The sequence below is a fragment of the Cyprinus carpio genome, chromosome A5 (genome assembly GCF_018340385.1).
Source record: "Cyprinus carpio isolate SPL01 chromosome A5, ASM1834038v1, whole genome shotgun sequence".
In the NCBI taxonomy this organism is placed as follows: Eukaryota; Metazoa; Chordata; class Actinopteri; order Cypriniformes; family Cyprinidae; genus Cyprinus; species Cyprinus carpio.
Window position 1 is genome coordinate 11,901,843 of NC_056576.1, and position 121,896 is coordinate 12,023,738.

The 121,896-nt window shown below is 37.0% G+C and overlaps 3 protein-coding genes and 1 pseudogene across 3 annotated transcripts; all 4 read left to right on the forward strand.

Moving 5' to 3' along the window:
* The first annotated feature begins 40,133 nt into the window (after nucleotides 1-40,133).
* LOC109086431 (protein unc-13 homolog B-like) lies at nucleotides 40,134-42,296 on the forward strand. The gene is made up of 6 exons (XM_042757267.1): nucleotides 40,134-40,250; nucleotides 40,518-40,643; nucleotides 41,478-41,522; nucleotides 41,600-41,671; nucleotides 41,966-42,114; nucleotides 42,245-42,296. Exons 1-6 carry the CDS (start codon nucleotides 40,134-40,136, stop codon nucleotides 42,294-42,296), a joined length of 561 nt encoding a protein of 186 aa, XP_042613201.1.
* Nucleotides 42,297-55,854: 13,558 nt separating this feature from the next.
* Nucleotides 55,855-70,425, forward strand: LOC109057227 (phospholipid-transporting ATPase ID-like). Its single transcript, XM_042757268.1, is given in 29 exon segments — nucleotides 55,855-55,957; nucleotides 56,243-56,301; nucleotides 56,585-56,698; nucleotides 57,361-57,459; nucleotides 58,711-58,772; nucleotides 59,643-59,715; nucleotides 59,854-59,924; nucleotides 60,124-60,206; nucleotides 60,817-60,975; nucleotides 61,240-61,328; nucleotides 62,043-62,230; nucleotides 62,433-62,645; nucleotides 62,802-62,850; nucleotides 62,928-63,093; nucleotides 63,187-63,375; nucleotides 64,163-64,278; nucleotides 64,572-64,740; nucleotides 64,865-64,969; nucleotides 65,432-65,537; nucleotides 65,791-65,932; nucleotides 66,094-66,150; nucleotides 66,152-66,172; nucleotides 66,174-66,279; nucleotides 66,903-67,126; nucleotides 67,228-67,311; nucleotides 67,644-67,889; nucleotides 67,980-68,118; nucleotides 68,710-68,840; nucleotides 69,547-70,425. Coding segments are annotated over 29 exon segments (3,624 nt in total). The 5' UTR covers nucleotides 55,855-55,914; the 3' UTR covers nucleotides 69,868-70,425.
* Nucleotides 70,426-72,654: 2,229 nt separating this feature from the next.
* Nucleotides 72,655-90,624, forward strand: LOC109083029 (annotated as a pseudogene).
* Nucleotides 90,625-95,675: 5,051 nt separating this feature from the next.
* LOC109079488 (acetyl-CoA carboxylase-like) lies at nucleotides 95,676-119,607 on the forward strand. Its single transcript, XM_042753807.1, is given in 57 exon segments — nucleotides 95,676-95,914; nucleotides 96,607-97,115; nucleotides 100,359-100,455; nucleotides 100,458-100,499; nucleotides 100,613-100,751; nucleotides 100,960-101,069; nucleotides 101,145-101,226; nucleotides 101,315-101,413; nucleotides 101,491-101,600; nucleotides 101,687-101,797; nucleotides 101,896-102,096; nucleotides 102,098-102,106; nucleotides 102,663-102,833; nucleotides 103,083-103,242; nucleotides 103,705-103,870; nucleotides 104,002-104,152; nucleotides 104,288-104,391; nucleotides 104,506-104,587; nucleotides 104,674-104,819; nucleotides 104,918-105,068; nucleotides 105,205-105,339; nucleotides 105,956-106,102; nucleotides 106,182-106,370; nucleotides 106,603-106,703; nucleotides 106,829-106,917; nucleotides 107,112-107,239; nucleotides 107,388-107,501; nucleotides 108,200-108,313; nucleotides 108,392-108,481; nucleotides 108,565-108,683; nucleotides 109,913-109,936; nucleotides 110,888-111,020; nucleotides 111,022-111,032; nucleotides 111,112-111,211; nucleotides 111,364-111,471; nucleotides 111,549-111,605; nucleotides 111,708-111,749; nucleotides 111,836-112,051; nucleotides 112,944-113,099; nucleotides 113,199-113,402; nucleotides 114,101-114,256; nucleotides 114,370-114,492; nucleotides 114,731-115,000; nucleotides 115,261-115,358; nucleotides 115,446-115,566; nucleotides 115,706-115,816; nucleotides 115,964-116,107; nucleotides 116,454-116,574; nucleotides 116,698-116,791; nucleotides 116,865-116,964; nucleotides 117,107-117,242; nucleotides 117,836-118,013; nucleotides 118,108-118,220; nucleotides 118,319-118,473; nucleotides 118,637-118,826; nucleotides 118,962-119,100; nucleotides 119,411-119,607. Coding segments are annotated over 56 exon segments (7,182 nt in total). The 5' UTR covers nucleotides 95,676-95,914; nucleotides 96,607-96,717; the 3' UTR covers nucleotides 119,538-119,607.
* Nucleotides 119,608-121,896: the final 2,289 nt, after the last annotated feature.

Below are 121,896 nucleotides of genomic sequence, written 5' to 3' on the forward strand. Positions count from 1 at the left end.
TATGTAGCAAGGTCACAGTGTCTAGTAGTGACAGCAAAGACCGTGTTTGGACAGAATCTAGCAGCTCAGTGAAAGGGAATATTAATTAAAAGCTTAGCTTTTATCACATTGTGCTCTATAACTACAAACAATTTATCTAGCATAATACAGTACTGTACATGAAAAATATGAAGTGGTGTGCAAAGCTGTGAACTCTGAAAGAGTCAGTGGCAATTAAATTTCCAATTAATCTGCAGTCAGAAGAAGCTGTTATTTAAACCGATCTTTAACAGTCCTATTGCTTTATTTCCGTAACAAACATTTTCTTCAATTAGGCCAAATAAAAATGGTTAAAATGTGTTGATGAGACCATCAAGTGAATTGTATTTATTTATCATGGGTTGCACCATGTACTTTTTTGGCTTTTTGCGCCCTATGCTAATGAAACCATTGCTAAATGTTTGTTGCCTAGTAGGAGATACATTGTTATTTTTAATAATTTGTTTTTGATTTCGGTAACAAGATCTGTTTTATGCCAGAAAAGGGGAACAAATATTGGAATTCAAACACTGGAATAAATTTTTTTGCCCTCGTAATGTCTGTAAAGGAGAGGGGTGGGAGATACTAATGTGTTCCATCTTCCGGGACAGCCTGTAGGGCTGGGTGAAATGATGCTTTAGATTTTTTGGCTGCCCCAGTGAAGCGCTCCTCAAGCACTCCAGTGTCACAGATGCCTCACTTTGGCTAGCACCTCTTTTCTTCTTGTATACCTCATTTTCTTTTCTAGCTTGTCAATTCCTCACTGAGGTAAATGTGCTCCACACTTAAATGTTAGTGTTGTAAAGTAGTAGCTTGTTTTACCCTTTGCTTTCTCCTCCCGGTATCCCCCCACGCCTTCTGTTTGTTCTGTGCCAGTTGTCTTTTTACACTTTTAGCTAGACAGAAAATGCATGCATTGAAGATTTGGGTAAAGCACATGCGTTCAGAATGGAAATTTATCTTTAGCCATGGTGCTTCAAGTGACCTCAAAAGCCCTCCATTAATTGTTAGCTTCTCACTGTGCTTTACATGTGGATCACTCACCCCTGAATAACCTTAATACTCTACAGTGAATGACAGACAGAGAGAGCGAGAGGAAAAAGGCAGCGGGACTGAGAGGCATGCAAGCAGACTAAAGTGGAAGACTGTGTAAGCAATATGTCATTAAAAATGTTTGTCTATTGAAAACTCATTGTTGCTGTTGTAAGTTAGACAGTGGGAGTGTACGATCGCAGACAGAAGGACTAAGGTATGTCATCACACCAAAGAGTGATACCAACCCTTCTGCCTCAGCTCACACTCTAACACCTCTCCACACTCCGCAGCCTCACTGGCGCAGTCTAACACCACCTCAGAGGGACATACTGGACTGTGTACTTAGTTGTGAGAAGAATGCCCAAAAATGCAGTTGGTGTTCTTGTCAAATAGAATGCAGGATGCAGACTAACAGAACAGGGGGTGTCAGAATTTGAAGCAGAATAATGAATCTCTCTTGAGTTATACCAGCGAACATCATGAGTCATTTACACTTCCTGACTTCCTACTGTGTTTACTCGTGTTATGGAGCTGATGCTATGGGAGCACGTAAACAGGGTTTGGAAAGCGTTAAGAGCGAAAACATATAGAGGGGAAAAAAAAACAGAACAAGAGAGTTTATTTGCAGGTTATTGCCATCTTTATATAGAGATATCTATCTTTAAACTGAGAAGCTGGACTGCAAGGTATAGCACCTGGTTTCCCTAGTTGTACTGTTCCGTTGTCACATGATTTGCAACTAAACATGGGACATTTCCTCTGCTAATTGACTCTCCACAAGGATTCGAGTGAGCCTCTCTTCAGCTCTTCTAAAATTTCCTGGTTATTTTTATATAATGAAATCCCAAATGAACTACAAATGTTCGAGTCTGTATTTAACAGATTTTGTATTTCATCCCTGAGTGCAATGACAAAATTGTATCTTGCTGTATTTCATATTTTAGGATACATAAAGAAATGAGTACTGACATAGCAAACTTAGTATGATGCACCATGTGTACAAAGTGAATAGTGAGGTGTCATTTTAATGCAACAGTGTGGTAACCAAAACATTCTTTTTGATAGAGGGATGCATTCAGTATCACACACATCTATAATGCATGTGTGAGATTTGTGAAGGAAAACAGAGTGGGGGATGCTTTGAAAACTTTCTTTTTCTCCATAGGCAAAGGTGAGCTTAACTCCAGGATAAGGCTTGATAGCCTAAGTAACCTAATGTTAGTGGTAATCTGTTAAACAACGCAAAACGTTATACTGTATGTCTTTTTAGGCAAGATACCCCTGATAATGCTTGTCATGTCACTAAATATTTTTAATATGACTGAATTTGTATTCAACGTGATCACAATTTAATAAAAACATCGTAAGTTAGGCCTGTTAATTGTAACCATTTAATTTCCACGGTTATTCAAACAATGAATAAATTATATAGATAAAGCGAGCAAAGAACATTTAGGCTACATTATCAAAGAATATTATCACTCACTTCAGTCTAGCTCAAGTTTAAGAACTCTCAAAAAACTCCCCTGTTATAAACACTGTAACTGTCTAGGCACTGTATGATAAATGAATCTCTTACTTAGATTGTACATACATCTGCACTTTGTTGTTTATGATGCGAGAATTCGTGAGTAAGCAGAATTCAGTCAGCGAACGTGTGCACTGAAATAAACTCCAGCATTTCAACGATGACTCATCTGAATGCTTCTGATTGGCCACTGCATCCAATCAAAGACTATAGAATACCCAAGATGTGTCACTCAAATAGTTTTGAATGGGGAAAAATGCAATGCTCAATATGGCCACTCTATCGAACAAAGCTCTCCCTTCTGAGCAAAAGAGCCAATCGCTAATCTGTAAAGTCAGCGCGTCACTGCAGCTGCCGTTAGAAGTTAGAAGTCCTGGTTGCTATAGAAACAGTCAATGACTTGGTTTTAGGACTGCACATGCATACTGACTGGTCTAGCCTGAAAAATAAGCCTTTTAAACACTATTTGAGCCAAAGAAACTACATTTATGAGATGGTTGTTGTCAGATTTAATTGGTGTTTTCAAATATAAAATTTAATCTTAAATTTGGCGAACAGTTTTGGAGAATTTGATGTTTCCCCATTCAAAGAGATAGAAGCTGCACTTGCATGTCCGAGAGGCGTTTTAAAAATGGCCACCGAGTGACATGACTTGCCTTAAAGGGCGTATGATCCAATAAGTTCAACAGAAACGTGTGTTATTGGTTAAAATGCGCAACACTGTAAAAACAAGAAATGTGATGCGACGTCTAAATTGCATGATGCAGATCTAAATTTAATTCCGTAATTTTCACTTTATTCGCAACAGCCGTAATGGATTTAGTTTAATTGTGCAGGTCCAGTTTGATAGCATTTTTTGCCCCAAGTCCCTGATAATATCAAATCTGTGGCCAGAGGAACGCAAAGCCTCGTCCAGCCTTACCCACGGTCCAGCTGTTACATTAAGAATTATAGAATAATTCTGAATTATTATTTGATCTTAAGAAATTTTTAATAAATAGATTAGATATCTATAATGACAGTAACTGCACCCTGTCTGTATGTACTAGGAAAGTCTGTTAGGGTATTACGTACTGTGCACTGTGTTGATGGATTTAAGACTGTCTTAAAGGTGGTCGTTAATCTCTGTGATTCTGCTCTGTTGTATGTTTTCTCTCCAGCAGAAACCAACGCCAAAAGTACTGTTGCATATTAAGTCTTTGTAGAATTATTGCTAGCACTGCTGCTATTAGGTACTTATTTCCTTTCACTTTTATTTGATTGTTTACGATATTTTATTTGCTTACACTTGATTTGCTTCAGAAGATGCAACATTACTTTGGTCGAACGTTTGTGTTGCGTAGCTTGTTTTTTTCAAGATATGAAGACACAAAGGGGATCAATTTTCATGTGTGTTTCGGAGGGGATAGTCAGCCCAAAAAGAGCTCGGATTAGTGTCAAATTTCCAGCCCATAATTTGAATTGCATTTTACCGATGTCAGTGATGTTGTTTGCACTGGGTAATGTGGAACAATATATAAATAATGGTCACTTTAGTGTGTGCTACCATTGATCAATACTGCTTTTGGGATGGTCAGAATAGAAGATGCATATGATAAATTCTCTGTGTATGATGATTGCTTGTGTCTGTGGCAAAAACAAATATGACAAAACTTTGGAATAAGGGAGGAAATTAACTAAATTAAAACTGATGGTATAGTACCAAATGCATAATTAAGTCATTATTGGCTAAATTGCACTAGTGAGATCTAAAGGGGTTCATTAATGATGCGATTTAAATTTTCGCCTTTCTCTTTGGAGGGTTACAGCTCTGGTTGTAATCAAAGAAGATCTGTAAAGTGCTTTTACAAAGACCTAGAAGTCTCAAATCCAAAGATGATATTCTTTATTAAAAGTTAAGAAGTTCAAAAAAACCACACCCCTCTAAAACAGCTCGTTCTAAACGCCCCCACGTCTTCCCACGATGTGGGAAGATTTTGCATAAACACCAGCCCAAATGTTTCACAACGCAAACGAAAGGAAGGTGTAACTTTTCTTCTCGCTGTAGTATTCGTTGTTGCAGCGCCGCCATGTTGTGGAGACGCTGTGTGTTAAACTGTGTGAAGGGAAACTGCTTGTTGGCGCTTCCAAAAAGAAGGACAATATCCGGACTTCGTCATGACTAGAGGTGAATCCGTGTGGTGGCTGTGAGGAAGTATACATCACAACTTCGCACTGTCTCGGACTCGCTGGCTCTGCTTTCACCGTGGACAACAGCAAGCAGGTCCAGTCACATGTGGAAGTTCACATGTGGTTGCTTGCCAAGCTCGAAATTCGTTTGAATTCGCCGGCTGCGCCGTTCTCAAAGCCGACCTCCTGTTCACTACAGCCCCCACAGTGTATGACGCTGTGTTTGTGTTGGCCAAAAGCAAAACTACTTTGTTTGGCCATTAAAGAGGAATATGACTAGGAAGATCAGTGGTTGTAAGTTGTACTTTACAACACCTGTTCCAGAACAGTTTTGTCCCAAATATTCAGAGTGTATGCGACGCATTTTGTATGGAGACCTGTTCCTGATCTACTGGCTATTCTGGCACTCAGGATTTTAAGTACGTTTTTTATATTTAAAGAATGTACCACTAGATGATTCAAACCGAGTTTTGAGCAGTGTAGTAGTAGCGAATTGTTGTTTGTCATTTCTCCAATCACACCAATGCAGATATGGTTTTACTGTTTACGCTGCGCGACACAACACATGTAAAAAGTCATTTGAGAAATCAGTAATTATGTCCCCACTGGATGCAACAATGCTTCATTTGTAATGGTTTTATTGGTTTTGTCTGGTCGTGCCGGGAGATGGCATCACAGTATGATGAGGGGCATAACATTTCCATAACATGCTTGAGGTATTCGGCCAATCACAATGCACTGGACAGCTGGCCAATCAGAGCACATCTCGCTTTTCAGAACAATGAGCTTTGTAAAAATTGACACGTTTCAAAAAGGCGGGGCATAGAGGAGAAACAATAATATACAGTATGTGGAATATAATGTGTTTTTTGAACCCTTAAACTGCATGAAACACATTTCATTACAACAAATACACAAAAATAATGTTGCTTTTTAGCACCATCATATGACCTCTTTAAAATGTACTTTCCCCCCATACTCGCATGTTTAGCTCTGCTTAAGTCTACTGATAATCTGTCACTATATCATCAGATGGAGTATTTCAAGCTGAGTAATGTGATTCAGCTCTACAGCACGGAAGAAGGAAAGGCGAAAAGCAATGTTCTCCCGCAACCGCTGCAATGGTCAGGATGGTACGGGCATCCCTCAGTATCCCCCGACCCAAAAAGAAAAACTGCAGTGCCAAAGAGAAGGCACAGCCAAATCCCAAAGTTGCTCTGGTGTTGCGTGGGAAAATTCATCGTTTCTTGCCCAGGGATCTGCAGATCATACTGTCCAGCCTTTGGTCTTTACTACTCTGGAATTGAAGAAGAGGATGAAGAGGGGGAAAGAGGATGTTGAAAAAAATTGCCAGAATTACTACAGGAGAGGATTAGCTTCAGCAGAGGTCTGCTGCTCACCTGAGGTGCCAAATGGACATGGGCTGGGAGCAGTTTCTGGGGCACCTTGCGTTGGGGAAGTGGAACTAAATCGAGAAGGAGGCATCAGGATTCCTTGCACTTTGCAGCATAACAGTAATTCGACAGTAGTTCAAAACCAAATGACCCAAGGTCTAAATGGGATGGGTTTTCATCTGAAAGAGGACTTGATGGTGAGCCTAAAAGACAGACAGATACTCTGCTGTGCAGGCTGAATATGACGATGCTGGATGAGTCCATGGAGGGGAATAGTCAGGACTGTCAAGAGGAAGAATCGAGTGATATCGGTTTGAGCACATACTGAAGGAATTGCGAGGGATCAACAAAATTCCAAGAGGAGATTTCAGACTTGAGGGAATACCTGTCATCTGTTTTGTGGTTCTGTCGAAGGAGGTCTCTAGTCTCGTGTGGATGCCGTCTTAATGGAGATTGAATGCATGCGGTCTGGAAGCAAATCTGGTGTAGAGACTTGGCCAGGAGCAATGGGTGGCACTGAGAGTCACTCCCACCACACACAACAAATCAAATAACACTGTTAGTAAAGGCTGCTACAAGCCTTATGCTGTTGAATCCTCAAGTAGCTGTGGTGATATACTCTCAGAATATCAAGTTGTTGATGGGAAGCACAAAGAGGCACCAAGGCAGTCTGCTTTCACTAGTGTTGAGACTTCAAACCACAATGAACAAAATCCTTTTACACAAGAAGCATCTAATCAAAGGTCTGATGGATCTCAAGGTGCAGGCAGAAGGAAGCTTAGCTTTGGTTATCTTGAGCGCCAGGATGGACAGGACTGTCCAAGCACCAGTTCCCTATCTTCGGGCCAGAGTTCCAAGTCTGAATCTGATCCAGAAAGACCTACCTCTAGACATGGCAAAGCAGGAAGTGAAAGTAAGTCCTGGAACCCAGTGGCTTTAAAACACAGCAGGAGTGGAGAGATGGGTTGGAGCGAAGATGATTCTTGCTCCAGACAAGCCAGTTTTGAAGAGGCAGAGAGCAGCTGGGACCCATCAAGAGTTGTAATTACTTGTATGATGGGCACCTCAGATCAAATATCCGTAGTAGCTGGTAAACACTACAACTCTGCAGTTAGTACAAGCAATAGAGAAGATTGGAAGCTGTATGATGCAGAAATGCTCCCTGAAGAACCTGGTTTGGGCTGCCATAATTGCAATGCAGATGTTAAATGTCCTCAGAGCTCTGTTTATCAGAATGACATTTATCAGATGTCGTTGTCTTGTGAAAATTGCGTAGTTCCATTTAAAAGTCATTTAATAGAAAGTGTGGTTATAGAGCCATCCAGGAACCTTCTATGTGAAGGTACAATCACTCTGTAATCAAAATGTCCCTGATTGGAAGCCAGACTCTGCTGATGACAGTAATGTGGCGTTTAAACGTAAAAAACAGTTTGGTAGAGCAGTTCTTGACTTCAAAACTGCCTTGCGGGGAGCCCTGCAGAAGATGGATGGAACTATGTGATTTGACTTTGCCTGGTGAAAGGGTTGAAGTCCATACAACAATTTCCCCTTGTGAGGAAGAACAAGGAATGGTAAATCTTGTAAATACTGAGACACCACAATTAGAGATGCCCTCCACATGGAGACTACACAATTAGAATAAACTATTCTGAGCGGGCCTCAAGCCATCAGTACTGAGAAAGGTTTCGTAGAGATACCTCAATGCATCACCACAAAGCAAATCCTGACTCACCTCCTCACCAGCATAATATTGAAGATTCAGAACATCCAAAATCTCCAGGGTTGGATTCATCCACAAGTAACGCATCAGATGCTACACCTGGACATCCAAACCATGCCCATTTACCCCAGTGTTTCTCTACAGACATTATCCCAGACTCTTTTTGAGGACCGGGAACTAGCATTTGAAGAGGAGCGGAGAACACTAGCAGGGGAACGCAGTCTCCTACTGAGTCCTCTACAGAAGGAGGTAGTGAAGCAGTGCTTACTCAGCGGGAAGCACGTCGTCTGAAGTGCCTCAGGAGTTTCCAGCAGATTCTAAGGGAGAAGAGAGAGTCCAGAAGACAACTCAGTATAGTGACCATGTCAACACAGTTTCTGAAGATGATTTGAACCCAGGTATATTGAGTTTTGAGGCTCTAAAACTTTCCTATTCTTGTTCTACTTCATTGTCATGCATTAGAAGTTCTTGTCTGAAATTTCAAATTTGCAGTGTTAGTGAATGTATTATGTCAGAAATTGAAAGTAAATCATTCCGATGTGTTCCATTGTTATGGACATCCACCATGTCTCACAAATAACATTTAAACACTACATGTTCTTTTTTTTCTCTAAATTATCAGATCTCATCAGAAACGACTGACTCTCTTAGCCAGCGGGTATTTGGTCCTTTCCTGCAGATTGATTAGCTAGCGCCCTGCTGGGTGTTAAACTAGTCTTGTTCCCCAGGCTCAAACAAACTAATTACACTCATCGAATTGAAACAAAAACAATCCGACGTGAAAGTATAGTGCAGGGAAAATTTAGGAGCCATTATAAATGAGTAATACAACTCAGTGAAACTTTCATGAACTGTCTAGATCAATTGAGAAATGCCCACAGTTATGTAGTTCATATTCTCGGTCCATATACACAAGGTTATTAAACTCCCTTTTTGTTTTGCAGATGTAAATGTTCTTTGACAAGTTAATTGCTTTATAATGTTACGTCTCTAGTTAAAGAGGTGCTGTCTGGTTCTGCTTAAAAAATGGTGTGATAGCTTGATGTGCTGTGCTTTTTGTTGTTATTTTCAGATGGAAGCCAGGATGAAGATCAGGTTATATATTTTTCACATTATTCACAAAGTGCTTTGATGTTTTATGTTTGTAATGCTAGAAATAAATAATGGTGTTTGAAGGTCTGTAATGTGCATGGTGCTAACAGGCTCCCTTGATTTGGATTTTCTGCATTGTGTTGGGTAACTTGTGTCTATGGTTTTTCATTTTTTAAATCATGCCTTGTTCTCATGGCTTGTAGACTATGCTGCATTGTAAACATTACACACATTTTCAGACTGTGTTATTGATTGTGGCTCATTAAAGTATCCCCCCTCCCAGTTATACTGTATAAAATAGAAACTGTGATGGCAGATTCATTTTTAAGGCCTGTTGCCGGAGTTGCTGAGTCAGAGTTTTATAGCAATGATTTTTCTCTCAACCTTTTGGTTTTTTAGGGGTTTGGCATTACAAAATGATTTTGCATGAGGATTTTTTTGTTTGTTTTGTTTTTTGCAATTATGAAACATTCATCTCCTTTTGAGTAAGAAATTTTTCATTTTGTGCATAGCCTGTTGCGAAATGATGAGTTAAGAGATAAAATGGGTGTTTTTGCACTTTTTTTGACAGCACAGAGATGGCATAAATGCTCTTTTCAATAATTTGTCCTAATTATATATTAAATAAAAATATTATAAATATAAAATTATCAAAATTAAGTTATTTTCTAACTTTTTTATTGTTCTAATTTATATATATATCTAAATATATATAAAAGTGCTTCTTTGAAAGATAAGTCTTTATTTTTCTGTATTCCCTTAAAATAAATCCTTTTGTCTTGTTAGATTTAGGATAATATTGTTCATCTTGAAAGTAAATTAAATTGTGATTTTCTGACAGGAAGTGTATATTTTAGAGTTTTGAGAACTTGGTTCCTGAGCCCTTGCATGTCTAATCTTGTCTTGACTAGAATTGTTCTCATGACTGGAACATTCTGCTTGTCTATTCATGAATATAGTGGTGAAATTCAATCAACCAAACGGCAGGGCTTTATCTATTCCTCTTTATCCCTATTTCCCACATTTTTATTAAGTGCTGTTTTTGTTGTCTATGTAAAGCTTTAACATTTTATATTTGTTTTAATGCATGACAATATGATCAATCTCTCAACAGAATATCAATGGAGACCATAACAAACATCCATGGGCCAAACCTGGGTATGATCTCTTGCTCATTTTAAGTTTGAACCGTGTTGTTGTTTAGCTGTTCTTTATCAAACATTTGTTTTCCTTTACTGAAATATCTATATTATTATCTTCAGGGGAGGAGGAATATTTGGCATTGACAGCATGCCTGACCTTAGGAAGAAGAAGCCTATCCCCTTGGTTAGTGATGTGGTGAGTGATTTTTATTTATTTATGTATTTTTCCACACCTCCACCCATATTGAAACGTAACATTCTGTCACATTCTTATCAAATCTAACTTAAAGCTTAGCAGAAATCTGATCTGTTCTTCTTTTGTCATAATTTTTTTCTTAAATGCTTTCCTTAATTACAAGGGCCATGGTAAGTAAAACCTTTCTATTAGTGAATCCTTCACAATTCAAGGTATATACTGTGTATATATACACTGAACAAAATTATAAACGCAACACTTTTGATTTTGCCCCCATTTTTCATAAGCTGAACTCAAAGATCTAAGACTTTTTCTATGTACACAAAAGGTCTGTTTCTCTCATATATTGTTCACAAATCTGTCTAAATCTGTGTTAGTGAGCACTTCTCCTTTGCCAAGATAATCCATCCACCTCACAGGTGTGGCATATCAAGATGCTGATTAGACAGCATGATTATTTCACAATTCCCCCTTATTCATACAAAAAAAAAATAACAACCATTACATCACATTGGGGTCCGGTGGGTCTGAAAACCAGTTCGCATAGAGTTTATCAGGTTGTTGATTGTGGCCTGTGGAATGCCTGTGGAATCAGACGCCATCGAATGTGAGCATTTGCCCACTCAAGTCGGTTACGACGACAAACTGCAGTCAGGTCAAAACCTCGATGAGGACGACGAGCATGCAGGTGAGCTTCCCTAAGATGGTTTCTTACCGTTTGTGCAGAAATTCTTTGGTTATGCAAACCGATTGTTGCAGCAGCTGTCCGGGTGGCTGGTCTCTGACGATCTTGGAGGTGAAGATGCTCTATGTGGAGGTCCTGGGCTGGTGTGGTTACACGTGGTCTCCGGTTGTGAGGCCAGTTGGATGTACTGCCAAATTCTTTGAAACACCTTTGGAGACAGCTTATAGTAGAGAAATGAATGGTGGACATTCCTGCAGTCAGCATGCCAATTGCACACTCACTCAAAACTTGCGACATCTGTGGCATTGTGCTGTGTGATAAAACTGCACATTTCAGAGTGGCTTTTTATTGTGGACAGCATAAGGCACACCTGTGCAATAATCATGCTGTCTAATCAGCATCTTGATATGCCACACCTGTGAGGTGGATGGATTATCTCGGCAAAAGAAAAGTGCTCACTAACACAGATTTAGACAGATTTGTGAACAATATTTGAGAGAAATAGGCCTTTTGTGTACATGGAAAAAGTCTTAGATCTTTGAGGTCAGCTCATGAAAAATGGGGGCAAAAACAAAAGTGTTGCATTTATGTTCAGAGTATATGTGTGTGTGATATGTGTGGTGGTGTGTGTGTATATGTGTGTGTGTGTGTGTGTGTGTGTGTATTGTGTATATATGTGTGTATGTGTGTGTGTGTGTGTGTGTGTGTGTATATTTCAGCTTTTACTCAAAGCAGATTAAAAACCCTTTATCCTACACATTTTGTAGGCATATGTTTTCATTTTTTAGGTCTAAAATGTTATTTGAGCGAAAACAGGGTGTCCTAAAAAACATGATTTAGGAAGATTCCAGTGACAAGCAATTTGTCTGTCCACATTGAAGGCGAAAATGCTTTTTCACAAAAAATATAACATAGATAGATGTAGATTATATGTCAAAAATGATTTGAGCTCAGTTTCATTTTCAGTGTGTGAGACCATCATGTTTGAATTTGCTGCTCAGTTATGGTGTGATTGCAGTGAGCAGTAATGCAACATCACCAATGAATGACTGCGTGACATCCTGTCTCAGAAGGGTTTGATATTGCAAGTGGTCTGTTTTTGTTTATAATGGATTTTGATGTTCACGTCAATGTAATTTTCAATCAGTCTTGTAATTTAGTATCTTCTCTTTACCCTTAAAGAAGGACATCTTATGTGACTGGTGCATTAAAAACCAGACAAGTGTGCATACAATTGAGAAACGGAGCTCTATTCAAAGTGCTTGTCTTCTCCTCCAGTTCACTGACATGCCCATGAGTCAGAAATGGGGAACTTTCATCTATCAGTCTTTGTTGCTACACAATAAAACTGAAACCCACACAGATACATTTGAAATGCTGTGGAGAGGACAAAAAAAGAATAAATGCAAAAAAAACAGGCTTTATCTAAAGCTTGTGACTTGCACAACAGTTTTCATGGCAACGAACGCTTTTTCTTTGTGTGTGAAAGTTGTTTATATAGTGTGATATGCTGAATATAAACAAAGGTTATCGCACAACTCTAGAATACTTGATTATGAATAGTCAATCACTGAATTCGGTGGGCAAATATTCCTGTGAAATGAATCCTGCAGCTACAATTGAATGTTACCTTAAATGATTTCCTTCTCCTAATTTAATGTCAGTGTATACTCAAATTAAAACTTTTTATAATTAAAAGTTAACAAGAAGTCACAAAAAGCAACATTATTCAATAATCCATTATCCAATAATAATATATTCTGTAAAAGTAGTGTTCATTGGTTAAACAACCAATGTGTTGCTTATTGTTAAGATTTACAATATCATTGTAATGTGTTACCCATAATTTTACTTTTTTAGAATTGTATACAAGAGAAAAATATAATCATTTATGTTTTATTTTTCTTTATTTTATGTGTAAATTGTAATACGTATTGGTAATAATAATTTAGATGTACCTTCTGAGTAAAATATAAATGAAAAAAAAAACAAATTTCATTTCAATGTAAAAATAAGACGAAAAAAATTAAATAATATATTTATTTAATTAATTAATTAATTTTATAAAAACAACATCTTCTTGAAACAAAAAAAAAATAAAAAATTGCTCCTTTTTGCATTGACTGAACCTCTGCGAAGACCTGCCAGTCCCCTCACTCTCCCTTTACCACTCAAAATTGACTTGCTGAGCAGTTGGTGGCACAAAGAAAAGATAAAACCACCCATTTGCATGTTTTGGATCACTGTCATTAGCTGTGAGAGGCTAAATTGTGCTCTTTTTCTCTCTTCTCATGGAAAATCAATCTTTGGAGTATTGGTCTGCCTTTAGCTATGTTTTCAGCATGTTGTATCAACGGTCTTTTTTAGGCTGGTTTTTGTGTGTGATGTTGGTACTATTCTTGGTTATGGTATTAGTAACTTACAAAGTTATCTATGAAATGCTAAAAGCTATATAAGTAGACATGGTGCCACTATTAATGGCAGAATAGTGTTTAGCATATTAATGGTAATGTACTGTAGTAGACACAGGCATGGAATAACATTTACCACGTGTTTAAGAAACATTACAGACAATTTGTGCTCCCACTGGGCGAGCGCAAAATCATTGTAGTATAATGAGTGCTACTATTACTAATTGTATAATCTAAGCACATGTTCATATTCAACCTTCGTTCCTCTCTCAGTCTCTTGTGCAGTCCAGGAAAGCAGGGATCTCGCATGCATTAGCTGCACGCTCTTCGCTAAAGGATGAAGAACTGGTAAGACATGCAAAATATACAAACATCTATCTGCTTCTCACTTTATCAAGTTGTTAAAGTCATAAAAGTCTAGCTTTTCTTCTGTATTATGAAACATTTGAGTCAAACTGGAAAATTTGCACTGAAAATCACGCTCTGCTTCTGTGAATGGTAAAACCCACCTACTTTGATTTGATTGGTCATCTCAGTTATTGTGACATTGACAAGCGCTGTTAGACTGCAGAGGCAGAGCAGGCTGAAGATATAACTTTTAACGTTTTTTCATCCTTTCATCCTAACAACAGTGCTTCGTAATGGAGTGCAGCAGATCAATGCAAGAATTTCAAATATTGGGGTGGTGTGGGGGGGGGCAGTTTGGCCACTTTTTAATTTTTTGGGGGGGACTTGTCCCCCTCAATGTCTATGGTTGTTACAGCCTTGAGTAAAGGTATGCTTCAAATCCTCTGGATTGATGAATGTTTTTTCCGAAAAGAAAAAAGATGTACGCCACCTCCACTTTATGTAGATAAAGATGTGATGTAGTTCTCATTTGGTCATCACTTTGACACCTGTCTGCCCACTCCCATAACTACACCTACATCATGAACCAGGTCCAGAATTTATAAAGAGTATCTTTATAATCTTTATTTTAACTTCTCAATTCTTTTTCTGTGTTCTGTTTGAACCATTCTTAATAACTTTGTGATTTTTCATTTCAACACATTCTACATGTGATCTGGGCATCGTTTTAAAATGTCTTCTTCAGAGTTACGTCTTTGGCCCATTTCTGGCAGAAACTATTTTCAGTTTCTTTTTCTCCCTGTAGAAGAAACACGTGTACAAGAAGACACTCCAGGCTCTGATTTACCCTATTTCTTGCACAACACCCCATAACTTTGAAGTGTGGACGGCCACTACACCCACCTACTGCTATGAGTGTGAGGGTTTGTTGTTGTGGGGCATTGCGCGGCAGGGGCATGCGCTGTTCAGAGTGTGGGGTCAAATGCCACGAAAAATGCCAGGAGCTTCTCAACGCAGACTGTTTACAGCGTGAGTCACTAACCAAATACAGAAAACAAGCAACAACAAAACAATCCTTTATGTATTGTTACTTTAGTGTTGCGTACTGCAGTTATCTGTTTATTTAGTTCAGTATTTTTTGGCATTATCCTTTATAAATGCTACCTCTGTGCCATTGACAAATGCCTTTTAATGAACGTAGCCAACTCAGTGAGGAGAAAGCATGCAAAAATATGTAAGAAATATTATAAGCCTATGCACTAGAACACTAATTCTCAATATGCAATTTAATAAAAAAATATACAAAAAATGCTCATTTTTAAATTCAACATTATACTTTGAAATATACTTTGTAATGCAAAAAGGTACAAATGTAAAATAGAAACCTTTTCACTAGTTCAGTATACAGTGTTTAACATGTTTTTGTTTTATTGCATGTTTTATTTTGCAATTAAATTATATTATTAAACACATCTCTACAATCGCTAGGAGCTGCTGAGAAGAGCTCCAAAACAGGAGCAGAGGACAGAACCCAGCATATCATATCGGCCATGAAGGACCGCATGAAGATCCGAGAGAGGAACAGGCCTGAAATCTTTGAGATGATAAGGCTTGTGTTCAGTGTGACTAAACTGAACCATGCTCAGCAGATGAAGGCCATCAAGCAGACTGTTCTTGATGGAACATCTAAATGGTCTGCCAAAATCTCCATCACAGGTGCGGAAGCAGGGGCTTTTTTGCTCTGATATCTTTCAGTGATCGAAATATTCAAGTAGTAGTTTTCATAAATGCAGATTTCTAATAGGGCTTTTAATAACATGCACTGTGCCAGCATTGATATGCATTTTTCCATTCTTTTTTCTCATGTGTGTTCATGTGTGTTTTCCAGTGGTGAGTGCTCAGGGCCTGCAGGCTAAAGACAGAACTGGTTCCAGTGATCCATATGTGACCGTTCAGGTTGGCAAGACTAAGAAGAGAACCAAAACCATCTACGGTAACCTTAACCCTGTGTGGGAGGAGACGTTCAACTTGTGAGTCTTATACAATATTTTCAGTTCTCTTTGTTCTTTTGGAATGCTGTCATTTATCTGCCGTGTTCTTTTTCTCATTTCTTTTCTATGTAATCAGACAAAATCTGAAAGTTTTTAATGATGCCTCCCAGAGGAAATCATTACTTAGGTGTTGTTATATGTCATCGCCCTTGTCTCAGATATTTCTCCAAAGATTTCTTAGGAGAAGTTAAAATAGAAACAAGAGTATAGAGCTGTAAAATAAATGTGGATAGCATAGCTCAGATAATTTGGTGGATATTGGGATCTTTGACATTTGTTTGCAGGCTTTGATATCTTGGCGGATCTAATCACAGTTTCTTTGATTATTAAGATCTTTCCTAAAACTCCAAAGGAGTCACATGAAATTACTGAGATTTTGCTCAGGAGAAAAAAAAAATCTCACAAGCAGGAGACTTCAGCAAAAAGTGTCTGTTTGCTCTCCATGTTATCACATTGCAGGCTAAGAGAAAGTGAAACTAGGAATAGATTTTTTGGGGTATTAAGATTTTAAAGAAATCTCAAGTTTTCTGTTCTAGAGACTAGTAAGTCAAAGTCAAGTCAAACATTTTTTATTGTCATATGTACAGGGTACAGTGTACATTGTACAATGAAATTCTTACATGGGAAGCTTTTTCGCAGAGCTAAGACAACAGCATACAATTTACAAAAATTATGATGCAGATTTTGAAGAAGAATTTTAAAGAATACACTACTTTTAAAAAATGTTATGCAGGAAGAAAGTACTGCATTGCATTGCATTGTTCCAAATCTAACCACACAAAAGAGGATTTTTTCGAAGAATATTAGTAAGCAAACAGTTGTTGGTAGCCATTAAATTCAATAGTATGAATAAAATACTATTCTAAGAAAGATAAAATAAATAAAAGGTCTCTTTTTTGAATTCATACAGGTTTGGAAACAATTGAGATGAGTAAATGATGACAGAATTTTCATTTTTAGGTGAACTATCCCTTTATTTTATTTATTTATATTTTATTATAAAAATTAGAAAATCCTTAGTTTATTGAATGTTCACATACTTTACCCTTCCCAGTTATACAGTTTAGTTCATTAACATAACTACATTTACAGTTGTCAACAAATATAGCAACTTGTGTTAATATTGAATAGTTGTTGACTGTGATAAAATAAATAAAAGCTCTCTTTTTTGAAGCAGCTCTGATTTGTTCACAACTTTACCCTTTCATTCGCTAGTGAGTGCCACAATTCATATGACCGCATTAAACTGCGTGTATGGGATGAGATGACGATATAAAGTCTCGTGTGAAGCAGCGTCTGAAGGGGAATCTGATGACTTTTTGGGTCAAAGCATTATCGAGGTCCGAACCCTCAGCGGAGAAATGGATGTCTGGTACAACCTTGGTAAGTTCCTTGGTCTATGTATGTTTCATTGTGGGGTGTTATTTGATTTCTTTAAATGATCTTTTTAAAAGACAGACAGACAGATTTGAAGTCTAATTTGCTGTGGGCCCCCTCTGGAATTTTGAAAGGGTTTTATGTTTTGTTCTACAAAATAAATTACACTCTGTCACATCTCAGACATGAATTTTGAAACCTTCATGTGCTTTAATGCAAGTCATTAAAAAAACTAAAGCTAAAGTTGCTCCTTGAGGGCTAATGAAGATCTTATTTTTCTCATAAGTCTAAAACTGATATTCGAAAAACCCATTAGAAATTCTCAAGAGAGCCCATGACTAGACAGTGTTCAGGACTACAAACTAAATGTATGTCGCACAAGAAATTAAAACATGAACTGTAATTTGTAATAACACTGTTTCTTATTTAATTTTTAAAGTTATAATAAGCCTGATCCCATAAAAAAATGATGTAATGGAATGTTCTGCATGCATTTAGATCAAAGATATAAGATTGTAACTGTGAAATACGGCACATTTTACTTTAACTATTCATGAAAACTTGCATAATGAATTAAATATGTCAAACGTTGGTACTGGACATTTTACAGTCAGTCAGATGGTTTAACTAGTCTGTGGCCACATGGCTGCTTCTCTCTTTGCATAATAATATCATAGAAATTAGAAAGTTGTTCTTCGGTTTTGATTTTCATTAGAGCTCAGTACATTTATGTCTAATTTGTTATGTGAAATTGTTTCCTAAAATGATACTTTGTTTTTGATTTTAGTTTTCATTTTAAAATCTTGAGTCTGATGTCTGTACATTTGAAGAGACTGTTTGTTTTCTCTTGAAATAAAAGTTAATTGAATGTCACTGCTGGATGTGAATCTACTAATCTACTTTGGTCAGGGGTCATCATTGGGATGAGATGTGATAAATGGAGACTTGTCTTTTATATCAGATATGTAATGGCCATGTGTAATCTCTAACTTTTGCAGAAAAACGCACAGACAAGTCAGCAGTATCAGGGGCCATCAGATTGCAGATAAGTGTGGAAATTAAAGGGGAAGAGAAAGTGGCCCCTTATCATGTTCAGTACACTTGTTTGCACGAGGTAAACCCCTACACACCCCACTTGCCTGTGTACATAACCATTCAAAATATGTGGGGTAAAGGTTGCATTAAATTGTTCAAAAGTGAAAATAAAAACCCTCATATGTTCCAAAAGGTTTCTACTTGAAATAAATGCTGTTGTTTTAAACTTTTTCTTTTTCGAGCGATTCCAGAATGTATCATGGTTTCCACAAAAATATTAAGCAGCACAACAGTTTTCAACATTGATAATAATGCAAAATGTTTATTCAGCAGTAAATCAGCATATTAGAATGATTTCTGAAGGATCATGTGACACTGAAGACTGGAGTAATGACTGCTGAAAATTCAGTTTTGCCATCACAGGAATAAATGACATTTTAAAATATATTCAAATAGAAAACACCTCTTTTTAAATTTGAACTGAATTTTGCATCAAATAAATGCAGCATTGGTGAGAATGAGGCTGCAAAAATATTACAAATCTTACTAAAATCTGAACCCAACATAATTCATATTTAATAAATTTACTGTATACTTGAAAGCAAACACACAATCATTTCTATAGCAAAACACATCACTTTCTCCCTCTCTTTTTTGTAGAATTTTTTTTCACTTTGTGACCGACATTGAAGGACAAGGTGTGGTGAAGTTGCCCACAGCACGAGGAGATGATGCCTGGAAGGTCTACTTTGATGAGGTTGCTCAGGGTATTGTAGACGAGTTTGCCATTCGCTACGGGGTAGAATCCATCTATCAGGCCATGACGTAAGCCCTGGAGCATTTTGTGTGTGTTTTGACAGTTATAGGTCCTTTGCTGTTGACAGGATTGTGGTAGTGAAGGTAGAAGAGAGCACTTAACATCCACTCCTCCCACCTACAATCCCGAGACTCGAACCCGCAACCTTTGGGTTACAAGTCTGACTCTCTAACTGTTTAGGTTCAGTTGTACACCTTGCCAAACATAGTATAAATTAACAGTTTAATTATAAATAATTATAATTAATAAATAAATATATACTTACCTAGACTTCTGTCTACTCAATAGTGGGACTTTTTTTGATGAGACGCAATAGACTGCATAGCTGTTGTAGAAATACATTCTCAGTTTCTTACTGGATGTCTGTCTGTCCACCTGTAGGCATTTTGCTTGTCTGTCCTATAAATTCATGCTGCCTGGTGTCCCTGCGGTAATGAGCACACTCCTGGCCAACATCAACGCATTCTACGCTCATCCCACCTCAGTCACCAACGTCTCCGCCTGTGACCGCTTCACTGCCTCCAACTTTGGGGTAATGCTAAATCAGCATCGCACACAGCCAATATGGCCTGACCACTGTAAGGATAGTTTAGGGTTTGAATATTCCCTGGGTGCAACAACAGTAAAGCTTCTCAGAACAATGACAAAAAATAGCAACGTAGCGTAATCTTTTCTTTGTCACTGAATGAAAATGTACCTTCTTGTGTGGTGCCAATAGCCATGTGAGCAGCACACCGACATATAGCGCCATTGGGCTTTGGGCTTCCTAAGTTTGAATACTGGCTCATGGACCTTTCCCAATCCCATCCCCTTCTCTCTCTCCCACTTCGCTTCCTGTCTAGCTACTGTCCTTTCATTATTAAGGCAGAAATGCCAAAAAAAGTACCATCTTATTATAAAAGGTACGGTATTTTGAATAAAACTGAGCTGTTGTCAAAACGTACAGTACTGTTCAAAAGTTGTTGTTTTTTAAAGAAATGAATATATGTTGTCATAAAAGATTTATATTTAAAATAATTATTCAAATAAATTATTTTCACCTTTCTTTTCATGAAAGCATTTTGAAGAAAAGTACCCCCTTTTCCTCAAAAGATATTAGGCAACACAACTGTATTCAACATGAATAATAAGAAATGTGTCTTGAGCACCAATCAGCATATTAGAATGATTTCTGAGGGATCATGTGACAATGAAGACTGCAGTAGTGGCTGCTAAAACCACAGGAATAATGTATATTAAAAATATATTAAAATAGACACAGTGGACATATTGATTCATATTAAATAAATATAAAATGTATATTAAAACATTTCTTTAAAATAGTAATATTTTCCACAATATTACCGTTTTTAATGTATTTTTAATTAATTTAAAATAAAATATAATACAATTTAAAATATATTTTAAAATCCACTGAGTGGTTGCATGATACTGATGCATAGTGTTGCAATGTAATCTGTAGAAAGAATCACTAAAAAAAAAAAACACTGCTGATGCACAGACTAATCATCTGTCTTGAACATGCAAACAAAGAAAAGCGATACAAACATTGAAAAGTTCTAGTGCTAATCGACTAAATGTCAGCGCTTTTGGAACATTGCTCAGCCAAATTCAAAGACTGGAAATACCTGTTGTATAAGATATAATGTCACATTTGATCTCAGAGTGATCATGAATTTAATTGTTATAAAAACCTTTGAGGCTCTCATGCGACACAGCTGAAGATGCTGTCATGGCAGCCTCTGATTCTATCTAAGGATAAATACAGCTGCTTGGATTTGTGCACAGCACAAACTCTCCCATCCCATCCCTTTCTTGTACTGGACCCTTCTGCTGTATTAGTCTTGCTCATGCAAGGATTTTAAAAAGATACAACATGGGTGAATAACTTAGACCTTTTCAGTGTCCCTGACCCTTTGACTCCCTTTCAGGTTTTCTTATTGCCATGAGACGGATTTTTCCAAAACCCTGTCCCTGGTGTGTTTTTACAGTATGTTTCTATTCAGTATGTGTGCATGTGTGTCCACACTCTGCATCCTTGGCTCAAGGTCTAGATTCCATTCAAAAGGGAGATTGGTGTCAGAGAAACACTTCTTGTGGGGGCTTTAAAAGATTTTGCTCTGACTCTGTAATTAAACCATACTTTGCCTTTCCAAATACAGAAAGAAACAGCCAATCCTTTTTGCTTGTTTGTTTAACTTTATTCACCACTGATTCATTTTTCTCTCTGTTAATGTAGAAAAGATCGGTTTGTTAGACTGCTGGATCAGCTCCATAACTCTCTCTCCGTATTGACCTGTCAACATACAGAGTAAGTATTCATCATGTTCATTAACTTACCCTAATCTACAGGCACAGTTGAGGATGCTGTGGTGTAAAACAAGTGAAAGCTTAATTGGAAAATGACACATTAAAAAAATATTGTGTACACACTTTATTTACCTTAATTTTATCTAGGTTGTTCATGTTTATTATTTCTCCTGAAGTATCCATTTTACCAAACTCATATTGTGCTTCTCACTCAAGCTTCCTGTGATCTTAATTCTGTCCCTTTGATCTCCAGAATAATTTCCCAGCCAGCAGTAAACCACGTCTAGCAGATCTCAAATCCACAGTGGATTTGCTGACTAGCATTACATTCTTCAGACTGAAGGTAAGATAACGTACCTCTAAATCAGATCAAACAATGGCATGCTGTAGTGCCCTTCTTGCTGTTTTATAATGTGTTTGGGAGATGCAGGGATGTGGGTCTTATTTGTAATACATATATTGAGTGACAGATCCTATAGAGATGAGTAATTCAATTGTGTTTCATACAGTCCTGAGTAATCGCTAAGTCATTTCTGTCTGCCTGAGTTCATACAGTAGAAAAGGATAATAGATGGTTTGAGATGAAGATTGATTTCTTTGTGCTGTAAGAGAGAGAGGCTTTTGTGCAGGCTTTCATAACTAAGATTAGTCACTATTGATTTGTTAGAGGATGTTGCTTTGTTTTTATATAGTCATATTCTTGCCTTCTCTGGCGCCCTGTGTCCAGGTTCTGGAACTGCAGTCTCCCCCTCGTGCCGCCCATGTTGTCAGGGACTGTGTGAAAGCATGTCTCAATTCCACATATGAATACATCTTTAACAACTGCCAAGAGCTGTACAACAGACAGTTCCAGCCAGCTGCGGAGCCTGTGAGTAAACATATTCACGTCCTGCATAGGTGTAGGTTTGTATACACACAGATGGGGTTGCTTACACCATGTTTTGGATATCTCTGCTTAGATGATGTCATTATTAGAGGTTGAATTTCTCATGGGTAATACCAGCATTTCAACATGGGCCATCAGCCTGAAATGAGTAATATTTTATAGTCTGTTACCATAGAGACCACATTTGTTCATAAAGGTCAGGCCCATGAATCATAAAGTATAATTCATCTATCTATCTAAAATGTCACATGATAAAGAAAAAAGTAGGCTACCTACACCAACAACTAAATTGGTAAATAAAACCCACCATACAATACACCAAACACTCTTTTATTCTAATGTTGTTCTGCCATTTCATGCAATTGTTCTGTACAACAGAAACCACGAGAAAAGAAAGAGGGACAAGAGGGTGAAGAAGAGGAAGACAAAAAGGATAAGAAAGAGGAGGAAAATGCTGCTGTAGAGGAGCCAGGACCAAGCATACAGAATTTGGACTTCTGGCCCAAACTCATCACCTTAATAGTTTCCATCATAGAGGAGGACAGGAACTCTTACAGCTCAATCATCAATCAGTCAGTCACTGCACAGATGCACACACACTATTGCACACAAAGACATTAAGCTGAGCTGTTTAACATGGTGTGTCCTTTGCAGGTTTCCTCAGGAGTTGAATGTGGGGAAGGTCAGTGCTGAGGTCATGTGGACACTCTTTGCTCAGGACATGAAGTATGCACTGGAAGGTATGGAGAAATATACATTTACTGTATATGAATGGTTAACGTGTGTCTTTAAAGTGTGTCTGTGTTCACTGCAAATTTATTTGAGATTGCTGCTAACATTATTCCATCTTTCCATTGTATCAGTCTCTGTCTTCAGTTCTTAATCATATCGTCTACAAACATTGGGAGAATGGTAAAGGTCATAATGCTATAAGGCCTTTTGGAGTCATGAGAGTGTGAACTTGGACATATATTTCTTGTTATAGATGCAAGATAGTTACAGCACTCTGTTGCACGCTAAGTAATGTGTTCCCTCAAAGGAGCCATAATCTACATCCTTTAATAACAGCTTCTACAGCTTTGATACCAAGTGGAATGTTAGTACAGTTAGGATGATTAAGTACAATATCTGCCCTACTTCCTCCTCATTACATCACCATGATTGTGTGGCTCAAGTTGCTGAGTACTGAATAATAAATATGGCTGGTGTTTTGTTAATGTGTTGTCCTCTTTGCTACATTAAAACCCCTTTCAAATCCCTCTTTTTGGTCTCAAGTCCTCACTCTCTTATTGCTACAGCAGAGTTAGAGAATAGAACTCCCTGGTTTCCTTTTAGATCTTCCAAGTAGGAGTAAACTAGAGTTAGACTCCTCATTTTTGCCACATCTTTTTCTTTTGATGCCAGCATGCTTTTCATTTGAACCACCCCTTTCATTGCACACCTGCACTTTTTTCCATTCTTTCACAAGTGTTCTTTTTTTCTCTATTCGTTCCTGCCTTGTTTTCTTGATATTAGCACTTGCCACATTCCATATTCCCAGATTAGATTTTTATGCTGGTAAAACATGGTTAAGTGTCTGTAAGATTTGATGTGCACTATTGTTCAGAAAGGTTTGCGGGTTGGTAAGATTTTTTGATGTTTTTGAGAAGAAAAAGTCTCACCAAGGCTGCATTTAACTGATCAAAAATAAAATGTAAAATAAAAAGGTATTATTACAATTTAAAATAACTTTTCTATTTAAGTATATTTTAAAATTTATTTCTGTTATGTTAAAGCTGAATTTTAGCAGCCATTTTTTTTTATGATAAATTTTTAGCAACATTTCTTTATTATTATTATTATTATTATTATTATCAATGTTAAAACAGATGTGATGCTTAATATTTTTGTGGAAAACGTGATACATATTTACATTCTGAATGTAATTCTAAGTATATAAAATTCAAAAGAACAGGCATTTATTTGAAATAGATTTTTATTTATTTTCGTAACAATGTGAAAGTTTTTACTGTCACTTTTGATCAATTTAATGCATCCTTGCTGGGTAAAAGTATTAATTTATATATTTTTAAAATTCATACTGTCTTCAAACTTTTGAATGGTGGTGTGTATGTGTGAAATGCATTTCTTAGCGTTAGCCTCCATGAGTTTATAGCTTGTTGGAGAATACATATGTTGAAGCCGATGGAGAGTAAATGTTTACTGGATGAAATTTCGTGACAAGTTAAAAACTAAATTAGATCTGTTTACTCATGCTTGTTGTTTCCCCAGAGCATGAGAAGCTGAGGTTTTGTAAAAGTGCGGACTACATGAATCTGCATTTCAAAGTCAAATGGCTCTTCAACGAATACATCTGTGACCTGCCCGCCTTCTCCAAAACCGTCCCAGAGTACCCATCGTGAGTCACACTGCTTCTAAAACTCTTTCAGAGCATCTTGGCTAAACTTTTCTCTCTTTTCTTCGCAAAAACTGCAGTTTGTTCTTCTTTTGAGTAGTTTTATTTTTTCACTCTCACAGTGTCATAACCTACAGTCCCAAACCGATTAGGATGGCTTGTTGATGCTTTCCTCTGTTGTTTAAACGTTCTTGACCACAAGCAAGACCAATTCGCTGCCCTCCTGCTTTATTCTTCCTCCTGTTTCTCTATATTTCTTTTTCGTTTCCCATCTGTAGGTGGTTTCTGCCATTTGTTCTCCAGTGGCTGGCTGAGAATGAAGAAGTGTCGATGGAGTTTATGCATGGAGCCCTTGAGAGGGATAAAAGAGAGGGGGTATGGTTCAGAAACTGCTGTATAACCTTTCTGTGTGGTCTGCTCTCTTATATATGGCTTTCAACTCTTGGTCTACCAGGCTTTAAAACATGCCTTGTCAAATAAAATTGCTGCTTGCTGTCTGCTACCTGTTAGGTGGATGGTTTTTCTTAAAATTAACTGACGTTTTCTTTTTAGTTCGGTAAAGGGCAAATTTAATTTATAAGTTTTGAGAAATGCTTTCTTCAATGCCTTAATCATTTATTTATGCTACTTTTTCTAAAGACTTTGATGGATAAAAATTACAATATATTGTATATAAATAGAATATATTGTTCAAAATTTGGGGGTTGGTGAAAAGTCTCTAATGCTCTCCAAAGATGCATTTATTTGATCAAATATATGGTGAAAATACTTATATTGTGAAATATTATCACAATTTAAAATAACAATTTTTAAAGCTGAATATGTTGATTTGGTGCTCGAATTTTTTTTTTTATTTTCTTCTTCTTTTTTTTATGGAAACCATGATGCATTTTTCAAGTTTAAAAGAACCAACAGATTGTGAAATTAATCATTTTAATGTGTATTTTATTAGAATATCTATTTTTATTAGTTTCCACCACACAAACCATTTTGCCACAACCCCCCCACCCCCAGTGCTTATTTACTAATGAGAAAACTTTTAAAGCAAGAGCATGACCAAGATGAAATATGAAGTGTGATTTGTGAAGAAAACATCAAGACATATATCACTTTTGAACAATATTTATAGCGTAATTTCTAATCATTTTGTCAAGTTATGCAAAAAGTTGTGAAAATTTCAATTTTTTTATTTCTGTGTATTTAAGATTGATAAAATGTTATCATAAAATGCAATAATTCTCATGAAATTTGGACCTTGTAAGTAGACAAATGAAATAAAATTAAATTTGCTCACAAATTTGCCCAAAAAGGGCAAAAAGTTTCCATAGCTGAAGAAACATCTCAGCTCTCCTGTCTTTTTCACAGTTCCAGCAGACATCTGAGCATGCCCTGCTTTCCTGTTCAGTCGTGGACATCTTCACTCAGCTCAACCAAAGCTTTGAGATCATCAAGAAATTAGACTGTCCTGATCCTGCAGTGGTTGCCCATACAACCGACGATTTGCCAAGGTGAAGATCAACAAACTTAAACCATACTATATACTACATTCAAAAGATGGTTCCAGAGAAGCTGGAAGACAGACAAGCAGAGACATAATAGATGGAAAATGGTGGCAACAGAAATATAAGCTGCTGGCACACAGATTGTTTGTCTTCAGACCATCACCATCTGTTTCTTAGCCTGTGAGTCATATTTTAACTTAGACGTCTGACGCAGAGACATCTTTGTCGAAGCCTACACAGGTTTTGTAGGAGCTGAGATGCGTTTACATTTTATTCGATTTAAGTGAAGACTGTGACTAAATACTAAATGCAATTATCTGACATGTCTATAATCGTGGTATATTCTGATATGATTTTTTATCAGTAATCAGCATATTTAGGTCTATTTCAGGGAACAAAACAGCACTTAATGCATCTTCCCATGAAAATTCATTAGTTTTCAACAACAAAGTCAATTCCAGAAAGTCTGTCGTTCCAGATTACCAGCTCAGTACAAGGTGTAGTTCATTTACTCCACATACCGTTTAGGTGTAATAGTGTTCTTTCTTTCCCTTTTCCCCTTTCCAGAACTATCACCAAAGTGCTCCTGCAGTATTGTGCGATTCTAACCAAGATTTTCTCCTCTCTTACTGCGAGAAAGAAAAGACGGTGAGTGTTAACAAACACTAAAATTTTTGAACTTATATGTTGTCTGCTATTTTACAGTAAGAATCCAAGTAGGTCTGAGTTGTCTCATTATCTGTCCTTGTGCTGTTCGCTCTTTCCTTTCTCTCCTGCAGCCCTGTGTTTTTGATGAACAACGTTCAACAGATGCGTGTGTGGTTGTTGGAGAAGATGTTTGAATCTATGGGGGCCAAACAGGTTAGTGAAGCATGAAGTTATAACAGGTTTTCTTAAAGTGTTTTTTCTAAGACTTGCAACAGATCCAACACTATTACAAAAAAGTTTTGAGGTGGTACTACGGTAAATTGAAATGTAACAGTGCAGACGAATGCACTTCAAATGTACAGTTAACTATGGTTACAATGGTACTTTTTTTGTGTGTGTAACAAAAATGTGGTGCCTTATAAGGTGCACTATCGTTCAAAATTGTGGGTTTGTCAAGAATTTTCATACATTTTTGAAAGTCTCTAACGCTGACCAAGTCTGCATTTATTTTATCAAAAATACATTAAAAACTGTAATATTACAAAATAAATCTTTAATATTTACAATAAATGTTTTCAGTTTTTTTATTTAGTCTCAAATAATTATTGTCAAAGCTGATTTTTCAGCAGCCTTTACTCAGTTAAAGTAAAATTAAAGTAAAAATAAAAAATCTTGCAGACCGTAAACTTTTGAACGGTGGTGTACCGTCTAAAACATCTCATCATCTAAAAACATCATCTAAAGCATCACATATAACCTCAGAATGCACTGATTTACCCTGAATTTGTGTGCAATTTTTTTTATGCTGCTTAGATTATCGAGTTGTTTAACTGGAGAAACTGAAGTGTATGGCTTTGGTTTGATGGCGATGGGCCTGCTGGCATTTTGCGCATGATATACCAATGAACTGATTTTTATTATCTGTCATGAGTGTAGATATGTGTTTGTGAGTGGTGAATGTTTATGGTTGCTGAGCTAACCATATGCATATTTTTGTGTATGTGTAGTATACTGTTGAGGAAGGGCGAATATGTGAAGCGATGTATTTGTGGGTTGAACCATCCCTAACCCTCTGTGTGGTTTGTTTGCCTTAGATGTTGTATTTAGACCCTTTCAAAAAAACTAGGTTGCAGTACCCTTTCTGCACCACCTTATGCCACCCATATGATTTTCAGCCGTCCATAGTGTTGTTCTCTTAGTATCAAATCCCTAAATCACTCTAATGTTGATCTCTGTTTTCACTCCCAGCTGGAGAATGAGGAGGAGCCTGAGGATGAGGAGGAGGAGGTGTGTGTTGAGAGTGTCTATGGATAGGGTCCAAATAAACTGCTAATTACATGCTAATCATAAGTGATCATAAGAAAATTATGGTCCATCCTTTTTTTTTTTTTTTTTTTATTTAATTCATGATTTTTATTTTGCTGATTTCATTTGACGATTTAATAATAATTTGGTCTTCTAAACTTCTAAATCATTTAAATATCTTCCAGTTAGACAAAGATGTTGTGTTTTGTGAATGCAAATGCGATTGTAGTCTTGTTTATGTGATAAAAACTAGGGGTCACAAACTCAAAATTCTGTTTGGTTTTGGTCTCCTTCTGCTCGGGACATTACTGATGATGAAGGCAAAGAAGTCTGTACACTCAACATTGCGGTACTGAGGAGTGTGTGAGGCCATGAATGCATATGCGTATGTGTGTGTGTTAGTGTGGGTGTTTTTGCAAGATTTTTGTGTAAATCAACGACACACAGTCTTCTGCTCCTACCTACAGTAGCACCCTTTTATTTCTTTTTTTGTTCTTTGTTTCACTATTACTTATCTTTTCCTTCATTTTTCATTACCAGTCTCGGATGAATCAGATGCTAAGGTGAGAAACAGGCATATGTCTCACCTGATGTGCTATTATGTAATATTGTATATATTTTTATTTTTTTAATATGTCATATAAATGTAATATATAATATAATATAATATATATTATATAATTATTATTATTATTTTTTTTTCTCGTTTCATTCATGTTGCCTTGTTTTTTGTGAAACGCAAGTGAAGGTTGTGCTTCACGGACTAAAGAAAATACAGGGTTTGATAATGGAGATGAGTAAATGATGACAATGTTTGTTTTTGGTGAACTGTCTCTTTAAGACAAAAGTTGATTAGTAAAATCTGATGGAACAGATGGGTTTTTAGATTTCAGTCACATTCTGTTATGGCACATTAAGCCTAACTGACCCATTAATTGTGACCAGATAATTTAATGTAATGCTAAAGCTTTAAAAAGAATCAAAAGCTTTCACTTCTACAGCTAGGATTTGTGTGCCTTAATTGATTCCTGTATCCAGCCAAGAGCAGTGAATCTGTATAAGAGCATGAGTGAGGAATGAAATACTGTATACAGGTTCTTTCTATTCACATAGTAAATGTACTTAGTCTTAAATGCAAGTTAAAAGATATTGATTAAATCCATACAAATGCTATATCTTTAATTGGAGGTGAGTGAGAAGTCTGTGTGACGCGTCCTGTGGAGTTTTGTGTCCTAGACTCCAGCTGTGATGTTAATGATTGCAGCTGGGTTAACATTAGCATCATTACGTAATGCAGCCTAATCAAAACACAGCGCTACATATTAAGTGAACTTCAGTTACAGCATGAAAGATCTGGAAATTTTCACTGAAAAGAAATTACCTTTAAAATCATATTGTATTGGTGAATTCACTAAACATTGATACACTTTTGCACACTTTTTGTTGTTTGTTTGTGCATTTATTGGAATAGTTCACCCCAAAAATCAAATTTTTGCTGAAAATGTACTCACCCTCAGGCCATCCAAGATGTAGGTTAGTTTGTTTCTTATTAGAACAGATTTAGATAAATTTAAGATTTTATTACTTGCTCACCAATGGCTTCTCTTCAGTGAATGGGTGCCATCAGAATGAGAGTCCAAACAGCTGATAAAAACATCACAATAATCCATAAGTACTCAACACAATTTCAGTCCATTGACTAATGGCTTGTTGACGTGAAAAGCTGCATGTTTGGTGAGAAAAACATCCATCATAAAGGCATTTTAACATTAACATAATCCATAATAACATTTCCTCCAGTTATCACGAATCAGTTATCCTTTTATCAGCTGTTTGGAGACTCATTCTGACGGCACCCATTCACTGCAGAGGATCAGTTGGTGAGCAAGTGATGTGATTTTTAGCAGGTTGGTGTTTCAAATTGTTGGCACACTGGACTGTAATTATAAAAATGTATGATATATTTTTATTTGTAGATTGACAACAAAGAAAAGGCGAATAAGGTTGGTTTTGTAAAGAAAAAAGTGAACCCATCTGACTTTAGTGGCTTAATGTGTGTTGTGAAATCCTGTTGGTTGTAAACCTTTCATTAGTTTGTATCATGTGCTCTTGTGATTGTGGTTTAGACTGTGGTTATCCGGTTGCAACATTTTTCAATCACGGACTGTCTTTTATTCCCATAGTTTCCAGTCCTTCCTTTAGTATTGTATAAAAAGTGGTCAAAATAATGATAGTAAATAAAGATTAGAAATGAGACGATGCTGTCACGTGTCAATCAAAAGAACTGAAATAAAACAGCAGCAGTTTTAGATTAAGCAGACACTCTTCTAGTACTGTACCTACAGTGTGAGTGCTTTGCAGTATGTATTGTGTTATTGTGTCCAGGCACTTTTAAAGCCAGACTTGTGCAGACATTTTTCATTAAATTCTGCATTTTTAAGATGACTCTGTGAAGCGAGTGATGACCAAATTATCTTGCTGTCCTTGAGTTTTTGTGAGTCAGGTGTTGCTAGGTGTTGCTGTCTGTGTTCATGGTAAAGTGAAAGTGACATACAGCCAAGTATGGTGAACCATATTTAGAATTTGTGCTCTGCATTTAACCCATCCAAAGTGCGCACACACAGCAGTGAACACACACACACCGTGAACACACACCCGGAGCAGTGGGCAGCCATTTATGCTGCAGCGCCCGGGGAGCAGTTGGGGGTTAGGTGCCTTGCTCAAGGGCACCTCAGTCGTGGTATTGCCGGCCCGAGACTCGAATCCACAACCTAAGGGTTAGGAGTCAAACCTCTAACCATTAGGCCACGACTTCCCCCACGAATGTAATGTTCTCTTTAGCTATGAACTTTTTGCCTGGTATGTTGGTGTGTGTGGGGAGAAATAAATAAATGCATAGATAGTGGTAAGTAGCATCACAATTAATACCCCAGGGCAGTACTGTTTGGTTAAAAATGTGTGGTATTTAAGTATTTTGACATTTAACATATTTTTAACATTTTGCCATATTTAAACTTCAAAGATGTTCTGGTTGCTGTCATTGTCACATCGCACAGCAGTTTTTGCATTCTGGTTGTCGTGGTTAGGAAAATTTTTCAATCCACTCTGTCTAGCTGTTTTTAATGCACAAATGCAACTTATGTGAATGGCCCCAGCTTCCATCTCTCTTTCACTCTCACCCCCTACCATTCATCCATCTGTTATTGACTTTTGTTTTTACCATCTCTCCTTTCATCTGGATGTACAGCTTGACAGGCAGAAGGTGGGTTTGTGTGAGCTTTAGTTTGATGTATGACAGTCGTAGTGAAGTAGTCAGTGTCGTCGTATCAGATGCTTTGAGCCGATGAATCAAATATTTAGGGAGCCAGTTTCTTCTTTTCAATTTAACTTCTTCCTCTTATTACCCAGTAGAATTATTTATCTAGATTCCTCTTCCCTTCAATTTTGTGTGTGGAATATATTGTGTTGTTTGAGTTCATATATGTGCGTATTTGCATTTAGTAGCTCTTGAAACATTTTCTGTGTCTTGTTTTCATTCTTATTGTGTTTTTGTTCATTCTTTCTTTCTGCTGCAGTCTGTTGCTAAGAAAGAAAAGGTGTGGTGCATTTCCAGTATTTTTGGTAGTAGACTTTACCTTAAAGCTTGTGTGTGTTTACTATATAATATAATGCACGAGCTAAGAACAACAACGTCTGTAGTGGTCAGAGCCCTGGGGATGAGTATGAAAACTCTGAAAGTGACGCGCACAATAATCGATCACAAGAAAAACTAGATGGAGTGCAGCTAAAGGCATGAAATAGAACTAGAAAGTGCTTGAGATGACTTTTTAAAACTTTAACTCAGTCTAACCTGGCCACACCATACTAAAAAAGTTCAAGTTAGACTTCTGGTGTAAGATTCCCCTCACAGACTTGAGGCAGATGGTCCCCAGTGGCATGTTATTGCTAGTGTTTCATATCTTTCTTTTTATGTTTGATACAGATTATTGAGATTTTGTATTTGATAATTCCATGTATGAGATACTTGCAAACATAAGCTTTATTTATCATAACCTGTAGGCCAGTTGGGTGGAATATATAAACCTGAAATTCATGGTTTTTCTTTCGATTAAATTATGGTATAGTATAATAGAGATGTAGCTCTTTGACTTCTTACATTTCTTACATATTTCAAATACCTAAAATGTCAAAATGCATAATTATATACATATAACTACACTTATACACCATATAAGTCTGGGGTCAGTAAGAAATGAATGCTTTTATTCAGACTGAATTAATCAGTTGTAGAGACAGTATAGACATTAGAATGTTACAAAAGAATTGTTTAAAATAATAAATAGAATTTGACCTGAAAAACAAATATGTATCATTGTTACCACAAATATTAAGCAGCACAACTGTTTTCATTATTGATGAGAAGATAAGAACTCGAGTTCCCTTCTTCTGTGAGTTCTTGAGAATCAAATCGCAGCAAATAAGAATGATTTCTGAAGGATCACCTGACACTGAAGACGGGAGTAATGATGCTGAAAATTCTCCTTTCTGTTCACCAGAAACACCTTCTCATCATTTTAAATTAATGTAAATTGGGGCAGTGCTGGTGGCCTCATGGTTAGAGATTTGAACTTTGTAACCAGAAGTCACAGGTTCGAGTCTCTCGGGTGCCTGGCAGTAGTTGTAGGTGGGAGGGAGGTGAATGAAACAGCGCTCTCTTCCACCCTCAATACCCATGCTGAAGTGCCCTTTGAGCAAGGCACTGAACCCCCAATTTGCTCCCTGGGTACTGGATATAGCTGCCCACTGCTCCGGGTGTGTGTTCACGGTGTGTTTCACTTCTCATTGCTGTGTGTGTGCACTTGATGGGTTAAATGCAGCGCACCAACTGTTTTTATTTTATTTTTAATCAAATAAATGCAGCCTTGGTGATCATCAAAAATAGAAAACAGTTATTTTAAATTGTAGTAATATTTCACAATATTACTGTTTTTATTTTATTTTTAATCAAATAAATGCAGCCTTGGTGATCATCAGAGAGATATCTTTCAAGAACATTTAAAAATCTTACTGACCCCAAACTTTTGAACATTAAAACATACAGTGCTCCTGTAGCTCAAGTGGTAGAGCATTGCCTAGTCGAAAGCGCAAACGGTTGGGGGTTCGAGTTCCCGGGAACCACAATGATCGGTAAAATTGATGCATCCTTGAATGCACTGTAAGTCGCTTTGGATAAAAGCGTCTGCTAAATGCATAAATTTTAATTTTAATTTAAAACATACAGCAATTTGATTTAGTATTTTTCTATATATGCGAATCTTATGTGTATATGTTTACATAGGTCACATTAAACACAATGTACACAATATTTTGCTTTCCTGCCCCAGGTACAGGATCATCTTATGATGTTAATGTTATGCGAACAACAACTAAAATGCAAATGTTTGCATTTAGTTTCCCTTAATGTCGTGAAAATGCATTCTAATTATGTGGCTCATTTTCAGTCAGCATTGCCCGTGCTTATAGTTTTTTTCTTGTGTGTTATTTGGGTATGTCCTATGTTTCTGCATTCATGTGCTGTTTACATGTTCTGGCATCAGGGGAAAAGAAGGGACAAAGAGAAGGAGGTTTGCTGTGCACACACCACACACACACACACACACAACACACACACACACCCACAGACCACACAGACACATGTTGTCTGTGGTTAGTGTTGCCCCATAGGTCTCTGGATAACACAGGACTCTTGTGTATATTGAATGTACATTTGTTTCTCTGCTCAAGGTGAGGCAATCCGACACAGTGGTGGGTGTTAGACACACAGGTAATAAGATGATGCACGCTGTGTGTGTTTTTGAGGAGCAAGAGTGTGTTTAAAATCTGCTGGGAAGGAGAGATGTGTGCTGTTTGGCTGTGAACCTGTCCCAGGGCTCCAGTACCTCATTGTCAGAGTATTTGTTTTTAGGTGGGAATAAGTTCTTGTGCCCTGGTGTGACCACGAAAACAATTATCATAATTCAAAGCTTAAATAATGATGTGCCTTTGGCCAGATGGTGATTTAGTTGTTGTCAGTGAATAAATGATCATTGTTTTTGGTAAACCTGGTAACAGATGCTTATTAATCTTTTTCTTCACTCTTGGAGGTGTTTTTCCTGAGCATAAGTCTAGAACACTCATTAGGATAATCCATGTGTGTTTATGGGTAGTTTAAGGTAGACTGTAGTCTGGTCAACTTTGCTACTTGTTTTGGAAGTTCGGATAATTACAATGACTTGAATCTTTGAATATTTTTCAACAAAACAAGCAAATTCCTTATTCAAGTCATTTTGTGTAGATAAATTTTAAAGGGTCAAATTTTCAATGGCCATTCACACAAACCATGCACATATAATCTTTAATCATATTCTGATTTAGAAAATCATTATAATGCAATAAGCGATAAATTCTTCTCGTCTTTTGGTCTTTGAGTCTCCGTCATGTGACAGACACATAGACACTGTATATAGAAACAAAAAGCATTCATTCACCAAACTATGTATTTGTATCACAGACATATGTCAAGGACTGAAAAAATGAATACGGTCACAACAAAATAGACAGATTGTGCATTACCAGACCCATAACTTCTGAAAACCACCCACTTAATGTAATTTACTGAAATTTCAGCTTTGTATCACAGGAATAAATTAAATTTTTAAAATGCATTAAAACAGAAAAAATTTTACTTTTCACAATATTACTGTTTTACTGTATTTGCAGTCAATTTAATGCCATCTTAATGGTGAGCATAAGAGACTTTTCAAAACCTTTTTTACAGAATCTTATGACACCTGCACTTTTGTGGACTTAACTGAATTACGAAGCCAGCACTTTGTGTGAACATAATCACACGGTGCTGGACAACCTTCAGTTAAGTGCAAAAAGTACAGTGTCACTTTAGTCTGCCATGCTCACCAGGCTAATAATGTGAAAAGTAAAATTTTTTGACACAGCCATTTTAAAAATTTAATTTATTCTGTGATATTTCTTCAGTAAATCCCTGTGAAGTGAGTGATTTTCATGAGATTATGGGTCGAGTATGATAATCTGTTCATTTTGTTGTGTTTGCCGATGCATCGTCATAACATGACTGTATTTAATGCAGTTTGGTAGATAGTCTTTTGTTTATACGTGTCTGCTATTGATACTGTCATGACAGGTGAACTTTTTGAAAGCCCCGGGCTGAACACGTACTGGGCACTGCAAATCGAGTATGACCAAAGGTAGCTGTGTGCGTAGTTTCGGGCCATTGAAGGCGACGCTTTTACGCAATGACTTTGAACTCGTTTTGTTTTGCTGGCCTCATTCGAATTCAGTCATTAAAAATGATAGAACTTTCAAAGCTGGCTGAGCCCGAACCGAGCCTCTGCCTTAAACACCCGTAAACGGTGACATGCTCTGAAGGCGAGAAAAGATGGCATCTTTGATTTTGTGTTTGCAAACAATTCACTGCTTGGCTGGCAAATACTGCCAAGGCACATCATTCATTTGGCACGGTATCAGACCAATTGTTTTCGTGTCACCTGGTTTTACAAATATTCCTGCTTAATGAGCCAGGACAGGCCGCGGCCAAGCTGCATCTCGCTTCCCCAGCTTTATGCTCTTGCTCACCGCACTGTGAACTGCTGGGTATCTGAAAGTACCACACGCACACGCACGCACTGCACGCACGCACGGGTATTGCGTCCGGCTTTGTACCTGATTAACACCACCGCGTGATCGTGATTCTCATCTGAACAAGAAAGTAAGAGCCATTCAGCTATCACCGGAAGTCCTGACCCGATCCAGAAGACTATCTTCTGAACGAGCAGTGTGTCTGTATTAATGTGTGTAAATGGCTGGCTAATGGCTGTTATTATTCAGCTGGCTAATGTATTGTATTATTATTCGTATGTGCGCAAACACCGCTCACGATAAATAACCACGATGCCAACAAACAGCTTGCATGGAAAACCAGACGCTACACCAGAAATGTACACCAGACCGCTGAAGCGCTGAACCGAACTGAATGAAACTCGACACGCTGGCTCGCGATGCGATATTCAAAGACATTGAAATAAATGCAGGCATTTGCAGTACAGCGTTATAACGGCGCATTAACATCGCGAAATGATCACCTGAGGCAGGAAGCAATATGTTGCATTTTGTATGACTGTATAAACCGCGCATCGCGTATATGTTTCAACCAGGCTCCCGATCGAATCTTTAATTTGTCTGGTTCACGCTACAACAGATTATTCATTACCCGACCCATAACTTACGAAACCACCCAATTTTAATGTAATGCATTGAAATTTCAGCTTGGCCATCACAGGAATAAATTAAATTTAAAATACATTAAAATAAAAGTAAAATTTTACTTTTTTCATTAATATTACTGTTTTACCGTATTTTGATCACTAATGCATCCTTGGTATATAAGAGACTTTCTCAAAACCTTTGTTACAGAATCTTACTGACACCATGCCCTTTTTGTGGACTGAACTGAATTCACAAACCAGCACTGTGTGAACACAATCACAATGACCTAAGTATTCCATCATTTAATACACATTACACAATAGGCGATAGCCAGTAAGACTCAGACACAATGTTTTGTGAGATAGTGATATGAGCTGTGTCATCTGGAGCTTTAAGATCCAGTCGCTATTGACTTCAGTTTATTTAACTTTGTGTCCGCTGTGATGAGTAAATACAGTTAAGTCAATGCCAAACACTGATTGTGTGAATGTGTTCTTAGACAGAGAGTAGATTAGACCTCAGTACTGTCAGACTAAACAAATGAGTTTGAATGTTTTCTATATTTTATTTATTCTGTATATTTTTTTATTATTCAGTCCAAAGATAAGGGAAAGAGGTTTGTGGTGTGTTTCTCTCTGCGTTTTAATCTCGAATTCTAACATTCAAAGCATCAGGCCATTGAGGGATGTTGCTCGTTCTGTAATCATTTTCCTCTCGTATGTGCCCTTTCTTTTTTTTTCTCTGTGTTATTTTCAATCTGTCCCTCAGTAAAGAGGCAACGAAGCATAGTGCAAATAGCGATAATCATCATGGGTGTGTGTGTGTGTGTGTGTGTGTGTGTGTGTGTGTGTGAGTGAGACTGTTGTGTTGTTTTGATAGAAGCCTGGCTATCTCTTCTCTTTTCCTATCACTGTGATAGCATAGTGCAAATAAACATTTCAGAAAAACATCCATTTATGATTAGTTCTGTGCATTCATTGGCTTAAGTGCAAGTCCACAAGTACAGTGGAGATCAAAATTAAAATCCTAAATTTCAAGGTCAATGTTTAGTCCTATTTGAAGTTATCCTAACAGGAGTAAGAAGGGCAGTTTTTAAGCATATTTCATGAATTAATTGTATTTTTAGCACAGTAAAAAAAAAAATAATAATAAAAAATACATGGGTTATTTGAAAATAACTAAATTAGAGCACTTGCAGATACCTCCAAGTAAGTGGTGTTAGTTTGGCACCTGGTGCTAATTTCCTTAATTATATACAAGGCCTATTTAACTGGCTGGCATTCCTCCAATTGTCAATGAGAGTACAGATGGCAGGCTGCTCTCAAGGTGACAGGAGGTTCTCAGATGAAGACCATAGGGGACTGACCCTTTTGGCCATTGCAAGAGAAGTTAGTCATTTCCAAATCACCTGTGATTTACCTACTCAAATATAAGCAGCTACTGAAAAGCTGACTCTAATTCAACAACTCCCCCAAAGGCTGGTTGCGTCTATGTAAAGACAAATGCACGAGAGGACAGGATAATGTGGGAGACTCTCAATGGGAGTTGGTTCAACACTGCAGCTGCTGGAATTGCTTGCGAGTTCAGCGCTGAGGAACAGAATGGATCTGTCTCCGGCATGTTTAAGAGAAGTCGGGCTGAAAGAGGCGCATTCTGCAGTGACCAAGCCTCTCATCAGCAGTAAGAATCAAAGGCTAGACCTTTGCTTAGGAGCATGTTGTGTAGACAGAGGGAGAACTGGCCCAAAGTTCAAACTGGGAAAAGACCTAATCCCAAATGTGTAAAAGAAGTCAGTGAAAGGTGGAGGGAGGAAGCGTCATGGTTTGGGGGATGTTTTCTGCTGCAGGAGTTAGGCCTCTTATGCAGCTACATGGCAGGGTGAATGCAGATGTTTATCAGAACCTCCTTCAGAGACGTTCAGTACCTTCCCTGCAAAAGCATCTCCCAGTCGGCCCTGCACTTTTTTCATGCAAGGCGATGTCCCGTCACACTACAAAATGGATAAATCAGTTTCTTGAAGCTAAGAACATTGAAATAATGAAATGGCCTGCCCAAAAGTCCTGACCTAAACCCAACTAAAAATCTCTGGAAAAATCCCGCATAATTAATGCGGCTGCATACCGTGGGTAGCATACCTTTAAAAAATAGCTGCATACCTTTGAATTAAGTCAAGCAGTTAGTCAGAAATCTAGCATCCCACGCGATGTGCACCATGATCCATCTAACCTCAGACCTAGTATGTGTACTAAACCCTGGATCCTGCAGATTTGTGAAACATACACCTTCATAATCTAGAAAATAATTTGAGAGTAAGTCAGAATAATATCAAATATGACAATTTATTATTAGTCAGTTAAAATTGTATCATGCCAATTACATAGTCAATTCAGGGATATGTAGTATTAATGAAAATAAAATGAAGTGTTTATATATTGTTCTCTAATTTTGATCTCAGTGTATTTGTTCATTAAGCCACAATTAAAAAAATGCAACAATTTTCACTAAATTTTACAACCAGAAATTGTCAAATAAAAGTATATCTGTTGTTAATATGTAAAAACTAACATATTTCACTTTCTTTAAAATAATAGCCTCGATTTGATACGTTATCACAGTGACATTCATACATTGTGGTTCAAGTTTCCAAATACTTTTTTGGTGCCACTTTCTTAGGGATATACAAATAAAGGTATAAAGATGCTCTTCTTTAAAAAAAAAATTTAAAAAGTTTTTATTGGGGCTTTTTGGTCTTTGAATAGCGGTAGGATTGAAGACAGAAAGCAAACAAAATCTACTTAAAAGTTTTCTCTGTTCTACCACCCTGATTGTCAGATTCTAATCTGTATCCCTTACTGTATACGATGTTGTGTGTTTTAATTGATCTTCCTCAGCAGTATTAAACTGAATGAACAAATGTTACTATTGTTCATTATGGGAATGAAAACGTGACTTCTCCACTCTTTGTTTTGGTATTTTTTACACCTGCTTTAATTAAGCTGTTTGTTGGATCTGACAGGTGTATTGCTAAAAACTTTTCTTACCGTGGAAAACGTCTTTAATAGAGAATGTTTCCAAATTTGTTTCACTTCCCTGATGCTGATGCACTTGCAGAACCATGACAGAACATTGTAATTTTTCCCCCCCTACATTCTCTCCTTGCCTTTCCGGGCCTCTGCCTAGTTTAAGTTTGATATTTTCTATTAAACTAACACTTCTTTCGATGTGTGTGTGTGTGTGTGTGTGTATGTGTTTGCTCTCAACAGCTTGACTCAGAGGCTGCAGATATCCTCAATGACCTGCAAGGGAAGCTTAATTCTGTTCTGGATAACCTGGAGGAGTGCCATGTTTGCCAAGAGGTAAGCTTAATTTTCTGAGCCTGAATTTCATCTGAATATCATTATTGCAATGTTTGTAGAGTGTTCTGCTTATAAATGTCACCTTTGTCATAATATCTCTTTCAGAAATCACTATTCTTTGTTTTTGTTGGTTTCATTTTTTTTAAATTGAATTCTAAAAATATCTTATTTGAATTTCTAATCATATTTGAATCATTTGAATGCATCTATAAACAAATATGAATACAATATAATCAAAAGATTTTTTTTAAAAGCGCTACAGAAAAATCTATTTTGGAAATAGTGCCATTATCATTGTCATCTTGTTTGTTGGCCTAATTTTGAATCATTGAATTATGCACTTTTTTTTCCCCCATACCATTCCTATCTCCCTCTAAGCTCTCTCTATATGTATATAGTTTCCAGGCCCGTATGAATGCATGTGTGTCGTCAGATGGCAGAGATCCTGTATCAGATTAAAGGACCTCTAAATCCAGAACACTTTCGTAACACAGCAGAGAGGCTGATGCAGACAAACGCCTGCGGCCGCTCATCACTTCCTCGACACAAAGTCAGTTCAACTCAACTTCCTTTAGTTGCTTTTAGACCAGTTCAGTTTCAGATCACTTGTCAATTTTGCCACACTAAGGGTCTCCATGTGTGCCTATTTCTGTTTCTTGGCACACTTGGTATTCTATAAAAGAGCAGAAAAAAGTGAAATAATAGCCTGTCATCAGTTGAACTGTACTGTAACTCACAAATTGCCCAGGGAAATTCCCCAGACTGCCAAATGTAATATGTACATACACGTGTCTGTTTTGCGATGTGTGTTTCGCAGCCCCTAAGCATCTTTGCAGACATATGTGACAAGACTGTGTTGAAGCGAGTGCTAAAGGACCTCTGGAGGAATGTTCTGATCTGCATGGAGAAAACAATCGTGTTACCTCAGAGCAGCGACAGTATAGTGAGTTATTTTACAGGAAACATACACATGATGTTCAGTGTTAGACACTTAAAAACTAATTTCATGACACAAACAGTATTATGATTCTCGGCCCCTGCTCTCAGAACACCATATCATTATCATTAAATGTTTTTATTATTGTTATTTCAATTGTCAGTGTTAGTATACTATCTAGGGCTATCAGTGACTACAGTACTCAATCACTCAGAAATGACGGCGATGATCCATCATGACAACACAATAATTGAATAAGTTTTCTTCAGTTTCCTGACTTTTCCTTTTGTGTTATTTTTTTTGTTTTCTTTTTTTCAGTTTTTATTTTAAATATGTTTTATTGCAGCATTTTGCATTCGCAAAAAAAAAGAGATTTTGACAAAACATGATCAACAAGACAGCAAGGCGTGGCTGGTGGTGATTGATCATGAACAATTGAAACAATAATTCCATAACTTTTCCTCAAAATGAAAAAATGCAGAAAAGAGAGCTATTATTTTATTTGATCATGTTTTTTATTTTTAAAATGAGCCTCATTTTAAAAAAAATTTGGACACAGTCATTTTCTAACTGGTGGTCACTTGTGGTATTAGTTGTCATGGCTGCAATTTCTGCAGTGTTTTAAAGTTAAAACTATTTTTAACTTGAGATGGCATCTGCGCTGTTTATGGCAAGTTGTTAAAATAAGGAGAAAAATGTCTTGCACTAGAGTGGACAACATGACCATAATGGCCTTTCTGAAGTTAACACACTTTTGACATTTAGGCTGTTAATAATAGAATGTTTTTTAGCTAATACTGGCAGGCAGAGGTTTGAAATATTGTTTTTCTTTTTTTTTAGGGAGTTCAGCTTCTTACTGCTGCTAAGGAACTGTCTAAACTAAAGGTGTCAACCATAATTACCTGAAACATATAATCTATAGCCTAATCCAGTGGGTGTAGCTAATGCATCTCTCTTTATAGGGAGGGGTGGAGCCAAAAAGTTTGTCACCAAGGCAATGTGTGATCGTGGAGGCAGCACTGGATTCAATCAAGGTGTGATGGTGGATATGGCATGCCTGCTGAGTTACAACACGTTAAAGTGTTGGCTGTCTGCTTAAAAACAGAACTTTCACACCAAGTCAACACATTGCACACTGAGTGTTTGTGTTCTTGGGATCGGTGCGTCATTAAAGTGTGTGGGAAGGAGAGAGAATCTGAAACAGTCTGAGAAAGCTGCTCACCACAAGCATGCCTTTTCACACGTACTGTAATTCCTTTCAGCACCTTTTGCAGAAGGAAATTCATGGTAATTTTCTCTCTCTCTCTCTTTAACCTGCTACTGGGTAGCTCTTCTTCCATGCTGGTGGGAACGGTTTAAAAAAAGCATACCTGGAGAAGAGCCCTGAGCTGTCATCACTGCGCTATGCTCTCTCCCTATATACACAGACCACAGATGCTCTTATCAAGGCGTTTGTGACAACACAAACATGCTCAGGGTGAGATACATACACTTGCCCACATGTTCAGGTGCTGACTTTTATCAACCCTTGCACATGGCCACACCTGTATAAATTATGTGACATTTGCAAGACTCATATATTTTTAAAATGAAATTTCTTCTTGCAGTTCAAAATGGTATGGGCATCAGGATCACCCCCAAGGAGAACGTTCGACCTGACCGAGGTGGGCCGAAGATTTGTTCATCCTTGACTCTTTGAAGGGCTAGGAACAGTCTCTCTCTCTCTAGTGAATTAAATGAAGAAATAAGGAAATGAAGGGAAAAAAACAGAATAAATAAATAAATAAAATAATGTTAAAAATAATATATTTTAATAATAAATTGAACAAAATATATATATATATAGAATTTTCTGCAGCCCTATACTTCAGTCTTCAGTGTCACATTTGTGGCTCAAGAAACATTTCTTCTTATTATAAGTGTCGAAATCGGTTGTGTCATTATTATTATTGTTATTATTATTATTTTTTTTTTTTTTGATCAAAATTTTTTTTTTTTTTCACATTTAAAAAAGCAGCATTTGTTTAAAATAGAAATCTTTTGTAACAGTAGTGTGTGTATATATAAAGAAAAGTGTGGCACCAAATAATTTTTCAAAATTGACTCACTAATGCCTTAGAAAAATTTTAGCATTTTAGGAAAAATGCATTTCTATTCCAACAAATCCTTTGCACATTACATAATTATTTCTGAAATATTTTAGGTTATATAATAACGCCTAAGCTACCACTGCACGTTACTAAATTTATTAAAATCCTTCATAGACTTCCATATTTGACCACCAATGAAGCAGGAAGTGTAAAAAAGCATATGTTTGACTGTAAACATGATAAAATACAATATTTTGTAAAATGAGTGCTTTAATTGACAGGCTCTGGGCTGAGCGGGCTGATTGGGGAGGCGGTATTCAGCTGGATTTGTCGCCCCCCGCTGGGAAACACTGAAGCAAAAAACTCGGTGTCAGAGGTGAGACTAAAAGCAAAGAAGAGCTAAATTTTAGGACTTTTATAATCTGTGCATTTAAGTGTCTGGTGAGTATGAATGATCTTACAATTCAAGTCTTCATGCTGAAAAAAAAAAACCCCTGTTGTCTTTTTATGAAACTCTTTATCTCTCTTCTCTTCCAGTGATTGCAGTAAACTGACATGAAAATGCAGACCTCAGGGATGTTTCGTCCATTTGGTGGAAGTGAACCTGGTCGGCCCCCCCCCCCCCACAGCTCCTCAGAGAAGAAACGAAAATTCACAACCAAATCGAAAAACAACAGCTGGACTGCAAAGTACAATGAGGCCTTTCAATTGTGAGTAAAAATGCTCTCATTTATTAAGTGGTTTGAAACACTGACATTTTCTATAAGATAGATACTAGTGCTTACTGGCAGTTAAACATGTATTAAAAAATTACAACAACAAATAACATATTACTGAGAATGGTCCACTCATTTGTACATTTCCCCCCTCCCTTTAATATTTTTAAATCTCAGTGTGTTGGGTAAAGGCGTGAGTCTGGACTGCTATGAGATTCACATAACTGAACGGTAAAGGATTATTGGGTTTCCGGTCCGTGCGGGACCGGGTGGTCGGGATCGCGCCGTACTGGCAGCTGCGTGACATAGCAGACCGGAAAAGCTGCGTGTGCTGGTGCCCGTTTCCCCCTTGGGCCCTCGTATCAACATCGTTGAACCCGGACCACTCGGCACTACGAATCCTCTCTCAAACGCTCAACTGATGAGGTTGGCCAAAGAGTTTGTCAAACTAAAATCTGAGACCAGGCCTGCTGGAAGAAAGGAGATGAAGATGAAACTCAAGATTGACACTCTTCAATTTATCATTAGGATTAAAGTGGACTTGATTTACACAGAAGTAACTGAAGTACCGAGAACAAATGAAAAGACTGACAGACACACAAGCATTCACAAACTAAGGACCTACACTGTTTATAAAATTGTGTATGTTTTTATTCAGAGCCTTAAGAGGTCACTTAAACTGTTTTGAACTGGCTTTGCATCACTCTTCAATGATGGGCAACTACTCACAAAATGAGTGTCTAGCATTGAGAATAGTGTTCCCACGGTCATGGAAAATCTGGAAATATCAAGGAAAAGTTATGGAAACTAATAGAATCCTAAAAAGTAATTCTAAAATATTGAAATTGGCTAGTAATCATCTGCATTTGGTGTTTTTACAAAAAATCATCTAGTAAACCAAACAACTTGACAAATTCCTAATAATAAAAAAAAGAATCTTAAATCAGGGCACTAAAATATTTTTGTTTGGCTCGCAATTGATAATTTATGAGTGCAGTCTCTGCATTGTGTTTTTACATATAATATCTAGTTACATTAAATGAGTGGAAAAGGTAAACATGCAAATTAAATCTTTAACTGTAGCAAAGAAAATAATTCTTGTTTGGCTAGAATTTGATTGTGTTGGGTTTATTATTTTTTTTTTGTTACAAATATTATATAGGCATTCAAATGACTGTAAAAGTCCTGGAAATAATAATAATAATCAAATGTTAAAAAAAAAACTTCAAAAAGTCAGCATTAAAACAATTTGTTTGGTTAGAAAATTGCTAAGTGCAGTTTCTGAATTTTTGCCAAAATTGTTTACAAAATTTATAGTTTTATTAAACAGCTGGAAAGGTCACTGAAATGTATTGGTGTAAAACATTGTGGGAGCCCTGTGGAGAAGAGAAAAGCATGAACTATTACTTCACAGTTACCCTCTCAAACGCACATTGTATGGAAAGGTACTCATAACATTGTGGAGACACAAAAATGCGTGGGTTTTGCCAAACCATGAGGTCTGTGGTCTCATAACACATGTTCTCTGTGGCCTTCTGAATGGGAGGAGTGTAATGGCTGGGGGAGTGGTCTATTCTACCTATTCTTTGATTGACAGGCACAGATATGCACATTTAGACATACACTTTTCTCTATTAGTCTTGATCACTGATGTGTTCCAGAAATCTTATCTGTGATACCTTCAATGCATTCATTTTTGTCGACGTCAACCAACCACCACAATGCTTCAATGATCATGATGGGTTGCGCCTCCTAGCTTGTTTTATGGGTGTCCTCAAAAACTGATATACATTTTCGCAAGTAAAAAAAAAAAAAAAAGACAAATATAGACCAACCAGTAGTGTCCAGCTCCAATGAGAAGGGATGTACTGTATGAAACCTTGTTTACTTTGTGTCAAGTAGTTTGTATTGCTCTTTTTTGAGTGTAATTGATTATAGTTTGTTTTGTTTGTAATATATGCACAATCAAACAGATGTAAAAACAATCTGTAAAGTAGACTACTACACATGATGCATGTATTTTCTGTAAATTCTCAGCTTTTGGCCATATGTTTTGTTTTATTTATGTTTTGTCATTATGTGGAAAGCTAGTTTATGTATTTGCAACTGTGGCAGGAGTTTTGCAGATTGAATCCATTTTCCTGAATTTTATTTATAAATGATTTTGAATTAATAATGAATTTAATGTGTCATTTCTGATCTTGATCCCTCATCTGATTCTGAATGCATACTGTATATCTGTGGTTGTAAAACCTACTCTCGCGCTTTTTACTTTCTATATGACTGTCGTTCGCTCTAAATCATTTCCTCTCTTCTTTCGTCTTCAGTATTTAACACAGAGCATGTCATTTTTTAGTGTTCTCTGTCTCTCTTTAGAAAGTTTCCTCCTAGAGGAGTCTGATCAGATATGGCAGTTCAGCCTGTCCAGGTTGTTGTTTAAAACCACCAGCTGATTCACTCCATTGACCTCTGGCTTTAAGAGGTGATATGTTTAATCCAAAAATCAATGAAACAGATGTTAAGACTCTTTCTGTATAATGCAGATCCCTTAGTTGCATTAATGTTGGTGCAATTTTGATGTGGAATATGTTAGTTAAAACGGTAGGATGTCATTGATTTTTGAGGCAAATAGTTTTTCATCCTTCCTACTAAAGCTATTTGGTATCGTCCACATTCAGATTCTCTCACTTCGGTTCTGCCTTTTAGGGCAGTTTAGGGTCATTCATTGGTCCAGTTTTAATTTTTTTAGGTCAAGTATGGGAATAAACATTGTTAGTTTTGATAACATGTTTTACTATAATTCGCTGAGATAGGGATACATGGAAAAGTGTGTAATGACAGTAAGTACACTCTCTCTCTCTCGCTATCTTTCTCTCTACCCTCCTCTCTCTCACGTCTCCTCTCTATCCTCTCGTCTCCTTACCTCTCTGTGTGTGTGTGTTTGGGGTGTATATAATATAATGTAAGCAAACTGATTATAATTAGCTTTTATATAAAAAAATGGAATGGATAGGCCTGATAGATGGTTAAGTAATGGTATATCGTGGTGTATTTAGTCTGTGTGTGGGCCTTGTGGTCATAGTGAAACATGCTCAGTACTGCTGTACTTTGTCAGTGGTGAGGAATGATGGGGGAAAAAGGGGGCTCCTTTTTTGCTTCCTTTTTTTTGTGTGCAGGAAAAGGAAAGAAACGATACGTTATAGCAAGAGTAAGTGGGCTGATAGAGGATGAGAGAGAGAGAGCGAGAGAGGGAGAGAGAGAGAGAGAGACTGTGAAATGTATAGAGATCTTAACAAAAGGTTTGACGATCTGAGTTTATTACACCGGAATAAACAAGAAGTAAATGTTACACTGCAGATTTAAATTGTCACACGAGTTGGTGGAGCAAGAAAGAAAGTAATGCAAGAGAGCACTGGAAAGTTGCCGCCTCTCGTCCTTGTTTATCTTGAGTGCGTGTGTGGTGGGGGGTCCAGTCTGTGTGTGTGTTGCACGTGTGTGAATGAGTCTAGGATGGATGCCTGCTCTCACACATTTCCCATCATAGTCAAGGAGTGCGAGCAGAAATAAAAGAGGAAGAGCTGAGGAAAAGGAAAGGAGTAACAGAAAGGGGAAAGGAAAGGAGAAAAATAGGAGGAGAAGAAAGGCAGGAGGTAATAAGAGGGCAAGACAGAGGAGGAGGAGACTCTTTAGCTGACTTTTTGGCGATCTCTGGATGGAGAAATAAGTCCCACCACTAGACCTACACGCACTACCACTACGATGTCACCGTTAGGGACACTTCACGGTAAGGAATCCTAGGGTGTTACAGGTGTTGTTAGGGGTGCAGCTAGAGATCAAGGTCATTAGAGGGTAATTAACAGACAGTCCTAAGACAAACACAGGAAGTAAATAATGGGTGTGAGTGTGAAAAGAGTTGTTCTTTTTTTTTTTTCTATTTCTTTTTTTTCATCCTGTCAGCAAGTATCGTCTCAAAAGTGGGTGGGAATAAAGGGTGGGAGAGTGTTCAAGTAATACCAAAAGAGGGTGCGGTTTGAGCTTGAGGGGGTTTTGGTAATCGTTGCCTTCTGACACAAGTATATTAGGTATCAAAACTAGACTAAAGAAAGTTTTGAGGTGTTTTTGAAAATTTGCTTTCTTTCATGAGGACTATACAACCTTCAAATCAGTCAGCTGTCAGAGATATATACACACACAGGGTTTAGCTCTCGTTGAGCTTCTCGTGGGTGCGTGGAAATATACTTTAACACCATTGTAAAAAACTGATTTTAAAAGCAATGCTGGTGCTTGTGTTACTCTGTGACAAAGTGTTGTAGAAAAAAAACAAACAAAAAATACATAAGAAGGATACTTTAATTATTTTTTTTTTTTTTTTTTTTTACAATAGTGTAATAAAGATTAAATGTGTTTCAATGTAACTCCCTGAAGGCATCTTAATTTTGGCAGCAGGATTTTTAGCTGTTATGTTATATACGTGGAAAACATATACTTGTGCACTTCTGTCTGTTTAGTCTGGGGTCTCTATGGATGAACTGCTCAGGATGTTTATACTGTATATAGTAAGATGTGTGTGTGTATAAGTTTATCAAAGTTGTCCAAATTCAAAAACGAATTTTGATTTTTGGTTTTAGGACAACTTTGATGAAAGATTTTGATTCACTTCAAATGTTGACTACTGTATGTATGCAATAATAATATATATACAACAATAATATGAAAACATAAAAAGAAAAGAGAAAAATAAAAAAATGTATCACTGTTTCCACAAAAATATTAAGTAGAACAACTTTTTTCAAATGTGATAATAAGTATTGATAAGTTCATTTTTTTACTTTAACTTGAGCATCAAATTATCATATTAGAATGATTTCTAAAGCATCTTGTGATACTGGAGTAATGGCTGCTAAAAATTCAGTTTTACAATCACAGGAATAAAGTACATTTTAATAATGTAGCAAAATACAATAATTATTTCACATCATTACTTTTTAAGCTGTATTATATTTATATGTAATAGTGATGTTATATAATGTAATAGAAACACCCATATTAGTCAAACTAGTATCCATATGGAACCAAAGCTGTGTTTTTACAGCAAATGGTGCATTCATTATATATATATATAATATATATATATATATATATATATATATAGAATATATATTATATATATGGGGCTTTTTGAAAGACCAGTACATAGAGTACAGTATAACTCTACATAGTCAGGCCGTTAATCCCCTTTGGTTCTAACTGGAACCTGTAGGATCATCCTTGTATGTTTTTGGTGAATATTTAGTTCTGTTGATCACATACTCTTTCAAAAATCAACCAAGGAAAATCAAATGTTTGTCTTGTACTGAAACATACTCTCAAGACTTGATTAGTACATTCCGAATTCTGGCTTTCTTCAGGTTCAGGAGTTTGTCATGGGCTGTGTAATGTGTATGATGGCTTTGTGTATATCTGTGACTGTAGCTTGACCCTGAGTTCCTCCAGTGGCCCATATAACTCACTGTCAAATAATGCAGTGACAACACACAGCAGTCTCTGTCTGATCAGATATATTTATCTCTCTGCCAGCCTGTTATTGTTAATTGATAAATAATTAAAAGGTCATTAGAAATTGTATGCCTTTATCTGGTAAAAAGAGTCATCTCCTCCTTTTGCTATACCTGAGTGCCGTTGTAAGGATTGGCTAAATTATTCATCAGCTCTTGTCTTATAGATTTTCTATTTAGTTGTGATTTATCGCTTTAATGCATTTACAAGACATTTTTTCTTCACTATTATATTATTATTATTATTATTATTAATTTGCATTTACTTTACTTTGTTTTATCTTATTGATTTATTTATTTATGAAAATATGTATATTTGTGTTGTTCAAAAACAAAAAAAATCAATTAAGGCTATAGTTTTTTTTTTTTTTTTTTTTTTTAAGTTGTTTTTTAAATTTTTTTTTAAAACCACACACAAACTATGTTTCAGTATGAAATAAGTGTAACACGAGTAGAAAAGGAAGTTTAGTTTAGTTGTTCAGTGTTTTAATCCCATGAGGGGATTTATCAGTAAAAAACGGATAAAAATAAGAGAAGTAACTGAGTTCCGCAAATTCTGTTGTATTGTGATAACAGTGAAGCTGCTAGCAAGGATAACAAAAACTGAAGAATAAAACTACTGTTAAAAATAACACTAACAATAGAAGAGGGACAGCAGCAGCATGTCACAACCAGTATGACATCATATTATTAGTCACACTTGGTTAGGAAAGCACCACTATCATGCTTACTGTTTCTCATAGGTTGAGTTAGAGGTTAGACTTACAGCTCTAAGCATTAAATTTTGCATGTAAATTGTCCTCACACCCATTTGAGGTGACTCAAACCATGCAGCCATGTAAAGAATAGCTAGACATCTGTGGTGATAAAAGTATGGCGGATGGAAGAAAAAAAAAAAAAATAGACCTAGACCTGCACTGAAGGAAGGACCTGAAACTGTAGAGTACATAGATACCAGTGGCCAGTTGCATAAACTGCATAGACATGTCTTAATCAAGTTTAATTTAGTTTATCTGTTTTGTTTCTTAAAGACTGGTCCTAGTGTATATTGGCCTAATTTGAATCCGAAAAAAAAAAGACCATTTACCCCCGCTGGCTGACTGCTAGTTGGTCAGACTAGTTCTTAAGATAAATAGTGGCTGTTTATGCTGACCTCGGAATGTCATGGAGACTTGCAGATGGGTTACTTTGACCTGGGCCAGTAAGCAGCCACATATAAAATGCTAGAAAAAGTACTTGAAACAATTCTTAGCTGTCATCATTAGTCAGATCTCCATCATAGGCCCATAAATGCCAAGAATTCCACACTGAGACGTTTACAAATTCAATTCACACCAAGTTAATGTGACATCTTTAGCCCCAGGTGTATATCTCCAGTGAGATTTTTAACCTTGAACATTGCTCTTTAGCTTCAGCTGCCCATCGTATGGCTCTCCCCATGATGCCCGCCTCTGCCTGACTCAGTCAGCATGCTTCCTGCACACCCTGAGTGAAGCTGAGGAAATGATGAAATCCCACTGCAACAGTGGCACACTTTTTTTTCTGCCTGTAACTCACTAAACAGACATTTAGTAAAGGGTCTGCTTCAGGATGGGTTTGGTAGAGATGATGCTGTTGGCCTTTAATGTATTACAAGATGTTCTTAAGAGGTTCCTGTACTTTTCCAGTGCGTTAGTGCTGGATGAGCACTATCTGAACAACATTCCTTCAGTAGCCATTAATATGTAAACTACAGGGAAAATCGTCTCTCTCTTAGTCTTAGCTATCTTTGCCTCTGTAGCTCTGATTCAGAGTGATCTTTCAGACTTCCTGAAACTCGGTGGATGAGTTTTTACGTGGTTTACATGTCTGAGGAACACTTTGATATATTTAAAGATTAACTCAAAGATATCTAATGTTCCAGACCTTTTTCAGTCTTGCATGTGACATGATGTTTGCATAACTTAAAAAAAAAACATTTTCAAGGAAACATTTTGTTAGCCAATTTTTTTTTTTGGGGGGGGGACATCTGGTTAACCCAAATATTTGTATAAAGGTTACTTTTTTATTAGATTAAACATTAAGCAGGCATCAGCAGTGGTGCTGGGAAGTAACTAACTAGCGATGTAGTTTAGCTTTTTCCCGAAGAAACAAGCTACATTTTTCATATAAAAAGTAATAAAAATGCTGCATCACCATCAGGACCGTTTCTAGCCATTTAGCTAATTCATTCAATACATTTTATTACATTTGGATACATGTTTAAAAAATCCATGAATGACTACTTTTTGTTTTTATCTTGTTTTGTTGTTATTGAAACATTGATTTTAAAGTCTCTGTTTTTACATCATTTTAGTCAAACCTATAAAACCCTTTGTTACCCCAAACTACATAAGCCTGGTCAGACACATAAAAGTAATCAGAATCCAGCTTCTTATTCCTTTGTTGCTCATTGACGTGTAAACTAGAAGTGAATGAATAAATTCAGCAAATTCAGTAAGGATGCATTAAATTTAATAAAGCGGTTTAATAAAGGATGTCTTGATTGAATTAGCGGATTTTACTATAGCAATATTTTTTAATTAGCTGTTAAATTTTATATGAGAATATTACACAACACACTGATCCTTTAACAAAGCATTGGTGCAAAAACGCACACCTTATGGACTGTTTTTGCAGCATTTCTCGAACGGCCAAAAAAAAAAAAAAAAAACCTGCTTTAACAAATACTCATTTTGTGCACTTTTTACAGTACCAATATTTTAAATTGACCTTTGAACTTAGCTTTATTGCATGGCAAAAAAAAAAAAAAAGCATTACTTTACCAAAGCACTGACAGAACCCATTGACCTAACGGTGTTGTTGAGCACTCCAAATGCAAAAATTTGCATGCAGCAATGACAGCGCAACTCTTGCTGGTGGCACCCTAGGCGACCACCTAGCTTTCCTATGCCTAGAAACAGGCCTGATCACTATTTTTGTTACTCTGCATTGCTCACAGAACTTTACAGCTGAATAAACTAAAGCATACACTCTCCTAGAATCCTTTTCTATCTTTTTTATGTGTAGCATTAGAGCGCCTGTTTAATCAGGGGAATCAGTTCATTTGGGTGGTTCATGTAAATATCTGAATATAATATTTTGCATTGTTTATTATTTTAAACACAAAATAATAAAATATTATATCAAATATTAATATATTAATTAATATTATGATATTAATACATATAATAAAGTATATAAACATAATTATATGATTATATTATTAATACTATTGATACTTGGCTATTAAACAGCTTTGTTGTTTGGTAGGCTACCTTTTGTTAATAGCCTGTAGTTTAACGAACTACTATTAAAATGTAGCTGTAGTTGAACTATTCTTACTTACACATATCTTGCAACATGACAAACAGCAGTTTCAAAGAATCTCCCCCAGCACTGATCTGAGAGTTACTCACTAGGCAATTACTGTATTCTGAGGAATCCTGCTGCAAGTCGCTGCATGTTTAATACTGTCTTAAGATGCATCTGGTAAACTTCATAAGCATCATGTTGCAGTCGGGATTCTAGACTGAAACATGTGACACTTACAGATTACAGTTCGGTGATTAATTTGAATGTTGTATAATATATCAATACTTTAATGTATGGTAATGTATTCACTGTTTTTGTTATTACAGTGTTGTGTCACACTTGCTGTTGCAAGCCTTTTAGCTTTCCCACAGTCTGTGCAGAATACATTGTACAAGTATTCGCTTGTTTGTCATTAGCGCTTCCCTCTATTGTGTGATCTTTCAGCGGTTAATCAAAATGTTGCATTTCACAATGTTTTTTCCCCCATTCCCTCACCATTTACCAGACCGAGTTTGAGTTGCATTGTTTGTGTTGGTGCATTCAGGGTTTATACTGTTAACCTGCATTGATTATATTATATTATATTATATTATATTATATTATATTATATTATATTATATAATATCTTTTGCATGATCTTTTGATTCTGTTATGATGTCTATTTCTATGGCCCAGATTACAGTGGTAGGTTTTTAAAAATATCCCTCAGGGCACTGGAGATTATCTGAAGTGGTGTGGAACAATAGTGACCAGAGCATGCCAGCACACACACAGACATGTAGGGTATTCTGAGACACACAAAGCTGATCAGGAGACAGGATCTTACTCCTTTTGTATGCTTGAATTCACTCAGATATAACCTAGATACACATACATACATGTGCATGCACTCCAACCAAGATGGGGCTATAATCACATTTCACAGGAACATATGAAAGCACACCAAAAAAAAAATATTTAAAATGTTTTTTGGCTTTGTGTCAAAGGGAAAGGTGGAAATCAAGAGGGCACACAATAGGCCCTCAGAAAACTTACACACACGTCTGCCACTTGACTTCTAGACAGTGTTTGTAAAATCGCCAGTCATTGTTTTCCCTTCCAAAGAGAGGAAGTTCAGTGTATTGAGTGAGGATTTTCTAGGTGCTGCCTTAAATTCTTTATGGGGCAGATAATGTGTGACACTAACTAACTAACTAATTATTCATTCATTCAACATTACAGTTTTAGCTAAGAATTTATATGTGAATGATCACTATTTTTAATCCCGTTTGAAATTAATTTCAAAAGTGCAGCCCACAGGAAGTTGAACTGGAATTAAAAATAAAATGACAGGACATAAAATGACACTAGTTCAAGCATTTTAACTTTCTTTGAATTACAGTTCATTTTTCTACTTTAAATTCAGATTCAATTTGCAATTCTGCAAAATCTAAAAATTTAATTGGAATTTACAAGGCAAGTGTGTGCTTGGGAAAGGGAGCGCGTGAGTGGATGATTTATGGTATGTGATTAGTAAAACCGAAAGTTTTGCCTCTTTCTTTCTTTCTGTTGTTTGTATTTTTTTATCTTTCCCCCCTTTTCTCTGCCTACTTTTTGCTCTCTACATCTTACTTCGTTAAGCACGTCCTGCATACGTAAAGTGTTTGTAATATATTTTTATTTATTAAATAATAGAACAATAAATACAATATATAATTTATCTCACTGACTACTTTTTTTTTTTTTTCGCTGTACAGTGAGGGTACCGCCTGACCCTACTGTGGTGGCAGTTTGACAGGTGTTCCTGTAGCATGCGTGTTTGCAAACATACATTTGCATATGTGGTTTTTATGTGTGTATATTGTGGTCGGGGCCTTGTCATTTTGTACCCATCCCCCCCACAGAGAACCCCTTGTGTTTGTCTTTTTCCAACCAATTGCACTGTTTTTCTCTGTAACCAGTTTATTTCTGTCCTATTCTGTCACTCTGTCACTCATGTAAATCACTCCCTGCACCTTGTGCTGCCATGAAGAATTAACTTCACAAAGTTTGCACACTTGGCTTGGGTGTTGTCTCTGTGTCAGTACATAAAGGTCTTATGCATTTTTTTTTTTTTTGCGCTCAGTCATTACTAACATTTAGAGTGTGAAAGGTCTTATGCATTCCATTGCAAATTATATTTGCAGTGTAAAGACTGTGTATGTTGATTATACAGATTACAGTGAAATGAAAATTAAAAAATATGATGACTTGTAACCCGAAGGTTGCAGGTTTGAGTCTCGGTACTGGCAGGAATTGTCGGTGGGGGGAGTGAACAATCAGTGCTAGACTGCAAAAGCTAGAGTCTTGTCCCAAGCTGTGCGCTTCGCGGTGCTTCGTTCTGAATGGAGGCAGGATAAAGTTAGGAGGTTTCCCTGACAGTTTGACAAGCTCTTTTGAATGCTTTTCATTGGTTAAATATTTGTAAAACCCTCAAACAGACATAAGGAAGACCAATAGCAGTGATTTAAAACGATAATAACGAAATAGGCCTGTAATAAAGAGTTTGGATTTTCCACGGCACACCTGACTGGTCTAGGGTATGGCGACTGCCCATACTCTGCCATACGGAAACGCCGCCCCTGTGTCACTTCACGTAACTTCACATTTACTGTGCTTTTTTGGTCCATTTTCCACACTGTCTTCTAGCATTGAATGGAAGAGCAACTTGAACATTAAGTTAAATGTCTCCTTTTATGGTCTATGAATAATATAATCTTGGTTTCAAACTACATTAATGTGAGTAAATGATGACATAATTCACACTTTTGGGAAATTATCCCTTTAAGACTTCCAATTAAACTTGAGTAGGACATGTACTGATTTGTAACTCCTTAAATATTTATTTTTGGTTTTCATAATCACTAGTTTTTTTTCCAGTGATGTGGATAGCATAACCAAGCTGTGGCCACAGTGGAAAACAGCTCTTCCAGAGGTGCTCTAGCATGTACAGTATGCAGTGTGTTTAAAACACACGTTAAACACACATATGTGGTTTCTGTAATTAATTCTTGTGTTGAGGTCACTCTGGAATTCTGTCTGTTGGACAGGTTTCATAAGTGCTGTTTCCTCTATTTGGAAAAGTGTGAAAATTTGTTACAGTACCTTTCATAGATTTTTAAAATGTTTTTCAAAGAAGACTTTTACATTCAACAGGATTGCATTTATAGTCTTCAGTGTCTCATGATCACTCTATCAATATTTTTTTGTCTTTACTGTCCCTTTGTGGGGCAGTCGTGGCCTAATGGTTAAGTAGTCGGACTTGTAACCCAAAAGGTTGCAGGTTTGAGTCTTGGTACACACGTCATGTCCTTACCTTTTCCTTTACCTTTCATGTTTGTTTGCATGAACGGTGTTCCACAATTGCTTCTCTCCATTAAAAACTCAAAATCAGGATGTACTGGTGCTTTTGCACAAACAAATGATGCTTGAAAATCATTTTGAATTACCATCATCATTAAGCAGTTCACACATTCTTCCTGTAAGGAAACAAGTTCTCAGACAAGTGTTTTGTTCTCTTTTCAGAGAAATTATGATTAATCCTTGAAAAGGAAGAAGGGAAGACATGTCATTCTTTGGCTTAGACTGCACGCGGAAGAAAGAAGGAGGTACATGCACAGCTCTGACATCAGAACTAGCAAACTAAAGTCTTTTATCACTAATTTTTTTGAGTTTAAAATTGTGAAGTATGCAGAGACAACTATAAGAAAGCCACACATTGGTTGATTTCCCCAAAAAGTTTAAATGCTGTGTTGCTATTGGAAATGTTTTGTTTGTTTGAGCATCCTGGCAAACACATTCTGCAAATTATACACATCAAAACTTGCCTAACCTAAATCTTAAACAGTTGTTTCATATCAGAAAGTGCAATTTCTCTATATATTTTCTTCTAGAGGTGGAGAGGAAAATCAGAGCAAATGACAGAGAATATAACTTATCCTTCAAATATGCTGTGAGTATAAAATCAGAAAATTGACACAAAATCATTCATTCAAACCTACAAAAATGAACATTTGTTATGATATAGTTGACAGAATGTCATCATGACCAGTTATTTTTGATTCCAACAACACCAACACTTTTTTTATTTGTCATTGCATTTCATCACTTTTTACTTACATTTGGAAATGACGTAAAGCATGTGTAATCTTAAAACAAATCACATCTCCACATGCAACATGATATCAGAACAACATTACTGAACCATCGTTCATCTCTATCCTTTCTCCCTAAAGACCAATTCCATCAAGACCTCCAAATACAATCCCTTCACTTTTCTGCCTCTCAACTTGTTTGAGCAGTTCCAGAGGATCGCTAATGCCTACTTCCTCTTCCTGCTCATCTTACAGGTGTGTAAAATCCACGTTTACTGAGTGGAGCATTGGAAACAGTTTACCAGAGTGATACTGTACATTCGTAATATTCTTTCATTAGGTTATCAGTCTATAAAATAAGTAAATGAATGAACAGGGATTTGGAAACAAAGTCTGTCCGATTCAAAAGAAGTGAGATTCTTTAAGGATGTTGCCTCAAATGCATGTATTTAGTTTAGTCATGCATATTTCAAAGAATGTGATCATAACATGACCCTGACTTCCCATATTAAGCCTACACCCCACACATTCAAAACTGCTAAATACTTGCACAATAATGATGTTTCATGACCCCGTGACTTTATTAGCTTGCTCTTTACTAGTGTTGACTTTGAGGGATTTTCATTCATGCAAGTACAACTTCCATATACAGTGATAAATGATTGCGGGAGACAGAAGTCTGTGTAACTGTTAAAAATTACATGATCAATAACAGACAATAATCATATCATAAACTGTATTTTTAAGCTCAAATCACGCAGTCATTTTAAGTGATACGACTTCTCCCATTCATATATGTACAACCCCAACCTCTCTGGCTCAGGGTGTTTAGTAACTATCAGTATGTTGCTGGCATTACTTTACTATCATGTTCCCACATTCAAAGCACGTTTACATTTTTTGTTTGTGTTTTGTAGGTTATTCCTGCTATTTCTTCACTGTCCTGGTTCACCACAGTTGTCCCTCTAGTCTTAGTATTATCAGTGACTGCAGCCAAAGACGCCATCGATGATATTGTAAGTACACACATGTGACAGTTTACAACAAACTGAAGACCCAGTCATTCTTTGTTCATATTTCTTTCGCTTTTTTCCCCTCATGAGAGGGGACGACTGTCATTAGACTGTTTTTGCCAAATTATTCTGAAAGTCTTTAAAGGGATAGTCCACCCAGAAAAGAAAATTCTGTCATCAATTCCACACCCTCAAGTCGATCCAAACCTATATGACTTTCTTTCCCCTGCTAAACACAAAAGAAGATTTTTTTGAAGAAAGTTTTTCCCATTGACTTTCATTGTGTTGTTTGTCTGTACTATGGAATTCAAGGCAATAGAAACTGTTTAGTTTTTGCCATTCTTCTTCTTATCTTTCACAGAAGACATGGGGGTGAGGATAGGATGACAGAATAAACATTTTTGGGTGGACTATACCTTTAATTTTTTGGTTTACTCCGCTGTGTTTAAAAACATCTAAGACAATATTATAAACAGAAAATGTCTTCCATTTAAATCAAATTTTTGTCCTAGCCAGCCACAATTGCAACATTTTGTTGATTGTTTTGTGCCATGAAGTACTGGATAGCCTTGCCCACTTTGACATCCCATTAGTCCAAAATCTCCATCTTCATACAGTATCTATTGCATTGCACCTGGTAAGGAGTATGAATCACTTGAAGAATTCTTGAAATCAGGTGACAGTGTGGGACCCCAATTAATTTCTTCTGTCCCCATGTGATCCAGAGGACCTCCAGACTTTCTGCCAGACCTCAAATTGAGCTAACTTTGGTTTTCCCATGCTCTGGTTTAAAGTCTTATGGAAATAAACAAAATTTAGTTAATGATGCTCGCAGCTTTTACTGCAATACTCAGTACATGTCTAATTTAAATGCCCTTTACTTTGGCACACAGGCGTCATTTAATACTTCAAGCAAACTTTCCTCTGAGTAACAGAGAATCGTGAAGCAAAAGTTTATGGATCTAAAATTTGTCAGTGGTGGACTGGAAGATTTGATACAATAGTCCTTATGTTCCTGCTGAGGGGAGTGGATGGTATTAGGGAGTCATGCTCCTCGCCCTTCCTCTCCTTTTTTTTCTCTCTTCCAAATACTGGGATGAGCTGATTTCTGGATGCAGAAGGTCTTGGCGTTTGACCATTCATCCCATGAGGGCTTCTATTATAATTTTCTTTTTGCTTTCATTTGGTGTCTTTTCTTAAATTATTTTTCTTCAGTGTTTTTTTTCTTTGTGTGTGTGTTGTCTTTTCTGACAGAATCGCCACAGAAGTGACAGGAAGGTGAATAACCGTAAAGTGAATGTGCTCATCAGTGGAAAGTGAGTGGCTGTCAAATATTGTTTGTCACCCTCTCTCAGTCTTGTTACCTACACACCTTTTTCATACAAGAATTTCACATGACACCAAATGCAATCAGAGCTGTTTGTAGGTTCGATAGTTTACCTACAAGTAGTTTTATTTTTCATATATTCTTTACACAACTTCAGTTTATCTTTCATTTTGGTATATGATAATGACTTAAGAGTGTTTCAGTAAAATGTATCACCGATACTATTAATAGTTTCATAAATTCTGTCTATTTAGCTCAGATCAGGTGCATAAAAAGGCAAGGCGAGGCAAATTGTATTTACAGAGCACAAGTTTACCACAACTGAAGTTGATCCAAAGTGATTTACAATAAGTAAATGTAAAAAGTTTTTCCGTTTTCTTCTGCTATTGTATGTGCACATTTTAAAGCAAAAAAGGTGGGATATAGTGAGTTATTCTCCTTATTTATCCCTGGTTTAATCTGGAATGCTTTCAGTTTTTAACTTACTACAAAACAAACACATCAATCACAACAGGACACAGCTGTAGACACACTGAAAGTTTCTTCCTGTTGTTGTGACCGGTTATCATGTTTTTATATCATACACACACACACACACACACACACACACACTTGCACAATGGCTGCTAGAATGATGCCTCAGATTTCTATTTTTCTATTTTTGAAATAATTTCCAGGTGGTCCCTCATCATATTTAAATTGTGTTAGTATCATGCTCAGCGAGAATGTGCATTCATAATTTATGTTGCGTTAAATAGAAACATGACCCACACACCCTGAGTGTTGAAAATGTTGTGTTGTAATCAGAATTATGTGGTTTATGTGGTAGACATCCTTTTTTCTCTCTCTTTCATAACAGACTGATAAGCGAGAAATGGATGAATGTGCAAGTGGGAGACATCATAAAGTTGGAGAATAACCAGTTTGTCACAGTAATACATTTTACAGATTTTGATTTATATTAAATGTACCTGTAACTTTAAACTTTATATCTTTACTGGAAGTTTTAGGAGCAGATGTATATTAATACTGAATTAACATCACCTGGTCTCTCTGTATCCTCCTCACAGGCAGATTTGCTCCTGTTGTCCAGCAGCGAACCTCTCAACTTAGTCTACATTGAGACTGCGGAGCTGGATGGGTGAGAACAAGAAACACAATAGAGGCATTGTTGTTTTTATGTATGTGCAGCTATATTAAATACATTTGTGTTCTTTTATGAAGCTGAAATATCTCATGTGAAGTACACAATGAATCCTGTGTGTTTTTTAAAATGCTGTTTTAAAACTGTGTTTTTGTACAGTTATGTTTTTTTTTTCTCTCACTCTCTCTTTACACAGAGAAACCAACCTGAAGGTTAAACAGGCTCTGACTGTAACAGGAGACATGGGGGAAAATTTAGAGGCTTTGGCTGAATTCAATGGTGAGGAAAGAGATAGAGAGAGAGAATTCCTTGCTCTAGTTAAAGGGATAGGTCACCAAAAAATGAAAATTCTGTCATCGTTTACTGACCCTCAAGTATTCCAGGTTTTTAAAACATGAGGTGCACTGCACTGCCTTTTTTTTTACTACTTTAATAAATAAGAAAAGAGCAGTGCGCTGCTAGACAACCACCGAATCAGCTTGTCCTGTCAGTCTAATCAAGGATTATAGCGCAAGCTCTGTAAAATCTTTGGTTTGCTGTTAAGTAAACTGTCATATTAGCAGAAACTTAAAAAAAAAAAATACAGCTCCGGGTAACCCGTGACAGCCACCACACACAGGTTTTTTCCTCCATCATTGCAGTCTCTGGATGTTCCAAGCAATAACAGACTTCTATCACCACAACGGAAGGCCCGCTTCTCCATTCATTCAGTTTGACATTAAAGTTTGCAAACAAAAGTCAAAACTTATCAATTTTTTCCAAGAGCAAATTTTCTGAGCTATGCAATTCACAAACAGTTATTATAAATGAAATGAAACTGAGAACTCCTAAATCTTTTCAACTTCTAAACAATAACATTTTCCTCTGGTCTTCTCTGTGCTTTCTTCAGGGGAGGTGTGCTGTGAGCCCCCTAACAACCGTCTGGATCGCTTCACGGGGACACTGACATTCAACTCACAAAAATACTCGCTGGACAATGAGCGAGTCCTACTCAGGGGCTGCACGCTCAGAAACACTGACTGGTGTTTTGGCCTGGTGCTGTTTGCAGGTAATAAATTCAGGCAGATGTGTGGTATGTGTTCTGGAGCTGTCTGGTTTCCCAGTTTAATTCTTCTTTATTACTACGGAGAATGTGTCTGCTGTATGCTTTTGAGGCTGTAAAATGGTTTGCCAGTCCGTAGACTAAATAGACTAGACAAAAACTGTCTCTTAAATAAATAACACACTGTACTGGATTTATGATTGAAATTATTGTGGCTTTGCTCTTCTGAAGTAAAAGTTTGTCTGGTTCATATATATGTTATGTCTTCAGGCCCAGAGACTAAGTTGATGCAGAACTGTGGTAAAAGCACCTTTAAGAGGACGAGTATCGATCGACTTATGAATGTACTGGTGCTCTTTGTAAGTTAAATGCTCTTTCATTCAAGATATGCGCCACCTATAAAAATATATATACTGTATGTACATGTACGTATGTATACATACATACAAATATATATATATATAAATATAAATATAAATATAAATAAGTGCTGTCAAACGATTAATCGCATTCAAAATAAACGTTTTTTTTCATAATAAATGTGCGTATACTGTGTATGTTTATTATGTATATATAAATACAAACACATGCATGTATACATTTAAGAAAAATATGTTGTTTATATATATTAAATATATTTATATGTCAAATAAAATATAAGAATATAAATATCTAAATGTAAATACATGTATATTTTCAAAATATATACTGTGTGTGTGTGTGTGTATTTATATATACATAATAAATATACACAGTACACATACATATATTTTGGATGCAATTAATCGTGATTAATGGTTTGAAAGCACTAATATATATATAGATATATATAATAATGTTAATCTCTAAAAAACATATTAGCACAACCGTTTTCAACTGATAATATGAAGACTTTTTTTTAATACCAAATCAGCATATTATAATCATTTTAATGGGTCAGTGAAGACTGGAGTATTGCCTTTTTTTTTTTTTTACTAAATTGACTGTATTTGTTGATTGCATGTGGTTGGTAAGTGTGTAAGGAGAAGTTTGGTCACTATAAGTTACTAACCAAGGTTGTGTTTTCTTTGTAGATTTTTGGGCTCCTGGCTCTGATGTGTATTATTCTGGCTGTGGGGAATGGGATTTGGGAAAACCATGCAGGGTCAAAGTTCAAAGCCTTTCTTCCAAGAGAAGAGAACACTGTGTTTTCAGCGTTTCTCACTTTTTGGTCCTACATTATAATCCTCAACACTGTGGTGCCTATCTCACTATATGTCAGGTAGAGTGTGTTCATGTATTGTATTCTTGTATGTTTTCTGTAAAAAATAAATGAAAATGAAGGTATCTTTTGCCCTTTTGGCTCTAATGCTGCTGTAATTGTTTTCAATTAACCTTTGACTCAAACTGTCATGCTGATAATGCAAAAACTTTTGCACTAATTTAAAAAAAGGAATGTCATTTTCATTCTGTTTACATTGCAGTATGGAAGTGATTCGGTTAGGCAACAGTTACTACATCAACTGGGACAGGACCATGTATCATGCAGGAAGTGACACGCCAGCTGAGGCTCGAACCACAACACTCAATGAAGAGCTTGGTCAGATCAAATACATCTTCTCAGACAAAACCGGCACGCTCACCCAGAACATCATGACCTTCAACAAATGCTCCATTAACGGGAAATCTCCACATGCATCAGTAGTAGTAGTGCATCAGTAGTTTATTACATTTATAAGCCTATTTTATTTCAAAAGATTGCCAATGCTGACATTCCAAGACATAAAAGTCCCCTGCAGCGATCAAACAGCCAGATACTGTTTGAACTTGAAAGTGTGTTTTCTCTGCCCTACAGGAGATGTTATTGACCACTATAGTGGACAGAGCCTGGAGATCACAGAGGTGAGAAACAAAGTCTCAAACAATCACCAGGGGTTTTAATGAGTCTGCTGGGTTAATGAGTTTGAGTTTGATAATAGGAAATGACACCAGTGGATTTCTCCTTTAACCGGCTTGCGGACCCAAAATTCCTCTTTTATGATCATAGTCTGGTAGAGGGTGTAAAACTGGAGCTTCCAGACGTTCATGCTTTCTTCAGATTACTCGCTCTCTGTCACACTGTCATGGCAGAAGAGAAAAGGGAGGGTGAGTGATTGTGTATAACATGCCTTTCATTTTTACTGTTTGTGTACATTAAAACATGAATTGTTTTATTTTTTTTAAAAAATTATTCTGTAGGTGATCTGGTGTACCAGGCCCAGTCTCCTGATGAGGGTGCTCTGGTTACGGCCGCACGTAATTTCGGCTTTGTGTTCCGCTCACGCAGTCCTGAGACCGTAACAATAGAGGAGATGGGGATTCAGAGGACCTATGAACTCCTAGCCATCCTGGATTTTAACAATGTGCGAAAAAGGATGTCTGTAATTGGTATGCTCATTTATGATTGAGCAAAAATTAGAATTTGCTGAAAATGTACTCACCCTCAGGCCAGGCATGATGTGAATCAGTTTGTTTCTTCATCAGAAGAGATTTGGAGAAATTTATCATTACATCACTTGCTCACCTGTGAATGGGTGCCGTCAGAATGAGAGTCCAAATAACTGATAAAAACATCACAATAATCCGATGTGACTCGTGTCCATCAGTTATTGTCTTGTGAAGCAATAAGCTGTGTGTTTGTAATAAACAAATTCATCAAGATGTTTTTAACTTAAATTAATTGCTTCTGGAGTCCACTATCCAATAATATTGCTTTCTTCAGTAAAGCAGAGAATCAGGATAGAAATATGCACAGATCAAGAACTGTTTGCAAGTGAAAGCTATTCTAAACAAATGTATAGGTGTGTTTTTATGTAAAATGACAACAGGGGATTGACTTTTTCACTAGATGAATTTTATTATAGATTACAGTATGTAATGATGGTTTAAAGTTAAATTTAAAAGTCACATTGGAGTCGTATGGATTACTTGTGGATTATAGTGACAGCACCCATTCACTGCAGAGGATCCATTGGTGAGCAAGCACTGTAAAGCTACATTTCTTAAAATCTGTTCACATGAAGAAACAAACTCATCTACATCTTGGATGGCCTGATGGTAAGTAAATGCACAGCATAAGTTTATCTTTGGGTGAACTATTGCTTTAAGAAGGCTCCATGGTTCTTCTCATATAGTATGTATTTGTGTGTGATAAATGTGTTTTTTTTTCTTTTAGTTCGTAATCCAGAGGGCAAGCTCTCCCTGTACTGTAAAGGAGCAGACACCATCATATATGAGAGACTACATCCCTCCTGCAGCGAAGTGATGAAGGTCACCACAGAGCACCTCAATGTGAGTCAACACCAGAAGGCTCTAGCGAGACTACAAGGAGAATGCTTCATCTCAAACACTTTAGACAATATAGCTCTGTTCCAAAACCTTGTGAGCTGCCTTCCTGACTTATGTCTACATATGTGGTAAACTAATTATTTCTTAACTCAAATAGAACATCATAAGCGGGTGATTTCCACTGAAATCTCTGCAGATTTCCTCACAATAGGAATGCTATATTCTTAAAATCTTGGCCATTAACTATATATTTGATTGTGCATTCTCTCACAATATTTTTCTCTCTGCCTCTGTAGGAGTTTGCTGGTGAGGGTTTGAGAACTCTTGTTCTAGCATATAAGGATTTGGATGAGGAATATTTTTCAGAGTGGAAACAGCGCCACCATGAGTCCAGTGTGGCGCTGGAGGACCGGGAGGAAAAACTGGAGAAACTATATGAGGAAATAGAAAAAGATATGATGGTATGCACAAAACACTAAATATATCCAGCACCATCCAGCACTTAATCTTAAATGATAGCTTTTTTTTTTTTTTTTTTTAGAATATGAAGCTAAAGTGTTTTTTGCTGTCCTTTTAATTTAATCAACAGCAGCAAAAGACAAAGAGGATAAACTTCAGGATGGAGTCACTCAAACACTCGAACAGCTGGCCAAAGCAGAAATCAAAATCTGGGTGCTCACTGGTGACAAGCAAGGTGCTTCATTATTTAATTATGAAATTCAGCCATTTCTTTATGCTATTTGCGACGTTTTTTTTTTTATCCCAAGTGTTATTTGAAAAATTGGCATATCTGATCACTCCAAGTTTACTGACATGATTAAAGTAAGCCTGATGTGTTTGCATTGCCTAATTTGCTGTGCTCTGCATCTCATGCTATGAGGGAAGGAATAAAAGACATCAACCAACACAATCTCTTCCCAAAGACCATTTTTGTAATTAAACTCAAACTTCTATGCTGTACATTATGAATAAGCAATGATTCAGTTATGTAACAATGAGGTCAGTGCTTGTGTCATTTATAATCATTATGTAATGTACTGATTACCCACCATTTGTGTGCATGTTCTTGGTTGGCAGGATTGTTAATTAAGTTCCTTTAATGATAAATTACCAAATAGCCCTCTGAAAACTTTAATAAAATGTCTTCCTCTAAAAGAGACCGCTGAGAACATTGGCTACTCATGTAACCTGCTGAGAGAGGAGATGAACGAGGTGTTTGTTGTTGCAGCTAACTCCCCCGAGGAGGTCAGACAGGAGCTGAGGTAATATACCTCATGCAGATGACATAATATGTATCATACTTAAACACATGGATGGAAGCAAGATTCATTATTTGGGTGGGCGTTCACAAAATGGGTGTTTTATAGGTAAATTTAAATGATTTCAGTTAAATTTCATATCCAAATTTAGCTTGTTAAACCATGATTCTTTTTCCTGCTATGTTTTTGGACTTTTTTGTATGTTTCTGCAGAATTTCTGTTGTGTTTATTCATATTGTCTCTTTTTTTTTCAAAGGGATGCCCGTCTAAAGATGTGTCCTGATACTGAACAAGACAAATTCCTTATTCCTGAGATTATCCTGGGTAATACTCCAAAAGTGGTTCAGGATGAAAACGTGAATGGAGAGTATGGACTGGTGATAAATGGACACAGTTTGGTGAGAAACACAGTCTCTTTCCCTCCTCTGTACTGAAAGTGACTCTTGGTACTGAGATGAGTGTTGCTGCACAGAGTGAAACCATATCATTTCCTGTTGTTTATGCATGTGTCATGTTTTTATACGCCTAATGTAACTGTATGGGATCTTTGTGTTTGTAGGCGTTTGCTCTGGAGAGTAACATGGAGCTGGAGTTTTTGCGGACGGCTTGCATATGCACAGACGGTCATCTGCTGTCATAGGAGATGGACTGCAGAAAGCTCAGGTGGTGGAGCTGGTCAAGAAATACAAGAAAGCGGTCACTCTAGCGATAGGAGATGGAGCTAATGATGTCAGCATGATTAAAGGTGAATTCAACTTGACAATAATATAGATGCATAATAACATAAACATTCTTAGGAACTTCTTTGTGTTGATTTGATTATATAAAATGGCATTTTAGACAGAATGTGAATTTTTTTTCATATGTTCCTGCAGATATTATATCACAATTGGAGTATTTTAGATTTGTTCATAGCAATACAGTGTCATTATTTGTATGGTTTTTTTCTAGTATTTAATTCAAGTATTAATATTTTGATTTAGCTTATTTCAGTGTTAATCATTTTATTGAATTATTTAATGTATTCATTCATTCATTTATTTTTGTGTAATTTTTATTAGTGTTTGTTTTTATTTCCTTATAGCATTATTATTATTATTTTTCAGTTTCATTCATTTTAGTAATTAAACTTAAACTTATTTCAGTCATATCTAATTTTCAGTTTTAGTTTTTTTTTAGGTTTTTAATTTTAGCTTTCTATCTATATGCTAGTGTACTCCTAAAAATGACTTTGTTCATGATATGTTTGCTGAGCTAATTCTCTTGCATTATTTCCTTTTCAATCAGTTGGTACAACTGTTTGACAGCTTTTATTTTTATTTGATTTGATATTAATATAATTTTTTTCTCTTTATTCCTGCTCTTCAGCGGCTCACATTGGTGTGGGTATCAGCGGTCAGGAGGGGATGCAGGCTGTGCTGTCCAGTGACTTTTCTTTTGCTCAGTTCCGTTTCCTGCAGCGCCTCCTGCTGGTACATGGGCGCTGGTCATACCTGCGCATGTGCAAGTTCCTGCGGTACTTCTTCTATAAGAACTTCACCTTTACATTTGTGCACTTCTGGTACGCATTCTTTTGCGGCTTTTCCGCTCAGGTGAGCTAAGGCCAACAGAACTGAAAACTGTTCTTTTTTCTTGCAAAGACTTAATGAATGTAAATATAAAAATCATTTAAGATTCTTGCATGTCTTTCTAGACAGTATATGATGAAGGCTACATCACTTTGTATAACTTGGTATACACTGCCCTGCCTGTTCTGGGAATGAGTCTGTTTGACCAGGTAGGGTGTGTGTGTGTGTGTGTGTGTGTGTGTGTGTGTGTGTGTGTGTGTGTTACATGAAATGAAACTTCATTTATGTCTGTATATGTCCGAACAAATACAATTCTGATGATACTGGATTCAGACAGTTGTGAAAGTCTTTTGTGAAACATAAGTTTTTTTTTTTTACTATTAACCTTGACGAAACATTAAAAAATGTCAATTCATCATGCTCCTGTGTGTTAAAAAGATGAATGAGACCTTTAGGCATTTCAGCTGTATATAAATGGTTTGAAATGAACTAGTTCATTGAGATGAAATATGACTTAATATTGTTTTTTATGTTTCTCCAGGATGTGAATGCTGGCTGGAGTCTCGAGTACCCTCAGCTGTATGTGCCAGGACAGTTGAGCCAGTACTTCAGTAAACGTGCTTTCATGATGTGTGCACTTCACAGCTGGTACAGCTCTCTAGTGCTTTTCTTTGTGCCTTATGCTGCCATATATGACACGGCGAGAGACAACGGCAAAGATGGTACAGACTATCAGTCATTTGCACTGATTACTGAAACCTGCCTCACTGTCACTGTGTGTGTACAGGTCGGTTTATCCCTGCATTGCAGTTGTGTGTGCATTTAATTTGTTTAGATGTTTTATTTTCCCTAATTTTCTACTCTATATTCCCCACAGCTGGGACTGGACCTCTCTTACTGGACTGTTGTTAACCATCTCTTTGTTTGGGGAAGTTTGGGAATGTTCTTCATATTGACCTTCACCATGTATACTGATGGACTTTACCGGTTACGTCCATCTTCTTTTGCGTTCATAGGTAAGCAGGGCTTGCATTGTCTATATCTTGTTTTGTTTTTTTGGATGCAAAGATTGTCAAAATATGTCAAAAAATGCTAAATACAGTAACTGTCTATGTGTGTGTGCAAAAAAAAATAAAACATTACTGTAAAAATTGTATGTATGTGTGTATATATATATATATATATATATATATATATATATATATATATATATATATATTTATATACACACACACACAAATGTAATAACTGTATTTTATATTTTTGACATATATTGTACATATATTTTATTATTTATTATATAGTGACCATGTTTGATTTTGTTGTTATTTCAGAGTTATAATCTAATAATAAAAAAAGTAAAAAATGCTTTACAAAAGCTGAATGACTGTGCAATTATTATAATCATTATATTTTTTGCTAATTTCAGTTTTTTATTATTAGATGATAACAGTACAATAAAATGCATGAGGATATGTGGAAATAATGTAGCATTCCACTTTAATTTGAAATGTGTAAGCCATGCCACATACTGTTTTTCATATAAATTTTCAAGAAAAATGAATTAGTATAGAGTATATATAGTGTGTGTATGTTGTGTTTTACAGGAACTGCCCGAAATTGTCTTAACCAGCCCAACGTGTGGCTGACTGTTGCATTGACGGCTATACTGTGTGTGCTGCCTGTGGTTGTGTACCGGTTCTTGTCCAGCCAGATCTCTCCTACCATCAATGAGAAGGTATAGAGTTACTTAACATCCCATCATTGTTCCTCAAATAGAGTGTAAATCACAGTTCCAGTTACTTACCAAATAACAGTAAATTACATCATTATTCCATGAACTATTATTATATCAATTACTTTTAACATTGTTTATACAACTTTTTACACATTGCCATGTTCTGAATATTAAGTGATTGACTGTTTACATGCACATCAATAAAATGCATTGATGTTTCTTTTATTTCTTAATACTGCAAGTAAAAAAAAAAATCATTTTGTTCTGCAGACATAAAACACGAAACAGCATTCTGAATTCAGAATAGTGCATTTAAATAGAAAGCAGTTTCTCTCTTTAAAAATTATTATTATTTATTTTTATTTTATTACCAAACACACAGTATCAGGTCATTTGATTTGCAGTGTTTGTTTACGTGGTTTAATATTAATGTTGCCAAATAATATTGGAGTCTTGATGTGCATGTAAATGAAGTCATTGTGAGTGGCTGAATGAGAGAGAAAAAAGGGAAGACAGATTGAGAGGAAGTATGCATTATAATGTCTTCTTATAATTGTGTTTAACAGTGTGTAATTGTATAAGCTATAGTAGTATAATGAATAATAAAGAGAAAGACAGATTCTCAAGTGTTTGCTGATATGGATTGATGGAGGGATGGATAGATTGGTGAACAAATAAACAATTCTGTTTCGATTTTTTAATACAGGTGAGGTATAAGGTGTGTCAGATGAAGGAACCTGCTCCTCGTCCGCGCCGCACCAGGCTCACCCGAAGGAGCACGCGTCGGTCTGGTTACGCCTTCTCTCACGCCCATGGTTATGGTGACCTCATGACCTCTGGCAGATTTCTGCGGCGAAATGCGCTCACTTGCTCCACGGGCTTGATTCCCACAGGACGCTCTCCTGGCTTCAAGCCTACAGGTCGGTCTGCGGGTTACAGCCCGGTCGGGCGAGAACAAAACCCCAAACAGAAAGTAGAACCAACGTCACTGCAGATGTTTCGTGCAGTTAAAGACTCTTTCTTTTGAGGGTGCAGCTATTTAAACAGAGCTTGAACCAAAACCTTAAATGCTGTTTACAGGGTTTAAACTCTTGGGGACAATTTCACAGCTGCTGCGTTATGTACATATACGCACACTAAGAACAATAGACTTGATTCCTAAAAGTACTAAATCTTGTTAGGGAGTGTACACAGACACACTTGTCACTCAGAATGCAAGTGTGGTTTACAGCAAGAACAAACTGAAATATCAATCACCCTGAAGGACAGAGAGTACTTGTCCTTTCTACTGTCATCACTAATATGGAAGCGACAGACAAACTTGACCGTAAGAGAGCAAAAAGCAATGACATGCACATGATGTCATAGAGGAAGTCATGAGTGATCTATTTCCTGTTCTCCTCCTCTTCCAGGTATTATGTCCACTAATGCCTTTTGACTGTCCTTGAGTCCTGAGTTAAGCACACCCAACATTTTATATTAATGTCATAACTCAAAGGGGTCATGTCATATTTTTATCATTTCCCTGAGGTCCATTTATAATGTTAATCACACAGTCCTAATTTAGTTCCCCCGCCCTCTTTAGGCCTTTAGGAATTAAACAGGCCTTTTTGCTACTGTACCTTTAAGAGCTCAATATGAGAGCCTTCTTAGGATGTGAAATAAATAATGGCCTATTACACAACAAGAATGTTAACTATTACGATAACTATATTAGCGTCTACACCCAGCGCATGATAATATTGTTTAGTGAAAGTTTGTTCTACAGTTTTGTTGTCTGCTGCTTTAAACGCTCCAGCGCTCCAGACTGATTTTTAAAACTATATCTGTATTTTTAATGTTATCATTGTTGGTGTGAATGGGCCTTAACAGTCCAATGAAACGGTCCTCTATCTTATCTTTACCAACTTGTTACCAGCTAGAATAATCATATCCATAATAGTATTCATCCCTCTTCCTCCTCATTATTTCACTGTGACTAGGCAGTCCAAGTTGCTGAATAGACATTATTGTTGTGTAAATGCGAAGGGTGTGTGTTAATGTATTCATCACTTTGACAACACAAAGTCACAGCTTCCAGAACAAGACGTTTTTGCAGCTTTGTTTCTATACATGCTTTTTCTTTGGACTAGGACAAGGGTTTTGACTTCTGAATGTTTCATTATGTTTACATCCCAAAGTCGTATATTTCAAAAGATCAAGGAAGCATTCATTTTTCATGTCATGACTAAATTGTGTCAGAGCTAAAAAGAAATAAGGGGAGACCAATTTGAACATACTGCCTTGCATAAGACTTTGAATTAAAGATCAATGTTAGCACAAGGAGTTCTTATGGTTTGGGAACATACAAGTGTATTTTCAGTGCAGTAAAAAAAAAAAAAAAAAAATTTTAATTTAGCTTTTACTCAGTATACTAATATGTATCATATTCATACTCTAATTGTACTATGCAAATCCTGTAAAAGCAAAAACATTTTGTACAAATAAACTACTTTTATACACTTTTTTTTATATTGTATAAAACTATACATTTGATCAAGTCTTTTCAGTTACACATGGCTGTTAAAAGTTCACCCTGAAATTAAAGTCATTAATCTGCCATTGAAAAAAATGATAAAGCACCATAGAAGGATTATAAAAATGTGACCCCTTTACTATATTTACTGTAAGTCTTCTAAAGACATAACTTCCACAGAAAAAAGTCAGTCATGTGGATGTATCAACATGATGGTAAGTAAATAAATAATGACAGAATATAATTTTTTGGGTGAACTATCCTTTCATTTCTTTTGAATTGAATGTTTGTTTTATTTATTGTACTGTATGCTTGTTTCTAAACATTTTTAATTTGAATTAATTTGAAATATCACTACTTAAAGCTAGACTAAAGAGACAGGCCCCCAAAAGTATTTGAAACCATCAGGTCACACTTGCAGCACCAATCCATCAGGTCACAAATATCAAACCAAATTGGATTTAAAAATATATAAAAACAATAAAATGCTTTGTTTAAATAATAAATAAAAAAAATCTTATATTTTATCAAATATATGCATATATATATATATATATATATATATATATATATATATATATATATATATATATATATATATAGTGTGTGTATGTGTGTGTGTGGTATGTGTGTGTGTGTGTGTGTGTATAAATATTTATACATTTTTAGATATTGAACAAATATAATTAGACAAATTGTACAACTGTACATCTGTTGTTACTGATTTATATCCTCTAAAAATGATTTCGGGAACAGTTGGTTAAGAGTCATGTGAATTTTGTTCTGAGAAAAGGTCTAACATCATTTGCCAACTTAGCAAGCAGATGCCAATTTTAAATATTGTTTATCCCTTTGCAATGACATTTACAATGCATGCCGTAAATATCCAGATACTCTTTTGAAACAACTGTATTCCCTGTTTTCTTTATCCTATCCAACTAAAATTAGGTGGGCCCCCAGACAGATGGGCCCTTAGACCATTCATGAGACCTGCCAACTATTTAACTCCGAGTCTGAGAGTAAAGGCAGGCATTCTTCGACTAAACAATGAGAAATGCATCTCTATTAATGACTAAAGAGTAGGCTGAACAAAGAGCTGCCTGCAGGGAACCAGCAGTGTAAAACACCGCACCCACCCTCGCGCTGTCAAACCGCAGTATGCAAAACCGATCATCTGGACCCAAAAGACGTGACTTATGACCGTGTATCACCGTAAAGATGCCCAAAAGTCAGCATTGTAAGAGGACGCAGAGTTAGTCTGAGCGTCAGGGAGGGTTCGCTTTATCCTGGCGTCGCGCGCGCTCTCTCCAGCCCTGCGCCGCTGTTGCGCTCAGTATCTTCACCGCAAAATCAAACCAAACGTGGGCATCGTTCAGCGTGATTTGAATCGATACATCTGGGAATCTAGGAGATGACATTTATCGTCAGCGTGAGTATAATATGGCTTTGGTTTTATAATTTAAATGGGAATTTGGTAAAACACGGTGTGGTGGAAGCTAACGGGGACTGCCCGCTGGCAAATATTACATCACTGCTGCTGATTCAGATTTAACGGAGATGGTGATTTGTTTATTATTAACAATGAACTAACTCGACAGTTATTCATGTTGTTATTATAAAAAATTATAAAAATGATTAAAACAAACGTTGTAGACGTGTGCGCGTGTAACGTTATCTCCGCTCACATACGCCCGTTTTTACGCTCGCATCAGCGTTAATATTATAGTGGGTTTTTACGTTCTTGAAGGTGGTTTTCTCAGCTTTTAAAATAATTAATTCCCGCAATCAGGGCCCATAAGAGGCACGTTAGTGTAAAGAACAAGCGGTCACGGACAGGCTGTAGGTTTTGTTTTTGGTTTTTGAATGCCGATTTTACATGATTTATTTATGTTTCGATTTGGCTTTCATAATGATGGTTCATTTTATGTATAAAATAAATACATAAATAAATAAAATAAAATAATATACACGTGATAAATCACTAAATAGGCCCACAGCTATAGGGCGTGCTGCTGTTGTGTCAGATGGGCGCATGAGGCCTGTGTTTGCGCATATCGATCACAACACCAGCGGTTAATAAACACCAGTCACTTCATCACCTGAAAACACCCGGACTTGTAGATCATAATATGAATGCTAAAAATTCTCCGATACACACACACACACACACACACACACCACACACACACACACACACACACACACACACATACACATATATATATATATATATATTATATATATATATTTTTTTTTTTTGTTTTTTTGTTTTTTTTTTAAATATCTATATATATATATATATATATATATATAATATATATAAAGGAAAAAAAAAAAACATAAACCGCATAAACGCATGTTAGTGTACACGTATGTTTGATATACTGTATGTCATTTACTGACAGTGATTCTTTAATATGGGTAACATTTCTGTCCCCTAGGAAAATACTGTAGATTCGAAGAATAGATTAAAATACATTTAAGCTTTTGATTTGAGTAGTTTTATTAGGTGTCATTACCATAAAAGTTATTATTGGAGAATTGGTTAATAGACTTTTAACTTGTTGTGTAAGCAAGTCCAAGGTTTATCTTTAATAATAAAAAAAAAAAAAAAAATGTGTTACCATCACGTTATCATATTATATACCAAATCCAATTGAATTTATATAAAATGTTATTATATCTTTATTACTGAATGTAACACATATTGTATCACAGATGAAACAGTCAAAAGTGGCACTAATAAGAATCCGCCGCTATCAGCATTGTCTGCAACTTTCTTCTATAAATATAGTTTGAATGCACAGTCTGATAAACAAACATTTTGAATGCTCTTGACAGTGTCCATTTAAACACATGAGTCACTGGGAAGACACACATTTTTTGAAACCAGGTAAACCCTTTTTTTCTCTAGAAGTCTATTCAAAGACAGTTTACTCATCATTTTATGACTGTAAACTTGGTTCCAGGCTATTGTTATCTTACTTCAAGTTGCCAAAATTGCTGTTTGAATGTAACATCTATCTTTAAAGACTTTAAATTACAATATTTTAGGTCAATACAAGCCTGTAATTCGAAGAATTTTCTAGGCTGTGTTCAGTTAGTCAGTCTCTTCTTCTACTGTAAAAAAAAAAAAAAGAGCGCGTTAAATAATTTAGTTTAAATTTGCATAATAACATTTAATCATCTAAAATGATAGTAGAAAACCCAATCTGATTCTATTCCAAATTTACTGCACAGTTGCTTAATAAACAGCACAAACAAAGCCTGTTTTTAATGTTCTTTACTCAAACCTCTCTCTGTGTTTGTGCATCGGTGAGAAGCCATGTTGTTGCCTTCTGTGTGCAGCTGTCTGTCTGATCTTGTAGCTAAACGCCTAGCTTTCATGGCCTGTAGTTATACAATCCTTGTCAGACTAACAAAATTACCCCAAATGTTGCCCCAACTAGTCAAACATAGTTGTCTGAACAAAGAATTTCATATTGTTGAAATGTTAAGGCTTTGTGAGTTCCCAGCATGCATTGCAGCATTAATTAATTATGCAGTTACTGACTTCGCTTACTGTTTTATCATCATTATTGTTAGTTATTTGTTTGTACTGTGATGCTCATCTTTTTAACATTTGTTGGTTTGTCACTGTTCTTGAGGTTTGTGTGTTCTGGTTTTGAGGCCTAGAGTATGTTCAATCACTTATGTTCATTTCCTGGATATCTTAGTCTTGTAAGTTTTCTTACAAAACAAATACAATGTTGTCTGCTTATTAGACTAACTTAGCCTTTCATGTTTGTCATTTGTAATTTTAAATTACATTATTTTATTTTTATTTTTTTTGTTCCAGAAAACAGAAAAAAATGAATTACCTCAACGACAGTAATTGTTGTTTCAGCTGCTGTGACAAGAAATTTTCTATTAGTAAAATTAGAAAATAAACATTTCATGAACAAACAAATTTACATTGGCTCAACAAAGTATCTTTATTGAGCAGAACTAAAAATCTATTGTTGAGAAAACTCAAGTCTTACTGCATCAAGTTGCCTTACTTTTTTAAGTTTTCTCAACTATTTATTTTTTACAGTGTATGTCTCAGTAGTGTGTGACTGATTCGATGAAGTCAGGCTGAAATGACTCATGAATTACTGGAATAGATGCCTCAGACTGTGAACTAATTTAAAGCTCTAAGATTTATTTCAGTGTTTCTCCTGCAATGTCAAGTTAGAAGTGGAACTCATCAGGATCCTGTGAGGAACAGTTTTTCCATCAGTGTAGTTTGCTGAGACCCTAAGAACATAAATCCTTTTCTTTGTGAATCTTCTTAAAGTCCTGGTGGAACAGAAAGTAGCAGCAGTTGTTTTCTTTTCATATTTTGATGTATATTCGAGTAAAAATGAATTATTAAAGAAAAATGAATGGTGGGACTTGGTTCTATGCATCTGTTGCTGATTGGATGGTGTCAGATTGGTTGAATGCGAGCTTTTAGTCAATTGTGACGGGGACAGAGTTTAAGCAGACTAAATAAAAGTCCATCTTACCTCACCAATCAAAAGTTTGTCATTTTTTTTTAGAAGATCGAGTCATGACCTTTCAATAAAAAAAGAAACATATACTTGAATTAATCGTTCACAATAAAATAAATGACAAGCATTTAGTAAGTACATTAATTTATGTACATAAGAGAATTTTCATTTCATGCCAACTTTAAAACACATTGCATGTAGGCTTTTTTTTTTTTTATTTTTTTTTTTTTTTTTTTTAGAATTAGCTGATAGAGTAACATTCCACAAAAAAGTCCTTCTGAAAATAATTTGCAGACTGGATTACAACCAATTTGAAAGAGAAAATAATTTAAAGTAATGTGGTTCAGAATATATTTTCTTATACACACACACAGACTGGCAGGAACAACTGAATGTTATGTAATGGAGTTTAATCTGGCCAAACTGCAGAAGGACACCGACAGTTCAGTGAGGGTTCTCATTGACAGGTGTGGATGTTTGCAGAGGATCAATTGCTGTTGTATGGCTCCTCTCTGTTAAGGTAAAATGCACAGAATGTTTATTATTGCTTACAATTATTGGCAATATATTAAATGTACAGTACTTACAAGAACAACCGCAGGAAAAATAGTTGCGTTACTATATGTTACGATAATTGTTTTAGTGCATAACTTTCAAGGTTAGTTTGGTAGAACATGAAAGTAAAGTTGATTTGAGTGTCCATGTTTATGCAACTAGAAATATAATCTTTTTTTTTCTACTATGTAATGGCACTGTTTTATATTATCCCATTGATTTTTGTTTTGTGACTGTGGCCCTACAATGGGACAACACTGTTATCAACACTCTGGCACACACACATACAGCGACTTTCAGATGATGTAATAGGCTCTACTATTTCACAGAGGACTATTTTAGGTCATTGTCGAGCTTTGCAAGTCCTATTTCTTTTTGCTGTAACTGTCTGCCCACTCTGAGCCCCAAAGAAACAGGTCACTGACCCACAGGCCATTTCCTCCTTCAAGATTTCCGCCCGTCTAAAATAAGTTAAACGTCCACCGCTCACCCCTCCCTTCCTCTCTGGATCTCTAGTGAAGTCGCCACCATTGGTACACCAGCAAAAATATGCTGAAAATCAGTTTGATCAAAATAAGAGCCATGGTCAGAGCTGTGGCTTAGTGGTTAGCACATATGTGCCACAGTTCTTGTGCAGGTGACATGGAGTTCATCTTGCATCATTTCCTGAATTTCACTATCATTTCCTGTCTTATTTGTTCTGTCCCCATAGTTAAAAGAAGCAAAAATGTCAAAAATATAAAAAATAAATCACTATTAGCACTAAAAGTGAGATATTTTAGTTTTATAAAGACCTCACCATCTCCATTGCAATATGTTGTTATATCTAAATGATCACCTCAGTTTTACAATAGAGGCAATAAATTAATACAATAAATTATTTACAATATATATATATATATATATATATTTTTAAGGGGTAAAAAGAATTTACTTTTACTCCAAGAAGTTATGAAATACCTTTGCAGCAGTATACTGTTAGCAAACATCTGACGCCGCCCACACCATTTTATTCTCTTTTTCTTGTAGTTTTAGGTGATTGCCTTGACAGTGGCCAGTGTCAAATGGACGATATTAAAAAATGTATCAAAATAAAAATCATAGAAGAACATGCTTCCAAAATATTGTTTAATTAATCACTAGGCCAGTATATATGTAATCATTAGTCTGCTCTCATAATCCACTCTTAGTTTCCTTCATGGACTCCTGTAAATTTGAGTATTTTTATATTGGTTTAAATGTATTTCCTTTATATTAAATATCAATTGAAATTGTAAATTATGTATTTACCTGTGTGTACCAGTTTATTCATAGATTGTCTACATTCTGAATACATTATCATCTATAGACTGTGAGCAGATTAAGGAGCCTGTGAACTGGATTTAGTTGTCTTTAAGTTTCTTTTTGTGTATTTTTGGCACTCATGATTTGTCCATGTAGATCAAGCGTTTTTGTTATGTGACATCTTTGTTGAAAATGATGTCTACACAATGAGATGCCTCACCTAAAATGCCCATTTCCATTTATGAACACTGAATATCTTTATATTTTATGTGAAGATAATTTAAAACTGAGTCCTGTCTTCTCTCTTTTTTCCAGATGTTAACCTTCGGCCAAGAGATCCTCTTTAACCTTTTCTTTAACGTTCCACACTTTCCAAAACCACGGATCGGCATTGGCTGTGTGAACTAAAGTCTTCAGAAAACCACATTCTGCAAATATCCAAACATTCTTTCATCCTCAAACACTAGGAGAAGATGGACAGTCCACCTAAGCTAGCCAGGGAGACTCTTATTGTCCACCACATTCCACTAGTTCACTGCCAGGTTTCAAGCTCACGACAATGCTGTGGTAGTCCATTGAAAAGAAACAGTAATCCTTTCAGCTGCCCGGAGAATCTGGGATTGAGCCGGACTACCTCCCTACCTGAGAGAGATATTCTTCAGCGGGAGGCGTTGGTGTACAGCAGCCTCATACAGACATCGAGCAGCAGCCTTAGCTCTAGTGATACTTTTGGGGATGGAGGAATTAGAGGAGGGCAGAAACAAGGGAGAGGTGGGAGAGAAGGGAGTATGGCAAGTGACACTTCCTCTTTCACCTCAAGCAATTCTGAAGATCAAGGTCAAGGCCTGCAGATGAAGACACATGAACGGCTGAACTCGAGACGTAACCCCTTTTCTGCTCAACACTGAAGATGAAGATGATGAGGATGAAGACAATCTGAATGGAGATTTGGAAGACTCCTCTTTTCACCTGCATGGAAATTCGCATGAAATCTCAAATGCAGCACTTGCAAATGAAGACTTGCCGCCTTTCCACCTGCATGACCTTGAGTTCACCGTTGAACCTTTTCTTTGCATGGCTCTACAGAAAAACAGTGGAGTTCCACACATGGGCCTAGTGGGGAAGCAGAGCACAGAGACCACACAATAGGTGGGACTTTTGATTTGTCTACTCACATGGAGGGACTGAACTTGTTGAGATTAGATAGCCACCGGCGCTACGGAAGTAGTGGTTCCACCCTTTCAATGGACTGTGGTGAGCAAGAATGGGGTGAGGATGATGATTATGAAGACCAGTCCATGCAGGGTGGCAGAGGAAGCTCAGAGTGTTCCAGTCTTGCAGCACCACATTGCTCCTGTTGCGGCCCCTTTCTCAGCCATACCCTGAACCTTTTCATGAATCATTTTCTGAGAGTCACCAGGGCTATGGCAGTGATTCCTCCTGCAATAGCCTCAGATGGAGTGCTGGTTAACTTCAGCACGATTTACAACAAGATGAACAATGTTGTCCCAGCCAAACAGTCACTCAATATCAACAGTTCTGCCGAGCAATCCTGTGCCTCATCTGTGTCTGAGCTCGTTGGAATGTGTGGAACAGAATGTAACAGTGGACGTGGAGCTTTCTACCTGGACTTACACACCTCCCCAATCAAAAACACCTCAGCATCCTTCGGCCACTCAAGAACATGCAAACTCTTCTTCTGTATCTCAGCCACAAGGTGCCACTATGGAACTAGATGCCAACTGTAACTCCTACCACAACCTTCTTGGAAGCGAGGCACTGTCCTCTGCTGAAAACCTCTGCCAGTGAACTCACCTCATGTCTTCAAAGCCAAGCTCGCTTGGTTGTAGCAACGCAGAATTACTACAAGCTGGTGACATGTGACATTTCTTCCCAGTCCTCTCCCAGTCCAGTGGGATCATCGGTCACAAGCTGTTCAGATGAGCACAGCAAAGGAAGTCCCATTCAGCCAACAGAGTACTACCTATTCCAACAAATGAAAGAGGATGAAGAAGAGGAAGATGCAGAGGTGTTATATTATTTGCTTCATATGGTGTTAGCTTGTATTTAGCATTTTGTGCCATCACTCATTCTATACTCCTTAGCAATATGTACACTGTACTGTCTTATTTTTCTTCTAGCTTGTTACATCCTTTACATTCTTTGCTTTTTCTTTTGCCAGAATGAAGAAAAGGATTCATGTGGGATTTGAATCCACCCGTGAAGAATGTAATTGAGGGGCAGGTGTATATCAACATCTCCCCACCTACAACAGCCTGCAGTTCAGTTGGTGCTTCGGGGAGCAGTCGACCTCGTTCTCGTACAGCTACGATCGGAAACTAGACAAGTCAACATCTCCTCGCCTTGGGTCCTTGGAGCGCATGCTCAGCTGCCCTGTTCGACTCAGTGAGAGTGCAGCCCCTAGCCCACCACCTCCACCACGTGTCACTTCTTTTGCGGAAAATAGCGAGGAATAAGAGGAGAAAAGCGGAGGATCACCATCACAGAGGGGGTGGAATGGAGGCCACATCCATGAACTCTCACTCATCTGGAGAGTTCTCGCCCATCCTGGAAGACCTTCCACAGGGTCAGAGCCCACAGTTTGCTGCCACTTTGCACTCGATGCCAGAGTCACAAGGGAGCTGTGATATGTCCTCCCCGCATAGATCTCGAGAGTACACCACTGCGAGAATTCACCGCGGGGGGCAGGAAAACCAGGCCTCGAACCAAAGCAGAAGGTTTTAGGGGAGAAGTTTTTTTTCCACAGTATCTTCTAAAAAGCAGGATGGTTAAAATGTGGTTAATTGTAAGAGCTGGTTTATTTTGTGGATTGACTTGTTTTTGTGTTTGAATTATATTTATTGTGCAGCCTGGCACCCAGAAGCCTGATTGCATTCTTGACTATGTGTTGGTTGGGTTGTGACAATTACAGTTTCATAATTTTATTTCTCTAGCATTTCAAACTTAGCTAGTTAAATGATGTGTATTCTCAGTGATTGCCCTTTGATTGTCACTTTCCAAGCTAATTTGATTAGCATCTGCTAAAAGGCACCACTCTTTTCTCTTGGGGCAGTTGCTAGGCTGTTGTTAAAGAGTGTTTTCAGCACATTGATCTGCGGTTACTGTGTGGTTGCTAGAGTGTTGCAAGGATGTTTTAGGTCGTCATTTTGGTCCAAGTCAAAAACAAACAAACAAACAAACAAAAAAAACTTTACTGGATACTGCAAGCTTTAGACCCAAAAAATAAATTCAGTCATCCTTTACTTACACATGTCATTCCAAATCCATATGACTTTCTTTTATGGAATACAATACAATAACGGCAGTACAATACAATATCTCCAACTATTTTCCTTTCATGTTTTGTGGAGGGAATAAATGTTATGTGAGTTTTAAACAACATAAGGTTAAATTAAAATATGACAGAATTTTTAGGTTAAAATTTTATTTATGTCTATGTTTTTTTAATGTCTGCCAGGTAATCTCAAAATCCGATGAGATTAGTAATAATACATCTGTCTACTTCCAGCTGCATTATGTGTGGTGGTCATTCATGACTGTAGAGTTACATGATAAAGTTTAATACCCCTACTAGGTTGTTTCAATCTTTGGGTTTTGCTTTTATGTTTGACAAAGCAAAATAAATTTTCAGAGATTCATAAACATAAAGATTAGCTTTTGTTGCTTGGAACGCCTGTTAGTTCTCTCTGTGCTTAGTGCTGTGCTGCCCCTGCTGGGCTGTGGCTGGGTTACTGCAGTGTTACTAAGAGCAATACTGACATATTGACGATTCTCAGGCATGTGAGGCAAACAGTTTTGCGCAATAGCCGAGTGACGGTTTCACACAACACTGTGTGCCTATCAGAGCACGCAAACACACACACAGAGCTGTACACAGAGGAGCTTCTTAAAAAGGCTGTTTTGGTCGTAATGTCTCGGTTGTTTATGTTGGCTACCTCTGTTTGGTCATTAAGATTTTGGAGCAGTGTTTAAAGGTAATGCTTTTCACAAAGTTTTTTATGAATTTAGTTTTATGTATGGTTTTGTTTCACTGTTTCATAATAATACCCTTTGTATTGCGGTGTTATTGCCATAGCCTTTCTGTTTAAATTTCCAATCAAATAATTTGTGCTACAATGATAATTAGATATGTATCATGTCCACGTAATGATTTATGAAGCTTTAGATAATTGTTAATGCCTACACTACTGCATTTGAATGATACTCTGCCACAGACTCTGAGTAAACTTTTAACTTTCTAATAATTGTTTTTTAATCTTCATCTGTCTTATTTGGCACCAAACCCTCCTTGCTCATCGATGTCTCTTGTCTTTCTCCCTCTAGGTGGCCTGTCTAGCTCCACAGACTCCTCTCCAGTTGTAATTCGCTATAGCAAAAGATCAACGTCCGACCTCATTACCCATTCAGCCTTTTCACTTTCCACACCAGTTTGGGGAAACCCCAGGCGTTAAGCCTCTCCTTCCTCTTCTGGACGGATACATCAGCCCAAATGCAGGCTCGAGGGGGCTACAGCGCCTGAGGGAGGTGAAGATTACTTTTTTTTTTTTTAAGAAGATCGTAGGCCACCTCACGGCACCATCCAATGCACCTACAACAGTGCGGCCATCCCCACTGGGGCCAGCTATTCCCCAGTTCGCCTCCAAGGTGCACACCCACCTCTTCTGGAAACCTGCTCGACATGCACTCCCGACCCCTGGTGGTCCGAGACCGCCAACGTTCCCTCTCTTGTCCCCCATCTCTGCAGGGTCTTCGTGCCTCAGGCATACCCCAACTGAAATGGCCATCTGTACCGAGACTCCTAAAACTTGCTCCCTTACCTCCTACACCGCCGCCTCCACCTACGCTGATGAAAGCGACAGAGTCTGCCTGATGCCTGCATTGCCCACTAGAAATCACTGTTTCCACCGTGGCAATTTGCCGACGGCTCCCAGCTCAGGTCTCAGTCCCTCTTGGACAGTTGGAACCAGTGCCACAGGACAAGAGCCAGTGAAGGTTTGGTTACCGGTGTGTGTGACACAGCAACAGACCTAATGGTAGGTTTGGAGCAAAAATGAGTGAATTCACAGTTCTAGAACACTGCCCGTGTGTTGTTTATGACTTTCTAATAATTTTTTCTGCTTACAAAAAAAAAACACTAACGTGGTTTTGCTCTTTTTTTTAATGATTTGAGTTGAGATTAGGTCAAACAATCATATATTGGCTGCCTATTTGAACAAACCCCTTAGCTTCCATACTTACACCTTGACTATTCTTTCCTTTAAATACTGCTAACAATTTCTCTTTTCTATCCTCCTATTACCCCCTTTCTGCCTATTTTTTCCATTCCGCAATCACTTTGGACAATCCCACAATATTATCTTACCCTTCTGACTGTTTCATTCCTTTTGCTACTTTTCCCTGTGTATATAGGCTCATTCATCTTACCATCCATTCACCATACTTCTTTTTTCCTTTTCGTATTCCATCCGTTCTTTGCCACCATCCCCTTTTTCCTTTCATTTTGCCCCCCCCCAGTGCACCACCTTTTCCCCACAGGCACTCAAATGGAGAGATTACAAGGCGCAAGAGACCCTCTGGGTGTGGGAGCGTGGTAAAAACGGCCCTCATTCTTTCTCTTGTGCCTTTGGAACCGCCAGAGACCTGTAACTTCGAGTCATGCGACGCAATGTGTTTGATTTCCCTCCCCAACCAAACAACCTCTCAGCGTCGGCATACGTTAATGGGCCGGAACCAAAATATAAAACCTAAAGCCCCCAACATGGGTTGAGGGGAAAGAGGTACATTAAAGCGGTGGGAGGTGTGATATCATTTTTGTTATGTTAGTAAATGGAGTGTTAAATGTTTCTATTGACCACATTAAGTGTGTCCCAACAGACACATGTGATTGTGTCATCACCATCTTGTTTTTTGTACCATAGTGTCACAGTGTCTAATATGTGACCCTGGACCACAAAACCACTCATCAGGGGTGAATTTCTGGAAACTGAGATTTATACATCATCTGAAAGCTGACTATTTGCAAATCTGGAATCTGAGGGTGCAAAAAAATCAAAATATTGAGAAAATAACCTTCAAAGTTGTCAAAATTAAAGTTCTTAGCAATGCATATTAGATAAGCAAAATTAAGTTTTAATATATTTACAGTTAGGAAATTTACAAAATATCTTCATGGAACATTATCTTTCCTTAATATCCTTTTGACCCATACAGTTTTTTTTTTTTTGGCTATTGCTAAAATATACCTCAGTGACTTAAGACTGGTTTTGTTGGTCCAGGGGTCACATATTTTGGTGTAGGTTCACTGCATTTATCTGACTGATGTTGTTTTTTTGTTTATAGGTCAGTCAGTGAGGCAACCGCCGCAGTGCTACAGTGACCTCCTGCCTGATTATTTCTCTCAGACAGAGCGCCCCCCAGAGGAATTCTGCTTATCATCTCCTGATGCTAATACTGAAGAATCCATCTTCTATAGATCTGCTGCAGAAGAGAGGTGTGGTTTATTTTATTTTTTTCTGGGTGTAGTAAATGCTAAAAGTGGCACAGCATGCGTTCAATATCATATCAGTTTCTAAAAGGGGACATGAAACACATTTTCTGCCAATCTCATGTCAGTCTTGAGTCCCCATAGAGTAGTATTGCATACTTCATATCTCCAAAGAGTCTTTATCTTTAACAGATTTATAATTATAGAAGAGTTCGCGAGCACTAACAAAACACAGAAAGTTGCCCATACAAGGAATTCCTCCCTTCACCTTCATGACATCATGACAGAGCCATGCTTGAAAAATACTTTCTGAAACTTATTCAAAACCGTAAGGAGTGTATTTTGGCACAGAAATACTCGTTCATACATCCAAATCTTTTTTTGGAACTTTGGCCATGTTTAGCACAAGAATCCAAGTGTAAATAACTCAGAATGCATGAAATAGCATTAGACCTGCCCTTTAAGTTAACCTCACCTCCTAGATATTTATATTTACATTTATTGGACACACGTTTATTGAAAGACACTTACAAGTGGGTTTGAGTTGTTAAATATTATCATGTAACATCTAAAGTAAAAAAAAAAAACCCTACAAGCATCTTGCGGGAAAACTATTGTTTTGGTTGTGCTTCGGCTCTGCTCCTCTGTGGATGAATGTGGTTCAAGACACCAGTTTACATATGAATACAGGACATCTTATCAGAGTGGATGGACAAATAAATAACATTTTCTTTTCTTACATTTTAGACAACATTTATTGTTCTTCACAACACATATTACTAAATTAGTCTTGCATGGGAAAGTGACATCATATTTAGATAAGGACAAGGTTAAGTAGCTGCATTAGAAACTAAAAGGAATAATAATAATAAAAAATAAAAAAAACCTGAATGCTTGCCCATACAACAGGCATATAGTGAAACTTCAAAGAAGACCAAACTGAGACCACAAAGGTTAGTGTTCTGATGGCAAAGAAATGCTGCCTTTTTTTGGCCTTTGGAGGCCAGTACCTTGTCACCATATGCTTTTGTTGTATGGGCAAGAGCAGTGTGAAGATTCTCAAAAACTGTTTTCTGCATTTCACAGAAGAAATATAGTCATACAGATTTAGAACAACATGAAGGGTAAATAAATGATACATTTTTTGGGTCAACCATTATTTTAAGCTATAACTTTTGCCTCTCTGACTTGTTTTGCAGTATAAACAATTTCCAGATTTACCTATAATCTTCATATAGTCATAGCAGTATAATAACCTCAGCAAGCTCATCTTTAAAGCTTGATGTGGTTAATATGAACCTTATTATTGCGGTGAGCCCTTTAGCTCTTAAATGAATTATAGTTTTAATGCACTGCAATAAACTGCAGTGAATATTATAGTGTGCCCTAGTGACTAGAATGCAGAAGAAATCTGTCTCTTCATGTTGTTTCCACTGGGTCCTCATGTCAATCAAACAAGGCCCTCTTTGTTTTCTGCTCAAATACTGACAATTCCATCAGACCCTCTAAACTGCATTAGCACATGACAGAGCGTGTGTTTGTGTGTACCTACTATTAGTTAGAGTTTATTTTGATTAGATAAATAAAATAATGGAATATTTTCTATTTTGTCTCCTCTGTAAAATGTCCTTACGTACAAGGTTTGGTGAAGGCCATAAACACAGCAGTTGATCTGATAGTGGCTCATTTTGGCACCAGTCGGGATGCAGGAGTAAAGGTACATTACATTTGAAATAACAGATTTTAAAACTCTGTATACTTGATTTTACGTATCTCACTAAAGGCAGTAAAAATGTTGACAGTACCCTTTCGCTCTCTCTCACTACAGGCCAAATTGGGCAATAGCTCTGTAAGTCCGAATGTGGGTCACCTTATTCTAAAGTACCTCTGTCCTGCCATTCGTGAGATACTGCATGATGGACTGAAAGCGGTAATGTTCTGGACCTGATCATCGGACAACGCAAAAACCAGCCCTGGAGTGTGGTGGAGGCCCTCCACACAACTCGTTATGAGAGGAGTGATGAAGGTGATTATTATATTAATGAAACTGAAGGAAATGATTTATTGCTCATCCTTTCTGCCCTAGTCCCTCTACACGGGTTTTTACACAGTCCGGTTTTCTAAAGTCAGTCAGTATTTACTGAGCGAGACCAATCACAGTATGAGACTCAATGCCTTCATCTTCGGCCTGCTAAAGTTAAGCTTCTTTCATTTTTCTCTCTCTTTTCATCTCTCCCTGTTCTTCCTTTCACTGTTTCTAATCAGGCTCCTCTTCATTATTGCTTATGAAAGCACATTTTTGGTACTTTTCAAAATTTTTTGTTGCTTGTTAAAGCAATCAACATGAAATCAAAATTGATTTCTAAATTTGACATTCCTTATTGTGCAATTTGTTGGGATTCCCATCTAGGGTGAATATGACTTTTCAATTGGTCAAAAGTGGGAAATGCCTCATATTATAGAAGCAAAATGCGAACAATAACTTTAAAATGGAGGGTCTGTGTTATTTGATGCTTTTTTAAATGTAATTTATGAACCTGTCTACTTTTTCAAAGGTCTTAGAGCACTGTTTGAGAACTTACGTTTATTTTAGCAGTCCCCCGAGAGATAGACAACACAGGCCGAGTGAAATGTTCAGATAGAAGGTATCTGTCTTGAGTTGGTTGATGGAATGGATTGTGCTTCTTAATCTTCTAGGAGTTTCTGAAATGAAAACAAAATATATATTTGACCATCAAATGCATTGCAGTACTGCAGTAAACTTATTTGATAACAATGTTGAAGAGAAGAAAGCTTTACATTCAGTATTGGATCACGAATTTTAGCCAATGGCATGTGACAAAAAACCATAAAAAAAAAAAAAAAATTAATAAATAAATTCTATGTATGAGGTTAATTTTTTTTGTTAACTAGATTAGATTGCTCCTTCTCAGATTTGATAGTCTAATCAACAAAGCCAACTCTTAATATTTGATGGGGGAAAAAAAAACATAATATAAATGCATTTGTATTTGCTTTGCATATTTGAAATTGCTTTATCTGAAAGATACATGCAGGTATTGCTTTAGATATTAACTTTTAATACATTTAGCCAGTTTTCTACCTTTTGGAACAGCATTGGTGTCATAAAATGGTGTCTTCTTGGTAGGCAGCTCACTAGGTTTTAGAACAGATCGATGGCGTGTGTTTTTATTAGCACTATAACAAGCCAGGTTTAAAAAAAAAAAAAAAACCTCAAATGTTGCTGTCTAAAACCCTGCAGTGTGTTTCGAGAAGTCTTTAGAAGTCATCAAAGGCTCCAGTAATGCTTTGATGGGCCTTGACGTAGTCATCTCAGCTCCTGTGCAAACTCTTTTCCACTCCCTATTAAAATTAGAGACAGAGGCACATCACTTTGATCATTAGTTTCAATTATTCATTCTGCAGCATAGTGATCTCTCTCTCACCTCTCTCATCTGTCTGTCTCACTCTGCGCTGTGGTCACTCTTCTTCTTGAGATCAATACAGAGTACAGTAATCACTTCCAGGGTCCTTGTTGTTGCACTTGTAGTATTTCACTTTAAAAACAAATTTCCAGGGGTCTTCAACAGGGGGTCCTCAACTCCTAGGTAGTTTTGCAGTAGTACTGCATGCATGGGGGAAGCCAAACACATTTTTTTTTTTTTTTTTCCCCCTTCTTTTCAATAAACACATTTGCATTAATTACAAATACAACATTTTCATATCCGTTTTCACAACCGTTTTCAAATGTGATTATAAAAAAACAAACAAAAAAATTTAACTTGAGCTCCATATCAGCATATTAGAATGCTTTCTGAAAGACCATTTGACATTGATGACTGGAGTAATGGCTGCTGAAAATTTAGTGTAGCTGTTATTCACATAAATAATAAATTATATTTTAAAATATATTGAAATAGAAAAGAGCTATTTTTAATGAAGCCTTGGTGAGCATAACAGACTTCTTTCAAAAATATTAATCTTCTTGACCTCAAATATAATGGAAAAAAATAAATAATGAACCACCACCCTTTTTTTTCAGCTTGCGATCTCTGGAATTCTGGTTCAATCACATTTATACACATGAAGGTAGGACCATGCTTTCTGCTCTTACATTCATGCTGCAACATTTATTTTTAGCGTCTTGTCCAAGAGCAGTTGGCTGTAATCAGAGAAATGGTGAAGCAGAGCCAAGATTTTTATGTTTCTCATACTCTATTGCCAGCATAATTCTAATAGCATTTTTTGTTCTGGCATGGTTCCTCAGACATCGTAGCAGCCCACTACCACCCATGGGGTTTCCTACCCCTGTCTCAAGGGGCCTGCCAGCCACTGTTTGAAGAGTTACTGCTTCTTCTCAATCCGCTATCACTGTTGCCCTTTGACCTTGATTTGCTATTTGAGCCACACCAGCTACAGAAAGGGGAAGAACACCTGAGACGCAAGGAACAGCTGTGCTCTGCTCGCCAAGGCCTCCACCAATCAGATTGCTCCACCTTTCAGCTCATGCGAGGCTGTGGAACACTGGAGGTCTGGAGCACAGGAAGTGGGAATGCTGCCCTCAGAGAGAAAGGTTCTTGTTGAGAGAAAGAAGCCAGCCGGCTTAGGACAGAGGGAGTGAGATTAAAAATGAAATGTGATGGGCGGAAGGAGTGCGGGAGCAGAATCACGGGATAAGGAGGCTGGAGTTGGCAAAGAGTGCTTGAGGAAGAGTGACCCAGGACAGATAGATGGTGGTGGGTGGTGTGCTGGCAGGATGAAGGGAGTTGGAGAAGACTGTGAGAAGGAGAAAAGGAGAGAAAGAGATGGGGCCAAACAGAGAAACCGACAAGCTGGCTGGTGGTACCAGCTGATGCAAAGTTCACAGGTTTACATCGACAACTCCGCTGAGGGCTCAAAATTTGTGAAGTTGGAGAAGAGGAGGAAAGGTGGTGTTGAGAGCCACGGAAAAAGCCATCCACCTCCTAGAGAAGGTGTGGTTGAGGGGGCCGAGGCCATTCAGCAGATGGATGAACAGGTGAGAACATTGTCTGACCAGCAGTAGCAATATTAATAGCATTGGCAATGGTGTCCTCCACCAATCAGCATTGTCAGAACCCACCAAAGTCACAAAGGGGAAGCCATCGTGGATGGGAAGTCCACCAGAATCAGTCCTCACTGAGCTGAAGAAGAGTAAGGAAAAGCAGCCAGACTGCCAGGATGCCTTTGAAGGGGTTCAGGCCCAGCCAGAAGCAGGGGAGGATGGGTCGACACAGGTGCTCCGCTGGGGTCGGCTGTTTGGAGCTGGAAATGCAAGCAAGGTGGAGAAGAGTGAGCAGAAACTAGTCAGAAAACAAAGGTGAGTTGGCAAACATTTTACAGCCTTTCACACCAAGAACAATAACTACTATATTTAACTACACCACACCAATGGATGATAACGCTCTGATTATTATAAGTGCATGCTCCAGTTATGTTGTCTACCATTTTGAATTCTCAAGCTTTTATAAGGTAAGATGGGTTCTGATTGGCTATTGGATTCCAATGATGTGGTTCCTTTGTATCGTTATCAGTGTGATGTCCATTTCTCCATTCTCCATATCACAAATATTGCTATAAATGAAAATGGTCCATAATTCAGTTTCATTTTCTTCCACTTTAACAAGTTTCATAATTTTCCCCCCAAACTTCAATTGCTTAATGTTCAGAATGAGTTGGTTTTACACATTGCCAGCTGCTAGCAGCACCAGATGCATTTTTAATTATCTAATTTTCTACCTACAGTGTCATCTCAGATTGCCGTCTGGTTGGTTGAGTCTTGACCGTTCCATGTTGGATCTGGTGGCTCAGTCTGTTGGAGTGGGAAAAAGAGTGGAGCAACATTCTTTCACGTCTCAAAGCCAAGAATCCCACCTTGGCCCTACTGAACAAGCACACACCACAGAATCCCCCAACACAGAGACAAGCCCCATGGTAATGTTTAGATAAATTAGAATGACTAGTTAATTGTAATTACTTTGCAAATGAAAAGATATTACTACCATACCTGATTAATACTTTCAACTAAAATGTTCTTTTTATTTCTTTCTTTTTTTGTCTCTTTCAGTGAAGTGAAGGGCGCTATGCCATCATATAGCCACAGAGCCAGGGCAGCTCAGTTGTTTCCATAAAGGTGACGTGCTGCGCGGTGCTCAGCAGGGCAGACTCTGATTGGCTGCTGTGTGCTCTGGGCGACAGCCAGGGTCTTGTTCCCTTCATATACGTCACTCTGATTGCGGACAGTCAAGAACACTGAAACTCGTAGACTTCGATAGAGACAGGTGTGAGATGAGTTTGGGGACAAAGAGGAAGGTCACTGCTTTTCTGAATATAAAATCTGCTGCACAAGGGATGAGTCTGAGGGATTCATTATGTGCTTGCATGTGTATGTAAACACCACATACACCAGTGCACACACACAACCATCACACTTTTTTGCTGTTGTGAAAGCACCCTCTTTATTTCAGTGAACAGCATTGAGCCAACCAGTGATTAGAAGTGTAGACATAGTTAATAAGTAGTAAAATTGTTTGCAATGGACCATCAGGTTTTGCAACTTGTAACATAAATGTCAATAGCCTTTTAAAAATAACTAAAAAACCAAGTGAAGTTGTTAGATGACACTACTGGCACATATGCCTTGTCTTTATTAAATACTGTATGATTTTATCTAATCTAGATGTTAACCAACTCATGTGTTGTGACTGACAGTGTGGTGCATGTCCCCTTCAGAGGTCGTGCGTAAACTGGAGGTCATTCATAAATATAATTTCTCACACTGTTTGTGCAATTAACTGTATGAAGCTGAATAGTACATCACTGAAAAGGGATGCCTTGGTTTTTAAGTCTACAGGAATTAAAGCTCATTAACATGTTGAAAAAGACAAAATATTTTCCCAACCTTACAGTACAAGGGAAATCAGTCTGTCCAGAGGCATTTTTTTCTCCAACTTGTGCTGCTTTGACAGGTAAATTGATACGCTAATGCTAATACCTCAATCTCTGTCCCTTCATTTCAAGCTTTTTTTTCACCAATTTCAATGGACAATTTACAGCCTGCAAGATTGCCTGCATGTGATGGAGTGCATCACAAATGTTTTGCTTTTGCTGATACTTAACTTATTTAAAGAGTTTAAATAAGCTCCATCTTAAACCTCAAATGTGCTATATTCCTTCCTATATCATCATTTGCACAATTTGCAATAGATATTGAAAGGGAAGAAATGTCTAATGTTTGTCTACTTTAGATTTTTGGTTGTTTTGATTTGGTTCAAGGAGCTTTTGAGTCTGTTTGGACTATATTTATTAAGATAGATGTGTCTGTTAATGAACGGATGGATGTATAGATAGAATGGAATTGATTTATAGGGTTTTATGCAAGTTGTTGAATAGATGGTGAGCAAAAAAATGAGTTTAATGGGGTTTGGTGGCGAATCCTTTCCCCTTCAAATAAATTCAATTCATGAGATGATTACCTCCAGCTTGTGAAGGTATTCCTCCAGGCACTTTAATGCTCAAATATTATCCACAAACACTTTTCTCTGCTTTTGGCAGAGGACACACACAAAAAAAGAAATTTAGACAAGGATGGTAAAATGATTTCTTATTGTGCATTAAGTTATAACCATTTGATGTGCTAAATTTAATAAGGTGAGGCCTTTATGGAAGGGAATGTGTATTATGTATTATATATTGTTATTTCAGGACTTGAGTATGAGCAACAATTTTATTTAAAATAATCTTGGGCCCTTGGTATGACACCTGATATGCTTTTGTTTAAAGTAATATATAAAATCATATTTTGATTTGATTTTTACAAATTGCTTTATTGAGACATCAATGGATGATTGTCAAAGTATGTTTTTGTTTAAAAACAGTTTTATGATTTATATTATTTTCTATTTATCAAAATGCATTTACTCATTATTTTGTGTATTTGTAATTGTAAATATGTTGCATTCTCATCTTCTCCAAAAAGGAAATGACATTATTAACAGCTTTCAAGCTAACAGTTAATAACGAAAAAACCATTCAAATGTGCATTATACTGTTATGGAATGTTATGTTATGAGAAGAAAATGCTCTCACAAAAAGCTGCGCAATCTAGATTGTAGTGCTGCTGCTTTTAGGTCAATCTTGGTCACTTCAGGTTTGTCTGTTGGTCTTCCAAATACGCTTTGCTTTCCACTAAAGTCCACCTAGTAAATATCAGAGAGAGAGAGAGAGAGAGAGAGAGGTTGTGAGAGAAATAGCTGTCCAGTGCCTTTCTGAACCAATGCTTCTGCTAGTGGGATTCAAGAGTGGTTCCTCACAAGTGGTTGGTGCCACTCCAGTTGCTTGCGAAACTGGAATCAGACTGTTTTACTTTTCCTTGCAGATAGTTAGAAGGTAAACACCAGTGATAGAGAGGACGTTTTAGTTTGGAGGGTGATGTATGTTTGTGCAGTGTTCTCTCTCTCCCTCTATCTGCTTTGATCCTCCAAATATTTCTGACCTGTATATACTGTACGATACCTGTAGCTCACCTGGCTCTCCTTTCCCGTATGTGACCATGTTGTGCTCCTATAACATAACCATCATGTATGGATGTCAATAACAAAGTGGCTCATGTGAACACTGATGCAGAGCCTCTTGTCCTTTTTTTCTCATTTATGTGTTTATGATAAGTGCTGTTTTAATGAGAGTGATCTGATGATTGTTTTAGAGATTGTTTGCATTTTTCAAAATCCAGGTGCCACTCGAATCACAACACAGTTACACAGGTATTTCACTGATGTTTTTTGTTAATTCATAAATTGTTTTGAACATTTCTCCACCAACACACGGATACAGTAGGTGTTTCACGCAGACTATGCTTACCCTTGGTTAAGGCACCTTTTTTAACCTTAACGTAGGTTAGGATTACGGTAAGTTTGTTTATAATAATATTTACCAGGATAAATATTTAAAGAAATATTTGACGTTGCTAAAAAGAACATTATGTTGTGTATTTGGTATAATGCAATGTGTTTATGCAGTTTAAGGTTCAAAAAACACATTATTTTCCACTCAATGTACATTATTCTTGATCCTCTATGCCCCCGCCTTTCTAAAATGCGTTGATTTTTACAATGCTCATCACTCTGAAAAGTGCGGTTGTGCTCTGATTGGCCAGCTATCCAGTGCGTTGTGATTGGCCGAATACCTCAAGCATGTGACGGGAAATGTTACTTCCCTTACCATACTGTGATGCCATCTCCTGCACGAGAGATAAAAACCCATTACAAATAAGGCATTTGCATCCAGTGGGGGACATAATTACCGATTATAATGACTTGTACTGTGTTTTTTACGCATTGCGTTCTGTGCCGCGTAAACATAAAACCATGTCTGCATTTGTGATCAGAGAAACGACAAACAAGCAGCACTACTGAACACGGCTCAAAAACTCACGTTTGAATTATCAGTGGCAAATTCTTTATAAAAAAAAAAAAAAAAAAAAACTTACAGTGAGTCAGAAGCGCCAGACTGTCCTTGTCTAAAGTGCGAAGTTGATGTATTTCCTCAGCGTCCACCAGCATGGATCAGCTGTAGGCATGACGAAGCGGATATTGTCCTCTTTTGGAAGGCCAAACAAAGTAGTTTTCCCTTTCACAGTGAAACACACAGCGTCTCCACAACATGGCGGGGGGTGGCCACAACAATACTACAGCGAGAATAAAAGTTATGCCTTCTTTCTTTGTGTGAACATTTAGGTGGCATTATGCAGCTCTTCCCACACAGTGACGTAGATATGTGGGGACGTGTTTAAACGAGGCATTTTAGGAGGGCGTGGACAAGTCTTAACCTTTTGCAACTTTACAGATCTTCTTGCACCAAGAGCTTGTAACACTCCAAAGAGAAAGGAAAAATTGAAATCTCATCATATGACCCCTTTAATATTTAGCATGCTAATTAAAGGGAGAGTTCACCCAAAAATGAGAATCATTTACTCCCCTTCATGTTGTCCATAACTGACAAACTTGTTGGTTTTGAGCATTCTTCAAAGTATCTTCTTTTGAGTTCTGCAGAAAACAAATAACAGTTAACTACACTTAAATAGAAACACTTTTCACTAGTAATCGTCACTGTGCAGAGAGGTCTAATGGCCTTATGGTCATGCTGACATTTACTTGAACTTACTAACTTTCTCATTGGCTCTAACTGCTCCTTGCTAATCAGGGAAGTATAATAAAGTTGATGTCTTGGACTCCAAGCACTGTTCAGTGTTCACAAGGTTATGAGGATTAATGTCTGTCATTTCTTAAGCAATGAAAACACTTCTCTTGATTACTACAAAACAAATGTATTAAAAAATTGTGGCACGTTAAGAGAAATAGTTATTCCCGTGCCTCTACATGCTGAGCGAAGCTCATAAAGTGTGATGTTGTGTTTGTGTTGTAGTCAGTTATGTTTTGGCGAAGTGAGCATCGGTAAGTATAAAGTCTGCTTACAGATTTAAGCAGCTGTAAAAGCAGGACATATATATTGCAGATGATCTCAGACATTGTGCATTGACTAAAGCTTATCATTAGCTTATCTATTTTGGCTAATTGAGGTTATTTGAAAACAACTATCTTCTCCAATCTTCTCCTACATAAAACCATCATCACTCTCACGTCCTTTAAGAAATACTGAATAAAAACTTTTGCTTAATGCAAAACTGCATTTATAAAAATAAACATGTGAAAACTTAAAATACAAACAAACCTTTTTCCATGTTTACGCTGGACCGTCATCATACTCTTCCCCATCCGTTTGTTTGCGGATCGGAGTATTGATCGTCAAAGTTTACTGCTCCAAATTGCTAAAAATGTAAATGTACAATGCTTACCATAATAGTTTTATCGAAAATGACCCCATATGTCCATATAAATTTGTTTTGCATCAACAATGGTGGACATCGCCCACGAGCACAGGTACAAGAGACTCTCCCCATGCAGCCATGAAGTTGAATGAATCAGCGCAATGAAGCGCGTTTAAAATACACATTTATGTGAATGTAATGTCCTAAAGCGCTTTTAATAGATTAATTTATTAAAGTTGTACCGCAGATATTTAGTTTTTGACAAATTTACAACATAAAAACGTGTAGTTAACATTAAACGATACAGTTAGGGTAATTCAATTTTTTAAAATAATGTGTTAATTATTGCTATATTATAATTATTGCTATCTATGACTGAACCAAGCCGAGTCATTGCAAGAAGTACAAGCTACATTGAACAGGAATCGGCCAGTGCTTTACAGCCGTAACAAAAACATGCTGTCATGCTTCAGAGTGAGCTGCGGGCCACATTGGGCCCGGATAATACACGCCGATGACGATTCCGAGCCGCCGGTGTCATGGGCCCCGAGCTCGGGCCGATTATCTGGGGTGGGTGTGACCTTTGTGTCCGGTTACACATCACACGTGTTCTGACCTTTGATGTTGTTGTTGATATATTAATAGGTTGTTTGTGAGAGCTACCATTCCCTCCCCCTCATTTCTTACCATCATGGCTGAACTTTCCCCTAGATCCCACACAGACTCACACCCAGAGCGTCCACTCTGTTAAATGGCACTGCTGTGGCTGTCTGCTGGCCAGTTGTAAAGAGAATTGAGTACTATGTGTACGCATTCCATTACCAGAGAAGGGCTGGACACTGACTGACTGCTACAAAGGTTTGAGCTAAACTTGTTTTGACAATCCTAGCGTTTTTTATTTTTTTTTTTTTTTTTTTTTTTAAGTTAAATGGTTTTTATAATACTTCTTCTTAATTGTTTACTGAACATGTTAATTATTAACTGTCAGATTTGAAGTGACCACGTTTTTTTTTAATGTTTGCGATTCAGTTTGCATTGTGTGTGTAGGCCTATGACGATGTCAGTCGTCAATGTCTGCATGTAGTGTTTGAAACGGTTGCAGTATGCCAGGACTTATTCTTTTTCATCTAATAATTGTATATTACTTAAGCTTTTTTTAAGTTAACAAACAATTTTAAATTATTTCTTTTTAGTTAACAATAACAGTACTGCTCTAAATGGTGTTTCCTTAGGCTAACAGAACTGTCAAAACATGTTGATAACCTTAAACCTCACACAAATTTTGCATGGCCATGAGAAACATGTTTCTCTGAAACTTCCCAAAGCTGAATCATAGAAATCGGTTCTTTAAGCTCTAAATCTTGTTTAGAAATTCAGTATTACCTATGAATGAACGTTTCACCGTAGGCTATAGCTTTTAATATCTGACAAGAGAGGCAAATGCACATTTCACAATGTTTTTTTGGCTGCAGCATAATATTGCACTCTGATGCCATGCTTGCACACTTTTGATAACCTAATTGTGGCATGATTTTTCTTAATCTTTGCAGTTGAACACTTACTCAAGACAAAATTAAAAGGAACCATCATCACATCTAACCAGAAGGCATATGTGAAACCCTCAAAAATTGTATATATATAGACCATTTGAATGCATCATCATGGTCCACAGGGTGAGAGAGATGCCATCACAAACACCCACCACAGACTGTTTAGGGGAAAACTCTCCTCCAATGGATTCAGAATCAGCAAGCACCTCAACAGGAAATGAGAATAGTTCCCTATCATCTACTAGTAATCCCACCGACCAGTCAGAATGCACAGAAGAAGCTGTTTCCAAAACCAGTGAGTCAGATAGGCCCAAATTTGGTTCCAATGTTCAGGCTAAAGAGAGACTTAAGTTTATTCTGGGAGCTTCTGAGGATAATTCCTCCGATGATGAGACTTTGGTTATGGGCCAGACCACCAAACCTCAGCCCAGCAGCACAGAGACGCCTAATGCACTACCAAACACGTCATCAGAAGTGCTGCCACCCCCGAATCCATCAGCATGTTTGAGGTGAGCATCCTTAGAGATGTTTTATTGTTGTTAAAGTGTGTGCATGGGGTTTTAAGCTGCAAATGTGCTGTTGAAGTGACATTAAGGTTTTAAAGCCAGTGACATACAGAAACAAAATTAACAATCTGAGTAGAAATGTGTTTGCATTATAATGTATTTGCATTATATTATTAATTGTTAATTATATGGAGTCGTCATTATGAAATATTTATATTTTTAAAATGTATTTTGTCACAATGCAGAATTATTTAAACTAATGAAAGCAAAAGAGTAAAAAAATACATTTACATGGCAACCACTCAGTACATTTTAATTTAAAACCTTTACATTTCTTTTAAAAATCTGTTATTTTACATAAACTCAAATATGAGCTACATCAGGTCTTAAATGCAGTGTGAAATGAATGCAAATAGACTAGTTCAGATTTTCTCTCTTGGGCCTTGACGTGAACCACTTTCTTGTTATAATAGTTGGCTTTGCTGTCTAGTCTTGAGATTTGCTCTTACTACCCAGTAGAGGACGCTGTACACCACATGAAAGAGTCCACAGTTAAACAGGACAGAGTTGTGGACCTGGAATACAGACATATGCTCATTCTCAGTGATCACATGATCTGTTAAAGTGAAATGCCGCACATTTCTGTACTATTAATGGAAGCAATGCTCCTGATGTAGACTTTCAAAGACATTCTCATTGCGTTTCAGTGTAACAAACATTCTTTAAGATTGTTTCCAGAGACCAAATACTCTAGACATATATTTAGGGGTGTGTTGGGTCGAGATGTTTGATGAGGTCCCTGGCTCTTCGTGTGTAACCCATGGGACGTTGCGATCTTCAACAAGTCACCTACTGGACAGGCTCAGTTGGGTGGACTCAGAACCAATGGATAGAGGTTGAGAATCCAGAGCAGGACACACTCATTTTGTTTTCCCCCCAATCAAAAAAGAAGAAGCATTACAGGCCAAAAGGTAAGGTTATTCTTTTGGTGACATTTGTCTACACAGATCTTTTCTTGTGGTGACATTAGTTGAGACAGATCTGTCTTTGGTTATAGAGATCATACTGTGAACAATCACCTGTTACTACGTTCAGCAGTTTGGCAAACTGCAGTCTACAAATGAAAACTCTTCTCAAGTATGCATTCAACATGGCTAGATTTGCACTTTATTTGCACAAATATTTGCACAGTTTGTGGGTAATACACCTTCAGAAACTTGTAATTTAACAGGTATTTTGAAAGGAAGTTTACTCTTTTTGCATTTATTTCTCTGGAGAGAAACCAAAAAACATTGAACAATGATTTACCAGGAATGTTTTTCTTAAACATGTGGTGGTGAAGTGAGGTCCTCGTTGATATCGGGGAGGGGACATGAGAGGCCAAAAGAGGAAAAGGGAGGGAACATAAAATGTGTTAGATGGTTTTTTTTTTTTTCTCCTGCATTATCATCTGATACTTCGCTATGGACAGTGAAGGAGGGCAAAAACTCAACTGGTTTCAATGCCTCAAGAGGTTGGTACCAGACCATACATGCATTTTGTTCATTCTGTCCTCTAGAACCTCCCGTTTTCAAGTGTACACTATGTTCTTGTCAAGGGTAGTAAACTGGAAGTATAAAAGGGGTGTGGTTTCTGTTGTTGTTCCTAGCAGTGTAGCATAACACAGCAGCTCGTGAGTTTATCTTGACTGCACAGTAGTGTTAGAATAGATTTTCGGAATGCAGAACTTAGATTGCTGGATTTCGCTAAATGCACAACACAATACAAGACTGTTCAAATTGTGCAAGGGTTGCGTAATATAACCTGATGATGTTAGCATGTCTCTTTGAGTTCATATACTTGTAAAAGCTCAGAAAGTGGATAACATGAGATCTGGAGCGATAATGGCAATGTTTGAAAGGTTCTCCGGATGCTGCATGCAGTTCTTCAGATAACAGTAAAAACAAATGCAACTGCTCATCGTTGTGTGGACAGTTTAGATGCTGAATAACTGAAATCAGACATGAAGTCTAAGAATGTAGCATAACTGTCAAAAGTTTTGTCAGACAAGGATAATAAAATCTTTAGGTTTTTTGTAAATGCAAACTCATGAGGAGTGCATTAGTTATGAATTATATAAAATTTAAAAAGTTTTTTTATGTACCATATTGTGTATGAGCCAATATTAGAGATTTTTTTTTTTAATCAGTATGTCAGTATTGGATATTTATTTGGTCATGCTCAGATCCCTTATTTTTATATTTAGATTACATTTGCCACCATTTAACACTCACTTAAATATTATTATAAAATGTTTTTGTTTTTATAGTTTACATACTGTATGCTGTGATGCTTAAATTTGTCTTGACTTGAGATTTTAGTTTTTTATTTTTAATTCATTTAGACAAAATAGTATAGAATTTTAATCATCGTGATATTGGCCAATATTAGTCATTGTGATATTGGTCTTATTGATATTATGTTAATATTAATATTGATTTTGTGTTAATTGAATGCTAATATTGACACATCTCTTCATGCTTCAAAAGGTAACATGTTTTGCATTTAGTAATGAGTGATATTTTTTTCAAGTGGCACATTTAAAAGACAGTAGTCATCATCTTATAGTTTTGTTTTACACTGATGCCTGAAGAAAATGAAGTGTGATCCTGCAGGTGATCTGCAATTCTCTGCTTAGTTTAAGCTGTCACCTTGGCATATAAACAGTATTGTAAGCTGCATGTCACTTGTTTGTCTTCTGTATTCCACCTTTTACTGTACATACATTGCATTACATTCACATTTGCATGAAAACATAAGTATGTGACTTAAAGTGTGAAGTTAGCTGTAGTTCTACAGTTCAGGGATTAGTTAAGGGTCAGTCAGTACTGTCTGTAGCCTTTATGATAACACATTAAGCTGTGATTGGCTGATTTGCTTGTGGGAGCATTTATATTATAGCACACTTGGACAGAGGTGGAGAGTACAGAGGCCAGATCAGTAGAGGAAAAACTCAAGCTGACTTCTAGAAGTGGTGCTGATTAGATGGATTCTTACCTTGTATGTTTGTTTTTGTAATGTTTGATGACTGAATATGCTTATGTTGGCCAAAAATGGTGCTTTATTGATGTTTCTCATCAAGGCTTACATAAAACTTTTCTGTTACAGCAAGTAGTTCATTATTGGAGCCATAACCAGCTTACTTTTTAAAATTCATTGTAAATGTTAAAATAATTAAAATTATATATATATTTTTTTTGTCTGTAGGCCTAGCATGTCAGGCCCCCACCTGCTGAAAACGGGCAAAGAACACAGGAAGATGGACGTGCACAGAGATTTCACTGTTGCCTCCCCAGCAGACCATCAGACACTCTCACTCGCTTAAACCAAAACAAAAACAAAGACAAAGTTGTAAATTTGTGCCTATGTTTGTAACATACAACAAACATAAAAAAAAAAAAAAAACAAAAAAAAAACAAAATTGTTTGCTCATGTTATCCTTTTCATCTCTCTCATGTAAGGTGCTGATTGCTAACAATGGCATTGCTGCAGTTAAATGCATGCGTTCAATTCGACGCTGGTCCTATGAAATGTTCCGTAATGAGAGGATCATTCGCTTTGTGGTGATGGTCACACCTGAAGACTTAAAAGCCAATGCAGGTTAACAGACAAGAAAATTATTGTTCAACCTGCAACACTTTTGTTGCAATTTTATTTTTGTGTGCATATTTTATATTATATAACATTTTTTATTATTATTTAATTCTATCTCGTTTTACTTTATTTCATAAATAATTGGTTCTGGACATTCATTTTCAATTGTGATTTATTTTAGAAATTGTCTAAATTTCACTGTGTTCTTATCTAGAATACATAAAAATGGCTGATCACTATGTGCCAGTCCCTGGGGGCCCAAATAACAACAACTATGCCAATGTTGAGATGATTGTGGATATAGCCAAAAGGATTCCAGTACAGGTATGACCTGTCCAATATCTGTCTCATAAATGTATATTTGCCATCATTACTAATCATGGGCTTCTCTTCTTAAAAGCTGTTTGGGCTGGATGGGGTCATGCTTCTGAGAACCCCAAACTACCAGAGCTTCTCCATAAATCAGGGATATCTTTCCTAGGTGTTTCATCTCATTATATATAACCTGTTTAGACGGCTTAGCCTTGCTAGTTGAGGTCAAAGAGGGTTGATGGAGTTGTCTTTTTCAGGACCTTCCAGTAAAGCCATGTGGGCATTAGGAGACAAGGTGGCATCTTCCATTGTAGCTCAGAGTGCAGACATCCCCACCCTGCCCTGGAGCGGAACTGGTGAGAGATACTGTTCACAACATGAGCTGTTGCTAGGGCAGCTGTAATGTCTTCATCCCTCTTTGTCTTTTTTTCAGGTCTGAGGGTTGAATGGACAGAAGAAGAACAAAAACATGGCTGTGAGATCAGTGTTCCACCTGAACTTTATGTGCAGGGCTGTGTTAAAGATGTGGACGAGGGCCTAGTGGTGTGTTTTCACTACAGAATCGGTTATGGAATACAGACAGCTTTGATTTCCTTTATCCTGCTGATTTTGTGATTTCTTGTGGTTAGAGTGCAGAAAAGATTGGCTACCCTGTGGTAATCAAAGCATCAGAGGGAGGTGGAGGGAAAGGCATCAGAAAAGTGGACAGTTCCGAAGACTTTCCTAGCTTTTTCAGACAGGTACACAGCACTTCACTTTGATATGACTTCATTGTTTTGAGTAGTTACAGTTTCGGATTCATTACACAGTACTGCGGTGTGTTTGTTCTTTGCTACAGGTGCAGGCTGAGGTGCCAGGTTCACCCATTTTCATCATGCAGCTAGCTGAACATGCGCACCACCTGGAGGTGCAGATCCTGGCTGACCAGTACGGTAACGCTATCTCTCTGTTCGGCAGAGACTGTTCCATCCAGCGCCGCCACCAAAAGATCATAGAAGAAGCTCCTGCTACCATTGTCTCCACCACCACTTTTGAGCAAAATGGAGCGGGTGAGACACAGAGCTACGAATATATTCTGGCCACGTTGGTTTTGGGCATTCATAAGCTCTTGAAAAGGTGGGCTGTAAAGTTCACACCATAGGCTTAGTAACTATTAGTTGGTTTGTAACTAACTCTGTAATTTATTTGGTTGCACCATTTGTTATTAAGGCAGAATGTAGCTAACAGGTAATAGGTTCTCCATAAAGAAATGTGCAGTTGGATAATTTGACATTTACCATCAATGATCCAAGGACAGCCTTCAAATTTGTGAGCAGGAGTATACTTACAGAGAACATTCAGATACTTTAACTGAAATTAATGAGCAATAAAAAAATACTGATTACATTTATTTATTTATTTTGATTGATTTTATTTGACATGCACAACGCACACCAATGCGCGCTATTTAGATCAGGTTCGTGTTGAAGAGTTTTAATGACAGTTCATGATATTTTTGTGCTTTTGATTATTTATTTGATTATTTCTCAGCCTTTGGTTTTGTGAACTTTACCATAATGGTGTTGATATTGGCATGCACAATTTATTTTCTGCTCTGTGTGTCAGTATGCAGTGCGTCTGGCTAAAATGGTGGGCTATGTAAGTGCTGGTACAGTGGAGTATCTGTTCACCGAGGATGGAAGTTTCCACTTCCTGGAGCTAAATCCACGGCTACAGGTGGAACATCCCTGCACTGAGATGATTGCTGATGTTAATCTTCCTGCTGCACACCTACAGGTAAAGCAAAGTACAGCTATTAGGAGGAAAAGGACTTCGAAGCATTGGGTGTATGAGTTTTTGTTTTTGTTTTGTTTTTGTTTAATGAAGTTTTGAGATTCTCACTGCAATGTAGCAGGACCGACTTTATTTCCTTAATATATAAATAAATATGTGTATATATGTGTAATGTGTATATATATATATATATATATTATATATAAAATTCTCAAATGCTGATCATAAACTTTTGGTACCTTCTCTATGTAGATAGCGATGGGGATCCCTCTTTACAGAATTAAGGATATCCGTGTCCTCTTTGGTGAAACTCCGTGGGGAGACACACCTATTAACTTTGAATCTCCAGAATGCATCCCCTGTCCACGAGGACATGTCATAGCTGCACGCATCACCAGTGAGAACCCAGATGAAAGTGAGCAGTTTTTCAACATTAATAATAAGAAATATTTTATAAGAAGCAAATCAACATATTACTGCTGAAGATTTCGTTTTTGCCATCACAGGAATAAATTGCATTCAAAATAAAAAGTTTTTTTAAATTGTAATATTTCACAATATTGCTGTTCTCGCTATTTTCGATCAAATAAATGCATCCATGGTGAGCTTAAGAGACTTTCTTTCAAAATCTTTAAATCTTACTTATCCCAAACTTTTTTTTGTATGCTAAATCATGCAAGTATCATCCAAAATTGTCTGATAATGTAAAACTTGGCTTGTCTAAATTAATTCATTAGTATCATTTTAGCTACTCCTGTTTAATTACAGTATCTTTTTAGATGTTTTTAAAAGCTTCGTTTTAATGCAGTAGTCTTTGAAGGCTGCTTCAGCAGTTTATTGCATGATTCATTTATTTGTAATTTTTGTTCTCACAAGGGCTTTAAACCAAGCTCAGGCACAGTTCAGGAGCTGAACTTCCGTAGCAGTAAGAACGTGTGGGGTTACTTCAGTGTAGGAGCAACCGGAGGCCTACATGAGTTTGCAGACTCTCAGTTTGGACATTGTTTCTCCTGGGGCGAGAACCGAGAAGAGGCAATCTCGTGAGTTCCTGCAGACTATCAGTAGATGCCTGTGTCTTTTCTTTTTTGCTCCTTGGAAAAAAAATATATGACACAGAGCTCTATTTTTATAGTAGATAAATGAATGAGGTCTTTGTTCCTATGACCTACAGGAACATGGTGGTAGCCATGAAGGAGCTGTCAATCAGAGGAGATTTCAGGACCACAGTGGAGTACCTCATTAAGCTACTGGAGACAGAGAGTTTTAGGAACAATGACATCGATACTGGCTGGCTGGATCACCTTATTGCAGAGAAAGTGCAGGTAAGACTCAAACCTGGGAAGAGAACTGTCCCAGATCAACTTTGTTCTACTTTCCTCCCATGAGAAATAAACTTAGAAGCCATTTAATGTAAAGTGACATTTGTTTTATGTTGTTTTATCGTATGTCTCTTTTAGGTGGAAAGGCCAGACACCATGTTAGGTTTGATATGCGGTGCTCTACAAGTTGCTGATGCAAGTTTTAGAGAGAGCATGTCTGACTTCCTGCATTCACTGGAGAGGTATTTCCACTACTCTGGCACTCCAGCATATAAGGCATTGAAAACTCGTATAGAAATAGAAACCAATATAATTGTACAGCATTCTGTGTTTTAATGCATTTCTGGATGTTTCAGGGGTCAGGTGTTGCCTGCTGCTAGTCTTGTCAACACAGTCAGTGTTGATCTGATCTATGATGGAGTCAAATACTGTCTACAGGTAACAAAAAACACTGAAATCCCTTTGACCATCTTTTCATTTACGATGAACAGACATGAATCTGTTTGTTTGTTTCTGCGGTACAGGTGGCCCGCCAGTCGCCCACCACGTATATTATCATAATGAATGATTCAGATATTGAAGTTGATGTCCATAGACTCAGTGATGGCGGTCTACTTCTTTCCTATGGTGGCAGCAGCTACACAACCTACATGAAAGAGGAGATTGACAGGTTAGAGAAAAAGAAAAGAGGTTTTGTACTGGATACCAAAGTGTACTTTCTTGTGTATCAGATGATGTTTATTTGGCATTTTGTCATATGATGTATAGCTACCGCATCACAGTGGGCAACAAAACGCATGTGTTTGAGAAGGAGCGAGATCCTACGGTGCTCAGGTCGCCCTCTACTGGCAAGCTGTTGCAGTATGTAGTCGCTGACGGTTCTCATGTTCTGGCTACCCAGCCTTATGCTGAAATTGAGGTAAAGATGAGGCAAAGTATTTTACATTCCTAGGTGGCAGTTTTCTGGAATGCTCTTTTTCCATATACTGCATACGACCATATGTGATGTTGGGAACAGTTTTAAATTGCTTATTCATTTTGCTGTCTATTTACAGGTTATGAAGATGGTGATGACCCTTCATGTCCAGCATTCCGGTTGCATTCACTTTTTAAAAAGATCAGGAACAGTATTAGAGCCTGGGTGTGTAGTGGCCCGAATGGACCTGGATGACCCCAGCTGTATTCATCCGGTGATTCAGCTATAGTTTCTGCTCACAAGATGAAGCACATGATAAAATCCACTTACTGATTAGTACGGCTTAGTTAGAGTGTTGGGCAAATGTTGAAAAAATTTTGTAGTTCCATTTAGCTGGTTGGCCCAAAGTCATATTGGGACACTTTGACTACATTTAAAAATGCAATTATTGTTTATTGTTAAAATTAATAATTAGTTGTTAAGTAACAATTATTGCAAAGAAAAAAGCTGATGTGCACTTTTCAAGCTATATACAGTACAATATACTGTTCAAAATGAAGAGTATTTTGACACCTTCTGGTTGTCAGATGTTGGTTCAATGGATCATGTTCATAATTAATGTGGTGAACTATTCCTGTGAGGAACTGACTTACATCTTCCAAAAAATCACATTGAAATCAGCTGGTTAGAAGAAAAAAAAAAAAAAAAAAAAAAGTGATTTTAACTTGGTTCGATATCTAATGCATTCATGCATTTTTTGAATGTAATTCATACATGTTGTAGTGTCCAAATACTTTTTTGGGCCATACTTTTTGCTTTGTTACTGGTGTAATTTATAGACGTATTGCCATCTATGATAAGAAATATTCATTCTTGGTCTACTGCCTCAGGTAAAGCCGAATACAGAGCCATTACCATCACAGGAAACTTTACCTGTTGTAGGGGAGCGGCTTCACCAAGTGTTCCACAATGTTCTGGAGAACCTGGTGAAAATCATGGATGGATACTGTCTGCCAGAGCCATACTTCAGTCAAAAAGTCAGAACACTGATCAGACTCAAAACAGCATAAAAACATCGTGCAATCCGGTCTGTTAACTAGCCGTATGTCGTTACAGCTGAAGAAGTGGCTCGACACACTGATGAAGACACTTCGGGATCCATCTCTACCTCTTCTTGAACTGCAGGAGATTATGACCAGCGTGGCAGGGCGTATACCAGTTACTGTGGAAAAGGCCATTCGAAAGGTCATGGCACAGTACGCCAGTAACATTACCTCTGTGCTCTGTCAGTTCCCAAGCCAAAGGGTGAGTGATGAAATTAATATACTTATCTGGAACATAGACAGTTTTACATAGAGTCAAGTGTAACTCATAAGTCTTTATCAGTCTTTGGAAACATCAAATTAGTTAAAATCAACAAATTTAGTTGATCTACCAATTTGTTTTACTTGACAGATTCTCTTTGTGACAATATTGTATAAAATTTATGCTGTGGGGGCAAAAAATGTCTTAATCAGTTTTCAATCAACACTTCCAGATAGCAAATATACTTGACAGTCATGCTGCTATGCTTCAGAGGAAATCAGACCGAGAGGTTTTCTTCATGAACACTCAAAGCATAGTGCAACTGGTTCAAAGGTAAGAAATGCCTGATGACTCGCACAGGCTGATAACCTAAAAGATCCTACCTCTGCTTAAGATAACCAAAGACTTCTCTCTTAACTAGAAAATGCCAATATGCACCTGTTTTTCATCATTCTTAGGTACCGAAGTGGCATTAGGGGGTATATGAAATCAGTTGTGCTGGATCTGCTCCGACGGTACCTTCAGGTGGAGTTGCAATTTCAGCAAGGTAAATGTCCCAGTGTATTCTTGATACTACTGTCACAGCAGAGCAAACAGAAAATAATTTCAGAAGTTTTACCTTTTTTTTTCTTTTATATATATATATATATATATTTATTTTTATATATATATATATATATATATATATATATATATATATAATATATATATATATATATGTATATTATATTGACAGCTCAGCTCATTATGATAAATGTGTCATCAACCTAAGAGAGCGGTATAAGGCTGACATGACTCCAGTACTGGAGTGCATCTTCTCCCATGCTCAGGTCTCCAAGAGAAAAAACGTCCTAGTCACCATGCTTATAGTAAGATCCTTTCCGAAATACTTAGCAGTGCTTATTGATTTTATTAAGTTGTGGCTTTGCAAGTAGATTCCCCCTCAATCATTATGAAAATAGCAACAGAATGTTTAAGTAGGAGTAGCTTAATTCAGTTGAATTTTTTTTTTTTCAGGACCAGCTCTGTGGCCGGGACCCAATGCTTGCTGATGAGCTCATGGTCATTCTAAATGAGCTCACACAACTCAGTAAAATGGAAAACTCTAAAGTAGCACTTCGGGCCAGACAGGTATGAACATCAGGTGTTGTGATCTTTGAATTCTGCTGAACTCTAGCACTTGTGTGTTAATGTTGACTCTGTTCAAAATACGTAGCATACTACTGTACTGTACTATTTTGTAAGTATGTAGACTATACTGTTCACTACTATTGAGTTACACAAGTGTTTTCGGCTTTAGTAATGTGACACTGAAGACTGGAGTAATGGCTGCTGAAATTTCAGAAAATAGTAAACTGCTATTTTAAATTGTAATATTTCACAATATTCCAATTTTTACTGCATTTTGATTAAATAAATGCAGCCTTTGTGAGCCTCCTTTCAAAAACATTTTAAAAAATCTCACTAAAAAACTGCTAGTGTATACTGTGTAAAGTATGAACATAAGATGACCTAAAACATTTTCCAAAATGTTCAATATGTTCCATATTCCAACTATGTGATTGGACAACCAAAAGTTACATTTTACACATAATTTTGCATTTGTGTAAAATGTAAAATTGTGTACATTTTACATTTGTTTACATAAGTTTACATTTTACACATTTTACACATAATTGAAAAACTAAATTTTATGAAAACTGAATATCACACTAAATGCGACATGGAATGCTGTGTAGTCATGTGATAACAAAATAGCATACTAATTTGAAATACAGTATATACAGCACATTATACACTGGCCATAAAAACTCTCAATGTTTCTTCAGGTGTTGATTGCCTCTCATTTGCCCTCATATGAACTCAGACATAACCAGGTGGAATCCATCTTTTTATCAGCTATTGATATGTATGGGCATCAGTTCTGTCCCGAAAACCTCAAGGTAAAGCTGCAGCGATTCTTTTGTCTTTACCACTTTAACACCTTTATATATTTGATGATCTATATCCTGCATTTGCAGAAACTCATCCTGTCTGAAACCTCCATCTTCGACGTCTTGCCCAGTTTCTTCTACCACGTCAACCGAGTGGTTTGCATGGCCGCCTTAGAGGTCAGTAATGGCTGACCTTTTCTACCCAAATGTTAGTGGTATGCAGTCAAGACTTTCCAATGTATTGTGTGGGAAATCCTTAGGTGTATGTACAGAGGGGATATATAGCGTATGAGCTGAACAGCCTTCAGCATCATCAGCTTCAGGACGGAACATGTGCAGTGGATTTCCAGTTCATGTTACCATCATCCCACCCCAACAGGTATAGCAGCAACCACATGTAGATTCTTTGTATTCTGAATAGGGGTTACAAATCTGATCCAGATACTGGTATTTTATTGAGCAACTTTTTTGTATAGAGAAGCTTTTTGGTATGATATTTATGAATTGTAGTTCATTGCTGAGGTGCTTAACAGACCACACTGTTTATGTAATAGAATAACAATAAAATTTCACCTGGATATATAGTACAACTATTTTCTATGTTTCTGTATGATCCTCTGTAACTTTTACTCTCTTACTTTGACATTGTTTTCTGTGTATCTCTCCTATGAAAGAGAGACTTACGCCTCATTGAGCCAGTCCATGCCCAAATCCACACGTAATACACTCTTTATTTATTAGCATCTCTTTAATAAAGTAATATATAACAGAGTGCACAAAAACAGATTCTGTCTTACACTCCTAACTTCCCAATTTAGGCTAAAGCCTGGTTTGTGTTCCGCCTTACTAAGCTATACTAGGCGATGGTATTGAGCACAGGGAAAAAACTGATATCATACCATCTCACTGAGGAGTTTCAAGTGATTGATCAACTTGTTTTGAGTATGAAAGAAAAGGTACCTGGGTGATTAGATTGCAATTACTTTTATAAATTATTGTAGGTTTTAATTATTTAAAATAGACACTGAATCATTTACTTTCGTTGTGTATATAAGTCGACATGAAATTAAAATTTACTTTGCTGGTCTCATTCCTCGTCTCATTTCTGAATGATTCATCAAACAGCAAAAGTTTAGTCATTTTTCCGTCTTTCATCAAAATGTAATTTTCAGAAATATGTCACATTATTGAAGTAAAATGGGTTGTGAACACCTTTTCATGTTGATTTTAAACATTAAAGCATCAAAATATAAAATATTCATCTTCATACAAATGTTTAATCTCTTCAAAAAGTCAAAGCAGATTGGTCAATCACACTGTTTTCAGTCATGTTAACTGGGGTGTTCTGTATACAAATTGCATATTAAGGATTGTAGCTTTCTCATAAAATGCAAAAAGTGGTTCCCTTACAGTTACATTTGCTAATTAGTTTTCACAGACCTTTTTAAGATAATGATATATAAGGATTAAAATCTATTTAGATTTTTCTTTTTTTTTAGAGAGAGAAATATTCCTCCTAAGATTGTTTTTAACATAACCATGATATAAAGAGATCCAAAGTTAGAGGATGACGATCCCATGCTAACAACTCACCTGCTCTCATTTCAGAGGGAGCAGTCCTACTTTGAACAGGTAGAGTACAGCTCCTCCCTGCAAACAGTCAGCTTTGTGTGTACAGTACCGCATAGAATGTCTGCAGCAATACATGCTGAATGCATCCGTTTAATGACTTGAAGAAATGTAACCTTAAAGGGTAGTCCTTTTATTTGGATTTAATGGCTCGGATAATTTTGTCAATTTATTGGGTAATTCTACAATCCTAAATTTTCCTAATTATCCTAAAGTGCTGTATGTAGGATTGACACCGAGTGGTTGAACTAGGTATTGCAGTCCAAATTAAAAATATTGGAGAGGGTTTTTTTCACCCAGCCCCTCCTCCTCAGACTTGACTTGCACACACAGGATGCCAGATTGAAGACACAAACAGGAACAAGTGCACTTGATGATGAATGAAACGAAATACGCTGTGTTTTCCGCTAACTGGCAACCAGTGCTGCTGAAATACAGTTGGGTAAACTTGCAGTGGGCGGGTTTCATAAACCAAAACAAAGACTGACATTCCGGCCCGGAACCCACATTTTCAAAGGAGAATAACTGACTGTAGTATTGTTTTTCAGATATGATTTCAAGTATGTTAACTTAGCATGTTTCTTAAATATCTGCAAACATATTATGGTATTTTTATGCTTTAGTAGTGTCAAAATCTTGCATACAGCACCTTAAATATGCATCCAGTCAACACAGTCTGAAAATGTGGAATGCATTTACCAATCCATTCCTGAACTCTTGCCTGTTTAATTTAGATGAGCCACATTATCCGATTTCAATCAAGCTGAGACTACAGAGGATGATTACTGAGTATTTTGCATTTAAACTTGTGCTTTTTCCATTCTGCACAAGCAGTGCAATTAGTTTAGACTTTTTGTCCATAATTGGTACCCATAATTCCTTTCTTTTGACTGTTTGCACTCTCACTCACACACACACAAACTCACACACACACACCATCCTCTCCCCACTCAGGTTGTGTGCTCCTGTGAATGATTCAGGAGAGTTTCAAACAATGCGTCGTCAGGGCAGTGAGCTCTTCCTGGAGGGGGCACTGTCGCCCCCCTGTCAGAGGATGGGAGCCATGGTTGCCTTCCATAGTTTTGACCCACTTCAAAAGGTGCCTTCACTTTTTTTTTTCTTCTTATGAATACAGATTTTGATTAAATGGTTAACAAAATGGTTTGATTGTATTGTAGGTGTTTTGACGAAGTTATCTGCCGCTTTGCGGATCCGCTCTGTGAGAGCTCTCTGTTCTCTGATGGCTGTTCCACATTCTGTGATGGGGAGAGTTGTAAGGTCAGAGTTAGGAGAAGAAAACAAACATTAATATTTAACCCAAAAATAAAAAAAAAGGAATTATTTACTCAGCCTCATGTCATTCCAAACCCATAAGATTTTCATTTTTCTATGAAACACAATATTTAGTTAATGGCCTGTCTCTGTTTCAGAACATGAAGGAAAACCCCATACACATCATAAATGTGTCAATCAAACAAGCAGACACTGAAGATGATGATGCTTTAGTCAAAGCTTTCACTGCCTTTGCTCACTCTAAAGTAAGCATTTTAAAAGACTTGTCCTTTTAGCTGTGTGTGCTGCTTCATGACTTGACTCGCTTTGTGCCTAATTTCAGAAAACTCTGCTCTATGAGTATGGAATCAGAAGAATCACATTTTTAGTTGCACAAAAGGTGAATGCTCGGATACACAAATGACTGCCATTGCCAAAATATACTGTCAATCAGAAAAAGTTTATAGTGATAAATACTAAAATAATAAATATTTTACATCAGCGGGAGTTCCCGAAGTACTTCACGTTCAGGGCCAGAGATGAAGTAAGTGATGCATGTGTTGATTTGATTATTTAAAAAATCATCATTATAGAGTAACAACTGAACATTGTCCTTCTTTTTCTTTTTAGTTCCATGAAGACAGAATCTACCGTAACCTGGAGCCTGCTCTGGCCTTCCAGCTAGAGCTGAATCGCATGCGTAACTTTGATCTGACGGCTGTTCCTTGCGCCCATCACAGGATGCAACTGTACTTGGGTGCTGCTCGTGTGGAAGAGGGTGCAGAAGTCACAGATTATCGCTTCTTTATCAGAGCTATCATTCGGCACTCTGACCTCATCACAAAGGTAACTGATGTTACTACTAGACAGTATGAAATCCTGTATTATATTTAATAGCTGCATATTTTTAACCCTTTCAGAATACTTGTTAATTGTTACCATTCCACAATTTTATCCCAAGCAACTTGCAGTGCAGGTTTTTTTTTTTCTGTTAGTGTGAATATTTGGGTCAAATTAGTCATGTGATTTCACATTTGAGTCTAACTGGGGATACCATCATAATTTATTCACAGAATTTTTACAAAGACTTGTGCAGCATTATTCTTGTTTATAGTACACTAGCATTGAAATTTGTAAGATTTAAAATAATTTTTTTTTTTGGAAGTTTCATCAGCCATTACTCCAATCTTGAATGTCAAACAATCCTAAAGAAACCATTCTGATATGCTGATTTGGTGCTGAAGAAACATTTATTATTATCAGTGTTGTATTGTGATATTTTTGTGAAAACTGTGATTCATTGTCCTTTGCTGAAAAATTTCTAGAAAATTTAAAAGAATAGCATTTATTTGAAACAGAATATTTTTGTAACAATGTAAAATATTAATTGTCACTTTTGATCAATTTAATGCATTCTTGCGGAACAAAAGTATTAATTTCTTTAAAAAGAAAAAAATATATATCTTACTGATCCCCAAACATTTTAATGCTAGTAATATATATAGTATATTAATGTACATTATGTCTCAGATTGCTTCCAAGTTTCCACTTGTTTCAGACTTGGCAATAGAAAGTAAGTGACAATAGAATAAAATAAGTCTTAACTGTAAAACAAGAAATCCAAAGTTCTTATTTCATATAATAACAAAAATATGAAAATATGACATGTAGGTTGTTGATGGGTATTTCTAAATGGCTTATATTTAAAAAAAGTTAATTCTTTTCACTCTGTGTGTAGGAGGCCTCGTTTGAGTACCTGCAGAATGAGGGAGAGAGGCTGCTGCTGGAGGCGATGGATGAGCTTGAGGTGGCCTTCAGTAACATATCCACTCGTACTGACTGCAATCACATCTTCCTCAATTTGGTACCCACTGTTATTATGGACCCCTCAAAGGTTAGATTCAAAAACATGAAACTTTTTTTCTTTTAAGTGTATTAATCATAGCTACTGCAAGTGTTTCTGAGCCTAAATTGCTCTGCAACTTTCCTACAGATAGAAGAGTCCGTCCGCTCAATGGTGATGCGGTACGGTATTCGTTTGTGGAAGTTACGCGTTCTCCAGGCTGAGCTGAAGATCAACATCCGCCTCACCACCAATGGAGATGTCATTCCCATCCGCCTCTTTCTCACCGATGAGTCCGGCTACTATTTGGACATCAGCCTATACAAGGAGGTCACTGACCCCTCCACTGGACAGGTACAGCCCACATTTACCAGATTATGATTATATTAAATGACACAAGTAGTCAAGGAGGAATAAATGTGTGAAAACGGTTTATTTTTTAGAGAGTGCAAGACTGCTGAGCCACAACACAGGGTCATGAGTGTGGTTATATGGTAGCTTGCACAAACAATGGCCAATTCAAAGTTGTATATGTGCTTTCATCTCTATTTTTGTCTGTGCTCTAAAGTGCATTTGCATTTCCTCTTGCCAACTGATTCACTACTGAGAGCCGCATTAACTGGACCATCTTAAAAAATAACAAAGACGACAATTTTTGATGTTGTTGTCAGACTTTATTCCTGATCAGAAATATGTTGTTTGAATATAATCATGAGGATTTAAGTATTTCCCCTATTCAAGTAGATAGAAGCTGTACTTGCATTACTGTAAACCATTAATTTACTTATAATAATTTACTGTATGTCCGGCAGGTGATACTTTGATGTTGAACAATTCTAGACAGACTAGAAATAATATACTACAGATCTTAAGTAGATTGCCTTATAAATATTGTATTTGTAACAGTGCAACAACCTTACTAACTCCAAAGCCACCCATTGTATCTGAACAGTATCTGAAGATCCAATGACTTTTTCAGTTTTTCATAATTTATTGAATAAGGGTTAAGGTTTTTAAAAAAATATTTACTTACATGTATTCATGTTCTGCAGATAATGTTCCAGTCATATGGAGACAAACATGGTCCACTGCACGGCATGCTCATCAACACTCCGTATGTCACAAAAGATTTACTGCAGTCCAAACGCTTCCAGGCTCAGACCCTTGGCACTACGTATGTCTATGACTTCCCTGAGATGTTCAGACAGGTGAGGTGATTCATTTAAGGTTAAACCTGTTCTCAATATGATTGTGGTGGTCTTGATTATGGGATGTATTGTTGACATTAGCCAATTATCTTCTTTTTTTTTTCTGTTGTCAGGCTTTGTTTAAGCTTTGGGGACCAGGAGACAGCTATCCTAAAGACGTGTTGATGTGTAATGAGCTGGTCCTGGATTCTCAGGGGAGACTTGTGCAGATGAACAGGCTACCAGGAGACAATGAGGTGCATCAGTGAATTCTCAAAATATTATTTCAGGGATTTTCTCTTAGGCAGTCGCACAGTACTAAGTCTCTATGGATCGTAGAGGAACGCTGTTCATCAGTCAGACTTATGCAACTGGTTTACATTTCCATATTTACCCTGTAAAGAAAAGATTGTAAATGTAAATAACTTTTCTCAACAATGAAGTAAATGGATTAGCTGTATGTAAATCATTTGTTTCTTTGTCCTCCCTTTCCAGATTGGCATGGTGGCTTTCCGTATGAAAATGAAGACTCCAGAGTACCCAGAGGGCAGAGATATCATTGTGATCTGTAATGATATTACCCATATGATTGGCTCATTTGGGCCCCAGGAGGATCAGCTTTTTTTCCGGGCTTCTGAGCTGGCCAGAGAAGAAGGGATTCCACGCATCTACATTGCAGCCAATAGTGGAGCTCGAATCGGCCTGGCGGAGGAGATCCGCCACATGTTTCAGGTGGCTTGGATTGACCCAGATGACCCTTATAAGGTGACTGAATGCTCCTAAAGAGTTAATGTGCAGTTAAATTGAGTTTTCCAAGTAGGAATATGCGAGATTGGCAGTTTTGCACCTAATTATCCCAAAATAAAACCAATTCTGAATCACCTTTATAGTGCAAAATCAAACCACTTCTGAATGACTTCTGAATGATGATTGGTTTTTATTTTACAAATCATGTTTAATGCATATCTGCTTTGTTTTCTAGCTTTTAATATAATAACCTAATAACCCTCTAATAACCCCTGCAGGGTTTTAAGTACCTTTATCTGACACCTCAGGACTACACTCGCATCAGTTCCTCTAATTCTGTCCACTGTCACCATGTAGAGGAGGGAGGCGAGTCCAGGCAAGCCTACTGGTTTTAGCATGCACAGAAAGACCTATACCCAAACACCTCTCTTTTCAGCTCTTATGTGTTCAAATAATGTCTCAGGTACATCATCACAGACATCATAGGTAAGGTAGATGGTCTTGGAGTGGAGAATCTGAGGGGTTCTGGCACCATAGCTGGAGAAACATCACTGGCTTATAAGGAAATCATCACCATAAGCATGGTGAGACCTAACATCTATCAATAATCTTGTCAGACATTTTACAGTGTGCCAGGAATGAAATGCCAGTGTTTATTCTATATGCAATATATAATGTTGTATCTATATTTTGGTCATCAGTAACCATTCTGTGTTCCTCCAGGTCACATGTCGTTCTATAGGAATTGGTGCGTATCTGGTACGTCTAGGACAAAGAGTAATTCAAGTAGAAAACTCCCATATCATCATGACTGGGGCTGGGGCACTAAACAAGGTGTGGAATTTCACATCTGCAGTCACACGTTAAACTGACGTGGCATATTTATGTGGGCTGTGTTTCCTTTATTCTTAAGGATAGATGAATCCACTTTAATTCAGTGATTAAAGTCTTAAATTCTTTAATTCTGTATTTCTTTATAAGGTGCTGGGTCGTGAAGTCTACACCTCCAATAACCAGCTGGGAGGGGTTCAGATCATGCACAATAACGGCGTGACGCACACCATCGTGCCAGATGACTTTGAAGGGGTGTTAACTATTCTACAGTGGCTATCCTACATGCCAAAGGTGGACTGTTCTTGTCCAGTTCCTATTTATCCCAAAAATAATATTACTAAAAAACTGAAATTTTAGTTTTAATTGTGTTAATTAATTTGATTCTTTTTTTTTTTAATTGTGACCTTTTTTTCGTAAAAATCGGGTATTTATCCCTCCAGATATTAATTTTAACTTGAATTAACGTAAAAAAAAAAATATATATATATATATATGGGGAATGGGTTTCAACTTCATGGTCTTGTAATAATAGAGTATTCCAAAAGGTGGAGTTTTTGTGCATTTTTATTTTATATGTGTATATGTGTGTTAGATTAAATAACATAAAGCCCTACTAGTGTTTGCTGTTATAATTTAGAGCAATCAAAGTCTGGTCCCAATAATGCCTCCCACTGATCCAGTTGAGAGAGAGATCGATTTTGTTCCCACAAAAGCCCCCTATGACCCTCGCTGGCTGCTGTGTGGACGACCCCATCCCAGTAAGAATCAAATTATCCACACAATCTGTTATGAGCATTTCAGTACATACTTTCTGTCTGCATGGGAGCTCCGGTTAATACTTCTAACTCATCCTTACTGCATTTTTGCATTTGTGTTGGTAGCTTGTAAGGGAGCATGGCAGAGTGGATTCTTTGACCATGGTACGTTTATGGAGGTGATGGCTACCTGGGCTCAGACAGTGGTGGTGGGGCCGAGCCAGGTAAGAGACAGAACATTTTTGATTTAACTGAGTGAGTATTCTGGGCTGAGTGAGACTTTGAATGTCCTACAGGCTTGGTGGGATTCCTCTTGGCGTCATTGCCGTTGAGACCCGCACAGTTGAGGTTACCATTCCAGCAGATCCAGCTAACTTAGATTCAGAGGCCAAGGTCAGAGTCCTGACACTATGAGCGTTTTAGACCCTGACTGTGGCTCTATTGTGGCATCTGTGCTAAGCGCTCTCTGTGTTTGCTGTTAGTATGTCCTATTTATTGTTATCAGTATGGACATGAAGTGTCTTTTCTGCCTCAGATCTATCAGCAGGCCGGTCAAGTGTGGTTTCCAGATTCTGCGTATAAAACAGCTCAGGCTATTGAGGATTTCAACAGGGAGAAACTTCCACTTATGGTGTTTGCCAACTGGAGAGGCTTCTCTGGAGGCATGAAAGGTATATAGCTGGCTTATATTTGAGTTTGGATTTTAATGAAAAGAAAGAAATAAGAAATGTTTAAAGAAAGAAATTATTCAACAAAGATGCATTAAATTGATCAAAAGTGACAGTTAAGACATTTACATTTTTAAAGTCTATTTTAAATAAATGATGTTCTTTTGAACTTTCTTTTCATTCAAAGTGTAAATCAAAGAAAAATAAAGAAAATAATTCATCAAAGAAAATAATATTTTATGGTTTCCACTAACATATTAAGCAGCACAGCCATTTTCATCATTGATAATAATAAGAATTTTTTCTTAAGGACCAAATCAGCATATTAAAAAGATTTTTGAAGGGTCATGTGGCACTGAAGATTGGAGAAATGGCTGCTGAAAATTCAGCTTTGCCATCACAGGAATAAATTACATTTTAAAATGCATTAAAATAAAAAGCAGCTATTTTCAATTCTGTTAAATTATGTGAAACAATGTTTCACAATAGTACTGTTTATACTGTATTTTTGACCAAATAAATGCAGCTTTGGTGAGTGCAAGAGACTTCTACAGTATTTAATGGGCTTTCCTTTCAACATGAATGCTCTGTGTCAGATATGTATGACCAGGTGCTAAAGTTTGGTTCTTACATTGTGGATGCCCTGCGAGAGTTCAGCCAGCCTGTACTGGTTTACATCCCTCCCCACGCTGAGCTGAGAGGAGGATCATGGGTTGTGATCGACCCCACTATAAACCTTCAGCACATGGAGCTCTATGCAGATCGAGAAAGCAGGTGAGCATGTCAACACAGCTTCCGTTCACTACTCTTCTAAACCTTTCTGCCCACTGAATTTGATTGTTCACCTCAATTCATGTTTCCTCTACAGAGGGGGTGTTCTAGAGGCCGAGGGCACAGTGGAGATAAAGTTCAGAAAGAAAGACCTGCTAAAAACCATGCATAGGATTGATGCTGTGTATTCCCGCCTGGCTGAGCAGCTAGGTGCAGCATTTAATCTCACTTGAACACAATTTCCTCACTGGCCCAGGGAATCTTTACCGTTTACTGTTGTTTACTGTTTACTGTTGTACTCCACGTAGGCAACCCAGAGTTACCAAGCCAGGAGCGTAAAGACTTGGAGGCCAAACTGAAGTCTAGAGAGGAGTTCCTTCTTCCCATCTACCACCAGGTGGCCGTGCAGTTTGTGGACCTTCATGACACTCCTGGAAGGATGCAGGAAAAGGGTGTCATCACGGTATAAGAAAAACTTATTTTTAGGCACATAAGGCTCCATATGTCACCTTTTATGAAGACATTTTTTTCATAGCTGTGGATCACATCAAAGACACATGCAAGAAATCTACTGGTTTTAAATCTGAGTGGCCATTCTGCTTTATCACTTAATCAAATTTTCCCAGGACATACTGGACTGGAAGAATGCTAGGTCATTCTTTTACTGGCGTCTGCGGCGACTGCTGTTGGAGGAGGTGGTGAAGGGGGAGATCATGCAGGCCAACCAAGATCTGAGCAACGGACACATACAGTCCATGTTACGCCGCTGGTTTGTGGAGACGGAAGGGACTGTAAAAGTAAGGAAACTTAATTCATGTATGAAGGAAAACAAAAATGAGAAAAAAGATTTCCGTTTTTCTCTCTTGACTTCTCTGTCAAGAATCACCTGAATCACTTTTATCTTTTATCACTTTTATTCCATGTATAGTAATTGTTTAAGATATCTTTCAGGCATTTATCTATGGGACAATAACAAAGTGGTGGTAGAGTGGCTGGAAAACCATCTTTCACAGCAGGACGGAACACATTCTGTCATCAGAGAGAACATTAAATGCTGTAAGAGGGACTATGCTCTCAAACACATTCGCAGGTAATTCACAGTAATACTGGAAAATATTAGTACAATTTAAAAGAGCTTTTTAACACATTTTAAAATGTATTTTATTCCTGGGATGAATAAATCAAAGCTGAAATTCAGCAGCTACCTTAAAGCTTTGCTTCCTACAAAATCTGTTTTAAAGATTAATTCTAATATGATTCTCAGTTGAACTTGAAGTCGAATTTACCCAAAAAGTCTAATTGAAGTAATTAGTTGTGTAAGCAAAACCTTTTTTAAAACAGGGGACTTGTGTATCCATAAAGTGATTTTCTCATGGACTTGTCCTGCATTATATGTGTAGCTTGGTCCAAGCCAACCCAGAAGTGACCATGGACTGCATCATCCACATGGCACAGAACATCAGTCCCTCACAGAGAGCCAAAGTCTGCCACCTGCTGGCCACCATGGACAACTCTACCACCAGCTGATCACATCCATGCCATTTAAATAAACTTGCACAGAGAGATGATATTTGGCGGGTATTATTAAATAATAGTGCTTTAAAACTTTTAAAAACAATTTTAACAAAAAAAATTAAAAATAAAAAAAACAAGAAAATATAAAAAATGACCGTTTGGTGGGTTCTTTGGATCACCACATTGGTCAGTAGCCTTAAGCAAAGAATTTTTTAATGTCGCAATCATATAGTCCATCTGTTCATCTTACTGCACAGTTTACTGTTGGTTTTGAATCACAGTGACCATGTTAGGATGAAAATTTGTCACATGAGCACCAGAGCTTTTCCTTAAACTCACTCTCAAGAGAGGGAAACCAGAATATAGTGTTTATTCTGTTCACATTTGTGCCTTGGTGTCCTTTTTATGGAGCTAACCGACTGATGAATGTACAATAAGAGGACAAGACTGAATATTAGATGATTTTAGGGAATCACCGATGCTTGGAGAGCACATTCATGCTGTGTATCACTTCCTCAGGAATATATGCAATATTAATTAAGCAGAATGAACTATTAAAATCTCTATTATGTAGAGTGAAGTTACAGTATTCCACCTAAATAATCACTGTGTAGATATCAGGGTAGTTCTTGATAATAAATTAAATTTCTGATAACATACAGTAGTTATGAACAAACATCGCACTGCAATATATACTGTAATGCTTACATAATTGTTAATGTACAATTTGCCATGAAACTTTGATTTTTTTATCTGTTCATATTGAATGTACATTAACTAATTTGATTAGTGTTAAATATATTACATAATAATGACAGTTATTATAAAAGTGTTATAAATATCAGGGCCACTGTATATTTGAATGGCTTGAATTTTTGTTTGTTTGTATAGTTTTATTTACATGACGTGCAGGTAATTCTTCTGTTCATATAAATATTGTCATACAGTATATGCTGGTTCTATGAATGGATAAATGTGTGTACATACTGGTGCTGTACTGTACTCAACTATTAATTCTGATTAAAGACTTCTTGATCAGATGTAATGCCTTTAATCGATTTTGTGTGTTTTTAGAATTTATACTATAATCAGATTAATACTAGGACAAGTGCCTGACTTTATTGACTGTTTATCAGGATGATTTAAATGAAATTAATAATTATGCATTAATAATGTATGTTTTCATCTTGGTGGAGTTTGTGGTTATTTTTCCAATTCATACTTATGTTAATCTTAGAACTACAGATTGGGACAACATTTGTTCAGTTGTGTATATACAGTCTTTGCTTTGTTTTTGGCATATTATTCTAGCTACACTCTATTTGTAAGGTGCGCATTTAATATATGTAATATCACTAAGTATTACATCCAATTAAATTGCCAACCTATGTTTGTCATGTTACTGTATATGCATCTTAAAACATTAAGCTCACTAAGAATTAAAAACAAGTTAAATGACGTCAATTTCAATCTGATGCGAAATTTTATTGCTTGCATTTGAAATATTATAGATATGTTACAATTTCAAAAATGATTAATGTCACCAATTTTCAGCTCTTTTCATAAATATAAATAATAAACAAACAATTAAAGAGCAGATGGATGTGTCTATAACAGTACAACAAAAGACACACAGCTACAGATTACAAGGCTAACAGCAGTTACATGGGACAAAATGAAAAGAAAGTTCCTTTTATGGTACAGAAAAAAGCTTGGCAACACCCAAAATCATAATTCCCATAATTTGATCTTTGTTCCTTAAGTGTTGTCAACTCACAATTTGCATTGGGTGTATAATGAGTAACAGCACTAGTTTCATATGGTTATGTTTGGCCACAATGGCCAGTATTGCGATCTGCACGGGACTGTTCTGTTGTAGGAAATCTTTAAACCCCTTATGAATCATACTTTCTCACCATGTAAATTCTCTATAAAAAAACAATCAAAAAACAAAAACAAAAAAAAACATAATTGCTGATTTGGTCGCCTTTTCAAACCCAAGGCATTCAATGCAATTAATATAGTCAATGCAAATAACACCTTTGAATATTTTGTGACTTAACCATAAATGCTACTTATTTTAGTTCAGAATATCGTTATTTTGTTCTTTTCTGATGTTGCAATACTTTTGCCACGTTTTGGCTGCCTTGGGAGAAATCTGTGTTTGGCAGGATGTTTTTGGAGTCTGACACACCATGAAAGCTTGAATTGCAAGCCATTATAGATGTGTCCTGGGACCGTAAAGCCTCAGCTTGCTTCATTTCTTTTTGGGTTGCAACTTAAAGCAAACGATAGGCTTTGTTCCTCACTTGTTGTGTTTTCAATGTACTGGTTAGAGAAGGGCATCCACATCCGCGTATGAAGAAGTAGA

What these genes read in the sequence shown, in the direction of transcription:
- LOC109086431 (XM_042757267.1), top strand. Translation starts at nt 40,134, where the DNA reads ATGGCAGAGATCCTGTATCAGATTAAAGGACCTCTAAATCCAGAACAC. An exon ending in CATCACTTCCTCGACACAAA is followed by an intron (nt 40,251 to 40,517) that starts GTCAGTTCAACT and finishes TGTGTTTCGCAG; the next exon opens with CCCCTAAGCATCTTTGCAGA. An exon ending in CTCAGAGCAGCGACAGTATA is followed by an intron (nt 40,644 to 41,477) that starts GTGAGTTATTTT and finishes CTTTTTTTTTAG; the next exon opens with GGAGTTCAGCTTCTTACTGC.